At 41.7% G+C, this 144,179-nt stretch overlaps 4 protein-coding genes and 4 long non-coding RNA genes across 15 annotated transcripts; 5 read left to right on the plus strand and 3 right to left on the minus strand.

Annotated features, from left to right (window-relative positions):
• Positions 1–709: 709 nt before the first annotated feature.
• Positions 710–28,308, minus strand: LOC139561126 (cyclin-dependent kinase 4-like). 4 transcript variants are annotated; one of them, XM_071378022.1, is made up of 9 exons: positions 28,193–28,308; positions 14,209–14,429; positions 10,976–11,111; positions 10,558–10,725; positions 10,287–10,396; positions 9,748–9,798; positions 9,411–9,546; positions 9,035–9,174; positions 710–5,977 (listed from the first exon to the last, which is right to left on the minus strand). In XM_071378022.1, exons 1-8 carry the CDS (start codon positions 28,277–28,279, stop codon positions 9,076–9,078), a joined length of 1,008 nt encoding a protein of 335 aa, XP_071234123.1. In that variant the 5' UTR covers positions 28,280–28,308; the 3' UTR covers positions 710–5,977; positions 9,035–9,075. The 4 variants fall into 4 exon arrangements, with proteins under 4 accessions (XP_071234123.1, XP_071234131.1, XP_071234114.1 ...); XM_071378030.1 differs by lacking the exons at positions 710–5,977; positions 28,193–28,308 and adding exons at positions 14,695–14,763; positions 17,033–17,281 and having other exon boundaries at positions 6,148–9,174; XM_071378013.1 differs by lacking the exon at positions 710–5,977 and having other exon boundaries at positions 6,148–9,174.
• A 249-nt stretch (positions 28,309–28,557) lies between these two features.
• LOC139561119 (E3 ubiquitin-protein ligase MARCHF9-like) lies at positions 28,558–56,535 on the plus strand. The gene is made up of 4 exons (XM_071378003.1): positions 28,558–29,183; positions 52,715–52,870; positions 53,195–53,387; positions 55,510–56,535. The coding sequence occupies exons 1-4, from the start codon at positions 28,839–28,841 to the stop codon at positions 55,842–55,844; spliced, it is 1,029 nt and encodes a 342-aa protein (XP_071234104.1). The 5' UTR covers positions 28,558–28,838; the 3' UTR covers positions 55,845–56,535.
• A 7,435-nt stretch (positions 56,536–63,970) lies between these two features.
• LOC139561151 (uncharacterized) lies at positions 63,971–79,996 on the plus strand. Its single transcript, XR_011672072.1, has 4 exons — positions 63,971–64,093; positions 72,147–72,261; positions 79,054–79,155; positions 79,516–79,996. It is a non-coding gene; the product is annotated as an uncharacterized lncRNA (long non-coding RNA).
• Positions 71,039–77,473, minus strand: LOC139561153 (uncharacterized). The gene is made up of 3 exons (XR_011672073.1): positions 77,238–77,473; positions 73,814–74,051; positions 71,039–72,249 (listed from the first exon to the last, which is right to left on the minus strand). It is a non-coding gene; the product is annotated as an uncharacterized lncRNA (long non-coding RNA).
• Positions 79,997–91,465: 11,469 nt separating the features above from the next.
• On the plus strand, positions 91,466–109,175 carry LOC139561164 (uncharacterized). The gene is made up of 3 exons (XR_011672074.1): positions 91,466–92,710; positions 101,900–102,109; positions 102,199–109,175. It is a non-coding gene; the product is annotated as an uncharacterized lncRNA (long non-coding RNA).
• LOC139561167 (uncharacterized) lies at positions 102,761–111,949 on the minus strand. Its single transcript, XR_011672075.1, has 3 exons — positions 111,835–111,949; positions 103,609–103,744; positions 102,761–102,868 (listed from the first exon to the last, which is right to left on the minus strand). It is a non-coding gene; the product is annotated as an uncharacterized lncRNA (long non-coding RNA).
• Positions 111,950–112,089: 140 nt separating this feature from the next.
• Positions 112,090–121,154, plus strand: LOC139561157 (25-hydroxyvitamin D-1 alpha hydroxylase, mitochondrial-like). The gene is made up of 9 exons (XM_071378068.1): positions 112,090–112,317; positions 114,486–114,676; positions 115,542–115,738; positions 116,086–116,286; positions 116,955–117,118; positions 117,419–117,585; positions 117,746–117,827; positions 117,992–118,189; positions 118,379–121,154. The coding sequence occupies exons 1-9, from the start codon at positions 112,090–112,092 to the stop codon at positions 118,496–118,498; spliced, it is 1,548 nt and encodes a 515-aa protein (XP_071234169.1). The 3' UTR covers positions 118,499–121,154.
• Positions 121,155–126,867: 5,713 nt separating this feature from the next.
• mcrs1 (microspherule protein 1) lies at positions 126,868–140,010 on the plus strand. Of its 5 annotated transcripts, none has more exons than XM_071378132.1 (15): positions 126,868–127,072; positions 127,912–128,020; positions 128,124–128,298; positions 128,566–128,704; positions 129,325–129,489; positions 129,729–129,838; positions 130,104–130,212; positions 132,872–133,010; positions 137,157–137,232; positions 137,347–137,375; positions 137,573–137,665; positions 137,741–137,823; positions 137,993–138,080; positions 138,417–138,544; positions 138,781–140,010. In XM_071378132.1, exons 2-15 carry the CDS (start codon positions 128,011–128,013, stop codon positions 138,865–138,867), a joined length of 1,431 nt encoding a protein of 476 aa, XP_071234233.1. In that variant the 5' UTR covers positions 126,868–127,072; positions 127,912–128,010; the 3' UTR covers positions 138,868–140,010. The 5 variants fall into 5 exon arrangements, with proteins under 5 accessions (XP_071234233.1, XP_071234208.1, XP_071234224.1 ...); XM_071378123.1 differs by lacking the exon at positions 126,868–127,072 and adding an exon at positions 127,073–127,233; XM_071378107.1 differs by having other exon boundaries at positions 126,969–127,072; positions 137,573–137,823.
• The last annotated feature ends 4,169 nt before the right edge of the window (positions 140,011–144,179 follow it).

The raw sequence follows: 144,179 nt of genomic DNA on the forward strand, positions 1-144,179 counted from the left end.
GGTCTGAATACTTTCCGAATGCATTGTACACTATGAACACAATAAGCGGCAGGTAGCCTAGTGGTTAAGAGCGTTGGGCCAGTAACCGAAAGGTTGCTGGTTCAAATCCCAAGCTGACTGTGAGAAATCGGTCTGTGCCCTTGAGCGAGGCACTTTTCCCTAATTGCTCCCGTAAGTTGTCTACTAAAATGTAAACAAATAGCTAAATTGTGCATATAAGAGATTCGCAGAGAGTGCAATGTGCAGTTCTGGGATGGTAGTGCAGCATGAATAGTGGAAAGTCCATGGATGAGAGGACCAGGTGGAAGGTTTGGTGAGGCCATGGCACACGGGAAGAAACGGTTCAGGTGGCAGGAGGTTTTGGGGCTGAAGGGGTCGGATATTATCTTTCCTACACGCTTCCTTGCCCTGACGTCATGCAGGACCTCGATGGAGAGCAGGTGGCAGCCAATGACCTTCTCAGCAGACCCGACAATCCGTTGCAGTGAGGATGGACTTGATGATGGTCGTTTAAAACTGTATCACCATGCATTCACCAAACATTGCACTGAGGAAAACAGATTTGTTTTATAGAAATTGTCGGATTGGGAACTACCATCGTCTATCAATTACAGAATCCCAAATTAATAAACTGGTCACTGTATTACCTCTTAATCAATAGTTTGTCACAAAATATATTTCCCACCCAAGGCACTAACGTGACATGATCTATAGGGCACCCCTTTTATTTGTAAATAAATATTGATGGCCACAAACCACACACAAATACTTATTTGTTTAAGCTACAAAAGATTCACGTAAGTTTATATAAAATCAGCAAAACTGCAACACTTTCTGTGGCATAGACAAAACCTCTTAAATTATAAAAGATTGTTCTTTGTAAAAAAAAAATAATCTCTGCATGTCACCACACACAGTGCAATGCTGGTAGTTGGTGCTCAGGGTTCTGTTTTTGATAAACCCACATCAGACAGAGGGCTAGGGGGCTAAAACTGGGGTGGTTCTCAACCGGTTTGGTCCCAGGGACAAACAAGCACAGGGTCATATTCATTAGTACCCGTAGTAGCAAAATGTTTTGCAACGGAAAATGAAAACAGTTTCTTATTGGGAAAGTTCAGGTAGTCCCTCCTTGCTTCAGTCTGTTTTCTTCCATTTGGTGCCTGGTGAATATAAACCCAGATATACCTCTTTGGAGAACTGTGTTGATTAAAAACATCCAATGAGAACATATTGAATTCATATAGCGTCTGAAGTTATCTTTACTTTTACTTAAGTATGACAATTGGGTACTTTTTTCCACCACTGTCTAAGTCAGCCTTTCTTAAAGATATGGGTCAGGACATGTAAACATTTTTAAATAAAGGGCACTCATTAAGATATCACATTAACATGGCTTAAGTCATAGAATTGCAGGACATTTGCTGTAAAACTGAAGAAATAAATATCTCTGCTCCATGGCAAAATGAGTAGAATTGCATGAAATGTGTTAAAATTGCTAAATGTTCTCTCCACCACATGGCATGTGTAGAATTGCAGGAAATTAACACTTAAATGTATCTACACTGTCAAGAGCAGTGCCACTAAAATGTTTTGCCCGCAAGGTGAAGAGGGTCTCCTCACCAAATCTCGCTTAGGGCCCCCAAATGAGGCATATTTTCATGAGCTTGAGTCCCAGGAAAACACTGAATTTCTCATTTGGGTCCCAGGCTGAAAAAGTTTAAGAACCCCTTGTGTCATTGATCCTATCTTGGAGGAAGTTTCAAACTAAGGATATGGCTTTTAACCACCTGTTTAAATACTTAGCATACCGTTGATTTGTCACTTTCACAAAACCGCCAATAGGACACACATTTTAGAGACAAGAGTTAAGGAACGAGTTCCATTCAGTATTAAGTACTGCACTTGATGGTAACCTTGCAAAAAGCCCTTGGTTGCACAGTACCTATGCACAGCAGTGGGTTGGAGTTAGTATGTTCAGACAGTCCCCTAGCTGTCACTTAGGCTGCGTTTACACAGGCAGCCCAATTCTTATTTTTTCTTTCTCCACTAATTGGTCTTTTGACCAATCACATCAGATATTTTTCAGAGCTGATCTGATCGGTCAAAAGACCAATGAGTAAAAAAAAGATCAGAATTGGGCTGCCTGTCTAAACGCAGTCTAATAATCAGTGACTCTGAGCTATCAAAGGCTCCTAGACTGCTGCCACTTCACATCCTCCGACTCAACGCTCTCACTTCACTTGTTTTGACCCTAAACATTTGAAAGGTGTTACTTCCCCTGAAGTTTAACCATGATTGACAGAATGACTAACATCTGACTTGACGAGGGTGGGCTCAGCCCTGGTATTGACTTCCTGTTCTAGATTGTGGCAATGTCTCAGCTTCCTGTTGCCTTTTTCTGACCCAAACGGCACCCTATTCCCTATATAATGTACTACTTTTGACGAAGGTCCGGTTTTCCAAATGCATCTTAAGGCTAAATTAATCATTAGAACCTTCATAGGCACATCGTTATATCTCCTTGCCGTTTCCCCAAAACCACAGTTATTAACATTGCACTTAAACACTTGTAATCTAATACCTGCCTCAGACCATTCGTAGAACAGCGAAGTGCGTCGTAAGATGCTTTTTTGCCCTCCCGCGTCACTTTATACACACAAGATCTCTGCTAAACATAGAATCACATCGTTTATCCGTATCTCTGTGACCGCTGATAACTTCAGAACAAAGTTGACTATAGTCGCCAATGTCTTTGCAATTGATACAAACAAGCGACGTATAAAACAATGCTTCAAATGAAAACCGAGGTGACTGCATTCAAATAAACAGTAGGCTATAGGCCTATTGCAATCCTATTGAAATACATGTACTGTTCAATCGAGTTCTATTTTGATCATTCTAGTCGGTCTATAATCTTTTATCGATATATTTAATGTGTAGCCTAACATGAGCAATGTTGATCCAAATTAATATTTGCAGCCGTAGGCAGTAATATCTCTGTAGGAGCTGATCCTTCATCAGTATTGTGAAATAATGTAAATGTTAAGGAAAGATTTGAATGGAAAAAGCTGATTTGAGCGCACCCTTTCTTTCGATCGTATCAGTATCGATACATGCTCCAACGACATTCTGTGTGGTGTTTTGGGAAACCCATGTTACATCTTCGGCCGTTGTAGGATAGAATCATTGTTAAAACACTCAAAAGCCTAATGCCCCGTTTACATCGTGACGCATTTCATTACGCCATCTTCAAGTAGTCTTGCCCCGCTACTGAGCGGACAAGTGTAGTGTTTGTAACACAAGATGGAGGAGAGCCCGTCTCTCTTCAGAGATTGCATTTCTTTTGAGTGATTGCTAAATATGACCTCTTCATTCAAGACAGAATAAATATGTTGTTTCAGGTGACAATAAACATGTTTTTGTTTAGTTACTTTTTCCTCAAATTTTATAGCAAGTCAAGCTAGATAGGCAAGGTTGAAGATAGCATTGTAGCTAGCGACCTCCATTAAATAATTAGAAAACAAACATCATTAGCATCTTAAACGGGAGGCAACAGTCATATAATTGGTTTAACAGCCAATGTGTATTATTTAACAAGGGGGCGTTGTTTCCACTCCGTTGTGGACATCCCCACTGAAAAGCATGACATCTGGCGCAACGTAATCGGAGTGCTTATTGGTAATATGAAGAGGTTTTGGAATCGCAACGCCCCCTTTCGGTTGAAGGCTCCGTTATGTCGTCTTTACTCCAGCCAGAGTCAGTCAAAGAACAGAAGAGGAACATGTGGTTTTCGGTCATGGCTTAATGGGATAGCTAGCAACTTGCAAGCAATTACCCATTCCTATAAGTGAGTATTTTAATAATGTTAAATACACATTGGCTGTTAAGCCAATTACAAACTCAGCAAAAAAAGAAATGTCCTCACTCTCAACTGCGTTTATTTTCAGCAAACTTAACATGTGTAAATATTTGTATGAACATAAGATTCAACAACTGAGACAAACTGAACAAGTTCCACAGACATGTGACTAACAGAAGTTGAATAATGTGTCCCTGAACAAAGGGGGGGTCAAAATCAAAAGTAACAGTCAGTATCTGGTGTGGCCACCAGCTGCATTAAGTACTGCAGTGCATCTCCTCCTCATGGACTGCACCAGATTTGCCAGGTCTTGCTGTGAGATGTTACCCCACTCTTCCACCAAGGCACCTGCAAGTTCCCGGACATTTCTGGGGTGAATGGCTCTAGCCTTCACCCTCCGATCCAACAGGTCCCAGAGATGCTCAATGGGATTGAGATCCGGGCTCTTCAATGGCCATGACAGAACACTGACATTCATGTCTTGCAAGAAATCACGCACAGAACGGCTGGTGGCATTGTCATGCTGGAGGGTCATGTCAGGATGAGCCTGCAGGAAGGGTACCACATGAGGGAGGAGGATGTCTTCCCTGTAACGCACAGCATTGAGATTGCCTGCAATGACAACAAGCTCAGTCCGATGATGCTGTGACACACCGCCCCAGACCATGACGTACCCTCCACCTCCAAATCGATCCCACTCCAAAGTACAGGCCTCGGTGTAACGCTCATTCCTTCGACGATAAACGCCAATCCGACCATTACCCCTGGTGAGACAAAACCGCGACTCGTCAGTGAAGAGCACTTTTTGCCAGTCTTGTCTGGTCCAGCAATGGTGCCTTTGTGCCCATAGGCAACCTTGTTGCCAGTGATGTAAGGCAGGTCCTCACCAGACAACAGGCCTACAGGCCCTCAGTCCAGCCTCTCAGCCTATTGCGGACAGTCTGAGCACTGATGGAGGGATTGTGCGTTCCTGGTGTAACTCGGGCAGTTGTTGTTGCCATCCTGTACCTGTCCTGCAGGTGTGATGTTCAGATGTACCGATCCTGTGCAGGTGCTGTTACACGTGGTCTGCCACTGCGAGGACGATCAGCTGTCTGTCCTGTAGCGCCGTCTTAGGCGTCTCACAGTACGGACATGGCAATTTATTGCCCTGGCCACATCTGCAGTCCTCATGCCAAAGTCACATTCACACAGATGAGCAGGAATCCTGGGCATATTTCTTTTGGTGTTTTTCAGTCAGTAGAAAGGCCTCTTTAGTTCCTAAGTTTTCATAACTGTGACCTTATTTGCCTACCGTCTGTAAGCTGTTAGTGTCTTAATGACTGTTCCACAGGTGCATGTTCATTAATTGTTTATGGTTCATTGAACAAGCATGGAAAACAGTGTTTAAACCCTTTACAATGAAGATCTTTGAAGTTTGGGGATTTTTATGAATTATCTTTTAAAGACAGGGTCCTGAAAAAGGTGTATCTTTTTTTGCTGAGTTAATATGACTGTTGCCTCCCGTTTAAGTTTGATGGTAATGACGTTTATTTTTTTAGGATAATCATTAGGTGGAGGTCGCTAGCTACAGTGGTATCTAAAACTTAGCCTATCTAGCAAGCTAGCTGCTCTGCAGTGCAAGCTAGCTTGACATGCTAAGACAAAACTTCTAAAGAAAGAAGTTGAGAAAAAAATGTAAAACATGTTATCACCTGAAACAATATTGAATGAAAAGGTAATATTTTGCTATCTCTCCTCCATCTTGCGTTACAAACACCAAACTTGTCCGTTCATTAGCGGGGCAAGATCTGAAGATCACATATCGTGTAATATGTGAGGATGTAAACAGTGGATCAGTTCCATTGCTATTGTGAAACCGGGCCCAGAGCTCTATGGACCTTGGTCAAAAGTAGTGCACTATACACAGAATAGGATGTCATTTAGGACTGTCATTATCTCTCACACTTGCTCCTTCTACTGTTGTACCTGCCTTTCAACTCACTGTGGACTTGATTACTTGTTGAACCTTAATGTTTCCTTCTCCGCTACAACTTTCCTATTAAAATGTCATGATTCAAGAGCTTGGCTTGTACTCTACAGTCCTTTCATTCCTCACTTCTCCAAGTTGATGTGAACCTGTAGTCATTTCAGATAAAAGAAACAAAAACAAATTAGCGTACAAGAATGAGATTTCTTAAAACACACTTTGAATGATCCAAGAAACTGAAAATGAGGGATAGAATATGCGTTTCCCAATAACATCTAGGGCATTTCTGGTATACAAAAGGTACGATTAGAAACTGCTGTTTAAGTTGATGATTGGAGCAGCTTTATTAGTCTTTGCAGCACTTAAACATTGCAAGGTGTTCTTGGAATGAAAGGGAGGGATACTTAGTACAGAACAACACATTATTTGGCCCGTAAACATGTTCAACAAATGCCACTTAGCTAGTGTGTCCTTCCATGTGCACTTTTTATTTTATTAAGGCCCAGTACAGTCAGTGATTTTCCAGTGTTGTGTGTATACACACACACACACTGGCAAGAAAAAGTGTGTGAACCCTTTGGAATTACCAGGCTTTCTATATAAATTGGTCATCAAATTTGATCTGATCTTCATCTAAGTCACAACAGAGAAAAATAGTGTGCTTAAATTAATAACACAAATTATTGTATTTTTCTTGTCTATATTGAATACATAATGTAAACATTCAGTGTAGGTTGGAAAAAGTATGTGAACCCCTAGGCTAATGACTTCTCCAAAAGCTAATTGGAGTCCACTAACCTGGAGTCCAATCAATGAGACGAGATTGGAGATGTTGGTTAGAGCTGTCTTGCACTATAAAAACACTCACAAAATTTGAGTTTGCTATTCACAAGAAGCATTGCCTAATGTGAACCATGCCTCAAACAAAAGAGATCTCAGAAGACCTAAGATTAAGAATGGTTGACTTCGATAAAGCTGGAGGGTTACAAAAGTATCTCTAAAAGCCTTGATGTTCATCAGTCCACGGTAAGACAAATTGTCTATAAATGGAGAAAGTTCAGCACTGTTGCTACTCTCCCTAAGAGTGGACATCCTGCAAAGACGACTGCAAGAGCACAGCGCATAATGCTCAATGAGGTTAAGAAGAATCTTAGTGTCAGCTAAAGACTTACAGAAATCTCTGGAACATGCTAACATCTGACAAGTCTACGATACATAAAACACTAAACTAAACAAGAATGGTGTTCATGGGAGGACACCACGGAAGAAGCCACTGCTGTCCAAAAAAACAACATTGCTGCACGTCTGAATTTTGCAAAAGTGCACCTGGATGTTCCACAGCACTTATGGCAAAATATTCTGTGGACAGATTAAACTACAGTTGAGTTGTTTGGAAGGAACACACAACACTGTGTAGAGAAAAAGACACAGCACACCAACATCAAAACCTTATCCCAACTGTAAAGTATGGTGCAGGGAGCATCATGGTTTGGGGCTACTTTGCTTCCTCAGGGCCTGGACAGCTTGCTATCGTCGATGGAAAAATGAATTCCCAAGTTTATCAAGACATTTTGCAGGAATAACGTTAGGCTATCTGTCCACCAATTGAAGCTCAACAGAAGTTGGGTGATGCAACAGGATAACGACCCAAAACAGAAGTAAATCAACAACAGAATTGCTTCAACAGAAGAAAATAGTCCTGACCTCAACCCGATTGAGACATCCCAAGAATATTGCTGAACTGAAACAGTTTTGTAAAGAGGAATGGTCCAAAATTCTTCCTGACCGTTGTGCAGGTCTGATCCGCAACTACAGAAAACGTTTGGTTGAGGTTATTGCTGCCAAAGGAGGGTCAACCAGTTATTAAATCCAAGGGTTCACATACTTTTTCCACCCTACACTGTGAATGTTTACACGGTATGTTCAATAAAGACATAAACGTATAATTGTGTGTTATTAGTTTAAGCAGACTGTTTGTCTATTGTTGTGACCTACATGAAGATCAGATCAAATTTTAAGACCAATTTATGCAGAAGTCCAGGTATTTCCAAAGGGTTCAACATACTTTTTCAACATACTTTTTCTTGCCACTGTGTGTGTGTGTGTGTGTGTGTGTGTATGTATGTATATATATATATATATATTTCCACACAGAGGTTGGAATAATACTGTGAAAGTGTGAAAATAATAATGCCCTTTTAGTGAAAGAGCTGTGAAAGTAAGAGCCTGAAATGTCAGCCTTTTTTGGTGGAATGGAATTTTGGCCTACTTGGTAACATCACCAGGTGGTAAATTAGTTAATAGACCAATAAGAAAATGTTCCAAATCTCTCTGCCAATAACAGCTACTTTTCAGTTTTCCCATCCCCACTCACACTACTGACAGTCCTAGCCAAAATCTTGCGTAAAAAAAAATTGCTCTTTGCTAAGAAGCTATTTTGGTAGAAAAATATCACAGCAACGTACTTCAATTGTTAAACAGAAAATATTTGATATTGTAATAAAAATGTATGCATTGGATCTTTAAACTATAATATTAAAATAACCACACAGGAGGACAGTTATTCCATGTTGTGTGTGTGTGTGTGTGTGCACGCAACCTGGTCTCAGAGCATTTTGTATTATTCTGTACGTAAAACTGAGACACCCCATTTAATATGATGAGTCACGTTTCGTATGGTATGAATTAATTTGTGGACTTCAAATGAAATGTTAGGAATTGGCTAAATGTATGATATGTTAGGAATTCTATCTAGGTGGCTAATGTTAGCTCGGCTAGGGGTTAGGGTTAAGTTTAGGAGTTGGAGAATGGTAGGTGGAAAGATTAACTAACATGCAAAGGAGTTGAAAAGTTGCTAATTAGCTCAAAAGTAGTCAGTGACGAGATTTTAAATAACCACCGGTCTTATGTAACCATACCAAACGTAATATATCATACTAATTTGAGTGTCTCGTTTTTTAAGTTTATTATGTTACGTCTAGTCTATGAGACCAGGCTGGGGAATTCATTTGAGGAATGCGAGGGGAGTCAATCCTTCTTCAGGTTCATATCCGTATTGGTCCTTGAACTCCACTTCTCTACTCCTTTACATTCTCAAGGGGTGCAACTGGCTTCTGTAGTATTTTTTTTTTTTAAAGGAACCACAACAGGGATCTGGCCTGAAATGCACTGAATGACAATATACACCAAAATGGAGTCAGGGTTACCATTCCTCACGGTCCCATCCTTCGACGTCATTCACTGCATTTCAACCATTTGTCACTTCCTCCTCATCCTCCTGGAAGTAAGGATGTTCTTGAGCGTTTAGGGCAGAGATTCTTCTTAGAGGGTCAAAGGTTAGCATTTTCTGTGGGAACAAACAGAACGGCTAGGTTTACAAATGTGACTCAAGTAGCAATTAAAAGTAGGGTTTGTCCTATCTTTATCATAGCTTTTACAGCTGTTGGTCTGGGTAAATAAATACACTTTTAGCCAGGATTCACATATACAATTTTACCATTTAGCATTTCAACACTCCCAAAAATTAATTTTTTGACCAAACAGAATACACCCCACAGCTGGTTAGAAAACCAAAAGTTTCACCAAAAGCAGCTCTGCCCCCTGCTCATTGATCTCAGGAACGTAGTCTGTGATTGGGCGGGGGCTGATAGGACTGAAGTTGTGTCGTGAGAGGGTGACATCAGCAGGCCACTCCTCCATGGGTGGCAGGCCAATCACACTGTTGAATGGCAGACAGGAAGGAACAAGCCAACCAGTCAGACAAGTGTTTCAGAAAGAATTAACAGAAGTTAGACTGATCCAAAGTGGCAAGGACTGAGTCCCGAAATGCACCCTATAGGCCCTGGTCAAAAGTAGTACACTATATAGGGAATAGGGTGCCATTTGGGATACACAGGTGGACATTTCTGCCCATACTCACTTGAATATCTTTCCCAGTTGGTCCATTTCAGAGTCTCCAGAGAACAACGGTCTACATGAGAAAGTTTGGATTTGGGTTAATGTGCTGTTGGCCAACTTCCCCTACTGTGACAAGCAGTACTGTCTGTCTCTCTGCCCCCATATAGTCTTATTTTACTGTGCTGACCTACGGCCATGTCTGTGGGAGATTACAGGGCCAGGGCTGACCCTCCCCTGTGTACACTGGTGTGGCCTGGCCGTTAGCGTGGAGCCATAATGATAAGAATCCCTGAGTCCTAGTTAATTGGAGTGCCCCAGCAGTAGACTGCTATACTTCGATTTGACCACCTGGTGGGACCATAATCATAGAAATTAGAGGTTTTTCTTGCTTAGTTTCCAATGTGGTAACTTGCTGGGTGGGATATAATCTATTAATCCAGTGGGCATCTTTTAGAATATCAGATTAACATACATACACATAATTTATATTACACAAAGAGAAAATTTAAAAATAAATGTCCCAGTATGTCAAATAAGCCTTCTCTGGCCCTGACCACTCACTTGCGTCGGAACATCTCAGCAAAGATGCAGCCCGTGCTCCAGATGTCCACCGGCGTGGCGTAGGTGGACTGGAGCAGGACCTCAGGAGGCCTGTACCACAGAGTCACCACCTAGGGCAGACATGGAGGAGAGAGACGTCAATGGAGGGGCAGTTGAGAGTAGGAGAGAGGTATGAATATTTATGCCAACTGTAAAGCATAAGTAAGCATTATGGTGAATACACATAGAGACCCTTTCCATTCTCAACCAGTGTGTATGTCTGTGTTCCTACCACAGGGGTAAGGGCCATGTGGCAACTGTAGATCCTGGCCAGTCCAAAGTCGGCCAGCTTAACCTGACCACGGCTGGTGACCAGGATGTTCTCTGGCTTCAGGTCCCGGTGCACCACACGGTTCGAGTGTAGGAATGACAGGCCACACAGCAATTGACGCATCAGGTCCTAACACACAGGGGGACACATTTAACATGTGTACCAGGCTCGGTCCACACAATAGTCCAACATATCCAGCCAGATAGAGGGCGACCTGTAGACCTGCCAAACACTGAAGGGCAGGGGCCAGTCAAGTGACAACAGCCAAGGTAAGATCATTTAAAAGTTTGTTTTGGATGTACCTTCCTTTTAACATGGTTTACAGGGACCTACTATGTTTATTTAACATGGTTTACAGGGACCTGAGGGGGCTTCTTACTCTGATGTGGCTGGGGGGCAGTCCTGGGGCGGGGGCCTTCTCTAGGTAGGTCTTCAGGTCCTGGTCCACGTGTTCAAATACCAGGGTGACTTTAGTCTCCTGATCTGTCCTCAGGGTGGCACACACGTCCATGAGCCTGATGTACAAACACACACACACACACACAATGAGCCTAGCGTACACATACAGTCAAACATCACACACAGACACGTCCATGAGCGTGTAGAGTGTGTGTGATAATCTGAACGTTCTATGGTTGAATTTAGAATTCCTCAAGGTTCTGTGCTTGGACCTCTTTGCTTGGACCTCTTTTCTCTCTTTATACATACTACCCCTTGGTAATGACATGCACTTTCATTGCTATGCTGATGACACACAATTGTATTTATATTTTAAACCAGACGATACTTTAAAGTCAGCCCGCCTTGAGGTGTGCATCACAGACGTTAAATACAGTTATAGTGCACTGGCACTGTAGCGTTTTTGTACATTATATTTAATGATCTCGAGAATGGATGTGCTCATGATGGCATTTAATGTCTGTTTTTATGTGGTGAAGCCAAACACAAATTTCCACATTACGTGGACAATAAAGTTTCTAATTATAAAACATCCAACTTCTTGCTTTTAAACTTGCAAGACTGAAATTATGGCACTTGGCCACAATAAACTCAGTGTCAGACCTCACCCTCAACATTGATGGTTGCCTCATTACACTAAACATGGTTGTTAAAAATCTTAGTGTCACCTTTGACCCCGGCCTCACTTCTGACCACTACCTTAAAAGCATATCCAAAACAGCATCCTTCCATATCAGGAACATTTCATCTCTCAAACAGATGCAAAGAAATTGGTCCATGAATTTGTTTAATCTCCCGTTGCTCAGACTACACTATTAAAAGCCTACAACTTGTACAGAACACTGCAGCTGGCATTTTAACCAACACTAGAAGGCACGAGCACATCATTCCAGTTTTATCAGCCCTACACTGGCTGCCTGGAAAGTATTGGTTTGATTTTAAGATCTTACTCTTAACATTTAAAGCACTGCATGGCCTTGCCCCCTCTTATCTGACAGACGTGCTCGTTCCACACAATCCAGTGAGGGTGCTCCACTTCCAAGGACAGTTTGAGTTGATGAATCTTGCACATCCCCAACTTTTAAATTAGTGCTCGTCCACAACAACACTGAAAAATTAATATAGGAGAAACACTGATGTGTGGGATCTCTTAATACACAGTCAAACAGACAAGCTCATGGTCAATCACCATCATTTGAATGAGAGGCGAGGCATGCCATGGTGAGCCAGTCACTAGCTAATAACCTTTATAGAACCTGCTTATCATAGACATACCAGTCAGTTTTTAGGCATTCCAAAGTTCTTATGCTATGTGGGCGTAGGGTTTCACAAGATACAGCTGATCAGGTCAAAACTAAAGTCACAGGCTACAAGTCGCAACAAAAACAACACAATGTGTCAATGAAAGCATTTGACTGTGTTTGTTCGTGTTTGTGCATGTTTACGCATTTCAAAAGGTGCTATTATGTGTGAAGTAGAAACAATGAACGTGTATGCGTGTGTAGCTTACGTTATTCCATTCGTTCCCTTTTTACCACTACAATTTTATGGTTGACTGAGACTGTGCGGTTTTGCCAGTTAATCCTAGATCTACACAAAAGATGGCGTGGGACGTGAACTAATCTCAAAACTAGACCTCTTTCCTGGCTGGAGAACATCTGACAATCTACGAACTATCACTATAAATAAAGGTGCAATGATTAAATGTGTTCTTCAAACCTCTTTAGAATGGCATGATTGCAAAGTTTTTGTTTACATTTTCAGCAATACCAACTACCCACTGAAGACATTCTTTAAAAAAAAAAGTACACTTGGTAAGACATAAGACTTTATACGGGCAAATAAAATTCATAGAATAAAAAGGAAAGTTTTACATCTTCTTAAGTCTGAGGGTGGCTTTAACCTTCTAGACTTGGAATTGTATGAACAGACAACCCAACCTGTTTACTTGCGACATATAGTTAAAATGCACTAAAGAGGAACAATGGGGACATATTGAAGATGCGCACACTCATCCCCAGAATCTTTTTACGTGTCTATTTTCAAAAGATATAGCTAAGAACATTAACAACTTCATAGTTAAGAACACTACTATAACAATACGGAAGAATATAAACATATCACTTCCTAAAACCACAACCTTATGGAACAGTCCTTGGATAGCTTTTCAGAATTCACAGATAAAAACTGTCCACATGGAAAACTAAAGTCATAGAAACTGTAAATGACTTGGTAACAGGAAATAGATTTATTTCCATGACAGAATTAAAAAGTAATTTTGGACTGACCAACGTAGATAATTTCAAATACATGCTACTTTAACAAAAAAGTTACATATCACCATTTTTTCTCCTTTTGGACATCAGAGCAACCTTGAGGGAATCTTATTTGAGTCAGGAAAAGGATGTTCATATGATATGTTTTGTATATCTTCCCTTGCAGAGAGCATATCCAACTGACAATCTCTTAGAAAACAAATTTACTATTGGAACCAAGACTTAAGAACTGATGTTGGCACAAGATGGTGGGAAAGTTGGAGCATAACTAACAATCACAGTTAACGAAAATGTGCGCTTAATTCAGTATAAACTAATGTATAGAATTTATTATACAAGAGACAAAATTAACAAATTCTACAACAACGGCAGAGTCATGTCTTAAGTGTAAAACTAATAATGACTCAATAATCCATGCTTTCTGGGAATGCTATAAAGTCCGGAAGCTGTGGGCAGAGCTAGAAAGTTTGTTGTCAGCAGTATTACAATGTAAACTTACTTTTAATCCGTCTGTCTGCATATTTCAAGACATGGCATATGGGGGTGTAGTGAGATACCCGATGGGTTGGACGATTCTCTTCTCATCACTCATCTTGAAAAAACATATACTAAAAACTTGGAAATCAATCAATCTGCCATCATTAACACAATGGAAAAATTGAATGATTTATTATTTAAATACTGAAAATGTGTGGGCTACGGAGAGAAACAAAATGGTGCAGTTTCAGGCCATGTGGCGGAAAGTGATGCGGGCGCTGGAGATGGGTGTGTGTGCTAGTGGGTCTGTGTAGGCATGACGTAGTTGATGTTTGTATGATGTTGTCGTTTTGTATTGTTTATAAAAAGAGTGCAAAAAAATGTATAAACATGTTCTTACTTGACCACGTTGGGATGATCAAACTGCTCCAGTCTCTTCAGCAGGGCCACTTCTCGGACCGTGGAGATAGGGAGGCCATCTTGGTCCGTCTGGACGCGAACACTCTTCAGGGCAACAAACTGGCCACTCTCCAGGTCCCGAGCCTTGTACACCGTTCCGTACGCACCCCCTCCAATCTCTGCCACTGGCTCGTACTGGACCCCACTGCCCTGGGCCATGGTCTGGTTGACAGACAGGCAGGCAGACAGAAAAATAGGTACATATGACTACATTTTCCTTCTACAGTAAGACACTGTCCCCTCCAATCCCCTCTGTCACCGTGCTCTCCAAAATGGAGGTCCACCTGTCTTAGATCCAGCCCCCTCCTACAATCTTTCACCTTCTTGTGCACTAGACCTCATTAGCTGGGGTCACCTCTGCATTCCAGAGCGGAAGAGGCTGTCGGAAAGTGCGTGTGTGTGTGACTGAATGGGGTTGGAATCTGACCTGATATTCAATGAGACAAGATTTCAGTCAACAAGACATTCCAGTGGTCAACCACACAGCACAGGCTCCCTGCAGACATAAATCGGAGAGGGGGAGAGAGAATGACTCGGAGACATTAGACATGAGACAGAATGATGCCAGCACCATGGCGCTTTGTATTCCATACAGAATTCCATGCAGAAATTAAGTTGTGATCAGTCTGCATACTGTACAAAGTATGTAAACAAGGAAGGAAGTAGGCTAAATGCAGGAAGAGTAGCCTAAGTCTCCTTATAACTAATGATATATGGGTAATAATGTGGCCAATGTTATATTGACAGGGTGTATGCCATATAAATTATGTTATCTAAGGGTACAAACAGTGGTAGTTCCACTGAATGGAGCAAAACGGAGGTTGGTTTCTCAGACAGAGATTAAGCCCAATCCTGGACTAAAAGGCTAATTTAATACAGATTCTCCACTGAGAATGAGTAAGGAAGACTAGGCTTGAATCCAGGATTAGTCTTAATCTGGGTCCTGGAAACAAGGCATAAATGCTTTTACCAAATTGCCATCCTTAGCTCCTCCTAGAGCCAGCAAGTACACAATAGGTGCGTGCTTAGCCCCCTCCTGTGCTCACTGTTCACACATGACTGTGTGGCCATGCACGCCTCCAACTCAATCATCAAGTTCGCAGACAACAACAGTAGTAGGCTTGATTACCAACAACGACGAGACAGCCTACAGGGAGGAGGTGAGGGCTCTCGGAATGCGGTGTCAGGAAAATAACCTCTCACTCGACATCAACAAAACAAAGGAGATGATCATGGACTTCAAGAAACAGCAGAGGGAGCACCCCCCTATCCTCATCGACGGGACAGCAGTGGAGAAGGTGGAAAGTTAAGTTCCTCGGCGTACATATCACTGACAAACTGAAATGGTTCACCCACACAAAGTGTGGTGAAGATGGCGTAACAGTGCCTCTTCAACCCCAGGAGGCTGAAGAAATTTGGCTTGTCACCTAAAACCCTCACAAACTTTTACAGATGCACAATTGAGAGCATCCTGTCGGGCTGTATCACCGCCTGGTACGGCAACTGCACCGCCCACAACCGCAGGGCTCTCCAGATGGTGGTGCGGTCTGCACAACGCATCACCGGGGACAAACTACCTGCCCCCCTGGACACCTACAGCACCCGATGTCACAGGAAGGCCAAAAAGATCATCAAGGACAACAATCGCCCGAGCCACTGCCTGTTCACCCCGCTACCATCCAGAAGGTGAGGTCAGTACAAGTGCATCAAAGCTGGGACCGAGAGACTGAAAACAGCTAGCTCAAGGCCATCAGACTGTTAAACAGCCATCATTAGCACAGAGGCTGCTGCCTACATACAGACTTGAAATCATTGGCCACTTTAATAAATGGAACACTAGTCACTTTAATAATGTTTACATATCTTCCATTACTCATCTCATATGTATATACTGTATTCTATACTATCTATTGCATCATTGCCTATGCTGCTCTGACATTGCTCATCCATATATTTATTATTATTCCATTCCTTTACTTAGATTTGGGTGTATTAGGTATTTGTTGTTGACTTGTTAGATTACTTGTTGATATTGTTCCACTAGAAGCACAAGCATTTCGCTACACTCTCAATAACATCTGCTAACCATGTGTATGTGACCAATAAAATTAGATTTTATTTAAAGGTGGTCAGTCTCATGGTTCACTGGTGTACACTATCAATAGGCCATGATGGGGCATATGCAATGCTACATCAAAGACCATCTGAAATTTGTTCTGATTTATTTACTGATGTGGTCCTATAATTCTACCCAAGAAAAAAAGGTAGGACAACTTTCATTGTTTAATCTACATACCTCCAATAAACTATTTAATTATATGTAGTTGTCCTAGTATTTTCTCATCAAATAAACTTCTAAGCAAGCAAAATTAGCTAATGCTATCAAAATATTGGACAGAGCTCGTGGCATAAAGCATGAAAACGAAAGCACCCCCTCGACACGTGGTGTTCCTCCATAGTTCTATTCTCAGACAACACAGAGAACAGGCCACAACACTTTTCAAACGCAGTTTAACATCTGACGTGGCAAAAAGTCGTATATGTTAAAACATGGTTCTATATTTATTTTTGGCATAGCAAAGCATGTTTTTAGCGGCAATAGCAAATTCATGCAACAAGTTTTGTAGAACTTGGGTGATTATGACTTTATGTAAACAGTGCCCCAAACTAGCAGGAATACATTGCAACAAGCGACATTTGTTTAAGAAGTATTTTACAAGATGTGAACATAATTTTAACTAAATTGTATGTAATAGGCTACTTACCACGTGTCTTCACGTTTTATTTAACGTTAGCAGGCTATACTGCTACATTTAGTGCATGAACGAAATCATGTTTTTCACTTGGTTCTTCTTATCAAACCACATTCGAGGTAGGTCACACAGATTTTACACCAAACTGGCAGAAACTGTTGCGGATGTCTTCGATCAAATCATTCGATTTAACTTCGGCCTTACTTCTTTTTTCTAAACACTCTGGTAAAGTGGAGGCGCTTCCTGTAGCCATGCAAGGCGGGGCCAAATATCCATATACCCTCTTAAAAAATCATGACAACTTTGCAGCATGTTTTTTATTTAGGTGGCCATCCAGTAGTACATTACACTCTGTAGAATGATACATCTGCCAATTACATGTTCAAGTGTTCATAAACATTATGAATGAGTAAGTGCACAGTGCAGAGAGAGGCAATAAGTGGGTATTTTAAAAGTATTGAATTATATGATGTGCTAATTCTTAGTATTTTTCCTCATGTAAGACTAAAAATGTGGTTTATTTCCTCCAAAGACAATGTATATTATATACATTGAAGAAGAGGGTGTGACTCCTTCGCCCCGGGCGCGCGCAGAGCTCCATGGCTCGGTGAATGAGGACCGTGCACCAAACCCCTCCCAGCTCTTTCTCACGCTGCGATTGGCGGGGAACTGCTGTTGCTAGGCTCATACACCAGCCCTGCATTCCAAATTAAGTATTCAGAATTAGTAATTTGACTTTTAGTTAAATTAATACTATACCGTATTAACAGAAACACAATTCATAGTATAGGGATATAAATCATGCCCTGGGCCTTTAGCAATAAAGTTAATCATCATATAAAAAAATAAACCTGAAATGACCAGACTTGGGAATATTTTTATATACTAGGCTAGGCTATAATGGTACGGTAAGATGTTTTTAGTGAAAATCTTTCAATGCATAATTGTCCAGTCCATACAAATAATCACATTCTTTACCCATCTGCCACTGAAGTCAATGGTCATGTTCCTGCCCCACTATGCTGCGTTCAAGACAACTCGGAAACTCAAATTTCCAACATGGAAACTTGTTATAGAAAGATGAGCTCCAAGTTTCCCACTTGGAAAGTATCAGAATCAACCAATAGGAAGCTCTACGTAAAAGATTCACGAACATTTGAAATAGGGAGGCTTTGGTGTTTCAGAGTTGTTTTGAAAGCACCACTAGAAGTTGCATTGCATCAACCAATGGTTGCGTGCCACATCATCGACTGTGCAGTCGGCATCAGATTGCAATATCATATGATGGGTTTAGCTGATAGTTAAACACATATCCAAGCGTTGTGATATCTGGCAGGCATCTGCAATGTAGTTGGACAGGACAACAACCAATGTCAGAGTCACAGATTACTTTTTTGTTCAATTGAGATGACTACTTCAAACTAAAGGTATTCCAGGGTCCAAAAAGTTGAACCCTTTCCGAAATGGACCATGGGCTTTCCAACCTGGACCCGATATGCATATATATATTTTTTTTTAAATAGAGAGACCTGTTCCGAACGGACCCGAAGAGTGAGGTAAGCAAGTGAGGGAAGCAAAAGAAAAGGCATTTTTATACCTACTTTTAACCGGGAACTGATAAAGTATGAGAGGAGGGATAGAGGTGCCGCTTCTAGCAGCCAGGGGAGTGGCCGTACTATGAGGTAGTGACAGGGTGAGCAGGGAGGGAGATTAGAGAGACACCAACCAACTAAGCCAACTCGAGCAATAGTAGACTAATAGCTGCCATAGCTAGGTTATTTATCATCAAATATGATTATGTAGTGCCTGTCTTGACTTCATCAAACCGGGAGAAGATAGTTGAACTAGCTAACGTTAGCTAGCTAGGCTAATTGAGGTTACAGTACATGCGCTTTCTCATCCTACCGTTACACATAACTCCATTCAGAATATTAAGTAGCAGCCTACCTGTTGACTCTTGGTCGTTGTAGCCTGTCCTTCTCCTTTAACTTTTAATTAATTAATTCTATTTTCCATGGATTAGTTACAGCGGTTAGAGTGTTTGGACAGTAACCGTAAAGTTGCTTGTTGGAATCCCCAAGGCAACAAGGTGGAAAAATCTGCCGTTCTGCCCTTGAGCAAGGCAATTAACTCCCACAACAACTGCTCGGTTGAATGCATTCAGTTGTACAACTGACTAGATATTCCCTTTCCCTAACAGTTTATAGGTAGTTGATGTCATCAATAGGCCTGATTGACAGTTAGCGTTAAGATATTCTCTTTATTTTGATAACATTGACATCTGAAAGGACCACGCCCAATATGTTATTCATAGTCTTCTCATCCACCTCCTTTTTACTCAATAAAAGGACTTCCTTTCTCAGATTACCCAATAGTAAAGCATCAGGGAAGTTGATCAGTTGTAATAGCTCCCCCCTAAAGCCATTCATTCAGCGCTGGAAGTTTTGGTGATACTGTAGACAAAGATGCAGGGAGGTACAGTATGCTTCTCCATTAACCTTTAACTGCAGTGGGCTAAATCAGGGTCACACAGAGTGTTTCTTGGTAGTCTTAAACAAATCTACTTTGAAACAAAAGTATACCCCTCATACACATGGTTATGGGCTTCAAATAAAGATTTTTTTTTTAAAGATTCTTCAAAGTAGCCACCCTTTGCCTTGATGACAGCTTTGCACACTCTTGGCATGCTCAACTGCATCATGCGTCACCAGGAATGCATTTCAATTAACAGGTGTGCCTTGTTAAGTTAATTTGTGGAATTTCTTTCCTTCTTAATGCGTTTGAGCTAATCAGTTGTGTTGTGACAAGGTAGGGAGGTATACAGAAGATAGCTCTATTTGGTAAAAGACCAAGTCCATATTATGGCAAGAACAGCTCAAATAAGCAAAGAGAAACGACAGTTCATCATTACTTTAAGACATGAAGGTCAGTCAATATGTAACATTTCAAGAACTTTGAAAGTTTCTTCAAATGCAGTTGCAAAAACCATCAAGCGCTATGATGAAACTGGCTCTCAAGAGGACCGCCACAGGAAAGGAAGACCCAGAGTTACCTCTGCTGTCATGATCGTCGTATGAGTGTGACCAAGGCGCAGTGCAGTATGCGTACATTCTCTTTTAATGAATGAAACACATTACAAAATCAACAAACGAAACGGGAAGCTATACAAATAGTGCAGACAGGCAACTAAACATAGACAAGATCCCACAAACACAAAAGGGAAATGGCTGCCTAAATATAATCCCCAATCAGAGACAACGATAAACAGCTGCCTCTGATTGGGAACCATATCAGGCCACCATAGATAACCCACCCAAGTCACCATCACGCCCCAACCAACACAGAGGAAAAACAGCTTACTATGTTCAGGGCGTGACATCTGCTGCATAGGATAAATTCATTAGAGTTGAGTTTGGGGCAGCAGGTAGCCTAGTGGTTAGAGCGTTGGGCCAGTAACCGAAAGGTTGCTAGATCTAATCCCCGAGCTGACAAGATAAAAATCTGTCGTTCTGCCCCAGAACAAGGTAGTTAACCCACAGTTCCTAGGTCGTCATTGTAAATAAGAATTTGTTCTTAAGTGACTTCCAAGGTAAAAAAATAAAATAATTAATTGCATACCAGATTGCAGCCCAAATAAATGCTTCGCAGAGTTTGAGTAACAGACACATCAAGGCACACTTAACCGGCATGGCTACTGCAGCAATATGCCATCCCATCTGGTTTGTGCTTAGTGGAACTATAATTTGTTTTTCAACAGGACAATGACCCAAAACACACCTCCAGGATGTGTAAAGGCTATTTGACCAAGAAGGAGAGTGATGGAGTGCTGCATCAGATGATCTGGCCTCCACAATCACCTGACCTCAACCCATTTGAAATGGTTTGGCATGAGTTGGACCGCAGAGTGAAGGAAAAGCAGCCAACAAGTGCTCAGCATACGTGAGAATTCCTTGAAGAATGTTGGAAAAGCATTCCAGGTGAAGGTGGTTGAGAGAATGCCAAGAGTGTGCAAAGCTGTCATCAAGGCAAAGGGTGGCTACTTTGAAGAATCTAAAATATAACACATGTTTTGATTTGTTTCACACTTTTCCGGTTACTACTTGATTCCATGTGTTATTTCATAGTTTTGATGTCTTCACTATTATTCTACAATGTAGAAAATAGGAAAAATAAAGAAAAACCCTTGAATGAGTAGGGTTGTCCAAACTTTTGAATTGTACTGCGTGTGTGTATAATATATCATGTCTGTAATGTCTACGTTAGTGTTTCAATTGTATGTCAATTGTAAGGTACTTTTGTCTGTAATGTCTTTTTTCGTTATGTGTCGGACTCCAGGAACACGAGCTTTCGCCAATGGCGTCGGCTAATGGGGATCCTGCACCTTCAGTGCTGTTCTATTTGTACTTAACTGGGCTTCTGAATGGTCCCATTATATAGTTCATCATCACCCAGTTGGGTCCGAACACCTATAATGGTTACATTCCAAAGGTGGCGAGCTCTTGTCTCAGTAAGTTTTTAGCACCATGGTGAAGTTGGACGCTCTCAGGCAAACGAACGCAGGACTCCATCCTGTCTGGTGCGTCCAGAGGGCCCTCTGCCAGGACCCTCCCCATGATGCGGGCGCATATGCCGGGTATATTTCACTCAGAATGGCTGGGTGCACTTACGGTAGCAGTAGAGCCACTGAGTTGGGATGACCATCTGTCCACCAGAGAGCTATCAGAGCCTAGTCAGCCTGCAGCCTGTCGGCCACTAGAGCAGCGATCAGAAAGATCTCCACGATGTTTGAGGGACCAAGATTTCCTTGCAATGGCTACTTTTAAGGAGACTCTTATAGGTCAGGGTTGTGGGGAAACCACCCTTATTAAGAGCAACCTTGACCTCTTGTATCCTATTTTGTGTCACGGTCACTATTATAGTAGATTATTCCACCACTCTATTTGTCTGTTTCTGATGGCAATATCTCAAAGCAGAAGCCAATGACAAAGTGGTTGGGCTAATTATTGATTTGTAAGGACTAAGGTTATTATAGTTTTTATTTTTATTCGTTTTTTGATTTTATTTTGAAATTCAATCTTAATGTGACTTGGATTTAAAATGAATAGCAGAGACTGGTGCAACAACAATATGGTGGAAGAAAACTCTTTTGCTCATGTTTACATCAATCCAATGCTATTTAATTTTAGTCTTAAATTGACCAGTTTCTCACAGCAGGACAATAATCCTGCTGCAACAGAAAATGAGAATTATTATGTGTATTATATTTGATGTACATCTTTGTAAGGGTTTATGCATTTTTCGTTAGTGCAAATCAAGTCTGAATTGTTAAAGTCGAAATTTCAAATTTTAGAAGCCTTTTTAAAACTTGATTACATACAAGTTTGCATTTCCTGCTGAGCAAGAAAATACCCTGCCACAACAGAGTGATCAAATTAAGATAGTATATCTGTACACTTAAGAAGAATCAAGTTCGCTATCTAGACGATTTCCCCCCCCTGTTATTAGTGATAGCTTGTGATTGCGATGCACAAACTAGGCCTATTTGAAAAAGCGCCATCTCCTGGCAGCATTTACCCACAAGATTCAGTAGTTTGAACACCCCCACCCCAAAAGCTTGAAAGCCATAATTTTTTATGTGAAATAAAACTGTAACTGAACAAATGTTATTATGGTTCTTATTTTATTTTATTTTGAAGCCAAAGATAATACTTTCAGTATAGTTTTAGTTTCTCAAACGGGTTTGTTAATTATTTTATTTCAGTTTACTAAATTGTTTTTTCATGATTAGTTTTCGTTTCAGTTTTCTTTTACTATAATAACCTTGGTAAGGACCCAGTGTAATGGGAAAATTATTATTGGATGTGAACTTAATGACCAGGGGAAAACAAGTCTTGGTGAATGTAATATTTCTGGTAAACAAGCTAGACAGCTGAACTGAGAGAGTTCTCTTAGTTTAAACCAGATGCATTGCCAGCACAATCTGTGTGCATTTGGTGTGGGTGACGTGGCTGAGTGCATAGACAGACTGTGCTCAGCCAGCGGAGGTGGTCACTGTGTATGTGTGTGTGTGTTTGTTTGAGTGTCTAAGTGTCTGTTTTTGTGTACCTGTGTTTGTACCGTGTCAGTGTGTGTGTGTCTTTATGAGTATTTTAGTGTGTTGGTGTGTGTATGTATTTTGTCTTTATGGGTTTTTGTAGATGTATTATTCAGACTGATGGTCACAAAGCTGCTCAACCCTCTGTAGATAACCAATGACACATATTGCTAATGTCTCAGTGACACAACCATGGCCCTCTTCCACCCTCTCTCTTTGTCCCTCTACCTTTGAATGCTACACTATCTTTCCCTCATCTTTCTCTCTTAAGTTGCTTCTGCTTTCTCCTACAGTAGTTATCGCCCTCTTAGTTAGCTAACATTGTGTGCTGTGTGCTGTGTGCTGTGTCTCTAAGACTGACAGAATCTCAGAGTTAGCATGCCTGGACAACCTGTTGGCCTTTTCACAGAACATTACGTTTTACATTTACATTTTAGTAATTTAGCAGACGCTCTTATCCATAGCGACTTACAGTCAGTGCATTCATGTTGTAGTCAATGTTAGCCTGTTGGCATGAACTGATGGAGCGTATCCAAACATCATGTTCTTAAATTGATAGTTTATGAAATGTGACACAGTCCTGCCTAGCAGTGTTTTTTTTTTTTTACACTCGTACAGACAGATAGAGCAGTGGTTGTCAATTTTCCATGACCTAAATCTCTTTTTCTTTCATACATCTGGGCCTCGCTGTCCTTTCGTGGCTCTTGTCCTCCACAAAATTATCTAATTTCAGTACTAATATGTCAGCAGATAATTGTACTGGTTACAATTCTATTCACAGTGCTGCACAATCTGACTGCTAATTTTTGCTTATACAGTACCAGTCCAAAATGTGGACACCTACTCATTCAAGGGTTATTCTTTATTTTAACTATTTTCTATATTGTAGAATAATAGAGAAGACATAAAAACTATGAAATAACACAAATAGAATCATGTAGTAACCAAAAAAGTTTTAAACAAATCAAAATACATGTTATATTTTAGATTCTTCAAAGTAGCCACCCTTTGCTTTGATGATAGCTTTGCACACTCTTGGCATATTCTCAAACAGCTTCATGAGGAATGCTTCCCACATGTGCTGAGCACTTGTTGGCTGCTTTTCCTTCACTCTGTGGTCCAACTCATCCCAAACCATCTCAATTGGGTTGAGGTCGGGTGATTGTGGAGGCCAGGTCATCTGATGCAGCACTCCATCACTCTCCTTGGTCAAATAGCCCTTACACAGCCTAGAGGTGTGTTTTGGGTCATTGTCCTGTTGAAAAACAAATTATAGTGGGACTAAGTGCAAACCAGATGGGATGGCGTATTGCTGCAGAATGATGTGGTAGCCATGCTGGTTAAGAGTGCCTCGAATTAAAAATAAATCACAGACAGTGTCACCAGCAAAGCACACCCACACCATCACACCTCCTCCATGCTTCACAGTAGGAACCACACATGCGGAGATCATCAGTTCACCTACTCTGCATCTTACAAAGACACGGCGGTTGGAACCAAAAATCTCAAATTTGGACTCATCAGACCAAAGGACAGATTTCCACCGGTCTAATGTCCATTGCTCGTGTTTCTTGGCTAAAGCAAGTCTCGTCTTCTTATTGGGCCTTTAGTAGTGGTTTCTTTGCAGCAATGCGACCATGAAGGCCTGATTCACTCAGTCTCCTCTGACCAGTTGCTGTTGAGATGTGTCTGTTACTTGAACTCCGTGAAGCATTTACTTGGGCTGCAATCTGAGGTGCAGTTAACTCTAATGAACTTATCCTCTGCAGCAGAGGTAACTCTGGGTCTTCCTTTCCTGTGGCAGTCTTCGTGAGAGCCAGTTTCATCACAGGGCTTGATGGTTTTTGCAACTGCACTTGTAGAAACTTTCAAAGTTCTTGAAATGTTCCGGATTGACTGATCTTCATGTCTTAAAGTAATGATGGACTGTCGTTTCTCTTTTTTTATTTGAGCTGTTCTTATTATAATATGGACTTGGTATTTTACCAAATAGGGCTATCGTCTGTATACCACCCCTACCTTGTCACAACACAACTGATTGGCTCAAATGCATTAAGAAGGGAAGAAATTCCACAAATGTACTTTTAACAAGGCACACCTGTTAATTGAAATGCATTCCAGGTGACCTCATGAAGCTGGTTGAGAGAATGCCAAGAGTGTGCAAAGCTGTCATCAAGGCAAAGGGCGGCTACTTTGAAGCGGGCCAGTGGCCATCGAAGGTGAGCATTTGCCCACTATAGTCGGTTACAATGCCAAACTGCAGTCAGGTCAAGACCCTGGTGAGGACGATGAACACGCAGATGAGTTTCCCTGACACGGTTTCTGACAGTTTGTGCAGAAATTCTTTGGTTATGCAAACCCACAGTTTCATCAGCTGTCCAGGTGGCTCATCTCAGACCATCCTGCAGGTGAAGAAACTGGATGTGGAGGTCCTGGGTTGTCATGGTTACACATGGTCTCTGGTGGACATTCCTGCAGTCAGCATTCAAATTGTGGCATTGTGTTGTGTGAAAAAACTGCACATTTTAGAGTCACCTTTTATTGTCCCTAGCACCAGGTGCACCTGTGTAATGATCATGCTGTTTAAGCAGCTTCTTGATACACCACACCTGTCAGGTGGATGGATTATCTTGGCAAAGGAGAAATGATCACTAACAGGGATGTAAACAAATTTGTGCACAAAATTTGAGAGAAATAAGCTTTTTGTGTGTATGGAAAATTTCTGAGATCTTTTATTTCAGCTCAGAAAACATGGGAACAACACTTTACATGTTGTGTTTATATTTTTGTTCAGTATGAATGTAAGAGGTAATACACAAAAAGGCCTAACATAAATCTCTCATGGATAATTGTTTGATTCCGTAAACAGATCTGCTGCTGGGATAAACTGTTTTTCATGTCATGTGATCATGGAAATCATGTGTCATGTGACCATATTTTCAATGCATTATTATTATTATTTATTTTAAACAATGAGCTTATACTTGTTTGTTTCTTTCCTATTTCCGTAGGCTAGTTTAAGGATCCGCCCCTTTTTCCCCCATTTTTGCCTAAAATGACATACCCAAATCTAACTGCCTGTAGCTCAGGTCCTGAAGCAAGGATATGCATATTATTGGTACCATTTGAAAGGAAACACTTTGAAGTTTGTGGAAATGTGAAAGGAATATAGGAGAATATAACACAATAATTCTGGTAAAAGAAAAATCAACTGTTCTTTTTTTTGTACCATGATCTTTAAACTGCAAGAGAAAGGCCATAATGTATTATTCCAGCCCAGGTCAAATTTAGATGTTGGCTACTAGATGGCAGCAGTGTATGTGCAAACTTTTAGACTGATCCAATGAACCAATGTATTTCTTTTCAAAATGTTGTATCAAGACTGCCCAAATGTGCCTAATTTGTTTATTAATAACTTTTCATGTTCACAATTGTGCCCTCTCCTCAAACAATAGCATGGTATTCTTTCACTGTAATAGCTACTGTAAATTGGACCATCCAGTTAGATTAACAAGAATTTAAGCTTTCTGCCAATATCAGATATGTCTATGTCCTGGGAAATGTTCTTGTTACTTACAACCTCATGCTAATCGCATTAGCCTACGTTAGCTTAACCATCCCGTGGAAGGAACACCGATCCCGAATAATATTTATTTTTCGGCTAATTTATTATTGAGTGAAAATCTTCTGTGTACATGCGAGGCGCACGTGGATCCAGCGCTCGGTAGGCTGCTGCATGTGTAGCGGCCCCTAGAGAGTTCCACCCAGCGTGACTCTCCGCGGGTGTCCGGCCGGGCCAGACAATGCTCATAATATACGCTTTACCCTCGCTTCCATATCTCTATGACTAATGTTTTCATCTGGCTGTGATTAAACTCTAATCCAGTTATGGCATAATTCATCTATTCAGACGTCTGATGCTGCTTGGTCGAGTTCTTTGAAATATGTTAAACATTTTATTTGTGGCATCAAGTACGACCTGGCTGAACTTCATGAAAGAACACCCCAGTGGTGGGGTGGCCAGTGAAGCAATGTGCATCATTACAACACCCATGTAAGACAAGACCCTAGTATCCGTTTAGGTGATAGGCCTAGACTTGTTTGAGAATGCTTTGAATAAACGATGCATAGGCACATGTTACAAGAGAGAGATATTTGATAGAAGACACACCCTATTGCAGTGGCAGACTACTAATGTCCGTTCTTGTCCATACAACGTTTAGATTTCCCGGGATACTCTGACTAACACGTGGCCGCAACGTCACATGGAAATCAGCACCTCGGACAGCGGCTTCTGCCAACGCGCAGCAAAACGGTGGAGCTTTTTTCCTTTGCCGATAGACGGAGGAAGGAATAATCATAAGAAAATGAGTGGACAACAACAATATAGATAAACACATCTGTGTTTCAATTCGGCTAGCATGCATTTCCATGGCAGGATCCTCCAGTTCTCAGATTTCGATGGAGGCACGTCTGCTGTCGGAAGCAAGTATTTCAGCGCAACCATGTAAATTAGCGTCTTATTGTTATTAATTGAACTGGTGTAATTAGTTATTGGTAGTAAACGAACCCGTTATTTGATGGCAAAGTTTAACTGGCGTAGCGAAGTAATCGTTTTGCTTCGTTCGCCTATTCTGTGGGTTTCTTCCCTGGCATCTTCGTTGTTCCTGGTTTGTGTTGTGCAGGAATCATTGCAGAAAGAATAAAAAAGCAGCATGGAAATTCAATGGCAAAGTGATGTGCGTTTTTCTACACATTTTTGGTGTCTCGTCCGATCCTGTTTAAAATGCAAACACGTTGGATAGTAGTGTCTCTCGGACTTGTGTGGAGGGGGAACAGTGTGGACGTAGTCTATTCTCTATCAGCCAGAAAAAACACGGTCAGGAAACAGGGGAAGAGAAAAACACGGTGATCTGATGGCTAGCATGCCATTGAGGGACAAACAAGAGAGATGATTGCCATCTCGTTTTAATTCCAACTGGCCTTTTTTTGTATGGACTAAACAGCTGAAAGCAGCACCCCAAAATGACTCGGTGGAATTACTCATGCCATAGCATTAATAAAATGTTATATTATACCTGAGACTCCAAAGCTCCTCCGAACCCCTCTCTATCTTGCTCCGCTCTCGTCTTGCGATAGAATATCACATTTTGGCTCAGAACCATGTTAAAGGTTCCCCTTAAATACAGCTCCCGTTAAATTCAAGCTTTGGCATTGTCCCATGAGTGACTGGGTCGAAAATGAACGTGAGGGGATTCCGTTCGATCTTATTGCTGTTTGGATATGCTAATCACTCACATTGAAAGCTATCGTGATGGTTTTGTATTGGCATCCGTTGACTCCCGAAAGAAACAGTCTCTGCCCATCCATTAAAAAACTTCCGCATTGGCTATCATAGGCTACACCTGGTAACAGAGAAAAATTTATCAAGGAGAGATACAATCTATTTACATTGTCATATTTGGATTTCTATTGACCAAGATTTGTGCCCGGCAGCCATACTTTTTATAGACACCTCTGATATTTTGTTTTGATACCATAGCCAATAGCTAGAGAAGGCTACTTGAACCAAATAGGCTCGCACTTGGCAATAATAATAATAATTCTAACGAAGCCCCTTTTGGCTCCCAAATCATGCAAACTAACTGCCTGATTCATCCAACTCCCTTTATTGATAGCTTCTATTTCACCCTACAGCTGCATTTTGCCTATGTGGGCTAGTTCATGATGTTTAAGTACCGGATCCGTATGTTTTTCAATGAACTGAAAGTGCTGGTTTTCATGCGGTCTGGCTCAAGACGGGAGACCGATTCAGACACAGACACAGACAGGCGAACGAGCAGCATGCGAGGGCTCGGGGTAGGAGGCTGCGGGTGGCCACGCTTCGACTGCTCTACTCGGGACGATGAGGAGGAGTACTATGGCACCGATCCCCGGCCGCGCAGCATGGCATTCGAGGAGAAGGATCAGAAGCGCCAAGCAGACCTGGACGCTGTGTCGCTCACAAGCAGCTTGGACAGTGGCATGCGCTCGCCGCAGTGCCGGATCTGTTTCCAGGGCCCCGAACAGGTAGGCTCCCCTGTCCTGAACCGTAGCCCTGCACTTCACCTATCTATCCAAGTCTAGGCTACCCTCCCCCCCGCTCCTTGTGACTTCCAATTGTTTCCAGGGTTATTTCTATAAGTTTCTTCAAGGCTTATAAGTTGGTTCTTTGCATGTACTGTATTTCAGGTCTATACATAAGCACACACTGCAGGGAAGCTCAGGTATCCCTCTACTAGGCTATGGCAAACAAGCATGTCTTTTATCAGGTCAAAGATCAAACTGTTTGGATCAAGCCAACCTTTGTCTCCAAAGACCCCATATTGGCAGGGCCTCCCGAGTGGCGCAGCAGTCTAAGGCGCTGCATCTCAGTGCTAGAGGTGTTACTACAGATCCGGGGTCATTCCCGGGCTGTGCCACAACTAGCCGTGGCCGGGAGTCCCATTGGACAGCGCACAATTGGCCTAGCGTCGCCCATGTTAGGCAAGGGTTTGGCCGGGGGGGCTTTACTTGGCTCATCACGCTCTAGCGACTTCTAGTGGCGGGCCGGGTGCCTGCAGGCCGACCCCGGTCGCCAGTTGAACGGTGTTTCCTCTGACACATAGGTGCGGCTGGCTTCCGGGTTAAGCTGGCGGGTGTTAAGGAGCGTGGTTAGTCAGGTCATGTTTCGGAGGACACATGACTCCACCTTCGCCTCTTCTTAGTCCGTAGGAGAGTTGCAGCGATTAGACAAGATTGAAATTGGGTTGGTAAAATATATATATTTTTAAATAATAATAATATGACATATTGGCTCAATGCAGACTGTTACATTTTCCTGGAACCCAATAACTAAAGCGGATACAAACCTTTTAACTTAAACTTTGTTGACATGTTTCTGCATCATCATGTTCCAGCTGAAGCCAAAACAGACAGTGATACAGGTTCCTTCTATTGAGGAGTTTAAAAAGGATTTTGGTTGAATTCAAACTTTGCCACTGTGACCCTATTAGGGTGCCAAAAGTCTCATTTCAGAAAGCAACACATTAAATATGGAAATGTCTCCAATGGGTAAAACATTGTTGTTTTGTTGCATACATTGATCCGTACATACATCTTGTTCCATACATTGTTCCATACATACAGCTTGTTCCAATACATTTTTCCATACACATGTTGTAAAAATAAATAAAGGAAGGAATGCACTGCCTGCCGAAACGTTGGTTACATTAAATGTTTGGGAGCATAATTAGGGTATGCTTCTTACCTTCTTTATTTTTATAATTTACTCCTCATTAGTGTCAGTTTATGTCTTTTACTAGACCGTACACATGTTGTTCCATACATTGTTCCATACATGCATGTTGTTCAATACATTGTTCCATACATACATATTTTTCCATACGTTGTTTCCATGTAGATAATTTCAGGGAAAAACAGGCAGTGGTTTCACCACCAAGAACCAGATACAAATGAATACTGTAGGTACATACCATGATTTTAACAGAAGTGCTTTTGATATTAATCTGATTGTTGTGATTTGATTCAATGTCAGTCTGAACCTGACACTACTGTATGACACCAACGGTCCTGAAAGGTTTTCATCCATCACAAACCTTTTCAGGATTTCATCACAGGCAAAAAGGAAAACACAAGTAATGTGAAGAGGTGTACAACATGTTAGGGAGCAACAATGACATACAGTAGTTTTAACACAGTAGGACATACCTAGTCTGTTGCACAACTGAATGCATTCAACCGAAATGTGCTTCCACATTTAACCCAACCCCTCTGGATCAGAGAGGTACGGGGGGCTGCCTTAATCAATGTCATAGGCGCCCAGGGATCAGTTGTTGTTTGGGGGTTAACTGCCTTGCTCAAGGGCAGAACGGACAATTTTTCAACCTTGCCAGCTCGGGGATTCAAACCAGCAACCTTTCGGTTACTGGCACAACACTCTTAACCGCTAAGTTACCAGTAGATAAAGTGAAATACAGTTGTAAAGTGCATCCTGGGTAATGCATTTAATGACCTTTGCCCTTTTATAATGACATCCAATCACAATTAATCAACAAAGATTATTGTTTGCTCAAAATATTTTAAACATTGTTAAGAAATACTGTACGTATAAAAACAAGTCTAATTCAATCTATTAGTGATGGTAGAAAATGTCTGTTATTCTAGAAAATCAACTTCCTGTATTCTTGAGTCAATCAAAATACATTTTGTTTGAATTGGGCTATTTGTCAAAGAGCTCCAAATAAAAAAAGGCTCAAGCTAAGTCTAGCTTTGGGCTGTAGTTTTATAGATAGGAACAGTCTCTGTTGCAGCACCATGTCCTGTGATATAGGGATCCACTGAGGGAATCAAATGAGACAGGACCCTTGAACACTTTTAATTAGGCTTGGTGGTATCCTTTGAAAGGAGGCACGTGGGTCCATTAATAGAGTGGAGATGACAACATTGCATGGAGTTGATTTATAGGAGTGTCGTGATGGGGACTTACTGTGCAGGGAAATAAGAGATGAAGAGAGGACTGTGGAGTCTGCAAGACAAAAACCATGTAGCTAAGGGTATAGTGCCCTAACCTTATCACAAATCTACAGTCAAGTGTATTATTCCACCTCTGCACTGGGGAATGATATTCCTTCCAAACCTCTAACTGTACATGTATATTAAAGGGGTCACATTTTGTCATTTAGCCAAAAGACTGCAGATAAAGAAGAGCTTAGGAAGGGGGTTTCAAATGGGAGGTCGAGGAGTCTTTTATCCTAGATGATAATTCATTTTCAAAGTGTAGCAAGTATGGTTCTAAGAATATCCTTGAAACGGCTGGCTATAGCTCTATGTTATTTGCAGTGATGTAATGGTGGTGGTGCACGTGTATGGACCCAGGCTCTGCTGGTTGGAAAGTGCTGATGTGTAAGGCATTGGACTGCAGGCAGATTCTGACATTCATCCAACATCACTGGAGAGACATGCTCATGGAACCAAGAGTGCCCAAAGTGGATTGTCTAGATGGACCACTCCCACATGCAATCCCAGGGTTTTAGCTGAAACACACAATGAACACTGTATTCCACTCCATTACATTAAAGATATAATCAACTTGAGTCAGTTGAATCGCATTCTTCCATCTACCTGTGTATTTGTTCTCTGAATAGAAACTATACAGAAAGTGGTCATTACCATATGGGTGAAAGAATCTGATCACCTTGTGCATGAATTCATATACGCTGTTTTTTCACACTGGTCTAGTCAGAGAGGAATCTTGTAAATCATGTCTGAGACCAGAGAAAATAACAACCTTTCTGTCACCGTCAGGTGTTTCTGGAGCACTAACTCTGTGTAATTGTGCACATGTCAACATATGTGTATGTGCGGTTGTGTCTGTGCACGCATTCGTGAATCCGTGTGCGTGTGCGTGTCTCATTATGTAGTACATCCTAAATGATATGAACCAAGCAGAGAGCAAGATCATAAAGGAGCGATGATAAGAGATGGAGAAAGACAGTGGGGGAGGGGAAAGAGACAAAGGAGAGCGAGGGATAGAGAGAGGGGGAAGTGAGATGGACAGTTAGGTAAAGTGTAGTATGGTGGGAAAAGAACAATAGAGTGGGAAATAGGTGATGAAAAGAAAATGCATATTTGAGGGATTCTGTTATCTCTTAAAACCACATGGTTAATTGAGATCGTTCATTTTTACATGTACCTTTCTAGCTTTTGAGGTTTCATTATGATGATTCTATGTAAGCTATTCACAAAAAGGTTACTCTGGCTTTGATATTGGTACAGTATGACATTTTAAATGTTCATACATCAGCCCTTTCTATAGCCAGGTTATATTCAACTTGATAAACTGTAAGTCGCTCTGGATAAGAGCGTCTGCTAAATGACTAAAATGTAAATGTAATAAACACTTGAATGCCAGTTGTGTTTTCAATTCAGAAGGTAAACTGGAAATCCAATTCCAATTCCAAATGTTTCTAATTGAATGCAATTGAGGAAAATATACACTACCGTTCAAAAGTTTGGGGTCACTTAGAAATGTCCTTGTTTTTGAAAGAAAAGCACTTTTTTTTGTCCATTAAAATAACATCAAATTGATCAGAAATACCGTGTAGACATTGTTAATGTTGTAAATGACTATTGTAGCTGGAAACGGCAGATTTTTTTATTTATGGAATATCTACATAGGCGTACAGAGGCCCATTATCAGCAACCCTCACTCCTGTGTTCCAATGGCATGTTGTGTTAGCTAATCCAAGTTTATCATTTTAAAAGGCTAATTGATAATTAGAAAATCCTTTTGAAATTATATTAGCACAGCTGAAAACTGTTGTCTTGATTAAAGAAGCAATAAAACTGGCCTTCTTTAGACTAGTTGAGTATCTGGAGCATCAGCATTTGTGGGTTCGATTACAGGCTTAAAATGTCCAGAAACAAATAACTTTCTTCTGAAACTCGTCAGTCTATTCTTGTTCTGAGAAATGAAGGCTATTCCATGTGAGATATTGCCAAGAATCTGAAGATCTCGTACAACGCTGTGTAGTACACCCTTCACAGAACAGCGCAAACTGTCTGTAACCAGAATAGAAAGAGGAGTGGGAGGCCCAGGTGCACAACTGAGCAAGAGGACAAGTACATTAGGGTGTCTAGTTTGAGAAACAGACGCCTCACAAGTCCTCAACTGGCAGCTTCATTAAATAGTACCCGCAAAACACCAGTCTCAACGTCAACAGTGAAGAGGCGACTCCGGGATGCTGGCCTTTTAGGCAGAGTTCCTCTGTCCAGTGTCTGTGTTCTTTTGCCCATCTTAATCTTTTCTATTTATTGGCCAGTCTGAGATATGTCTTTTTCTTTGCAACTCTGGCTAGAAGGCCAGCATCCCGGAGTCGCCTTTTCACTGTTGACGTGAGTTTTATTACTTCTTTAATCAGGACAACAGTTCTCAGCTGTGCTAACACAATTGCAAAATGGTTTTCTAATGATCAATTAGCCTTTTAAAATGATAAACTTGGATTAGCTAACACACCGTGCCATTGGAACACAGGAGTGATGGTTGCTGATAATGTGCCTCTGTACTCCTATGTAGATATTCCATAAAAAATCAGCCGTTTCCAGCTATAATAGTCATTTACAACATTAACAATGTCTACACTGTATTTCTGATCAATTTGATGTAATTTTAATGGACAAAAACTTTTGAACGCTAGTGTACATTTCAGTTAATGGGGGCAATTGAAATGGAATTGATCCCGACTTTAGTTATGGTCAGCCTTTTACCCAAACGTAGTGAGAGGTAACCGTTGTCCTTGAAACAGCTTCAGGAAAAAGCTGAGGATTTTGAGGAGCACAACATTAATCACACACAGTGCAATAGCACTACACCTATATCACACTTCTATCACAGTTTCTCTCTTCCATCTCCTCATCGATTCTTCAGGTTAAGTGTCTCAACAGGTGATGGCCCGACCTCCGTGGCGCTTGCCATTTATCTTCGACAAACACAATTAGCCACCTCGTCAGGAGGTATCAAATATTCATGATCATTAGCAGGCCGTCCTCCAGGGGCTCGGTGATGGGGGTGACTCCCTGTTGACACTGTCAATCTGAGATGGAGAGATGAACATTCTGTGTCACTGTAGGTCAACCGGCCTGGGCCTGTATTCACAAAGCGTCTCAGAGTAGAAAATTGGTTGTATGTGGTGAGAATAGATACATTTTACTCCTACTGTTATGGGTAAAAATAAAAGCTATGCATGAAGCCTCTTTAGTCATTAGAGTCACACCTAGTCTAAATATATTTAGAAGACCTCATGAGCTGTCGTAACCAGTTAAGAGTTACCAGCAGGTGTCTTGATTAGGAAAATGCAGCGAGTCAGCGATTCCTGTTGTTCCTGAGTTGTTAAAATAATGTTTTGATATTTCTATGAGAACCATAAATAATCTAGACCTACATGCAATAGTATCTCTTTCGCTTTGACAATGATTTCACACAAGGCCTATTTCACATCATATGCACATCATATAACCCCTACCCACTGGGCACAGAAGTCAGTTCAACATCTAGTTTTGGAGTTGTCAACTAATGTGAATTCAATGTGAAATCAACAAAAATGTCACCTTGTCATTGGGTTTAGGATAACGTTGGGTAAAAAAATACGAAATTACCCTACGTTAATGACTTTTTTCAAATTCAAACCGCTTTCCAGGTTGATTCAACATCATAACAATATATTGTTTTGTTGAAATCAATCACATGGAAACAAAGTTGACTTAAACAGTTTTTACCAAGTGGGTGGGCTATAATAAACAAGTTTTTCTTTTGATGGTTTAATTACCTGCCTTCCATTCATTTTTCCCATAGGGGACTTTAGAAACACTTAAAATAAGGGCTGTGTTTCATGTAGGCTTACCCTGGCGTGATGTTTTGATAATCATGTAAATCTCTCTCGGACAGGTGACTTTTATCAATATATTCGCAAGTATTTACCCCCCAAAATGAAATGCTAATTAACTGCTAATGTGAATATCATAAAGAACTACAAATGCCATGATGACCCGCACAAGACTGCCAATAGAGGCAAAGGTCAGAATCTCTGTATTAACTATCTAATGTTAGCTAAATTTAGTCATCAATAAATTGGCTACATTTCTTAAAATTTACAATTCTGTGATCTGTCTTGTGCAAGTTTTCAATTGACACAATACCTGTTAGCAAAGGTTTCAATTAGTGACGACATCAATTAGTGATGGATTTTTAGTTTTGCATGATGTCTACTTTGATGCTAATTAACATTTTTGAATCTGACAGTAAATAAACGTGAATATATTGGTAATATTCAACTTGTTTGAGAGAGATTTACATGGTTATCAAAATGGGTTTTATGGTTATTATGACTCATACTGTGGTACTCTATGTCATCATTGGTTCACCTGTCTCTCCATAACATCCCATTAACAAATAAATCATTGGTTACTTAGCTGTCTACATTATTTGATTCATAAGGCATTATGCCCAAGGAGCAGATTCACTTACCCTTGAATTAGCCTATTTAATGTTGCTGGTTCTTTTTGGACCCAGCTACTTCGGTCCTTGCCAATTGAACCATCAACTGCTGTGGATATTTATATGCCCCGAAACAAATCTTATTTATATTAAGTTGTTGTGATGGGCACTCTGTGCGTGTTTTGGGATGGGAATCAAGTTTGGTCCCACCCACGCTGAATATTCCATACTTCATCCGCCAAAACATCATAGTGACAGAGAGGCAAAGATACAATCCAGCTAACAATTGTTGGTTCCCAGAATATTCCTAGGGTATTCCAATAATGTTAATGATAGACACATTCCATGAATTGTTCAGGAACGTTTTCAGTACTCTGTGTAGACATTCTTTCAACATTCAATTTGTATATGAAAATAATGTTTTGTCCATGTCTGTGATCGTTAGCTGTTAGCTGAGAATAAGTTGATTGACGAGATAAGTATTGATTGACGATAATAAGTATTGATCAAGACTGAGATACACTTGGTTGCAGGATTCAAATACAATATAATGTTCATAGAATGAACTACAGAGACCAATAACACATCTCAATGTAGAGAACAAAATCTGGGCAATAAGGGTGAGAGAAATTAGTCCTACTGTTTTGGATGAATTAGGATGTATCACAGGGGAAAGAATCACTGTGATTGAATGAAGGAAAATACCAAATCAGAGCATCAGCACTGACTGACTATGATTACTCCACATACGGTGTCATCAGAATGTATTCACACCCCTTTACTCTTTCCACATTTTGTTCTGTTACAACCGGAATTTAAAATGGATTAAATTTAGATTTTGGGACACTGGGCACTACATAATTTCAACGTGGAAGATTGGGTAACATTTGGTTGAGACATTGATCAATGAGATTACAACCTATATTCACCCACTCAAAAAGACAGTTGAATCTCCAATGCTTTCAACCATCTAAAAGCACAACCAAATTCCAATGGAAAAACAATGTCTGATATATTGTCACACAAACGTCTTACCACTTCACTTTCAACCATTTAAAAGCACAGCAAAGTTCAAATGGGAACAAAATGTCAGATATATTGTTAATTTATACAGTACAAAAGAGGAATGTAATATCACTGTGCTTCAATATAAAAAACAAATGACCTGGATTGCAGTTGAGATTACATTAAAAGTACATGGTGCAAGTGATCAATGCCGTTCAAGATTCTGCGTAGATTATTACAGCGATTTTGAAGATCTCCACAGACCTGCGATGACCTATGTATGCTATTTTGAACATGCATGCTTTATATGATTACTTAAGAAGAAATGTATAGTTACAGTAACCTCAATGTGCCCATGGATGTGTTACTCATTTTAAGGTCAAATGTTACATTATTTTGCAAGATAGCCTTAACTTTTATAAGGGCACAAGGCGAGACCCAAATGCAGACACAGGAGGCAGATGGTTGAGCTCCGATAATTATTATAACAAAAGGGGTCGGTAAAAGGCAGGTCGGGGACAGGCGAGAGTTCATAAACCAGGTCGGATGTCCAAACAGTACCAGGCGATAGGCAGGCTCGAGGTCAGAACAGGCAGAGTGGTCAGGCAGGCGGGTTCGGCGTCAGGACAGGAAAGGGTCAAAACCAGGAGGACTGGTGAAAAAACAGAGACTGGGAAAAATAGGAGCTAAGACAAACACTGGTTGACTTGGCAAAACAAGACAAACTGGCACAGAGAGACAGGAAACACAGGGATAAATACACTGCTGATAAAAAGCGACACCTGGAGGGGGGTGGAGACAAGCACAAGGACAGGTGAAACAGATCAGAGCATGACAACTTTAGGCTATTTATGTCACGGCCGTCAGGAGAAGACCAAGGCACAGCGTGGGATGCGTACATACTTCTTTATTACAAAGAACGAACACTAAACAAACTAACAAAATAACAAACGAACCGTAAAGATATACAAAAATGAGTGCTGACAGGCAACTACACATAGACAACTACCCACAAATACAGGTGGGAAAAGGCAACCTAAGTATGGTTCTCAATCAGACACAACGATAGACAGCTGCCTCTGATTGAGAACCACACCCGGTCAAACACACAGAAATACAAATCATAGAAAAAGGAACATAGAATGCCCACCTAAATCACACCCTGACCAAACCAAAATAGAGACATAAAAAGCTCTACAGTCAGGGCGGGACAGTACCCCCCTCCAAAGGTGAGGACTCCGGCCGCAAAACCTGAACCTATAGGGGAGGGTCTGGGTGGGCATTTCACTGCGGTGGCGCCTCTAGAGCGGGACCCTCGCCGCCGACCCCGGACTGGGCACCCTCGTAGCGGCCCCCGGCTGGAGGGCGCCTCTGGAGGCTCCGGGCTGGAGGGCGCCTCTGGAGGCTCCGGGCTGGAGGGCGCCTCTGGAGGCTCCGGGCTGGAGGGCGCCGCTGGAGGCTCCGGGCTGGAGGGCGCCGGGCTGGAGGGCGTCTCTGGAGGCGCCGGGCTGGAGGCCGTCTCTGGAGGCGCCGGGCTGGACGCTGTAACAGGACTCACCGGGCTGGGGAGACACAGGAGGCCTCTTCCTTGGCCGAAGCACCGGATACACTGGGCCGTGGAGGTGCACTGGCGGTCTCGAGCGCAGAGCTGGCACCACCCGTTCTGGCTGGATGCCCACTTCCACCCGGCAAATGCGGGACGCTGGTACTGAGCACACCGGCCTGTGAATGCTCGGCCGAGACAGTGCGTATCACCCCATAGCACGGGGCCTAACCAGTCACATGCTCACCACGGTAAGCACGGGGAGTTGGCTCAGGTCTCCAACCTGACTCTGCCACACTCCCCGTGTGCCTCCACCCAATTTTTTTTTGAGGCTGCCTCTCGGGCTTCCTTGCCAGCCGTGTTCCTGTGTAATCCTTAGCCCCTTTCCTAGCTGCCTCCGCATTCCTGGCTGCCTCCACCTGTTCCCATGGGAGGCGATCCCTTCCAGCCAGGATCTCTTCCCATGTGTAGGATCCCTTGCCGTCCAGGATGTCCTCCCATGTCCAGTCCTCTCTCCCACACTGCTTGGTCCTTTGGTGGTGGGTAGTTCTGTCACGGCCGTCAAAAGGAGGAGACCAAGGCGCAGCGTGGGATGCGTACATACTTCTTTATTACAAAGAACAAACACTAAACAAAATAACAAACGAACCGTGACGCTATACAAAAATGAGTGCTGACAGGCAACTACACATAGACAACTACCCACAAATACAGGTGGGAAAGGGCAACCTAAGTATGGTTCTCAATCAGAAACAACGATAGACAGCTGCCTCTGATTGAGAACCACACCCGGCCAAATGCCCACCCAAATCACACCCTGACCAAACCAAAATAGAGACATAAAAAGCTCTCTACGGTCAGGGCGTGACAATTTACTGTATTACAAAAGTAAAATTGAATTGTGCTTGCTTGTCAATGCAGCAAATAACAACATTTGAAGGAGATGTATCTTCTGCTTGGATAGTTTCATCTGTGCCACTAACTTAGTCTGGCTTTAATTCTAGTTTGTCAACAAATTAATAATTGACATGTTGGATTCACGTCTCCATCTCAACCTAAATCAAATCAAACTTTAAATCACTTTAAATAAAGTTTGATTTGATTTAGTCCTATTCTTTAACTTTGATATGTTGGATTCATGTCTCCATCTCAAACATACATTTAAGTTATAGAATAGGAATACATCAAATCAGACTTTAAATACACTTACATAAAGTTTAATTTGATTTATTCCTAGATGGATGATGAGAATCCAACATATAACTGTTTTATTTGTAGACAAACTGGAATTAAAGCCAGACTAAGTCAGTGGCACAGATGGAACTATCCAAGCAGAAGATACAGTTGATGTCGGAAGTTTACATACACTTAGGTTGGAGTCATTAAAACTTGTTTTTCAACCACTCCACAAACTATAGTTTTGGCAAGTCGGTTAGGACAACTACGTTGTGCATGACACAAGTACTTTTTCCAACAATTGTTTACAGACAGATTATTTCACTTATAATTCACTGTATCACAATTCCAGTGGGTCAGAAGTTTACATGCACTAAATTGACTGTGCCTTTAAACAGCTTGGAAAATCCCAGAAAAGTATGTCATGGCTTTAGAAGCTTCTGATAGGCTAATTGACATCATTTGAGTCAATTGGAGGTGTACCTGTGGATGTATTTCAAGGCCTACCTTCAAACTCAGTACCTTTTTATTTGACATCATGGGAAAATCTAAATAAATCAGCCAAGACCTCACGTTCATCCTTGGGAGCAATTTCCAAACGCCTGAAGGTACCACGTTCATCTGTACAAACAATAGTATGCAAGTATAAACACCATGGGACCGTCATACTGCTCAGGAAGGAGACGTGTTCTGTCTCCTAGAGATGAACGGACTTTGGTGCGAAAAGTGCAAATCAATCCCAGAACAACAGCAAAGGACCTTGTGAAGATGCTGGAAGAAACGGGTACAAAAGTATCTATATCCACCTGAAACCTGAAAGTATCTATATCCACCTGTAACCTGAAAGGCCGCTCAGCAAGGAAGAAGCCACTGCTCCAAAACCGCCATAAAAAACAGACTACAGTTTGCAACTGCACATGGGGACAAAGATTGTATTTTTTTGGAGAAATGTCTTCTGGTCTGATGAAACAAAAATAGAACTGTTTGGCCATAATGACCATCATTATGTTTGGAGGAAAAAGGGGGAGGCTTGCAAGCCGAAGAACAACATCCCAACCGTGAAGCACGGGGGTGGCAGCATCATGTTGTGGGGGTGATTTTCTGCAGGAGGGACTGGTGCACTTCACAAAATAGATGGCATCATGACGAGGACAATTATGTGGATATATTGAAGCAACATTTCAAGACATCAGTCAGGAAGTTAAAGCTTGGTCGCAAATGGGTCTTCCAAATGGACAATGACCCCAAGCATACCTCCAAAGGACAATAAAGTCAAGGTATTGGAGACCTCAATCTTATAGAACATTTGTGGGCTGAACTGAAAAAGTGTGTGCGAGCAAGGAGGCCTACAAACCTGACTCAGTTACACCAGCTCTGCCAGGAGGAATGGGCCAAAATTCACCCAACTTATTGTGGGAAGCTTGTGGAAGGCTACCCAAAACGTTTGACCCAAGTTAAACAATTTAAAGGCAATGCTACCAAATACTAATTGAGTGTATGTAAACTTCTGACTCACTGGGAATGTGATGAAAGAAATAAAAGCTGAAATAAATAATTCCTTCTACTATTATTCTGACATTTCACATTCATAAAATAAAGTGGTGATCCTTACTGACCTAGACAGGGAATTTTTACTAGGATTAAATGTCAGGAATTGTGAAAAACTGAGTTTAAATGTATTTGGCTAAGGTGTATGTAAACTTCCGACTTCAACTGTACATCTCCTTCAAATGTTGATATTTGGTTGCGTTGACAAACAAACACAATTCATTATCCATAAATATCATGACATTTTAAACCAACCGGAGCTTGAAACCCTAGACATACTGTATGGTATATTGTTTGTTGAATTCTGGGTTGAATTCAAACAATTGGTGTTGATGATTTCGACAGTATGCCTAGGGTTTCAAGCTTTGGTTGATTTAAAATGTCATGATATTTAGTGATTTTGAATTGTGTTGCGGCCTGAATAACATCATTGATCATTGATCAAGTATTGTCACATTTCATTTGATCTGTTAAACCTACCCTTTGGAATTACTTCGATAACAACAAAGAATCTATTTCGTTTTTAAGTGGAGATCTCTCAACAATCATTCTAACGATAGCATATTGGTAATAGTCAGTGACAAATAGCTAAGCGGGGCTTGGTTAAAACCTTGGATGGGAGAACATGGGGTAGCTGTAGTTTGGTCAATTCTCCAGTAGGAGGTGCTGCCCAGCCTATTGTATTTATTAAAATGAAGATAGTGGATATAACCTTGAAAAACTATCATTGTTTTTAAGGTACAAATTCAAAATATTTTATACAAGGTCTGTCTATGTTGAAATTTTGTTACCATGAGGGAAAGGGGATACCTAGTCTGTTGCACAACTGAATGCATTCAACCAAAATGTGTCTTCCTCATTTAACCCAACCCCTCTGATTCAGAGGTGCAGGGGGCTGCCTTAATCGACGTCATCAGCACCCGGGGAGCAGTTGTTGGGGGTTAACTGCCTTGCTCAAGGGCAGAACGGCAGATTTTTCCACCTTGCCAGCTCTGAGATTCAAACAGTGACCTTTCTGTTACTGGCCCAACGCTCTTAACCACCAGGTTACCAGCCGCCCATGTGTGCAGATCAAATCCTGTGGTTGAAATTTCACTCTCAAAACAAGAGTTGATTACTTTTTTCAAATCCAATGCATTTTCCATGCAGATTCTACATCACAATACATTGAAACAACGTTGATTTAACCTGTTTGTGTCCAGTGGGATGCCATTGGCTTTCTGGATGGCCATGCCATGCCGGCAAACAGGCAGTGAGACATGTGCGCTGACTCACCGTCCACCCCTCCTTCCCGTCACCGTCACTGTCCTCCCCTCCACTTCTCTCTCCTCTCTGTCTCTACAGCAGCCCTGTGGCTATCTGGAATCTGAGCACACAAAAACACATACATATTCTCTCTCTCACACACACACACACACACACACACACACACACACACACACACACACACACACACACACACACACACACACACACACACACACACACACTGCAAAGACAGAGCTTTAACTAAACTCACAACAACATAGGCTTGCCAGGGAGGAGAGCAGATATAGAGGAGAGAGAGAGAGAGTGTGAGAAAGGTAAACAATGTGAGGGGGAGCACAGCAAGCGAAAGAGAGAGAAACAAAGAGGAGAAGGAAATGGGCAGTGGGGAACCGCAAGGGTTAGGGTTATAATTGTTCTATTTTTTAAATATACATTTAGTTAGAATTTTCATTTAATTCCAATCTTTTCAATAATATTTAAATAAAATTCTGATTTAATGTCTTCAGTTTGTTTTGGAAAGGAAAGGGTTAACATTGAAGAGAAAAAAAGATCCAATCAAGATTTTTATTTGGTGGTCTCTGGGGATATAAATCTAGCTATCTAGCTTAGCTGTTGGCTAGGCCTTCAGAAGCTAGACAGAAGGCCTCTGCAATTCAACTGTATTAGAGCAGAATTCGGGAGTGAAAGTGGAATCAACAAATTACATTTTGACTTGCAATGGTTGAGAACGTTAACAAATGTAATAATTGTAAACGGGATGCCATCTCGAAGGCCTAGAGACACGTCACTACCACATATTATCCATTATATTGACCAGATACTCAAGTGGCCCCTCTAACACTGGAAAGAAATGTATTAAAAAATTAAAGTAAGTTGGGCGTGTGAACAACAGAGGCAACTCAAATATAATGTTTTTTATTTTTCAAGGTTGCCTGGATGTCTTGTGTCATACTTACTATATATCAGTACACTCATAGCAACCTAAGCATTACAAAACTTTTATTCAATCTAATAAGCCATTACATTTTTTGATGACCAAATTCTCAGTAACCAGGTTTCCATCCAACCTTTTTATGCAAGTAAAGTACATGTCGGATAAAAAAATGTAATGACAGGCCTGATTGAAAGAGAAAACTTGTCTGGAAACTTTCCAAATGTCGACAAAACTAAATACGCTAGACAAGGTGGGATCTTTTTGTGTCTGTAAAATAAATTATGCAAGAAATGTAGGTGGAAAGTTTTTATACGCAAATATTGATGTAATAACCATCATATCGAAGTAAACCTGGAGTCACGCGATGACATGTTGTAAGGTCCTCCCAATACAACTCATCGGGAAAGCATAACGTTCATTAGGCGTCAGATTCTTAAATTATGATGAACTTCACAGGGTGGTGAAAGTGCAAGGTGGCCTCCCGAGTGGCGCGGTGGTCTAAGGCACTGCATGGAAGTGCTAGCTGTGCCAATAGAGATTCTGGTTTAGAGTCCAGGTTCTGTTGCAGCCGGCCACAACAGTTGGGTTGTGTTTCGGAGGACGTACGGCTCTCGACCTTCGCCTCTCGCGAGTCCGTACAGGAGTTGCAGCGATGAGACAAGACTGGATACCACGAAATTGGGGAGAAAAAAGGGCAAAAAAAAAGAAAGTGCAAGGTGATGAGCTTGATGCTCCTTTCTAATAAATGTTGAGGGTCTTATTCTGGTGACATGATCATCGATGCTTGGCTACCGTTTGACAAATAAAAAGAATCTCACTCTTTTATCCATAATAATCTCATCATGTAGAATATACCCACACTGCATCTGTGAGCTGATAGCTAGAGCGCTTGTGCCAATACCAGAGTGGGCACACTCACTATGTAATGCACATTTTTTTTGTGAGAAAACTATCAGTGGAGTTGAAAATGCAATAGAAACCCATTTAACTTGCATTTTCTATTTGGTACATGGGAATTTAACCGCAAAATATATTTGTATCTACACTACGTCGTCATGCACAGCCTTTTATCCCCAACAAGTCAATTTGATGGAAACACATTTCTGGTGGGGAAATGCGCATATTGTTTCATGCAGATTTTAGAATATTCACATGAAAATCTGTCGCCAATTGGATGGAAACCTAGCTAGTGACCTACTTACAAAAACTACTCGCTTGGTGAGTAATTTTTTTTTTTTTTAAACGCCACCTGACGGTTTCGCTTCGCCTCTTTCTCTCTGTCACTACTGAGAGCGCGAGCCTATGGCAAGCACTAGTTTTCCCACGGTCAACCTAGTTTGTGTTATAGGCTAGTGTGCAGGTGTCTCATTTATAAACGTTGCGTATGCACAAAATATGCCCCCAAAACATGCGTGCGCCAGTTTTCACGCAAAACTTGACATGAGAATGTCCCGCAAACTTTAGACCAAGCGTACACATAGCTTCTAGTGGTAGCCATACAACACATTTTATGAGCAACTCTCATTTAATTGGGCCTATTAAATAGACTATTGTAATTTCATGTTTTTGCTCTATGCTCCGAAAGGAGCGCGGTTTATAACATACAGTCAAATTTAACAGGTGAACAGACAGTTTATATTTTATATTAAAGTGTGTAATTAGGCCTACTGCATTTTTTTTTTAATTCAGAGGACACAATGTTTCATAATTCGCGGGCAGTGAAGCATATTTAGGTTCGGGAGAAAGTAAATGCAAAACATGATTGAATACAAAGGATCTGTTTACAGGTCCACAACAATTTGATATTGTTTTTGTGTTTCAGAAACGGTCAGATACAGCAAATGCCCCACCTAAAAAAACTTTTCCCAAACACCTCCAAAGACATTTGATCAAGTTCGCCATTGATACTTCCTTTAGATATACTGTCTTGGCCTAATTCCAATACTTCCAAAGTATACAGCAAATAATGGCGTTATTGTCACCATAAAAGCTGATGGGCGTTATTGAAGCAGAGTTATAATGCTCATTCGCGTGCGCAGTTTCATGACAGGTCTGATTTATAATGGGAAACATGGGTATGTATAGCATGCGCCAAGTTGATAAATCTCAATATTTTTTGGCGTACACCGATATTTAGTGTAAAATTTACGCAACGGTTATAAATGAGGCCTTTTCAAGATTAACTTTCAACATGAAGTTAGGTTTAAAATGATAACTTAATTTCAACTTGACCTGTTGTCTGCCAATTTTTTGTGATATCTTTGATACCAGAGTTCCGAGGCATACTAAACAGTATACTTCGAAGTAGTGTGCCCATGCCCGTATCACTTTATCAGAAGCATGTGATCAGTTAAGTCCGATGCTTTGTTTCGTTGAGCAACCACCTGATTGGTTTGGTAGGAGAAAAAAAATGCAAGGCTGCGCACAAGCTACGGAGTGTGGGACATCATCTATAACAGTGGTCACCAACCTGTCGATCGCGATCGATCTCTGGTCGATCTCCAAGGCATTCCTACTCGATCACCAAACATTTATGTAAAAAAGCCTTGCATTCCTATTTTTTTTATTTCTTTCGCGCTGTTGGCGGTGAGTTAACTTGATCTCAGCAGTCCTAGCACCTGGAAGGCAAAGCGTTCCCATTTTGAACAATTTCATGTGTCTGAAGGTAGAACTCCGCCCTCTCTGGCAGGCCCAGAGAGTAAATCAAATCCACCTATAAGTCTACCGCTGGCCAATTCGATAGCTCAGATCACCGTGTCTGTGCAGTTTCCTCGAGCCATAGACTGTAAAAAGAAACCTCGAACCCACAGCAAAGTTGATACTGTGATATTTCAGAATTTTTAAAGCCATGATTAGAGAGAGACTCAGCGAAGACTGTGTCCCCTTTTTCTCAGCGGAGGGAGGGTGAGCGGAGGGACGGTGAGTCGGGTGAGATCCAGCCGCTCCCTCCCCTCAGACTGATCATCAGATGCAGGCCTCATACAACAAATTATATATTACCAGTGTGATCATATAGCTATCATATAGCAGGATGACACACACTCTACAGTGCAGTCAAGCACAGCAAAACAAACTTTGGTAGGGCTCTTTAAAATCTGTATTTATTTTTTGGCTAATTATAATTTTTTCTTTATATTCCATTTTCTTGGTTTGGTTTTTCCAGGTCTCGGATTTCCCCAAGTTTTTTTCTGGTTTTCCCACAGTTTTTTCTAACTTTTTTAATATAAAAAAACACATTTGGATCTTCTTGGATTTTCTGTGTTCTAACTTGATTTTTTAGTGTAGTTACCTTTTTTTCAGTGTGCATGCGCTGTTTGTATTTATTATGGATCCCCATTAGCTGCTGCCAAGGTTGGGGTCCGGGAAGAGTGGTGTTTCTGGTTAGCAGTGTTTCTGTAGCGCAGTAAGCTAATATGTGATGGAGTTTGCGAATCAAATGCCCACTTGTGGTGCCACTGGACAGTGAAAAACGAGTAAGTGAACCTTTATTTATTGTCATTTAAATTAGTTTGCAGTAGTTATATAAGTGTTGAGTTAGATTACATAGCTACCTCAATCATTATTTCAAATGATTTTAGTGACTTTACTGCAATTGCTAGCTAGCTAACAGATCTGCTAACTTTCTTTGTTGTTACTTTTAAGGTTGGAACCAACATACAGTCCCTCCAGCAGGCAGAGAGGCAAGAACCATTCGTCCGCCAGATCATGGACAAGCTACACTACTCACAGCCCTGTGTAATGTTCAATATCACTGCATTGCTGGACTTTTTTAAACTTAATGTATTTGTATTGTATAAAAAATATATAAAGGAAATATATACATAACCGTTCAAAAGTTTTTGAAAGAAAAGCAAATTTCTCTCTCTTTGAGTCAGCTACTCACCACATGTTATGCACTGCAGTGCTAGCTAGCTGTAGCTTATGCTTTCAGTACTAGATTAATTCTCTGATCCTTTGATAGTGTGGACAAATTGTCAGTTCATGCTGCAAGAGCTCTGATAGGTTGGAGGATGTACTCCAGAAGTTGTCATAATTACTGTGTCTATGGAAGGGGGTGAGATCCATGACCCTCCTAGGTTTGGTATTGAAGTCAATGTACCCAGAGGAGGACGGAAACTGTCTGTCTTCCGGCTACACTATGGCGCTACCCTACAGAGTGTTGTTGAGGCTACTGTAGCCCTTCATTGCAAAACAGTGTGTTTTAATCAATTATTTGGTAACATGAAGTAGTTTTACCTAAAAAGGACAGCTTTTTAAATGCTTCACTATTTTAATTTTTATGAAATTTACTGAGGAGGATGACCGAAGGTGTCTCACTTCAAACAAAGTATTACACGGCACTACATGAAGTGTCAATAAATAGGTTATAAACGTTCTGCCAATTTATTAAGGTTCTCATGATCCACAGGTTACTGTAAGGTGTGGGAGGTATTTAGATGGCTTGATGGAACTGAAAAGCTTGCGTTTGTGTGTGTGTGTGTCAGAGCCGAGATGATTTGGAGTAGTCCTAGAGTACCCGAGACTAACGCACCAGGTATTCCTCTTCTGTTCCCATGCTGGAGTCCAGGGTTTAAATTTTTTTTATTTCACCTTTATTTAACCAGGTAGGCCAGTTGAGAACAAGTTCTCATTTACAACTGTGACCTGGCCAAGATAAAGCAAAGCAGTGCGACAAAAACAATAACACGGAGTTACACATGGGATAAACAAACGTACAGTCAATAACACAATAGGAAAAATCTGTATACAGTGTATGCAAATGAAGTAAGGAGGTAAGGCAATAAATAGGCCAATAGTGGCGAAGTAATACAATTTAGCAATTTACACTGACGTGATATATGTGCAGATGAGGATGTTCAAGTAGAAATACTTGTGTGCAAAAGAGCAGAAAAACAAATTTGGGGATGAGGTAGGTAGTTGGTTGGATGGGCTATTTACAGATGGGCTGTGTACAGCTGCAGCGATCGGTAAGCTGCTCTGACAGCTGACACTTAAAGTTAGTGAGGGAGATATAAGTCTTCAACTTCAGTGATTTTTGCAGTTCATTCCAGTCATTGGCAGCAGAGGACTGGAAGGAAAGATGGCCAAAGGAGGTGTTGGCTTTGGGGATGAACAGTGAAATATACCTGCTGGAGCGCGTGCTATGGGTGGGTGTTGCTATGGTGACCAGTGAGCTGATATAAGGCGGAGCTTTACCTAGCAAAGACTTATAGATGACCTGGAGCCAGTGGGTTGATTACAACCTGTTAACAATGGTGCCAACATTTTGTGGCTGATCTTTCAGCAGGAGAGAGGGTGATGTGATGTCCACATCACCAACGAACTATCATGGTCCAAACACACCAAGACAGTCGTGAAGAGGGCACGACAACAGCTTTTCCCCCTCAGGAGACTGAAAAGATTTGGCATGGGTCCACATATCCTCAAAAAGTTCTACAGCTGCACCATCGAGAGCATCCTGACCAGTTGCATCACTGCCTGGTATGGCAACTGCTCGGCATCTGACCGTCAGACGCTACAGAGGGTAGTGCGTACGGTCCTGTACATCACTATGGCCAAGCTTCCTGCCATCCAGGACCTATATACTAGGCGGTGTCAGAGGAAAGCCCAAAAAATGGTCAAAGACTCCAATCACCCAAGTCATAGACTGTTCTCTCTGCTACCGCACAGCAAGCAGTACCGGAGCGCCAAGTCTAGGACCAAAAGGCTCCTTAACAGCTTCTACCCACAAGCCATAAGGCTGCTGAATAATTAATCAAATGGCCCCCCGGACTAACTGGGTCCAGCACCGCACGGTATGGCTTGTTATACACTATACATGTACAGTATATACAAAAGTATGTGGACACCATTTCAAATTAGTGGATTCAGCCACACCTATTGCTGACAGGTGTATACAATCGAGCACCCAGTTGTGCAATCTCCATAGACAAACATTGGCAGTAGAATGGCCTTTCTGAAGAGCTCAGTGACTTTCAACGTGGCACCGTCATAGGATGTCACCTTTCCAACAAGTCAGTTCATCAAATTTCTGCTCTGCTAGAGCTGCCCCGGTCAACTGTAAGTGCTGTTACTGTGAAGTGGAAACGTCTAGGAGCAACAATGGCTCAGCCGCGACGTGGTAGCCCACACAAGCTTACATTGACTGTCCTCAGTTGCAACACTCACTACTGTCACAGGCCGGCTCATAGCCTGTGGCAAAAATGAGGGGACACGAACAACAGGTATAGGCCAATCAAAAAGGTTCTTTATTATAAACCAAAAACTATCAACTTTAAACAAAGAAAAAGGAATGAGGTGTGGAAGTATCATAATGTAGGGTGTATGTAAAGTACAGGGATGCGTGAATCTGTGTGTGTGAATATGACTGAGTGAAAACTACGTAAAACTACAAAGGAACAAACAAAACAGGATCATACCTGGAGGAGCAGAGAGAGAGAGACAAAAGTGGTTAGTGAAGCAGCTTAAATACCCTGAGCCCAGGTGGCTCCAATCACTAACGACCCTCCTCTGCCTGCAGGAGGAACCTCCCCTGCAATGCAGAGGGGCCGTGACACTACCGAGTTTCAAACTGCCTCTGGAAGCAATATCAACACAAGAAATGTTCGTGGGGAGCTTCATGAAATAGGTTTCCATGACCGAGCAGCCTCACACAAGCCTAAGATCACCATGCACAATGCCATGCGTCGGCCATTGGATTCTGGAGCAGTCGAAATGCGTTCTCGTGATTAATCATTCTTCACCATCTGGCAGTCCGATGGACGAATCTGGGTTTGGCGGATGCCAGGAGAACGCTACCTGCCCCAATGCATAGTGTCAACCGTAAAGTTTGGTGGAGGAGGAATAATGGTCTGTGGCTGTTTTTCATGGTTCGGGCTAGGACCCTTAATTCCAGTGAAGGGAAATCTTAACGTTACAGCATACAATGACATTCTAGACAATTCTGTGCTCCCAACTTTGTGGTAACAATTTGGGGAAGGCCCTTTCCTGTTTCAGCATGACAATGCCCCCTGTGCACAAAGCGAGGTCCATACAGAATTGTTTGTTGAGATCAGTGTGGAAGAATTTGACTGGCCTGCACAGAGGCCTGACCTCAACTCCATCGGACACCTTTGGGATGAATTGGAACGCTGACTGCGACCCAGGCCTAATCGTCCAACATCAGTGCCCACAGCAATGTTCCAACATCTAGTGGAAAGCCTTCCCAGAAGAGTGGAGGCTGTTAAGAGCAGCAAAGGGGGGGCCAACTCTATATTAATGCTCATGATTCTGGAATGAGATGTTCAACGAGCAGGTGTCCACATACTTTTGGTCATGTAGTGTATTGTTGTCAAAGACCTGACTGGGCTCAGCACCCCATGGTATGCCTTGTTATATTGTTGTGTGCATGTTTGTGTACTGAGGAACATACTGAGGAACAAGAAAGCCACTTTCAATTTCATTATGTTGGGGGCTTTCATGAAAGTAATTGTTGCCTGGTGTAATGTAAGTAACATTATATCTCTTTAGAGTGTGTGTCAACCTACAGCACAACATGTCACCCTTTATAAAGCACATGTTTGTCATATTCGACATAGTGGGTTAAGTCACATTTGACATTGGTGATTATGTCAGACAGTTATGCCACATTTATGAACTCTTTATAAAGCACGACATATGGTTATAGATGCTTTGTAACACATTTATGTAGTGCTTAGGAAGGCATTATGAAGGCTTTATGAAGCCTTTATAAGCTGAACGTCATTTAAAGAGGGACCGTCTTTTCATTGATTATCTCTGTTACATTTACCTGTAATCGTCACAGCCAGCCCTTACCATTCCAGGCCATCTCTCTTCTTCTTTGTACCTCACCTGCCCTAAGTCCTCTTTCTCAAACCCAGCCAAACAACGACAACGACAACGACAACGACAGAAACGATAGTGTACAGCATAATCATGGGAATTGTACTCCAAACCACTCTAGACTTTCACTGCTATGTACAAATACTGATTACATATTTTGGAAACATATCCTCTGGTGTGTGTGTGTTTTTAGGTTTTCTGGAATGGTTATAGTTATGTAAAAATGTGGATCAACAGCAATGCCATTCTCTCACAAATCATGTAACAATATATAACACTATACCGTACACGTTCTTTAAATCAATACATTGTTGACAAACATTTTATTAATGAAAACCCATTCCCTTGTTATTTCGTTTTTTTTTGGTGGTGGTGGGGGGGGGGGGGGTTCGAGAATGGTGCCAATCATCTACAATTAATGTGGGGGCTATGTCAGGATTAGCAATGTCATCCTCTCCCAAATCATGTAAAGCTGTACATTCTCTCTCATTAACAACTTCCATCATAAAATGTGAGCTAAATAAATGTTCTGCATTCAACAATTTCCTTGTTCTTTGCCTGTGTACAGTTACAGTACAGTATCCTGACCTTATTATGTACCATAATGCCCCCCTCACTTATCCAATGACATTAATATGCCTCTTACTGTACTATACCTTACTTACTGTACACACCTGCTTCCATCACATCACATCACAACGGAATGGAATAAACCACAAGATGATGGGGATAAGCCACCTGACCCTGACCTCTAACCTCAGCCAGTGGCTATATGACATGACATTGATATTTATGTGGATCTCATGTTGAAGGAAATCAAGAATATGGCGGAAGTCCTATTTTAGATAGCAATCCAGGAATATTGCTAGATACCAAGGTGTAGGTGTACTCATGTGTGTCTCAAATGACTATTCAAACAACACCCTTAAGAAAACCCTGTACCCAGAAGTGCCTCTAGAGATCCAGGTGCACACTTGTTTTTGAACATCCGTGTCAGCTTCACCAACGATTCAGTGCTTAGTGCCTGGTCTCAGGGTTTGCACGCTTTTGTAGCAACCCATCACTAATACACTTGATTCAACAAATCTATGAATCATCCACATCATGCTTAGCTGAATCAGGTATTTTAGTGCTGGTCTGGACCAATAGTCTAGGATCAAAAGACCAGAGTAGTTGCCCATGCCTTCAGTAGATATTTAGATAAATTTAACTGAAGCATATGTCTCTGTTTCCTTCTCTGTGTCCTGCAGGGGGAGTTGCTGAGCCCGTGTCGCTGTGACGGCTCTGTGCGCTGTACTCACCAGCCCTGCCTCATCCGCTGGATCAGCGAGAGAGGCTCCTGGAGCTGTGAGCTCTGCTACTTCAAGTACCAGGTCCTGGCCATCAGCACCAAGAACCCACTGCAGGTACAGGATCTGTTTGTGTGTGCATGTGGGTGTAAGTGACTACAAGTGCTGCCCTATACCTCAGGGTTTCCATACCAAATCCAAGGTATTCTGTGAATGCTGAAGCATAGCACTCCAATGCTCCGAAAATACATACAAATGTAACAAAACACCTTTTCACGTCTTCCTGCCTGCAACTGCGTGACATCAGTGCACAGATAATTATCTCCACCAAAAAGACACACACATTGATCCACCTCTCCCTCCCCTCTCCTTCCACCTCCCTCCACCGCCCCCTCCCTCTCTTTCCCTCTCTCTCTCTCTGTATATCCCCCCTCTCTCCAGTGGCAAGCCATCTCTCTGACGGTGATAGAGAAGGTGCAGATAGCAGCCATCATCCTGGGTTCTCTGTTCCTTATCGCCAGCATCTCCTGGCTGGTGTGGTCGTCCCTCAGCCCTTCGGCCAAGTGGCAGCGCCAGGACCTGCTCTTCCAGATCTGCTATGGCATGTACGGCTTCATGGACATTGTGTGCATAGGTAAGCTAGAAGGTTCTATAACGTAGACCTCACTGATATACTATCAAAGATAATCATAAGCTTTTGTGATTGCAATTGCAGGTATGAGTAGAGTTGCATATGACAACAAAGGAGAATACCTACATGCTCCCAGAGTTTGAATGTAGGAAGGGTGGTTGAAACGTTCCAGTGTTACAGCACTAGGTCTAGGATCTAAACAGTGTACAGATATTCTACTTTCTCTTCATAAGCTTTTGTGATTGGTCAATCTCCTGACAGTTACTATGTCTGACCTGAACTTTGACACAGTGAAGCATCTTACAGTTTTTTTAAATTTCAGTGGTGCAATTTTCACAAGTATGTACATTTTCATAACTCTTAGTACAAACCTCAAAAACAGTTCATCATAAAGGCATTTGTTTCAAAACTCAAAGCACACTTTCAATTGACTAAGTACAACACACAAAATTATACAGTTACTTTTTCTCCAAACTTAATCTGTGTTTCATCTACTGTAGAAATACATGTTTGGTTAAACAACATTTACTGTTACATGATCTGATCGCTCTTAATTGATGATCGCTTAAACGTCTGGTAAACCTAAAGATTCTACATGTAAACCGGTTTGTCTACTACAGATTTTGAGAACTACATAATGAAAATGTATGTCTGTAATGTAGAAACATAAAAGTATGATTTATACTCAAATGTACTACTACTATGATGACTGTTATGATTTTACTTCACAGTAAGTTTTTTAAAACTCAGATATTGACAAGACCAGATATGTGCAACAAATCTAATTTTATTGGTTGCATAAACAGATTAGATGTTACAGCAGGTGCAGCGAAATGCTTGTGTTTCTAGCTCCTACGGTGCTGTAACTCAATTTCAACACAGTACCAATATGCAAATAATCCAGAAATTCCAAAACAAGAAAGAAATGCATCCCTACGGCCAATACCAAGGGTAGGCAACCCTGGTCCTGGAGTGCTGCAGGCACTGCATGTTTTTTATTTAACCGACCTGGAAGACCAGGTGTGTTGAATTTAGACAATCACTGAACTGATTAATGAGCTCAGTTTGTCAGGTGTGGGATCTAGTTGGAACAAAATAGTTCCTGCGAATCTTGCCCATCACCGGCAGCTAAAATCAAATCAAACGATGTGTGTGTCACCCAACACTCTCTCTCCTCCTCCACTGAAGTAACGTATCTGCTCCTTGGTGCACCTTGGAAGGAACCACTTATTATGGAGAATAGGGGGGTACTCTTTTCCTCGTCCAGTCAGTGAGCCCCCTCTGCAAAGTACAGCTGACAGATATTTTTATAAATAAATGTTATCAAATGTGGGCTTAAAGATTTACTTTAGTTAATAATTTAACATCTGAAAAATAAATAAAAAACAGGACATATCTGTGGGTCCACGTACCTAGCAACCTTGCACAACAAAAGGTTTTGAATGTAAGACTGGCTGCATTACAAGTGTTACCACCAGTGTTACCAGTGTTTTGTAGTAAGAGTTTTGAAAATTCACCACATTCTTCTGAAAATAGTACCAAAGCGATAAAAAAAACGGTATTAACTATTGATCATTTTAGCATTCATGGTCAGTCCTCCTTGTAGTTGTCAGCTGTGTGTGTGTATAATTTAGTTAGTGAGAGCAATTTGTTTGTTTTGCTCGTTTCTGTTTGGGCTTTCATCTCACTTAGGTCGTAGTCTGTGTGACATGTAATGCTGAAAATGTACAGCCACTTCTCAAGAGCCTTGTACATCCAGACTGTTTAAATATTTACAGCATACTTGTGCAAAGGTAGCCGACAATAATTTCTGCCTTAAAGGTTTTTTTTCCCCAGAGTGCGTTCTTACTTTCTCTCTTGTCCTTCTCTTTCTCTGTGTCCTTTCATATGTTTCCCTCTTTGTCTGGCTATTCACACTCTGTAATCTTTTACTTCTCTCCATCCACTTGCCTTCCTCCTCCCTCCATCTATTTTCTATTCACTGTCTCTCTATCTCCTACCTCTTGTATCGCTCCTGCATCCCTCACGTTCATACCGGTCCTCTCTCTCCCTTTCTCTCTCTTACTTGCCCATGTCTGTCTGTCCATGTCTGTCTGTCCATGTCTGTCTGGTTTTCTCTGTCCAGGTCTTATAATTCATGAGGGATCGTCTGTATACCGGATCTTTAAGCGCTGGCAGGCGGTGAACCAGCAGTGGAAAGTACTGAACTATGAGAAAGACAAGGACCTGGGCGACCCCGTCAGCTCCAGCGGCAAGGGTGGGGGGCGTGGGGGTCGAAACCCTCCCCACAGTTCAGCCGGGGCGGACAGGGGAGGCCGGGCAGGCCAGCGTGTTAGGACTATTCTCAACCACCACTGTGGCTACACCATCCTGCACATCCTCAGCCAGCTGAGGCCCAGCGATGCACGCATCAGCGCCACGACCAACCGCGAGGTGGTCATGAGGGTCACCACCGTATGAGACCGGACTCTGCGGGTGGGAGGGATTTGGACAACAGCCAACAACACCCCTGATCCACCTCCTTAAAACCCCCAAATGACTCTCACCCTTCGCCCCTGGCCTTACCCCCCCCGCACTGAGTATCTCCCACAACAGCATAGACGCAGAGATCCTGCTTCTGATAACCCTCCTATGAGACACGAGGGGAGGGAGAGCAGCACAGTTAGAGTGTTGTTGAAGTTACAGACACAGACTGTAGGACAAAACCATTAATAAAAAAAGACAAAGAAATGGCTTCGATTAAAAAAGAAAAGAAAAAAAGCTGGAGGGCTTTCTTTCGCCAGGTGAAATACACTAAGTATTGTCATTATTCCTGTTCTTCTATTTTCGGAAGAAAAACTCAAAGTATTGTTACTGATTTAGATTTTATAATCGAGAACATGTTGAGGAAAAATGGCAAGGGACATTTTCTTACATCTGCCCTCCAAACCCATGCCACCAATTATGACCCACATCTCCTCCCCCTCCTCAACTCAACTCATCCCTGTATCCCCATAACCCCCCCCTCTTTCTCTTTCTTTTTCTTCATGGTGTCTGTGAAAGACATTCTCTGTCCACCTGTAACACCTAAACTGTCCCTTTGGCACAAAGCAGACATGGAACCCTCTGAAGAATACGAGCATAAAAGTGCAAATAAAACTATTTAAAGAGATATGACTGACACATCTGAATGAGATTCCAACATTACAATTCATCTTCTGCAATAAAGAAACCTGTACATGTCATGGTGAAACCCTGTGTGACGTCACAGTTTTATATTGTGCACAATATTGGGTATCAATAGTATATGTTGTATTGTTTTCATCAGTTACTGTGTGAAGTTCTGAGATTTGTACCTTGGAATAATTGAATATGTTAAAGTTAACAATACAAGGTAGGTAAAGCATCAATAATTAGAGTTAATCAACAGGAACAGATTAGATTTTTTCTTTAATGGTTTGAATATAATATAAGCTAACCTCAATCGACTGAAATTGACATTGAATTAGCCCCATCTGCCAATGGGTAGGGTAAGGATTCAATTGCAGAATGGCGTGTATAATAATTTTGGCCTTTCACAACAGAAATTGTGAAGCTTTGTGAACCCACTATTACCATTTTCTGTATTCTGACTGTAGTTTACAGAATGCAAGAGAGTACAATGCGTATGTGTTAGAGTGGACTACTTATACCCTCATTGTTTGTGAAAAGTAATTATTTTCAATTCAGTAAATGCGGAGTAGGCCAACAGATGGCGACAAATGACCAATATAAAAGATTGATGGTCTCTGGTCTATGGGCAGCAATGAGCGTTTTGATATTTTTTAAACAGATTAAAACAGCCACAACAATAAGAACATGCCCTTTAAATTGAACCTTTTACTGCAGAGGGCTGAATCAGGGTCACACAGAGTGATTATTGGTAGTCTTAAACAAATCTACTTTACAACACCTCACACATGGTTCTGGGCTTAAAAAAAGAAAACACCTGTACCATGTCAGATATAGAGTTGAAATATATAAACATTTTGCGTTTGCATCCCAATATTACACATTATATACATCACAGAAGACTGAAATATAACAAAATTGTTAGACATAGAAACACCGGATTTTCGTCAGGTTTTCTGAAATAATATTTATTAATTATTAAATATTAATAACATTCCACGCATGAGGACAAAAAGGGCACTTTTGGTCATTGACTGCAGGAAAGGGCTACCGTATCCATAATACGGAACAGGTGAAATAGATGTGTCCCGTTGCAAATAAACTGGTATGCATAATATGTCTTTCATTGAAGTGAGACACATCATGCAAACATTTGCACAGTGGTGGAAAAAGTACTAAATTGTCATACTTGAGTAAAAGTAAAGATAACTTAATAGAAAATGACTCAAGTAACACTAAAAGTCAACCAGTAAAATACTACTTGACTAAAAGTCTAAAAGTACCTGGTTTTAAATGTATTTAAGTACAGTGGTGCAAAAAGTACTCAATTGTCATCAATTGTCAATGCTATACATCAAATTCCTTAAACCAGAGAGCACGATCTTCTTGTGTTTTTAAACACTCCGACACTCAGACATCATTTACAAATGCAGTATTTGAGTTTAGTGAGGCCGCCAGATCAGAGGAAGTAGGGATGACACTGCGTTATATTGATAGGTGCATGAATTGCACCATAATTCTGTCCTGCCTGAGCATTCTAAATGTAACGAGTACTTTTTGGTGTCAGGGAAAATGTATGGGAGTAAAATTTTAAGTTGTCAAAAATATGAATAATAAAGTACAGATACCCCCCAAAACTACTTAAGTAGTACTTTAACATATTTTACCTAAGTACTTTACACAACTGCATTTGCATTGATACAATACATCAGTAAATCCATATATACAGTTGAAGTTGGAAGTTTACATACACCTTAGCCAAAAACATTTAAACTCAGTTTTTCACAATTCCTGACATTTAATCCGAGTAAAAATTCCCTGTCTTAGGTCAGTAAGGATCACCACTTTATTTTAAGAATGTGAAATGTCAGAATAATAGTAGAGAGTGATTTATTTCAGATTTTATTTCTTTCATCACATTCCCAGTGGGTCAGAAGTTTACATACACTCAATAAGTATTAAGTAGAATTGCCTTTAAATTGTTTAACTTAGGTCAAACGTTTCGGGTAGCCTTCCACAAGCTTCCCACAATAAGTTGGGTGAATTTTGGCCCATTCCTCCTGACAGAGCTGTTGTAACTGAGTCAGGTTTGTAGGCCTCCTTGCTCGCACATGCTTTTTCAGTTCTGCCCACAAATTCTCTAGGATTGAGGTCAGGGCTTTGTGATGGCCACTCCAATTCCTTGACTTTGTTGTCCTTAAGCCATTTTGCTACAACTTTGGAAGTATGCTTGGGGTCATTGTCCATTTGGAAGACCCATTTGTGACCAAGCTTTAATTTCCTGTCTGATGTCTTGAGATGTTGTTTCAATATATCCACATAATTTTCCTACCTCATGATGCCATCTATTTTGTGAAGTGCACCAATCCATCCTGCAGCAAAGCACCCGTGCTTCGCGGTTGGGATGGTGTTCTTCGGCTTGCAAGCGTTCCCCTTTTTCCTCCAAACATAATGATGGTCATTATAGCCAAACAGTTCTATTTTTGTTTCATCAGACCAGAGGACATTTCTCCAAAAAGTACAATCTTTGTCCCCATGTGCAGTTGCAAAGCGTAGTCTGGCTTTTTCATGGCGGTTTTGGAGCAGTGGCTTCTTCCTTGCTGAGCGGCCTTTCAGGTTATGTCGATATAGGACTTGGTTAACTATGGATATAGATACTTTTGTACCTGTTTCCTCCGGCATCTTCACAAGGTCCTTTGCTGTTGTTTTGGGATTGATTTGCACTTTTCACACCAAAGTACATTCATCTCTAGGAGACAGAATGCGTTTCCATCCTGCACGGTATGACGGCTGCGTGGTCCCATGGTGTTCATACTTGCATACTATTGTTTGTACAGATGAACGTGGTACCTTCAGGTGTTTGGAAATTGCTCCCAAGAATGAACCAGACTTGTGGAGGTCTACAATTTCTTTCTGATGTCTTGGCTGATTTCTTTTGATTTTCCCATGATATCAAGCAAAGAGGCAGTGAGTTTGAAGGTAGGCCTTGAAATACATCCACAGGTACACCTCCAATTGACTCAAATGATGTCAATTAGCCCATCAGAAGCTTCTAAAGAAATGACATACTTTTCTGGAATTTTCCAAGCTGTTTAAAGGCATAGTCAACTTAGTGTATGTAAACTTCTGACCCACTGGAATGGTGATACAGTGAATTATAAGTGAAATAATCTGTCTGTAAACAGTTGTTGGAAAAATTACTTGTGTCATGCACAAAGTAGATGTCCTAACCGACTTGCCAAAACTGTAGTTTGTTAACAAGAAATTTGTGGAGTGGTTGAAAAACGAGTTTTAATGACTCCAGCCTAAGTGTATGTAAACTTCTGACTTCAACTGTAGTAGATTGGCTCCACTACAGGCTACATTGTATCATAACGGTCTGTGATTGTATCGATGAATTAGGGACAAGAACTCAGGAAGAATCGTCGCAGCTGAGGTATTCTTGGTATTGCGGGCAAGGAGCAAGGAGCTACATGAAGTACTGGCTGGAGCAGTTCCGTCCTCTCAGTTTCCCAGACCTGTGTAGCTCTGATTGAATTGTGAATGAATGAGGATTACCTGTGTTCTGTATTTTGTTTTAAATCAAATCAAAACTCAAATCAAATCAAATTTTATTAGTCACATGTGCCGAATACAACAGGTGTAGTAGACCTTACAGTGAAATGCTTACTTACGAGCCCTTAACCAACAATGCAGTATAAAAACAAAAGTAACAAGTAATTAAAGTGCAGCAGTAAAATAACAATAGCGATACTATATACAGGGGGGTACCGGTACAGAGTCAATGTGCGGGGGCACCGGTTAGTCGAGATAATTGAGGTAATATGTACATGTAGGTAGATATTAAAGTGACTCTGCATAGATGATAACAACAGTGTCACGCCCTGACCTTAAAGAGCCTTTTTATGTCTCTATTTTGGTTTGGTCAGGGTGTGATTTGGGGTGGGCATTCTATGTTCTGATTTCTATGTTTTTGTATTTCTATGTGTTGGCCGGGTATGGTTCTCAATCAGGGACAGCTGTCTATCGTTGTCTCTGATTGGGAATCATACTTAGGCAGCCTTTTCTCTTTTGTCATTGTGGGAAGTTGACTTTGTTAGTGGCACTATAGCCCTCGGAAGCTTCCCGGTAGTTTATTTTGTTTCTTGTTTTGTTGGCGACATTAAAATAAAAGAGAATGTACGCTCACCACGCTGCACTTTGGTCCACTTCTTTCGACGGCCGTGACAAACAGAGAGTAGCAGCGGTGTTAAAGGAGGGGGGGTGGCAATGCAAATAGCCTGGGTAGCCATTTGATTAGATGTCTTTGACAATTTTTAGGGCCTTTCTCTGACACCGCCTGGTGTAGAGGTCCTGGATGGCAGGAAGCTTTGCACCAGTGATGTGCTGGGCCGTACGCACTACCCTCTGTAGTACCTTGAAGTTGGAGGCCAAGCAGTTGCCATTCCAGGCAGTGATGCAACCAGTCAGGATGCTCTCGATGGTGCAGCTGTAGAACCTTTTGGGGATCTGAGGACCCATGCCAAATCTTTTCAGTCTCCTGAGGGGGAATAGGTTTTGTTGTGCCCTCTTCATGACTGTCTTGGTGTGCTTGGACCATGTTAGTTTGTTGGTGATGTGGACACCAAGGAACTTGAAGCTCTCAACCTGCTCCACTACAGCCCCGTCGATGAGAATGGGGGTGTGCTCGGTCCTCCTTTTCCTGTAGTCCACAATCATCTCCTTTGTCTTGATCACATTGAGGGAGAGGCTGTTGTCCTGGCACCACACGGCTAGGTCTCTGACCTCCTCCCTATAGGCTGTCTTGTCGTTGTCTGCGATCAGGCATACCACTGTTGTGTCATCGGCAAACTTAATGATGGTGTTGGAGTCGTGCCTGGCCGTGCAGTCATGAGTGAACAGAGAGTACAGGAGAGGACTGAGCATGCACCACTGAGGGGCCCCTGTGTTGAAGATCAGTGTGGCTGATGTGTTGTTACCTACCCTTACCACCTGGGGGCAGCCCGTCAGGAAGTCCAGGATCGAGTTGCAGAGAGAGGTGTTTAGTTCCAGGGTCCTTAGCTTATTGATGAGCTTTGATGGCACTATGGTGTTGAACGCTGAGCTGTAGTCAATGAATAGCATTCTCACATAGGTGTTCCTTTTGTCCAGGTGGGAAAGGGCAGTGTGGAGTGGAACAGAGATTGTGTCATCTCTGAATCTGTTAGGGTGGTATGCATATTGGAGTGGGTCTAGGGTTTCTGGGATAATGGTGTTGATGAGAGCCATGACCAGCCTTTCAAAGCACTTCATGGCTACAGACCTGAGTGCTACAGGACGGTAGTCATTTAGGCAGGTTACCTTAGTGTTCTTGGGCACAGGGATTATGGTGGTCTGCTTAAAACATGTTGGTATCACAGACTCAGACAGGGAGAGGTTGAAAATGTCAGTGAAGACACTTGCCAGTTGGTCAGCGCATGCTCGCATTACACGTCCTGGAAATCCGTCTGGACCTGCGGCCAGGTGAATGTTGACCTGTTTAAAGGTCTTACTCACATTGACTGCGAAGAGTGTGATCACACAGTCTTCCGGAGCAGCTGGTGCTCTCATGCATGTTTCAGTGTTATTTACCTCGAAGCAAGCATAGAAGTAGTTTAGCTCGTCTGGTAGGCTCGTGTCACTGGGCAGCTCTCGGCTGTGCTTCCCTGTCTAGTCTATAATGGTTTACAAGCCCTGCCACATCCAACGAGCTTCAGAGCCGGTGTAGTACGATTCGATCCTAGTCCTGTATTGACGCTTTGCCTGTTTGATGGTTCGTCGGAGGGCATAGCAGGATTTCTTATAAGCTTCCGGGTTAGAGTCCCGCTCCTTGAAAGCATTAGATCTAGCCTTTAGCTCAGTGCGGATGTTGCCTGTAATCCATGGGTTCTGGTTGGGGTTTATACGTATGGTCACTGTGGGACGACGTCATCGATGCACTTATTGATGAAGCCAATGACTGATGTGGTGTATTCCTCAATGCCACCGGAGGAATCCCGGAACATATTCCAGTCTGTGCTAGCAAAAGAGTCCAGTAGCTTAGCATCAGCTTCATCTGACCACTTTTTTATTGATCGAGTCACTGATGCTTCCAGCTAGAATTTTTGCTTTTAACCTCTCTTGGGTACATGAGACGTTAGCGTCCCTCCTCTTCAACAGCCAGTGAAACTGCTGGGTGCCAAATTCAAATACAGAAATACTCATTATAAAAATTCAGAAAACAAAACATATTTTACATAGGTTTAAAGATTAAGCAGGAATCAGGAGGATAGGATTATGGTCATATTTGCCAAATGGAGGGCAAGGGAGAGCTTTGTATGCGTCTCTGTGTGTGGAGTGAAGGTGGTCCAGAGTTTTTTCCACCTCCGGTTGCACATTTAACATGCTGATAGAAATTTGGTAAGACCGATTTAAGTTTCCCTGCATTAAAGTCCCCGGCCACTAGGAGCGCCGCCTCTGGGTGAGCGTTTTCCTGTTTGCTTAGGCGGAATACAGCTCAATTAGTTTGGTCTTAGTACCAGCATCAGTCTGTGGTGGTATGTAGACAGATACGAAAAATACAGATGAAAACTCTCTAGGTAGACAGCTTATCATGAGATACTCTACATCAGGCGAGCAAAACCTTGAGACTTCCTTAGATATCGTGCACCAGCTGTTATTTACAAAAATACATAGTCCGCCGCCCCTTGTCTTACCAGACGCCGCTGTTCTATCCTGCCGATACAGCGTATAACCAGCCAGCTGTATGTTGATAATGTCGTCGTTCAGCCACGACTCCGTGAAGCATAAGATATTACAGTTTTGAATGTCCCGTTGGTAGATTAATCTTCCGCGTAGGTCATCGATTCTACTTTCCAAAGATTGCACGTTTGCTAGCAGAATGGAAGGCAGTCTGGGTTTATTCGATCGCCTAATAATTCTCAGAAGGCAGCTCACCCTCCGGCCCCTTTTTCTCCACCTTCTCTTCACACAAATGACAGAGATCTGGGCCTGTTCCCGGGAAAGCAGTATATCATTCACGTCAGGCTCGTTGGACTCGTTAAAGGACACAAAGGATTCTGCCAGTTTGTGGTGAGTAATTGCTGTTTTGATGTCCAGAAATTATTTTTGGTCATAAGAGACGGTAGCAGAAACATTATGTACAAAAGAAGTAAAAAAATAAGTTACAAACAACGCAAAGAAACAAACAAAAAAACATAATTGGATAAGAACACGTAAAACGTCAGCCTTCTTCTCCGGCGCCATCTTAAAGTATCTAAGTTAAAAGTTTTACCATTTTTCCAAATTGGAGTTTCCCCCCTTTTTTTCCAGTAGTGGGTGGCAATATAACTTTTAGGATGTAGCCTGCCTTAAAACCCCAACGAAGAAGAAGAATCAACACATTTGATAAGTTGTAACACCACAACCAATCAGAATCTGTTATCCAAATTGTGGTGACGTGAAAGGGAAGCAACCGACAACTAACGTGGGGGAGATCCAGAGGTGTTCGTGCTGATTGTACGAAGATTGTGACAGCCGATTAAATGGCGTCCCTTGACAAGGTAAGAACAAGATGTACGTCAGGAGAAGTATACTTGGAATACGTCGGAGGAATGGCAGGAAAAAGAGAGGCAGAGGAGGTCTAAGAGAGAGAGAGAGAGAGAGAGAGGGAGGAAGAGAAATGTAGGAGAAATGGAAGTAAATGAGTTCGAAGTATCATAGGTGGTAGGTGTGGTGAAGTTCTCGGAGCCCGAGGCTTGCACCGGGGGTCAGGATAAAGATGAGTCTGTGACAGTAGGAGGGAAGTTTTTAGAAAAAGTGGACCCTTGCCTTTTGGCTGATCCATTTGTGGTTTCAGGGTGGGGGAAATCAGAGTTGGGTGCTGTGGAATCGGTGAGGGTAACCAAAAGTGATCTTGTGATAATTGTTTGCGTTTCTGCTGGTCAGAGGCTCTCCGCGTTAAACGAATGGGGGCAAGAAATGTGAATTGTTTTGCTCTCAAGAAAAGGGTGCCGTTGAAAGGACTGAGTACTGGGGTAGCAGTAAATGTAAAAGTTGACCAACTGAAGGGGAAGATTCCCAGTGCTTGTGATGCTCGTCATTTGGTGCGACGCAGACAGGGTGTTGTGAGTGGTGAAACAGTCATTGTTTGTTCTTTTGAGTTTTGATGTTAAGTCTTTGGCTGACAAAGTGATGTTAGGATATATAAGTTATCCTGTACGAGCTTTGGTGCCGAATACATTAAGTTACAAATAAAATAAAATGTTATTGGTCACATACACATGGGTAGCAGATGTTATTGCGAGTGTAGAAAATGCTTGTGCTTCTAGTTCTGACAGTGCAGTAATATCTAACAAGTAATATCTAACAATTCCACAACAAATGCCTAAAACACACAAATCTAAGTAAAGAAATGGAATGAGAATATATGGATGAGCAATGTCAGAGCGGCATAGGCTAAGATGCAATAGATAGTATAGAATACAGTGTATACATATGAGATGAGTAATGCAAGACATGTAAACATTATTAAAGTGACTAGTGTTCCATTTATTAAAGTGGCTAATGATTTCAAGTCTGTATGTAGGCAGCAGCCTCTCTGTGCTAGTGATGGCTGTTTTTCAGTCTGATGGCCTTGAGATAGAAGCTGTTTTTTCAGTCTCTCAGTCCCAGCTTTGATGCACCTGCACTGACCTTGCCTTCTGGATGGTAGCGGGGTGAACAGGCAGTGGCTCAGGTGGTTGTTGTCCTTGATGATCTTTTTGGTCTTCCTGTGACATCGGGTGCTGTAGGTGTCCTGGAGGGCAGGTAGTTTTCCCCCGGTGATGCATTGTGCAGACCGCACCACCCTCTGGATAGCCCTGCGGTTGTGGGCAGTGCAGTTGCCGTACCAGGCGGTGATACAGCCCAACGGGATGCTCTCAATTATGCATCTCTAATATTTTGTAAGGGTTTTAGGTGATAAGCCAAATTTCTTCAGCCTCCTGAGGTTGAAGAGGCGCTGTTGCACCTTCTTCACTACACTGTCTGTGTGGGTGGACCATTTCAGTTTGTCAGTGATGTGGAACTTAACCGAGGAACTTAACTTTCCACCTTCTCCACTGCTGTCCCGTCGATGTGGATAGTAAGGGTGCTCCCTCTGTTTTTTTCCTGAAGTCCACGATCATCTCCTTTGTTTTGTTGACGTTTAGTGAGAGGTTATTTTCCTGACACCACACTCTCTCACCTCCTCCCTGTAGGCTCTCTTGTCGTTGTTGGTAATCAAGCCTACTACTGTTGTGCTGTCTGCAAACTTGATGATTGAGTTAGAGGCGTGCCTGGCCACGCAGTTGTGGGTGAACAGGGACTACAGTAGGGGGCTAGCACACACCCTTTGGGGCCCCAGTGTTGAGGATCAGCGATGTGGAAATGTTATTTCCTACCTTCACCACCTGTGAGTGGCCCGTCGGGAAGTCCAGGACCCAATTGCACAGAGCAGGGTTGAGACCCAGGGCCTCAAGCTTAATGATGAGCTTGGAGGGTACTATGGTGTTGAATGCTGAGATATAGTCAATGAACAGCAATCTTACATAGGTATTCCTCTTGTCCAGACGGGACAGGGCAGTGTGCAGGTGATTGCATCGCCTGTGGACCTATTGGGGCGGTAAGCAAATTGAAGTGGGTCTAAGTTGACAGGTAAGGTGGAGGTGATATGATCCTTGATGAGTCTCTCAAAGCACTTCATGATGACAGAAGGGAGTGCTACGTGGTGATAGTCATTTAGTTCAGTTACCTTTGCACTCTTGGGTACAGGAACGATGGTGGCCATCTTGAAGCATGTGGGGAGAGATTGAATATGTCCATTAACACACCAGCCAGCTGGTCTGCATATGCTCTGAGGACGCGGCTATGGATGCCGTCTGGGCCGGCAGCCTTGCGAGGGTTAACACGTTTAAATGTCTTATTCACGTCGGCCACGGAGAAGGAGAGCCCACAGTCCTTGGTAGTGGGCCGCGTCAGTGGCACTCTATTATCCTCAAAGCGGGCAAAGGTGTTTAGTTTGTCTGGAAGCAAGATGTCGGTGTCCGCGACGTGGCTGGTTTTCCTTTTGTAGTCCGTGATTGTCTGTAGACCCTGCCACATACGTCTCGTGTCTGAGCCGTTGAAATGCGACTCCACTTTCTCTATATTGACATTTTGCTCGTTTGATTGCCTTGCGGAGTGAATGACTACTCTGTTTGTATTCTGCCATATTCCCAGTAACCTTGCCAAGGTTAAATGCGGTGGTATGCACTTTCAGTTTTGTGCGAATGCTGCCATCTATCCACAGTTTCTGGTTAGGGTAGGTTTTAATAGTCAGTGGTTACAACATCTCCTATACACTTCCTTATGAACTCACTCACCCAATCAGCGTATACGTCGATATTATTCTCTGAGGCTACCCGGAAATTATCCCAGTCCACGTGATCAAAACAATCTTGAAGCATCGATTCCGATTGGTCAGACCAGCGTTGAATAGTCCTTAGTGCAGGTACTTCCTGTTTGAATTTCTGCCTTTAGGAAGGGAGGAGCAAAATGGAGTCATGGTCAGATTTGCCGAAAGGAGGACGGGGGAGGGCCTTGTATGCATCATGGAAGTTAGAGTAACAATGGTCCAGTGTTTTTCCAGCGAGAGTGTTACAGTCGATATGCTGATAGTATTTAGGTAGCCTTTTCCTCAAATTTGCTTTATTAAAATCCCCAGCTATAATAAATACAGCCTCAGGATATATGGTTTCCAGTTTGCATCCAGTTCCTTGAGAGCCGTCGTGGTTTCGGCTTGAGGGGGGATATACACGGTTGTGACAATAACCAAAGAGAATTCTCTTGGGAGATAATACGGTCGGCATTTGATTGTGAGGAATTCTAGGTCAGGTGAACAAAAGGACTTGATTTCCTGTATGTTGTTACAATTACACCATGAGTCGTTAATCATGAAACAAACACCCCTGCCCTTCTTCTTCCCGGAGAGATGTTTATTCCTGTCGTCGCGATGCACTGATAATCCAGGTGGCTGTACCGACTCCGACAGCATATCCCGAGAGAGCCATGTTTCCATGAAACAGAGTATGTTACAATCCCTGATGTCTCTCCGGAAAGCAATCCTTGCCCTGATTTCGTCAACTTTGTTATCTAGGGACTGGACATTAGCGCGTAATATACTCGGAAGCGGTGGGTGGTGTGCGCACCTCCGAAGTCTGACTAGAAGACCGCTCCAACTCCCTCTCCCTCAGGTGGCTTTGTTTTGGGTTGGCGTCTGGAACCAGTTCAAATGCCTTTGGGGGTGCGGACAAAGGATGTTAGCAAACATTTTGTAATGCTTAGGTTGTACTGATATATAAGTAGGACACGTGACATCCCGGAAAAAAACACTTTATATCGGAGTTGTGCTATCTGGTGTCCTTGGGATGTCACTACCCTAATCCGTAACTCCAACCGGTACTTTAACCATTTTCAATTTCAACTTCAATGGGGTAGGGACGTCCCAAGGATCCCGGATAGCAAACGCTTAGCTGCCGTCTCATTCACTAGAATGGTCCTACCTGATCTTGCCTCCCCCCGACTGCCTTCCATTTTGAAGACATTTATTTGCATTGTTAGAGTGGGCAATGGACTATCTGGTCAATATAATGGAACATCTGTGATATAAAATATGTTCATAACCTTTCAGTGAGTAAAATCACCCTGTCTATATCAGGTAGTTTACAACCCTCTAGTGGTAACAATAGGAAGTGTTTGATCAGCACCAACAATAGGAAGTGTTTGATCAGCACCAACAATAGGAAGTGTTTGATCAGCACCAACAATAGGAAGTGTTTGATCAGCACCAACAGGGACCAATGTGACCAGTACAGCAGCTTGGTTCTCATCTCTATAACCGGAGAGTAACAATAGATAATGATTTCTAACCCTTATGTCACAACACAGAGATTTTAGCCTCAAATTAATAATTTGTATTTTGGATAAATCCAGGATTTCTCAACAAAGGAGACACTGCCAGTGACCACATGTCAGGTGTCACATCAGCTGAGTATAGGACCATACACCAATCAGTATTTTACAGCTGACTAGTGGAGGGTTTATCCTTTCAAATGTGTATTTGTATTTATTATGGATCCCCATTGCAGCTACTCTTCCTGGGGTCCAGCAAAATTAAGGCAGATCATACAATTTTAAAAACATTACAATACATTCACAGATTTCACAACACACTGTGTGCCCTCAGGCCCCTACACCACCACTACCACATATCTACAGTACAAAATACATGTGTACGTGTGTGTGTGTGTGTGTGTGTGTGTGTGTGTGTGTGTGTGTGTGTGTGTGTGTGTGTGTGTGTGTGTGTGTGTGTGTGTGTGTGTGTGTGTGTGTGTGTGTGTGTGTGTGTGTATGCATGTGTCTGTGCCTATGTTTGTGTTGCTTCACAGTCCCCTCTGTTCCGTAAGGTGTATTTTTATCAGTTTTTTAAATCAAATTTTACTGCTGGCATGAGTTACTTGATGTGGAGTAGAGTTCCATGTAGTCATTGCTCTATGTAGTACTGTGCACCTCCCATAGTCTGTTCAGGACTTGGGGAATGTGAAGAGACCTCTTGTGGCATGCCCTGTGGGGTATGCATGGGTGTCCGGTGCATTCAACATGTCAATACCTCTCATAAAAACTAGTTGTGATGAAGTCAATCTCTCCTCCACTTTGAGCCAGGAGAGATTGACATGCATATTATTAATATTAGCTCTCTGTGTACATCCAAGGGCCAGCTGTGCTGCCCTGTTCTGAGCCAATTGCAATTGTCCTAAGTCCTTTTTTGTGGCACCTGACCACACGACTGAACAATAGTCTAGGTACGACAAAACTAGGGCCTGTAGGACCTGCCTTGTTGATAGTGCTGTTAAAAAGGTAGAGCAGCTCTTTATTATTTATATATTTCTCCCCATCTTAGCTACTGTTGTATCAATATGTTTTGACCATGACAGTTTACAATCCAGGGTTACTCCAAGCAGTTTAGTCACCTCAACTTGCTCAATTTCCACATGATTTATTACAAGATTTAGTTGAGGTTTAGGGTTTAGTGAATGATTTGTCCCAAATACAATGCTTTTAGTTTTTTTTTAATATTTAGGACTAACTTATTCCTTTCCACCCACTCTGAAACTAACTGCAACTCTCTAAGTGTTGCAGTCATTTCAGTCGCTGTAGTAGCTGACATGTATAGAGTTGAGTCTTTCGCATACATAGAAACTCTGGCTTTACTCAAAGCCAGTGGCATGTCATTAGTAAAGAATGGAAAAATTAATGGGCCTAGACAGCTGCCCCGGGAATTCCTGATTCTACCTGGATTATGTTGGAACGGCTTCCATTAAAGAACACTCTCTGTGTTCTGTTAGACAGGTAACTCTTTATCCACAATATAGCAAGGTGTGTACAGCAGCAAACTATGATCAATAATGTCAAAAGCCACACTGAAGTCTAACAAAACTGCCCACACAATCGTTTTATCATCAATTTCTCCAAGCCAATCATCAGTCATTTGTGTAAGTGCTGTGCTTGTTGAATGTCCTTCCCTATAAGCGTGCTGAAAGTTTGTCAATTTGTTTCCTATAAAATAGCATTGTATCTGGTCAAACACAATTTTTTCCAAAAGTTTACTAAGGGTTGGTAACAGGCTGATTGGTCGGCTATTTGAGCCAGTAAAGAGGGCTTTACTATTCTTGGGTAGCGGAATTGACATTTGCTTCCCTCCAAGCCTGGGGGCACACACATTCTAGCATTCTAGTAGGCTTAAATTGAAAATACGGCAAATTGGAGTGGTTATATCGTCCTCTATTATCCTCAGTAATTTTCCATCCAAGTTGTCAGACCACAGTGGCTTGTCATTGTTGATAGACACCAATCATTTTCTCTCCTCTTCCATACTCACTTTAGAGAATGCAAAATTACAATGCTAGTCTTTCATCATTTGGTCAGATATACTTGGATGTGTAGTGTCAGCGTTTGTTACTGGCATGTCATGCCTAAGTTTGCTAATCTTGCCAATGAAAGAATTATTCATGTAGTTGGCAATATCAGTTGGTTTTGTGATGAATGAGCCATCTGATTCAATGTATGATGGAGCTGAGTTTGCCTTTTTTCCTAAATTGAATTTAAGGTGCTCCAAAGCTTTTTACTATCATTCCTTGTCATTTATCTTTGTTTCATAGTGTAGTTTCATCTTCCTTTTATTCAGTTTAGTCACATGATTTCTCAATTTGCAATACATTTGCCAATTGGTTGTCAGACTTATTTGCCATTGCTTTTGCCTCATCCCTCTCACCCATGCAATTTTTCAATTCCTCATCAATCCACATGGATTTAACTGTTTTTACTGTCATTTTCTTAATAGGTGCATGCTTATTATTAACTGGAATAAGCAATTTCATAAATGTGTCAGGTGCAGTGTCTGTTTGCTCCGCTTTACACACAAACAAATATATTTTACATCAACAACATAGGGCGAGTAACCTAAATTAGATTGAATCAAACTTTATGCATTTAAAATCGCAACACACTTTACAGGGAAAACCAATCAAATGGAAAAAGTAAAAGCAAACAAGAAATTATAAATGTCTCATTTTCTTTCAGCATTGGAGCAAAGCTCCTAGGCTGAATTTGAACAGATGCGTTGACATGATGACATATGAAAAGAGACAGAGTAGGCAGTGGAAATTTCACTCATGACATGCTATAGTGTATTGCTGTCCTAAAATGGAGTCATTCTGAGTGTGGGCTCCTGGGGCTGACAACTGAAAGTAATGCAAAAGGTGTCTGTTGACTTGACTCGCTTACAAGTGTTAATAAAGTTTCGGAGCGCCACAAATATCCAGACAATGATGTCATTAAGACCTGCCCATTTTGTGCCGAGGATTAGGTGCTTTGGAAAAACACACAGACCGACTAACACACACATAAATACACTTTCAGTCATAAGGACACACATTAACGGGAGACCCTGATAGATATTTGTGCACCCACACGCATGATACTATACTCCCCAATATGTCGTCGTTCTTTTTTTCCTCTGTGCCAGAGCACTAATTAAAGTGTGAAGTTTTTTCCATCTTGTGAAGTGTGGCCCAGTCGAAACCCCCCTGGGGCAACGGCAGTCCCCCATGATTATCTCCCTGTTTGTCTGTCTTTAGCTATTTCAACTAATAAAAAAAAGAGTGAACTGGGACAGTTTTACTAATAGTAGTAAGTTGTGTACACCTTGTTAAAGGTAGAGACGAGAGGGACTTGATCTTAATAAAAATAACTTAGAGAATTTCCACCTTTACATCCCGTGCTGCCTGACAACTGACACCAAAATATTATGAGAACTACATAGCGCTAACACATTTCACAAATATAATAATACTTGATAGACTGGTTTGAATAATAACCACATTGATACACTGGTTTGATACAAGAGAATATTTAGCAGCATAGTTTTCTTGCTTTCACAGTAAAAGAAGTACCAGAGGAAGTAACAGCAGGAGGAAATTGTTTCATAGATCTGTGGCCTCAGTCTGTCTGGTCGTGTCTGCGTTGTGTTCTATTTGTTTTGTTGATTTCTCTCCTCAGCTCAGTAAGATGTTTCTCCTGTTTCCTGAGCCACACTTCAAGAAGATCCAAGCGCAAGTAGCGGATCGTCAGTCCCACTCTGTTGGCGGAGTACGCCTACACACTGAGAGAAGGGGTAAGGATAGAGCACAGCGTGGGGGGGATTTCATCAAGGGAACCCAAAGTCAACAGTTGTGGGACAGCAAGACATATGATACATATGAGAGGACAGTACTGGCTACATTGCGTACATGGAGAGATACAAGGAGAGACTGCGGATTGAGAGAACAATGGGAGGCTTGTGGATGTAGGATTTTAATCTGCTCACATGCGCGTGGGTGCGGTTTAGACTGCAAAATCGATCTGCCCAGAACACACATGCACACACCTCCATCACACACACCCTCCCCCCGCCTCCACACCTCCCCATTTCCTGGCCTCAACGTGAACACAACATTACTGAGCTAACACACAGCTGCTATGCTAATCTGTGCCATCGCTGAGTTTTCCAAGAAAGCCCTGTTCAAATGACACCATCTGTCCGCAATCCAATGTAAACTACAATGACACAGGTGATAAACCTCTATGTTGGTTTTGGGCTATATCTGTCCTTTTGGGGGGGAGAAAGATTTGCTCTTCAAAGTATTTAAGGCCACCACACCAAGGCATGTTTTGTGAAAAATGTTGAAAGATCATAGGAAAATGGGAGATCAGGGTCAAATGTATTAGTGCACACGGATTCATTAGTGCAACTTCTTATTGGAGAGGTCCAGGTAGTCCCTCCCTGTTTTGGTTCACTATCTCGGCATGTAAAACTAGTGCTATGGCATTTTGCATCCTTTGTGCCAGGTTTGGCAATTTACCTATCTAACATCAGCTCACTTGCGCTGAGGTGGGAGGGGTGGCAATATTTGAGGTATGCCTTTAAAAAGTAGTGCAAAAATGACAATATCATTCTGCGCAAATAGTGAGATTTTAGACTCCCCAAAAGCATGTCTTAGCAGTAACGAGGTTGGTTATGGGATGGATTTTGACAGCAGAAGCTCAGCCTATCCAGCCATGACCAAATCTGTATGCATTTTGCACACAACCTGCATGCATTTTGTGTAGCATACACACAATTTGAGGTCAAAGTACACTGGTATGAATGTGGCAGAGAAATTACCACTAAATTTAACCTAGAAAAATATGAAAGTGTAATTTAGACCAGCTCAATTTAATTTAGGATCAAACATAGACTAATGTGTTGGCTACATTGTTTGATATAATGTACGACTCTAGGTTTCAGGAAATGCCAGTTACAGGTCAAAAATAAATAAAAATGCTACCCCCTACCCAACCTTAGGCCTACATCACCACCACCTTGTCAGAAATTCCTAGGTAAAGCCCTGATTGTACATTAAAACCTATTTATAGTTAGCTACTGAAGAGTAACTAATTACCAAGTACCCATAACAGTCTGGTGTCTGGAAAATAACCTCTCCCTCAACATCAACAAAATGAAGGAGCTGACCGTGGACTACAGGAGACAGCAGAGAGAGAACGCCCCCATCCACATCTATGGGGCTGCAGCGGAGAGGGTCAAAAGTTCCACGTTTCTACATCACTGACAACCTGAAATGGTCCCTTCACACAAACAGCATGGTGAAGGCGGCGCACCTAAAGAGGCTGAAGAAATGTGGACTCACTTAAACTTCTACAGATGCACCATCGAAAGCATCCTGTTGGGCTGTATCACGGCCTGGTATGACAATTGCACCGTCCGCAACCACAAGGCTCTCCAGAGGGTGGTGCGGTCAGCCCAAAGCATCACCGTGGGCACACTGCTTGCCCTCAAGGACATCTACAGCACCCGGTGTCACAGGAAGTCCAAGAAGATCAACGACCTCAGCCACCCGAGCCATGGCCTGTTCACCCCGCTACCATCTAGAAGGCGGAAACCGTACAGGTGCATCAAAGCAGGGACCGAGAGACTGAGAAACAGTCACCACTAGCCTTAGTCACTGTTCTAGCTGGCTACCACCCAGCACTCTACCCTACACAATAGACTTTTCTATTCATATACTGTCCATACACATCATTAGATGTATAATATATTTATATACGGTACCAGTCAAAAGTTTGGACACACCTACTCATTCAATGGTTTTCTTTATTTTTACTATTTTCTACATTATAGAATAATAGTGAAGACATCAAAACTATGAAATAACAGATATGGAATGTAGTAACCAAGAAAGTGTTAAACAAATCAAAAATATATTTTAGATTATTCAAGGTAGCCACCCTTTGCTTTGACAGCTTTGCACACTCTTGGCATTCTCTCAACCCAGCTTCATGAGGAATGCTTTTCCAACAGTCTTGAAGGAGTTCCCACATATGCTGAGCACTTGTTGGCTGCTTTTCCTTCGCTCTGCAGTCCAACTCATCCCAAACCATCTCAATTGTGTTGTGGTTGGGTGATTGTGGAGGCCAGGCCATCTGATGCAGCACTCCATCACTCTCCTTCTTGCCTGGAGGTGTGTTTTGGGTCATTGTCCTGTTGAAAAACAAATGATAGTCCCACTAAGCGCAAACCAGATGGGATGGCGTATCGGCGTATCGCTGCAGAATGCTGCGGTAGCCATGCTGGTTAAGAGTGCCTTGAATTCCAAATAAATCAGTGTCACCAGCAAAGCACACACACACCATCACACCTCCTCCAAGCTTCATGGGAACCACACATACGGAGATCATCCGTTCACCTACTCTGCGTCTCACAAAGACACGGTGGTTGGAACCAAAAATTTCAAATTTAGACTCCAGACCAAAGGACAGATTTCCACTGGTTTAATGTCCATTGCTCGTGTTTCTTGGCCCAAGCAAGTCTCTCCTTCTTATTGGTGTCCTTTAGTAGTGGTTTCTTTACAGCAATTTGACCATGAAGTCTCCTCTGAACAGTTGATGTTGTCTGTTACTTCAACTCTGACACATTTATTTGGACTGCAATCTGAGGTGCAGTTATCTCTAATTAACTTATCCTCTGCAGCAGAAGCAACGCTGGGTCTTCCTTTGCTGTGGCGGTCCTCATGAGTGCAAGTTTCATCATAGCGCTAGAATAAACGTTCAAAGTTCTTGACATTTTCCGGATTGACTGACCATGTCTTAAAGTAATGATGGACTGTCATTTCTCTTTGCTTATTTGAGCTGTTCTTGCCATAATATGGACTTAGCCCTATTTGGTAAAAGGCCATCTTCTGTATACCACCCCTACCTTGTCACAACGCAACTGATTGGCTCAAATGCATTAAGAAGGAAAGAAATTCCACAAATGTACTTTTAACAAGGCAATTGTTAATTGAAATGCAATCCAGGTGACTACCTCATGAAGCTGGTTGAGAGAATGCCAAGGGTGTGCAAATCTGTCATCAAGATAAAGGGTGGCTAATTTGAAGAGTCTCAAATATAAAATATACCTTTTTGGTTACTACATGATTTCATAGTTTTGATGTCTTCACTATTATTCTAAAATGTAGAAAATAATAAAAATAAAGATAAAGTCTTGAATGAGTAGGCGTGTCCAAACTTTTGACTGGTACTGTACATTACATTATTTTTATTTGTCAAACGGCAGCCAAGCATCACTCATCTTGTCACCAAAATAAAACCCTCACTATTTATTTGAAGGGAGCATCAAGCTCATCACTGTGCACATTCATCTTCCTGTGAAGTTCATAATAAATTATTGAATCTGTAGCCTAATAAACTGCATACTTTCCCAAGTCGTAGTGGGAGGACCATACAACATATCATCGCGTGACTGCAAGTTTACTTTGATATGATGGTTATTATATCCATATTTGCCTGTTGTGACTTTTTAAATTGTATTTATCCGATGTACTTTACGCGCATACAACTGTTTGATGGAAACCGGGTTACTGAAGGCAATTTTTTTGGTCCTTCCCAATGCATTCGCCAAGACTATCAATAAAGGGTTTGGCTCGTGAGACTGCTTTGAAATACATCTTAATCATCAACGCTTTATTAAAAGATCAAGTTTGGGAGCAGCAAAACAGTGAGCGGACATCCCCTTTTTATCTGTATATTGTACCTCATTTTAGCCGGCTATTTTGGATGTGCTTAAAACCCCCTCCATGTAGGCTACGTGTCCATATGCCCATCATTGAACCAGTGACGAGATGTTGCTGGTGACTCGTATTTTGAAATATTTAAGATATTTTTCTGTAACAATTGTTTCATTTGATAAAAATATATATTTTATTGTCACATACACCGGATAGGTGTGTTGTTTTTCAGGGTCAACCATAGTAGTACCCCGCTCCTGGAGCAAATTGGGGTTAAGCTCAAGGGCACATCGACCGATTTAAAAAAAAAAAAACATCAACCTTTCATTTACTGGCCCAACGCTCTTATCCGCTAGGCTACCTGCCGCCACAATTAAAAACCTGGCCAAGAATTAGCCAAGTAGCCTATCCATAGAAGGTCTCTAAATGGTCAACTTTGGAGGCTTTAGCCATCATGCTTTTGCGTGATTGCCAATTCACATAGGCCTACCTACCTACTCTATTTCGCTTGTATCCATTCCCATTTCTAAAGAGCGACTTGTTCAGTTACGAAGGATGCGCTCCTCCAAACATATTAAAAATATTCAGTCCTATTATGCCATATCAACGGTGGATAGGCCTATATCTTGATTGACATTTTAAGGGGAGACTAGTATTTTTTATGTGACTTATTTTTGTATGCGTAAAGACATGTATGGCCTATACTCGTTGAATCAATTACAACAATGTTGACTGCCAACACTCCAAACATATTTAGCAAAAACGGGATGTATTTTACTGTTGCTATTATTTGTTACTGTAACCTATGCTGTTTTATAGTTTTTCCTCAATCGCGTAAAAGCATTTTTTTGGAACAATGTTGTCGATTTACAAGAGTTCACAAGACGCACAGTAACTCGGTGGCCTTTTGGCAAATCAGTAAATACGTTTTCGTGTAGTTGCCTTCTCAAAACATTAATACATGAATGAAAAATGTTACACTGTCAAAATTGCAAATACATTAATTTAAAGAACACGACTGCCTGCAAAAAGATTAACACAACCATACTTATCACTTGAGTCCAAGCAGACAAAACAGAAAGGTAGTCTGTTTTAAAAATCCCAGTCAATCAGTACATTTTTCTTTGCAGTCACTAAATCATGATGATCTAAATTGAAAGTATGTCCGCAATATTCCAAAAAATCATAACAATTAGATAATCCCATAACCTAAATCTTGGCATATGTTGTACATGGTACAACTGTTGTTGTACACCTCTGACCCCACGGGGAAAAACAAATGTCGTTGGTTATCTTACAAACCAGGTCTACCACAAGGGCCATAGTCCTATCCCCTCCTCTTACGGCCCTTAATTATCAAACGGGGTCAAACTAGACACTTTTTTATGATTAGCATGTGTTACACAGAATTAGTCAACCAGACATCCTGGCACCAAATGTGCTGATTTTAAGGAAGGGGGAGAAGAGAGGAATATTTAGCCTGATGCCTCTTTTGTTCTAAGGAGGGAAATGGCACCAAACACAATGTGGGCCATTTCACCAGTTTTTTTTTTTTTAAATCTCAAAATGAATGCCTCACCACACTGTTGTTCCTATATTATTAAAAGTGTAATATGTATTTCACTATAACATAAAATGTATGTATCTTATTCCAGTCATGTTTAGAATCTATGGGCTCCTTATCCACTTTCAGGAATGAATAACTTTTTCTATATAGTAGGGACTTATTGTGTACACTCACAAGCCAATCTCAGGTTTTATTCCAATATTGGCATGCCATATGCTTAACTGTACCTAACTCATTTTCAATCTTAGTCTAGTAATAAAACTTTGAAATAAATCCGTTGTTGCAATGAAGGCCTTAGTGAGCGATTGGATTCTTGAAGTCTGAGATCTCGATGACCATTTAGAATTAGAATATAGTAAATTGAGTGTTGATTAAGACTATTGTTGATGGTTAATGATAACTACTGATAGAGTTACTTCAAGGAGTCTCTCTATCAAAACCCATAATGATTAATTAGATTAAATTGGATAGGATTACCAAATTAATTAGAAATTGAATCAATTAATTGTTCCACTAATTAATTAGTAAATGATCTTGAATATTCATAGACAAAGTCACAACACTGTAATAAACAGTATCAATATACAATGGACTAGAACGAGAATATTCCGTGCCCCCCAGCCGAATTGGAGTTGATGACAACACAAAGACAATAACGTACACAACTGCCGCATCAGTATTAGGCCATGGAACACGTTGATTGGCCAGTGAATGGTCAAGCCCTTGTCACACCTACATCTTTTTAAATTAATCAAAACCCAGCCCTTTCACAACACCGCCAGCTATTGCGGCAATAATTCCTGCTGTGAAAATAGCAAAAATATTTCCGACACACCTCTGGACTTAGTGCCAGCGCTAAGATTTACCATTTGCATTAGGTTTGTTAAAGTAGACCCCAGTATTTGTCCCCTGTCTCAAACTAGATTGATACTTAAAGTACAGACCACAGTTGGTATGATGTTTGTGTGTGTCAGTCACCTGCTGCACTATATAGGAGCTTTAAGTGACCGTTCACTCTAAAATCAAAGTTTGTCAGATGTTTAGGTCTAAAAGTGGACCTAAAACCCAACTGAACGGAAAACATTTGGCACAGACTGAAATGAGGATCATATGGTCCTTGTTTTCCCCATTCCTTTGGAATTGAGTAATACATCTGTATCTAGAACAGATTATGTGGGACGTGGACTCATCTCAACATTAGTCTACTTTTGGGATCTGAAAGGTTTTGACAAAGGCTTTCTGTTTACTGTTTATACTTATGAGGACATTGTTTAACTCGTTTTATGGGATCTCCCAGGGTTTGGTGTACACCAACACAGACATGGAGGAGGTGCATCACTGGATGGTGAAACACTTCAGTGAGCATCCACTGTTCACACGGGTCCCCGACACGGAACTGGTATGATGACGCACACTTTGAACAGTCCTTCCCCACAATTCATAGAGATTCTGTGTTGACTGATGTGATACTGTATGTAATAATATTTGTCATATAGCAGCCAACCTTGAACCCCATATAAGTAAGCCATAGAGATTGATCGTAACAAAAAAGTTAAACTTATGTCAGAGCTTTGTTGGATATGCTTCACAAATCTTCCTACCTTCCAAATTTGGAAAACATTGTTAACATACTTGCCAGTATCCATACAGTTTGTAACCCAAGTATGATGAGTAGGAAACCTGGTAAGAGACAGTCAGCAAATAGCAGGAGTAGGGTAGCTCTCTTCAGATCCCTCAAAAGTTTCCCTTTGTTTTGCAGGTTGATGATGTCATCATCAGAGGAGGGGAAGAAGGTGCAGAGGAACGGAGGGAAGAACTACCTGGCAGTTTTCCGCAGAGTGGCATACTAAAATCCCAGTATTGCAGATATCAGTTGAACTCTTTGCCTTGCTGATAGGAGCACCAGCTCTCTCCTTGCAAGGACAACAAAATGGACGACCAAAATGACTGATAGGTTTGCTCCAGGGGTGGAGCTTGGCCTGTCCGTCTTAAACTTAGTTTCTCCCTGAATGGTGGACAGGAATATGAATGGGTCTTCATTGGTCAAGGGTTTAAATGGCCAGACTGAAGCATCCCACCATGATCTTTTGTGAACAGGTGCCTGATTTGGAATTATCATGATTCACCGTTAGCTAATTTGACTCCTCTCTACGGTGTCCTGAGTTGGTGATACATCTGCAATGAAGCTTTATTGATTCATTATACTTTCATGAAAGCCTTAATAAATATTTGTTTTGTCATGCCTTTTTTAGTTGCATCTTTATTGTGGGATGCAATCACCTGTTCCGACCCTCTGCCAAACCTTAACTGCTGCTTTTGGTTTCTGGTTGAGCCTCCAAGGCTTTCTCTGTTCCAGCTTGATAGGGGAAGTGTTGGTTTTGGCTTAGAGACGCTAGTGTTGGAGAATCCCCCACCCCCAAAAAAGGGGAGAGAATAAGAATAATGGTCATAGATGGTACAGTTTGAGGAGGTTGACTAGGAGTGCTTCAGCTAAAACTTAAAGACTTCTTCATTTCTTATTGAATATTTTTATTTTTACCTTTCTATTTAACTAGGCAAGTCAGTTAAGAACAAATACTTATTTTCAATGACTCTCTAACCACTAGGCTACCTGAAGAATCTGAAAGCATTTGCCAAAAGTGCATTGACATCTGCATATCACAATGGATGATACAGCTAATGGTAGCCCAAAGTTTTTGCCACTGCACTCTGACAGCAAGAAGTAAATTGAATGATGTGGATTGTCTGTAAATGTGTGTACTTAGGACTGTACTTGCTGTCTGAGACCTACACAAATCTGTTGGCTCTGTCCTGAGCAGGGAGAGAGGAGAATGGAGGCATCTGCCTGGAATAGTGTTTTTGTTCCAAATGGCACCCTATTTCCTACATAGTGCTCTACTTTTGACAAAAGTATTGCACTATATAGGAAATTGGGTGCCATTTGGTACACAACTAGTGGGTCCATTTAAACTTAAGTTGACCTTTGGTCCTTTCAATCCACACTGGTATATTATTCCCGAATCGTGATCAAATGTGTTCATTCAGCACAATGTGGACCATATGGTTTGATTCATGTCTGTAGAAATCCAGAAACGGGATGGTGCAGGTTTGAAAGTTTCCCTTTTCTACAGCTGCAGGCAGTGTTGGCTAGAAACAGGACAGCACTCGCCTCAATAGTGGAACCCCACAGTCAGGAAACCAGGGATGGATACAGTCTGAAACCTCAGGATCTCTCTTACACACACACACACACACACACACATACCGAGTTTTAAAAAATCCCCCGAAACTCAAAAGGAACCATTGTCTGTTTGACAATCTGTTCATTGTGTATATTCGTTGGGGGCAAAGTCGGGCATGAGGGGTGAATGCCAGGAGGGCATGAGCACACCAGCTCTAAGCAAACAACGGAGACTTATCAGTAGAACTCTGCAAAAGTATGTAGTTGAAAGCACAGTGAGTCAGCATGATTATGTAGTTGAGTGTAAATGACTGTTTTTCAGCACTTTGGATGCCGTGCTGGGGGAAATGGCATCACGATTTTAGCTAGGGAAATAGTCAACTGGTGGAGGCTCTATGTGCCATGGATCCCGAGAGCCCAGACATTTTGGATGTGAACTAGGTCAGGCCATTGTTGGATCTAAACAAAACTAAACCAGTGGAAGCAGAGTTTATTGTGGCTCTCACATTCTTGCGAAGTGAAATCGCAACCATAGCCAGCAACAACAACATGGACCCCACTCAGTGTTTTTCAAAGATACTGTGGTATATTAACAAGCCAAGACACAGCCATGCTGTTTAGCATCAAGTTTAATAACAGAATGAACTTGCGTGCATTCCCACAATGTACTTTGACCTGACTAAGGTACGGCATCCTGCTCATACCAATATTACTATTAACCCTATAATGTAATACCATAATTAAACCATGTAGTTATTATAGGCTAATACACTACATCCCCCTTTTAGTCTTGATAACAAATAATTTCCGGTAAATGCTTATACTGTACTGTAAACAGCTAAAAGAGCATTTATCTTTTGTACTGTAAACGACTAAAAGAGGATTTGTTTTAAACCTGTAACATTTCAATGTGTCATCAAAAATGAACAGTTTGACAACATGTTTCTTTTTTACAACTGTCTTTTTCACACATTTGTTTTCATCACAAGTCATTTTTTCAGTCTCTTATCAGTGTGTAAAAGTCTTTAACCGTGTGTGTTTCAGACTGTAACGCTGGTGTGGTCTGATGACCCTGTGAGACTGACGTGGACTTTTACCTGTACAGTGTCGTTGTGCCCCTGTTCGTTCTCACACATTTACTCCTGATCATCAGTTATGTCCGTTGTCAGTAGCAAGATGGTGTGTCAGTAGCAACTCGTGCTCTCAGCTGATCCCAGTGTCATCGTAGACTGTCTGTGTTTCTGCTTATCACTATGTAATATACCGGACCTGTCTGTGTGACAAACCCAGGTATCCATCTCGGTCCTCCTCCCGTTGTATTTTGCAAGTACACGGCATCATCCACGCCGAATGACCGTTCCACTTCACGTTGGTCATGGCAGAACTTTTGTCGGTACTGTATCCTGCGGGCAGTTTTGGCTGTGCTGGTTTGAATAAATTCTGTCTGGTACCAACATGTCTGCTCAAGAACAGGTCAGCAGGTATTTGTCCTGTTGTGCAGTTCGGTGTGGTGCGGTACTGCAGTAAGAACAAGGAGATCTTGTACTCGATCCAGAGTGGTATCGGCAAGCTTTCGTGCCATTCTGTTATGTCTGAACATACCTGTCTGCCAGCCCGTTTGAAGCTGGGTGGCCAGGTACGCTGTTTGAGTGCAGGATCCTGTTCTGCCTCATGAAAATCTGGAATACGTTTGAAATTAATTTCCGTTACGATTTGCTCAGCCAATGCTTTCATTTTCACGATGCCCCGATGTCTTGTGTGAATTTCTTTTAGCACTGCCCTTCTCAGTTTAGTTGGAACTATAACTCTTGTGCCCCACACCTTTGTTCCACTGACAGCTCATTCCTCTGTATGTAGAATGATTTCAAGTTGTCTTCAACCTGTTCAGGCCAAACTTCATGATATATTTGTATATTTGAGTGCTTGCTGACCATGCGTGTTGCTCTGGCTACTTGTGTAGTGTTCAGTGGTGCTTCCTGGAAGTGCTCTGTTAGCAGTGTGTGGATGTGAGCTGACTGCCTCGGTTCCGGCGTCACTGGTCTCAGGTAAAGGAAAGCGCGATAAATCAGTGTTGCTATGGTGTTCCGATTTGCAATAACCAATGCGGTAGTCATACGTTGACAAGATGATGGCCCACTGCCGAATGCGTGCAGCGGCCATCGTGCTCCCCAAACAAGGTAGGGGTTCTTGATCAGTCAATAGGCTGTTTGTTTCTACTCTGCTAACTGCCAAACTTTTCAAATTTTACTTTAAAGATTTTTTTTATCAAACTCTATTTAACAAGTATACCAACTTCTTAGCTTTGTCCTACGCTTAGCTTTGTCCCTGGACGCTTTATCTGAACATGGATATGCAGGACCTCCACCAGACGAAAACGCTAAGTAACACTGTGCCTTCTCGTTGTACTCATAACATACAGGAGAACTATTGCCTTATGGTGAGGATAACCGAGTTGCAAGCCCAGCTTCAGATGCAATCGTTAGGCAAGAGCAATTTAAGTGTAGGAAAGGATGAAACAGAGTCTGTGCCACCAGTAAGTACAGGTAGTAGTGTTAACCCCCACACAGTCCCCACAGCCGGACTATTTTTTCATGGCTTCTGGAAAGAAATGCTGTTGGCATGCTCAACCGGTGTCGCTGATAGAAACTTTTAGAGGAGCATGCGTGTACCAATCGGAGGCAAGGGGTGTAAGTAGCTCCGTTGTGTACCGACAAAACTGTGGTTACATGTACAAACCAGACAACAAAGGCCTCTAAACCTAATAAATCAACATATCCCCAAGCAACTGGAAAAGCAAACCAATCAGTGTGTAAAACTACGCAGCGGCACGAATTACAACAAGTAAAGAACAACTTGGAGACACAAACGAGAGTAATGAACAGTTAAATGCTATCCAGGGAAACGTAGCTAAAATACTCTCAATGCACACCAAAAAACAAATGAACTGCTACAATCTGTTCAAGTAGATGCGTTCAAAAAGAATGTAAGAACGCTAAACAGCCATGCATGGTAATCTTCAAACTATGGAACTATCAGACCAAAGTCAACATTCTGAAGGCACAAAGGGGAAAGGAGATCAAAATCCAAGGACATACCATTCTATTCGTCCAGGACCTATCTGCTAAGCTGAGAAAAAGACACAAGGAATACCTTCCAATCAGACAGTCACTGGACAAAGAAGGGATTCAATATCAGCTCCACTTCCCGGCAGTGCTGTGGGTATGGAAGGGAATGCAAAGCATAGAATTCACAGGCGCCGATGAAGCCCTAATCAAGCTGCAAGAAACCTTTCCAGTCAAAGGCCTACAAACACTGAGTGTAATGGAGACCTTCACGGGCAGAGGAGAGTCCCCTGCACCGAGAAGATGTTGAAGTGAGAAAAAGCGATGAACATAGTGAGACCTAAGACCCGTTTATGGTAAATTGAGACATTATTTCCCCCTCTTCCAAAGCAATCAATACTCTACTTTCCCCAAGTAACTGTTCTTCTCTATGAAGTAACGATAGAAGTAGCCGATGCCAATGGGCTACATGGACACTGAAAAGACAATTCAAAGGGGGAAATATAGCATGTATGTCAACTGTTCTCTGTGTGTGTGAATGGATGTGTGAGGGAGGGATGTGTGAGGGAGGGTGAATATGTGTAAGAGGGTGGGAGAGCAGTTGTGTGGCTGCATTGGGCAGGGTTCCCCAACTGGAGGCCCCGGGCCAAATCTGGCCAGCAATAATATTATAATTTTTTACAAAATGTAACTAACATTCTCAGACACATGATGCAAAAAGCCGCAAATACAATGTCCCAAGAAGGAAGTTACCCCACCTAAATAATGCAAAAGTTACTTTTTAACTTAATTCATGAGGGAGAATGCAGGAGACAGTCAACTAATAAAGCTGGCAGCGGACCATTTTGTGGTGCTGAAACGTAAAGCTGCAAACGCTGCGCAATCAATAGGTGAACAGTGCTTGCAACAAATCTTAATTTTAATTTTCAAATAACAAAACTTAATTATTGGAGCCTATTTCTTCCGAGCCTAGGCCTATATAAAACAACCTACCTCAGCCTGTTTTTATGTGGCTTAACAGTATCTTTCACAAGGGGAAAAAATGTGGCCTAATAGAAGTGTTTTTTAAATTATTATTAGGCTTACTTACAATGGCAACTGGCCAAAAATTGAGCATTCTACATTAAACAATCATTTAAAGAAAAAACGTCAACGTCTGTAAATATCTGCGTCTATACCGGGAGTCTCGGGATGGCCTGCTCCTGTAACAACAGAACAAACAGAAAATACTGTCAGCAGGAGACCTAAATAGCCATAGGACAAGCACTCACAATACTGTTAGTATTTATTAAATAAAGTCATATAGGCTACTAAGTTACTTAAATGGGAAAAGTTGCATTTCCGCTCAGACACGTTCTGGTGGATGTCAAATGAGATGGATGACTTATGTGAAAGCCAGTTCCTGTCGTAAGTCTTGATTGTGTTCATAGAGGAAACGGTGTACTCGCAGGTGTAAGTCGATCCAAACATTGTTCGTTTCTTTATTGTGCTGCATTCCTCTGAGCATGCCACCCAAAACGCACACAGGGACTCGGCACTCCTGAGCGCATAGCTGATTTGACTCGATGTCTGGAATTCAATCAGCTCAGTTTGAATTGTGGCCTCATCCAGCAAGGGTATTGTTTTCTTAGCAAGGGAGGAGAATTCTCCACCTGGGCGACTGAGAGGATCACATAGAAACGCAATGATATCCTTGGGCCTGCTGTAGGTCTTCAAATCTGGTGGATAAGTTGTCCCTTAGCTGATTGATGAAATCTTCTATCACTTCTGGGACAATGTTGCGGCCTGGTCCCTCTGCCTCTCATTTCTTCAGCGCGCTGAAGTGCAGTAGCCTTCCAGATGACAAGTCCAAATCGAAAAACTCAAGCTTCCTAGTAAAGGCCTCCACATTTTTCCACAATGTCCACGACTGTTTTCCCGCTTCCTTGTAACTGCAGATTTAACCTGTTTAAGTGACAGAATATGTCAGCCACAAAATTCCTAAATTTCCAGAATGTTAAGGTGATCATGCAGCTCACAGAATCCCTCCACCGCTTTTCCTTCACTCAGCCAGCGCACGTCTTTGGGAAGCAGATCATCGTGGGTGGCCTCCTCTGATTCTGCCCCTAGAATTTCTAAGCAAACAGATGGAGTCAGGGCTTTCTCCTAAAGAGGAACATATTTATGGAATGGTCTGCCGATCCATGTGAGAGACGCCGACTCGGTCTCAACCTTTAAGCCTTTACTGAAGACTCATCTCTTCAGTAGGTCCTATGATTGAGTGTAGCCTGGCCTAGGGGTGTGAAGATGAACGGCAAGGTGCTGGAGTGACGAACCACCCTTGCTATCTCTGCCTGGCTGGTTGCCCTCTCTCCACTGGGATTCTCTGCCTCTGACCCTATTATGGGGCTTGAGTCACTGGCTTGCTCGCGCTCTCCCATGTCGTCCCTAGGTGTGGTGAATCACGTTGTGCCAGGCTTTTTTTTTCTATACTCGACTTGAGTGGGTTGAGTCACTGACGTGATCTTCCTGTCTGTTTTTGCGCCCCCTCTAGATCGTGCAGTGGGATAGATCTTCGTGGGCTATACTCGGCCTTGTCTCAGGGGAGTAAGTTAGTGGACTGTTGATATCCCTTTGGTGTGGAGGCTGTGCTATGTAGTATCTATGCTGCAATAGTTTATGTGCCAGGGGCTAGGGTCAGTCTTTCCTATCTGTTGTAATTCTCCTGTCTTATCTGCTGTCCTGTGTGATTTTAGCTATATATTTCGCTCTCGCTCTCACTCTCTTGCTCTCTGGGCAGTGAGAGGAAAGCTCATGAAAGCAATTGAACGTGTTTTTTCACACAAACTTAATCTGAAAGTTTCAGTATTGATTATTTTAAACCCAAGAACATGTTTTAAAACAGTACTCTTAGTAAGAAATATGCTAACAAAATTGCCATTGCTAGCTAGATTGCTAGCTAAAATGGTTACCTAGCAACAAACATTTGTTAAATATTTGAGATATTTGAGAAGATATTTGAGATGTTCGTTAGAAAATCATTAAATCTTACGAACTATTATTAACTTTTTTTTTTTCTTAACTTCTTATGGCTGAAGGGGCAGTATTGAGTAGCTTGGATGAAAGGTGCCCATATCAAACGGCCTGCTCCTCAGTCATAGTTCCTAATATTTGCATATTATTATTAGTATTGGATAGAAAACACTCTAAAGTTTCTAAAACTGTTTGAATTATGTCTGTGAGATTAACAGAACTCATATTGGCAGGCAAAATCCTGAGTTGAAATCAAAACAGGAAGTCAGAAATCTGAGCCTGTATGTATTCACCAGAGTCCCTTAAGAAATCCACTTGAGTTATGAATGATGTTGCACTGCCTAGGGGTTCCACTAGATGTCAACCATCAATAGAAATTCCAATGAGACTTCTATGATGTTGTGGGAGAGAATGATAGCAGAATCAGTCAGGTGTCCATCAAGCAGCCATTTTCTGATCATGCTTTTTTTTCATGGAAGTCACCTACGTTCCATTGCTCACGCAGACAAGAACGAATACTCCGGTTGGAACTTTATTGAAGCTATATGTTAAAAACATCCTAATGATTGATTCAGTACTTAGTTTGAAATGTTTCTTCGACCGGTAATATCACATTTTTGTCCGATATAAAGCTGACCAGAATTAGCGTTTGGACATGTTTACCAAACGCGCTAACAATTGGACATAAATAACGGATTTTTTCGAACAAAACAAACATTTATTGTGGACCTGGGATTCCTGGTGTGCTTTCTGATGTAGATCATCAAAGGTAATGGAATATTTATCATGTATTTTTGTGTTTATGGTGACGCCATCTTTGCAGCTGTGGTATGCTACTTTTGAGCGCCGTCTCAGATTATAGCGTGCATTTCTTTTTTCTGTAAAGTTTTTTTGAAATCTGACATAGCGGTTGCATTAAGGAGAGGTATATCTATAATTCAATGTGTATAACTTGTATTATCATCTATATTTATGATGAGTATTTCTGTTGAAACGATGGGCTATGCAAAGTCACTTGATGTTTTTGCATTTAGTGAATCTAGTCGCCTCAATGTAAACTCCGATTTTTTTATATAAATATGAATTTAATCAAACAAAACATGCATGTATTGTGTAACATGAAGTCCTATGAGTGTCATCTGTTGAAAATAATCGAAGGTTAGTGATTCATTTTATCTCTATTCTGGTTTTTGTGAAGCTATATTTAGCTGAAAAAAATGGCTATGCTTATTGTGGTTTTGTGGTGACCTAACATAATCGTTTGTAGTGCTTTCGCTGAAAATCCTATTTGAAATCGGACACTTTGGTGGGATTAACAATAAGATTACCTTTAAAATGATATAAGACACATGAATGTCTGAGGAATTTTAATTATGAGATTTCTGTTTTTTGAATTTGGCGCCCTGCACTTCGACTGGCTGTTGTCATATCGGTCCCGTTACCGGGACTTCAGCCATAAGTTTTTGCGAAATAAGTGTTTTGTGAATCTGGGCACAGGTCTTTGACCACTACTTTGTTTCCTTTTCTGTCTCCCTTTCCTCCAACCCTAGCCACTCAGCCTGTCACAATCTTTGCTCTCTCTCTCTCCCACTACTCTCTCCTCTTCCATCTTATCTCTCCCTTCTGCTAAATCCTTCTTCCTCCTGTCTCCTGATTCTGCGTCTTCGACCCTACTCTCCTCCCTTTCCGCAACCTATGACTCACACAGTCCCCTTTCCCCCCGGCCGGTTTGGCCCTCCCCTCCTGCTCCGTGGCTGAGTGACTCATTGCGAGCTTACAGAACAGGATTGCGGGCAGCTGAGCAAAAATGGAGGAAAACTCAACTTCTGCAGGACATATCATCGTTTCACTCCCTCCTCTCTACCTACTCTTCATCTGCTAAAGCCACTTTATATCCCTCTAAATTTCAAGCTTCTGCCACTAACCCTAGGAAACTATTTTTTACCATCTCCTCTCTCCTTAATCCTACCAAACCCCCCTCGCCCTCCTCCCTCTCAGAGGACGACTTTTTCAACTACTTTGAAAAGAAGGTTGACGACATCCACTCCTCATTCACTCAGCCTATTGAGTCCACTGGTCCCACTCACACAGAACTACCCTACAGAACATGACCTCTTCTCCAGATTAAATCCTGCGACTAGTGAGTTCTAGCCGCCCGATAACCTGCCATCTCAACCCCATCCCCTCTTACCTTTGCCACACCATCTCTGGAGACCTTCTCCCATTCCTCACTTCCCTCATCAACTCATCCCTGACCACTGGCTTCAAAATGGCCCAAGTCACTCCCCTCCTCAAGAAAACAACACTCAACTCATCTGACATCAAAAACTATAAACCTGTGTTCCTTCTTTCTTTTCTTTCCAAAACACTTGAGCCTGCTGTCTCTGATAAAGTCTCTCGTTATCTGTCTCAGAACAATCTTCTTGACCCTAACCAGTCAGACTTTAAGACGGGTCACTCAACCGAGACTGCAATTCTCTGTGTCATGGAGGCTCTCCACACTGCCAACGCTGACTCTCTTCTGTTCTCATCTTCCTAGATCTATCCACTGCCTTCGACACATGAACCATCAGATCCTCCTCTCCACCCTCTCAGGGCTGGGCGTGTCAAGCTCTGCACACTCTTGGATTGCATCCTACCTGGCAGGCCGCTCCTACCAGGTGATGTGGAGAGGATCTATGTCTGCACCACATACTCTCACTACTGGTGTCCCCCAGGGTTCGGTTCTTGGCCCTCTCCTCTTCCCTCTACACACCAAGTCACTCGGCTCCGTCATATTCTCTCAATGCTATGTGGATGACACTCAACTACTTTTCTCCTTCCCCCCTTCTGACACCCAGGTGGCGACGTGCATCTCTACAGGCCTGGCTGATATCTCAGCTTGGATGTCGGCCCACCACCACTAGCTCAACCTCGACAAGACTGAGCTGCTCTTCCTCCCGGGGAAGGCCTGCCTACTCAAAGACCTCTCCATCTTCACCGTGTCGCCCTCTCAGAGTGCGAAGAACCTTGGCGTGACCCTGGAGAACACCCTGTCATTCTCTGCAAACATCAAAGCAGCGACTCCTGCAGGTTCATGCTCTAGAGTACAACACTACCTCACACAGAAAGCAGAGCAGGTCCTAATCCAGGCATTTCTCATTTCCGTCTGGACAATTGCAACTTGCTGTTGGCTGAGCTCCCTTCAAACCCCTGCAACTTATCCACAAGACTGCAGCTCGCCTGGTTTTCAACCTTCCCAAGTTCTCCCATGTCACCCCACTCTTCTGCACACTCCACTGGCTTCCAGTCGAAGCTCGCATCCACTACAAGACCATGGTGCTTGCTTACGGAGCAGCAAGAGGAACTGCCCCTCCCTACCTTTTAGGCTATGTTCAAACCCTACACCCCCACCTCTGGTCTCTTGGCCCTCCCAGTCCAAGCTCTTCTCTGTCCTGGCACCCCAAAAGGTGGAACCAGTTTACCCCTGAAGCTAGGACAGCAGTTGTCGTCCCCCCTGCCCCCGCAAAATGACTAAAATGCATCTGCAAAATTACTGAAATGTGCATGTAAAATTTAAAGGATAGTTTTTACTTTCGAGTGAACTAAGACCTGATCACTCGTTAAGTTCTTTGCATTTGTTGAAGGCATCCTGTTCCTGTTGTTTCCAACGTCAGGTCACCTGTTCTCTCAGCAACCTGTACAGTGGCGTTAGAACTGTGCTCCGCTGTGGCCAAAACATCCATAGTAGATACCAAGACCCAGAAAGGCCCTCTGCTTCTTCACATTGGTAGGCAGAGGTGCCCCCTGGGTGCCTTTGATTTTCTCTGTGGATGGATGGATTCCTCTGCTATCCAACACATGAGCTAGATACTCGATCCATGTTTTCCCAAACTCACATTTTGACCTTTTTACTCAGTCTGTTCTCCAGAAGAAGTTGCTGTAGCTTTTGAAAGTTCCTCAGGTGCTCCTTTTCGTTCTGGCCTGTGATTAACAGATCATCCAAGTAAGCGACTAGATCAAGACCTTTCATCAGATTTTCCTCAGGTTTGACTAGGATAGTTGCTTTAATGTCTATCTCGTTCTTGAATACTTCAGCATGCATCTCCAATACTTCCTGAATAGATTTAGCATTTTCAAGCATTTATTTAAGTTGTACTCACATGCTTAATTTGTTTCCAGTTCAGCTTTTGTAACCAGTTCCTTCCACATAAAGCTGGTCCAGAACCTTTATCAACTATGAGTGGTAGATCCTCACTTTGATCCTCATAGCTCAGTTTTACAGTAAACTGTCCCATTACAGCAATGTTCTGTCCTGTATAAATCTTTAGGTTGATGGGTGCATCCTCTAGTGGCAGATGTGGAAATACACTCATACAGTTCCTGTGAAATTATGCTCACTGTAGTGATGCACAGATTGACCTATGTATTTATGTCAATGAAGGGCGGGGAGGTGGTGGGCGGATTGAATAAAGAGAAAAGAATACCTTAAAAAATCCATAAATGTATAATTATTGTTAATTATTCATTTATATCTATAGGCTACATTTATCCTAAAATAATGAAATAAAAAATATCTGGCATTAGTGCATAATAAGCCTAAGCTTTAGGGCCTAACTGTACGTGCAGCAAATGGCCTGCACGCCAATCGTCAAATACTTTTGGGAACAGGCAGGAAAATCGATCCACGGAGACAAAAATGACAAGGTCAAAGTTTAATTCAATAAGAGAAAAGCTGCGAAATAGAGTTGAAAATAAAGAGAAGGGATGGTCTGAAAAGTCATGTTTGGGAAAGATTTGGCGAAGTGTTAACGGCTATGTTATGTATGATGATTGTGAGGCACTATACATATTCAACAGTCAAGTCAAATTCTACAGTCACAAGATGAGGACTTCCAATAGGCAGATATCTTGTCAAGGGAACTGTAGCCTCCTGTTCAGATGGGTTAAACGGAAACTGAAATCTGGACACTGACTGTAGGTCTATAATCTCTCACATAGTCATAATATTAACTCCTGCAGAATTAAGCATTTCTTGCGGTAAAATGATACACCAAATATAGGCAAAATTTTGACTACATAATTTCTGTTTCAGCATCTTGCAAGAATGTGAATGTACAGTTAGCACCTCTACACACGGTTTCTATCTTCATCAGCATCATAAAAGCTGATCATTTTCACAGCTTTCTATTTCCTTACAACCGGTGAAACTGATGTCATTTGGAAATTTTGCACAGCAAATCTTTCCCATTTTTTTTGTTATTGCATTTTCTCCCCGGTCCCTAATAGTCTTTGCTCTGCGAAAGAAGCAGAGATCACAGATAACTTTACTGATGTCAACTAGATTGAAACATTAATTCTATCGATTTATGGCACTATTTTGGTGAGCAAGGGTTTATTTAGTCTTCTAAGGCAACATATGTAATGAGAGAAGAGAAGCAGCATGTATCTAATTATAGACTAGTTAACTAATAGCCTACCAAATGTTGTAAATTATCAGATGAAACAGCATGTCTAAATCAGGCAAAAGAAATCCTGCCACCCTACAGCATTCAGTGAACACAGATGCACGCAGCATGTTACATCAACCAAAAGCCCAGCTTGTCCAGCTGGCATTTGAAAGGGACTTGGCAAGTACATTTCTCCAGGAAAGAGAATGAAATCAGAGACTTCTCATGAGGTTCAACACAGCACTGAGGAGGCTGCAACTCTTCTAAATGGTACTATAAACTACAACCTTTATGGCCCTGGCCATAATGATTCATTAATTGATTTCCCCTCAAACAGCCTAATGATTTTTGAATGTAATGCATAGTGCTTTTTATTTCAATACATATTTTAGATTGATCTGTGATTGTTTTCCTATTTGTTTTTATTGTTATTCTATGGCATATAATTAGACATTCCAAATTCACATAATGTCATATAATGTGCTTGATAAATAGTGCCTTGAAAAAGTATGCATACCCCTTTCGTTGTTACAGCCTGAATTCAAAATAGTTTTTTGTTCTCACCCATCTACTCACAATACACAATAATGACAAAGTTAAAACATGTTTTTAAAAATGTTAGTAAATGTATTGAAATTGTAATACAGAAATCACACATAAGTATAAGTATTCACACATGATGTCACATTTTGGCTTTCTGGGTAAGTCTCTATTTGACCATTATTACAGTGCATTCGGCAAGCATTCAGACCCCTTGACTTTTTCCACATTTTGTTACGTTACAGCCTTTTTCTAAAATGGATTAAATAGTTTTTCTCCAGCATCAATTTATACTCAATACCCCATAATGACAAAGCAAAATATATATATTTTTAAATTTGTGCAAATTTGTCAATAACAGCTGGTGTCACGATGTATTGCTCGTCTGAGGTAGAGTACCTTATGATAAGCTGTAGACCACCCTATCTACCAAGAGAGTTTTCATCTATATTTTTCATAGCCGTCTATTTGCCACCACAAACCGATGCTGGCGCTAAGACCGCACTCAACTAACTGTATAAGGCCATAAGCAAACAAGAAAATGCTCATCCAGATGCAGCGCTCCTAGTGGACGGGGAATTTAATGCAGGCAAACTTAAATCCGTTTTACCTAATTTCTACCAACATGTCACATGTGCAACCAGAGGGGGAAAAAAACTCTAGGACACCTTTACTCCACACACAGAGATGCATACAAAGCTCTCCCTCACCCTCCATTTGACAAATCTGACCATAATTATATCCCCCTGATTCCTGATTACAAGCAAAAACTAAAGCAGGTAGTACCAGTGACTTGCTCAATACGGAAGTGGTCAGATGACGCGGATGCTACGCTACAGGACTGTTTTGCTAGCACAGACTGGAATATGTTCCGGGATTCATCCAATGGCATTGAGGAGTATATCACCTCCGTCACCGGCTTCATCAATAAGTGCATCGACGACGTCATCCCCACAGGGACTGTACGTACGTATCCCAACCAGAAGCCATGGATTACAGGCAACATTCGCACCGAGCTAAAGGCTAGAGCTGCCGCTTTCAAGTAGCGGGACACTAATCCGGACCCTTATAAGAAATTCCGCTATGCCCTCAGATGAACCATCAAACAGGCATGCAGGACTAAGATTGAGTCCTACTACACCGGCTCTGATGCTCATCGGATGTGGCAGTGCTTGCAAACTATTACGGACTACAAAGAGAAACCCAGCCGCGAGCTGTCCAGTGATACGAGCCTACCAGATGGGCTAAATGCCTTTTATGCTCGCTTTGAGGCAAGCAACACTAAAGCATCCATCCATGAGAGCACCAGCTGTTGCGGACAACTATGTGATGACGCTCTTCGTAGCAGATGTGAGCAAGACCTTTAAACAGGTCAACATTCACAAGGCCGCGGTGCCAGACGGATTACCAGGATCTGTACTCAGAGCATGCACGGACCCGAGGCTGATTTGAAAGCTTAGTCATGGCTCACATCAACACCATTCTTATTCTTCCAATACACACCGGCAAATGGATGGATTAGGTATTGTCAACAGAGTTGTTGTCTCTATTGTGTGTGGGCTGGTTAACACTGGGATAAAGTGATTAAAGTTAACAGTAGAACTAATACAATAATTGGCTTATGGAAGCACTTCTCTAAGTGAGAGAAGGTATATTATATGTTTCTATATAAGCTATTTATGCTACCTTTTATATTCTTGATCCTAATGATATAGGCCTAGGTGCAAAACAGGCGAGGTGCTGGAATAAAAAACAATGTGTAGAGAGGGTTGGTTTTACAGGTTTACTCACTCTGGATTGTCAGTACCGCATGTGTTCTTGGCTGTCGTACCTTGGCTGTGTCGGAATCGATTGTGAGTTGAACTTGAGTATGCCTTCCCATAAGGGAGCGCCCGGGGTTGGCTTGCAGTCGGCTCTGGCACAGCCATGGCACGATACAACAGGATATCATGTGATGCCTAAAACTAATTTTCACCTGCAGTTATTAGCGGCCGTTAGAATCTATGTTCCTTTTTCCTTCCTTTTTTTTTGTCGGAATACAACAGGATATAATGAGAACTACATGAAATATGTCTTGCATGTAATGGACATTAAAAGAAAAGGACTGGTCTTGCGATATATTTAGGTTCTCTTTTTTCATATACAGTGGGGAGAACAAGTATTTGATACACTGCCGATTTTGCAGGTTTTCCTACTTACAAAGCATGTAGAGGTCTGTAATTTTTATCATAGGTACACTTCAACTGTGAGAGACGGAATCTAAAACAAAAATCCAGAAAATCACATTGTATGATTTTTAAGTAATTCATTTGCATTTTATTGCATGACATAAGTATTTGATCACCTACCAACCAGTAAGAATTCCGGCTCTCATAGACCTGTTAGTTTTTCTTTAAGAAGCCCTCCTGTTCTCCACTCATTACCTGTATTAACTGCACCTGTTTGAACTCGTTACCTGTATAAAAGACACCTGTCCACACACTCAATCAAACAGACTCCAACCTCTCCACAATGGCCAAGACCAGAGAGCTGTGTAAGGACATCAGGGATAAAATTGTAGACCTGCACAAGGCTGGGATGGGCTACAGGACAATAGGCAAGCAGCTTGGTGAGAAGGCAACAACTGTTGGCGCAATTATTAGAAAATAGAAGAAAATAGAAGAAGTTCAAGATGATGGTCAATCACCCTCGGTCTGGGGCTCCATGCAAGATCTCACCTCGTGGGGCATCAATGATCATGAGGAAGGTGAGGGATCAGCCCAGAACTACACGGCAGGACCTGGTCAATGACCTGAAGAGAGCTGGGACCACAGTCTCAAAGAAAACCATTAGTAACACACTACGCCGTCATGGATTAAAATCCTGCAGCGCACACAAGGTCCCCCTGCTCAAGCAGGCGCATGTCCAGGCCCGTCTGAAGTTTGCCAATGACCATCTGGATGATCCAGAGGAGGAATGGGAGAAGGTCATGTGGTCTGATGATTCAAAAATAGAGCTTTTTGGTCTAAACTCCACTCGCCGTGTTTGGAGGAAGAAGAAGGATGAGTACAACCCCAAGAACACCATCCCAACCGTGAAGCATGGAGGTGGAAACATCATTCTTTGGGGATGCTTTTCTGCAAAGGGGACAGGACGACTGCACCGTATTGAGGGGAGGATGGATGGGGCCATGTATTGCGAGATCTTAGCCAACAACCTCCTTCCCTCAGTAAGAGCATTGATGATGGGTCGTGGCTGGGTCTTCCAGCATGACAACGACCCGAAACACACAGCCAGGGCAACTAAGGAGTGGCTCCGTAAGAAGTATCTCAAGGTCCTGGAGTGGCCTAGCCAGTCTCCAGACCTGAACCCAATAGAAAATCTTTGGAGGGAGCTGAAAGTCCGTATTGCCCAGCGACAGCCCCGAAACCTGAAGGATCTGGAGAAGGTCTGTATGGAGGAGTGGGCCAAAATCCCTGCTGCAGTGTGTGCAAACCTGGTCAAGAACCACAGGAAACGTATGATCTCTGTAATTGCAAACAAAGGATTCTGTACCAAATATTAAGTTCTGCTTTTCTGATGTATCAAATACTTATGTCATGCAATAAAATGCAAATTAATTACTTAAAAATCATACAATGTGATTTTCTGGATTTTTGTTTTAGATTCCGTCTCTCACAGTTGAAGTGTACCTATGATAAAAATTACAGACCTCTACATGCTTTGTAAGTAGGAAAATCGGCAGTGTATCAAATACTTGTTCTCCCCATTGTATATATATATATATATTTTTTTTTTACGAACAATTTAATCCAATGAACTGAGCAGCCTGGGCTGACATGCTTACAGCCTTGCTAGGACATTCAAATATGAGCGTGCTGTTATTATTTATATTAATATCTATTATTGTTACTATACATTTTTTTTACTGTTTTCCATGTTATTTGGTTAGTTCTCTTAGGCATCCTCATAGATAATTATGCTATCATGGAACTGCCCATATTTCCCTCTGGCCAACACCAATTGGTGGCCAAGGGTTTGCCTTAGGACGCAAAGGAGCGTCATGAGTCAGGGAGATGTTCTGATGTCTTAGTGACAACAGACCTAGATATGGGGGGAGGTTTAGTGGGTGGAATATTAGGGCAATTGGAGATTTACAAAGTTGCAGCTACTGTATGCTTAAGTATTAATAGGAGACCGAATGCGATCGGACCACCATCTAATTGGCCTCCATATAACTCTTACAGAAATTCCACGTGGACAGGGATATTGGAAATTTAATAAAAGCCTGTTGGATGACAATTTGTTCTTAACTAAGACAAAATCATTCAGAATTTACTTTTTTTGTACAACATAGGTAAAGCAGATCCTTTTATTGTATGGGACACTTTCAAATGTACTTTTAGAGGCCATTCAATACAATACACATCATTAAAACAAAAGCCGTTTAGGTCAAAAGAGATGAGACTAATAAAGGAAATAGAGTAACAGCGCAGGTAGATGGTAATGGAAACTGTACTATAGAGGCACAAAATAGGTTAGAGGAAAAACAAAAAGAAATGGAGGTACTTATTCAAGAACGATCGAGTGTAATTTATTACAAAAATAAAGCGAATTGGATCAAATGAATTTAACAGAAATTCTACCAAAAATTATTTACAGAAACTCGTTACAAATGGAGTTATCCATGATTCACCAAATTATATTTTAAGCATATGTTTTCTTTTCAGTCCCCTCCATTTCCACTGAATGATGTTAACTGTAAGGATTTCTTTCCTATTAATAATAATGTAAAATTAACAAATTTACACAAAGACCAGTGTGAAGGCCAACTTACAGAAGAGGAACTTTTTGAGCAAATAAAATCTTTTCAGTCTGGAAAAACACCAGAGCTTGACGGTATAACAGTAGAGGTATATCAGACCTTTTTTGATGTACTCAAAGATCCATTATTAGCATGTTTTAATTAATTACTTTTATACAAATGGTAGACTTCCAGGTACTCAACAAGGTCTGATTTCATTACTACTAAAACAGGACCCAGATGGTAAGTATAAAGATCCAGTCCAATCAAAAAAACTGGAGGCCTCTAACACTTCAACGTTGTGATGTGAAAATCCTGGCAAAATGCATAGCATATAGAATAAATTTGGTTATACCAGATATTGTTCATCCTGATCAGACAGGTTTTTTTACATGGTCGATATATTGGAGATAATATACGACAATTACTTGAAACAATTGAACAGGTTTGGTCTTCATAGCAGATTTTGAAAAGGCATTTGATAAAGTACGATTAGAATTTATATATAAATGCCTGAAATACTTAAATATTGGTGAATCTCTTACACAAATGGGTTAAAGTTATGTACAGCAACCCCAGATGTAAAATGGTTACTTCTCAGAAAGTATTGAGCTTTTAAGAGGAGTGAAACAAGGTTGTGCGTTGTCTCCATATCTATTTATTATGTCCATTGAAATGCTAGCTATTAAAATTGGATCCAACAAGAACATCAAGAGGTTAGAAATCCAGGGGATAAAAACAAAAGTGTCAATGTATGCTGATGACTCTAGTCTGCAATCTGGATCCCTGCACAGTCTCATTGAAGATCTTGAACACTTTTCTAGCCTCTCTGGATTAAAACCTAATTATAACAAGTGTACCATATTACGTATTGAATCGTTAAGATAAGTGTTTACACTACCTTGTAGTTTACCAATAAAATGGGCAGATGATGAAGTAGACATACTTGGTATTCACATCTCAAAAAATACAAATGAACTTTGTATGAACAGTAAATAGAAAGTTAGCAAAATTAGATATGATTTTGCAACCATGGAGAGGTAAATAGTTGTCTATTTATGGAAAAATCACATTGATTAACTCTTTGGTCCTATCACAGTTTACTTACTTACTAATGGCATTGCCTACCCAGATTTGTTTTTAAAATCATATGAGTAAAAAATATTTCATTTTATTTGGAATGCTAAGCCAGACACAATTAAACGTGCCTATTTATATAATGAATATGAGTTTGGGGGGCAAAAGTTATTAAATATTAAAGCTTTAAACCTCTCACTAAAAGCTTCACTCATACATAAATTATACTTAAACCCAAAATGGTTCTCCAGTAGACATCCTTTGTTCAAAAATTGCTTTTTTGCCTTCATACAGATTACAACTTCTCATTTCCGACTAATTGAAAATGACATTTTGTTGAAAGTATCGCCCTTTCTTAAACAAGCCATACAAAGCTGGTTACAATTTCAGTTTTATCCTCCAGAAAAGATATAACAAATGTTATGGTTAAACTCAAATATATTGATTCAAATAAAACATTCTTTATGGAAAACATGTTTAAAACTGGTATATTTATTAATGATATTATGAATAGAAATGGAGGAGTAATGTCACATATGCAGTTATTGAAAATATATGGGAATATCTGCTCAATCCAAATTTACAACCAACTGATTGCAGCACAAAAATGCACAAAAATGGAGGCAAGTGGAAAAGGGAGAAGGTAGGGAACTTGTTTGCCTGCCATATATTAAAGATACAAATTGGCTGAAAGGAACTGCATAAATAGAAAAATATATCAGTTCATCTGAGGACAGAAATGTTGACAGCTGCGCCACACAGGTTGCAAAATAAATGGGAGAAGATTTTCGATGTACCAAATCCATGGCACATGGTTTATGAACTGGTACAAAAAACTACACTTGACTCAACGCAGAGTTTTTCAATTTAAATTATTGTATACAATTCTTGCCACCAACAGAATGCTATATATATGGGGCATACAACAATCTCAGCTATGTAGATTTTGTTGCAAAGAGACATAATCAATATATCACTTATTCTGGTATTGCCAATATGTAACTTGTTTCTGGTCACAGGTTCAGGAATGGTTAAAAAAAATCACAATGCACTTAAAATGAACCTTACAAATAGCAGTGTTTGGCAATGGCTTTTCAGATCGCCCATCAATAAATAATGTAATAATACTCGAAGGAAAGGTTTTTATCTTTAGCTCATAATCTGTGGATAATATACGATTAGAAACATTCCAAAATTTTGTTAAACACCACAGCACAATTGAAAAGATATGGCACATGGAAACCAAACAGGGGTGGTCTATGGTGATAGGTGGGATGGGCTGAGAGTGGCTGAGGGTTGGGATTAAAGAGTTTGTTTTGTAATGTATTGTTGCTATATATAAAAGTACCGAAGAGTACATACCGCCCCAACAGATCCACAGATGATGCAATCGCACTCCACACTGCCCTTTCCCACCTGGACAAAAGGACACCTACTGTATGTGAGAATGCTGTTAATTGACTACAGCTCAACTTTCAACACCATAGTGCCCACAAAGCTCATCACTAAGCTAAGGACCCTGGGACTAAACACCTACCTCTGCAACTAGACTTCCTGACGGGCCAACCCCAGTTGGTAAGGGTAGGCAAGAACACATCTGCCATACTGATCTTCAAAACGGGGGCCCCTCAGGGGTGCCTGCTTAGTCCCCTCCTGTACTTCCTGTTCACCCACGACTGTGTGGCAAAGCACGAGCATAAAAGGCATTTAGCCCGTCTGGTAGGCTCGCATCACTGGGCAGCTCGCGGCTGGGTTTCCCTTTGTAGTCCGTAATAGTTTGCAAGCCCTGCCACATCCGACGAGCGTCAGAGCCGGTGTAGTAGGATTCAATCTTAGTCCTGTATTGACGCTTTGCCTGTTTGATGGTTCATCTGAGGGCATAGCGGGATTTCTTATAAGGGTCCGGATTAGTATCCCGCTTCTTGAAAGTGGCAGCTCTAGCCTTTAGTTCGGTGTGGATGTTGCCTGTAAGCCATAGCTTCTGGTTGGGATATGTACGTACAGTCACTATGTCACTAATACCATGGAGCTCATTGAAAAGGCCTCAGCGAGGAAGGCAGCCATTTTCCATCAGAAGAACATCTGATCCACAGAGAGAGAAGTTTGATGTGGCAGTTGTTGAAGCAGTAGCCAAAGGCCAATCAAAGTCCAGACAATCTGCAACTAGGAAAGCTTTGGCTTGTTCACTGAATATGACTAAGAATACAAACTACAGATACAGTTTGCAAAAATATTTGGGGTCAGTAGAAAACTATTAAGGCAAACTTAAAAAAAGACCATGTGGTCGACATATAGATTAACTCAATCTACAGTCTCAGCAATAGAAAAGATCTATGAAGCAGTCTCTCACAAAGTGCCAGATAAGAAAAAGTTGAACAAGAAGATTGGGAAGGCAGCCAGCTTTCTTGACCACTCCATTGCTCGGCTGCACCAAGAATTTCTCAACCCTGGTATCTCAATAGGAGTTGCTATGTTTTATAGATTAAGATCAAGGACTGGCAAAACAATCAACTTGCAAAAGTGAAAGCCAACCTCCCGGGAAACAAACAGCATTGGGCATCCTGGACTTTGCCCGAGAACTACACTTGTAGGTAGAGGAGTGCTACACTGCACCCCTTGGTAATGTAATGCAAATGTGGGAAATGCCAGAAGACCATCACAGACGACAGTTGTATAATGATATCAAGCATGACAATCAATGCATTTTTAACTGTAGCTATTGATCAACTAAAAAAACTAAAGTCTGAATCACAACAAGATCTACAAATACTCTGACGGCTGTGGGCACATTACACATCAAAAGTACCTATATCTGATGTTAGCTATGCTGTGTCTGATTTTGGTTTCCCTATACACAATTCTGGCTCCACACATGGTAAAGGTGCCAGTGATGGGGAAAGTGCAGTAATCGAGAGCCATGAAACCACAGCAGTGAAGGTTGGCCGAGCCCTGATCAGAAATGTGAAGGAGCTCTACAACTACAGCACAGACAATCTGACAAAGGAAGGATCTCCAGATACCTGTACCCATTACCTATGTACCATGTTCTTCATTCCCAGTGAGGACATTGAAAAAAAACAGAAGTCCCCGTAGTCTGAAGCAAGTGCCTGGCACCATGAAGTTGCATTGCATCAAAACAGTCAAGGACGGGTTAGTGGCAACCAGAAACCTCAGCTGCTACTGTGACTCTTGTCTCCTTGGGATTGGAGTCTGTCTGAACGGATTATATGTTGAGCAATGGAGACAGGTGAAACGTCATAGTCTGCGTGGTAAGTAACACTTTGCTTACATTATGTAAATCACGTTTGATATTAAATTACTTTCAATAACCTCATGTAATTCTTTGTTTCCATACCAGAACTTTGAAAGAGATCTTTGAAAGAGATGCCAGAGACCAAATGACAGTGACCAGATGAATAACAGCATCTCTCACACACACACACACACACACACACACACACACACACACACACACACACACACACACACACACACACACACACACACACACACACACACACACACACACACACACACACACACACACACACACACACACACTGTGTTGGATGAGTATTGATGGTAGTGGTGATAAAGAGATCTAATAATGTCATAAAGCCAGAGAACACGCTGTAAGTTAAAATAGGGTATACAGTGTAACACACACAAACACAATGCTCGAAGAGTTTACTGATTTATATGAATTTCATAATTGTCAATGATGTTCTTGACAGAACCCATTGTATTATATCAGCTATTTAAACAAATGTATAGGAATTCTGTATATTTTTCATTCTTCAGAAATGTTTAGCATGGCTAAATGATAGGGAAAATGACTAAAGCGCAAATAGACTTGGCTACTAGGCATGACAAGTAAACAAGTAAAATCCATGTTTCATGTGACAATTTGAATGACATGTAGATGTTTTGTTATTGCAAGGAGGAGTTATGGTCTCATTGTGCATGTCTAGACTTTTATTTCTGTATCACATCCGGCCATGATTGGGAGTCCCTGTAACGGTTTTCTTCTGTGGAAGAAGGAGAGGACCAAAGCGCAGCGTAGTTAGTGTTTATCATGTTTAATAAAAGACAATAAACTGAACACTTCCAAAATACAAAACGTGAAAACCGAAACAGTTCTATCTGGTGCAGACACACAAAGACTGAAGACAACCACCCACAAAACCCAACACAAAACAGGCTACCTGAATATGGTTCCCAATCAGAGACAACACAAAACACCTGCCTCTGATTGAGAACCATATCAGGCCAAACACAGAAATAGGAAGACATAGACATACAAACATAGACTGCCCACCCCAACTCACGCCCTGACCATACTAAATAAAGACAAAACAAAGGAAATAAAGGTCAGAACGTGACAGTCCCATAGGGCAGCGCACAATTGGCACAGCGTCGTCTGGGTTTGACCGAGGTAGTTGTCATTGTAAATAAGAATTTGTTCTTAATTGACTTGCCTAGTTAAATTAAGGTTACATTTAAAAATGTAAAATAAATTAAAAACTATATATGGAAAGCTGCAAGAAAATAATATTTAAATGTATATCAAACCATTTAGAAGCTTTGACCCTGAGGTCACACATTGGCCCCTTTATAATGTGTGTTCTTATCGGTCTACTGGTTTTACCCACCCACGTATTGCATGGACAAGAGATAAGGTACAGTATATGATGTTAGAAGAGCTGCATGTGAGGAACTGTTTGGTAGTGTATTGTTTACCAGTGGCAGAGCTACTGAATTCACTCACTTTTTTACAGGAGACCTTACATACTGAACAACTACGGCAGGGGTAGAAACCGGTCACCTCGTCCAGTCGTCCATCATTTATTTTCGGGGGGACATAAGTGTCAGCCCGAACAGTGAAGTCCTTGACATTCCTGGCCCTGTAGTGTGAGGAGAGAGGCGGGTCAGAGAAAACCTTTTAGCAAACAGGATCAGCCATGAGGGCATTCCAATGTTTCTTAATGGTTTCCTTGATGTCATCACTCAAAGGACAATATGTAGTGCTACAGACATATTCATGTATTTAAAAAATCCATTCTGGTTGAGGTCTCATCAATGTTACGTACCTAACTGAGCGCATCATCAAGACATTCTATAGGGTATGAACAGATCTCAAATCTAGTCTGTTTTACTAGTACAAATCAAGTCAAATTTTATTGGTCGGGTACCCATATTTAGCAGATGTTATCGCGAGTGTAGTGAAATTCTTATGTTCCTAGAGTGCAGTAATACCTGACAAAACAAAAGGTTTCAGTCTCAGAAATTGGTGTACGGTAAAACCTTTTCAGAAATGTGGGATGCAGACTAGAGGCATGTAGGATACTGTTCTTATCTGTAGGCTTGGTATACAAAGTAGTAGACAAGGAACCTGAGTCATGGCACACAAGGGTATTAAGGAAAGACATCTCGTCTCTGGCTAATCTCGGCGTTGAATTTGGGGTAAGCGATAGTCATCAAATACATTGAAGGGACCCTTCCAAACTAGAAACACAGCAATATATATTTTTCACATATAGTGCATTTGGAAAGTATTCAGACCATTTCACTTTGTCCACATTTTGTGTTATTCTAAAATGGATTAAATCATGTTTTCCCCTCCCCAATCTACACACAATACCCCATAAAGACAAAAAGCCTTATTTTTTTAAACCCTGGAAATATCACATTTATTAAAGTATTCAGACCCTTTACTCAGTACTTTGTTGAACCACCATTAGCAGCGATTACAGCCTTGTCTTCTTGGGTATGACACTACAAGCTTGGCACACCTGTATTTGGGGATTTTCTCCCATTCTTCTTTGCAGATCCTCTCAAGCTCTGTCAGGTTAGATGAAGAGCGTTGCTGCACAGCTATTTTCAGGTCTCTTCAGAGATGTTCGATTGGGTTCAAGTCCAGGCTCTGGCTGGGCCACTCAAGGACATTCAGAGACTTGTCCTGAAGCCACTCCTGCACTGTCTTGGCTCTGTGCTTGGGGTCGTTATCCTGTTGGAAGGTGAACCTTCGCCGCAGTCTGATGTCCTGAGCACTCTGGAGCAGATTTTCATCAAGGATCTCTCTGTACTTTGCTCTGTTCATCTTTCCCTCAATCCTGACTAGTCTCCCAGTTCCTGCCACTGAAAAACATCCCCACAGCATGATTCTGCCAACACCATGTTTCACTGTAGGGATGGATTTGGCCAGGTGATGAGCGGTGCCTGGTTTCATCCAGACGTGAAGCTTGGCATTCAGGCCAAAAAGTTCAATCTTGCTTTCATCATACCACAGAATCTTGGTACGCTTACCACGCTGCACCCTTGGTCCGGTCATTTCCACCCTGATGACGATCGTGACAGCTGTAACTTAACAAAATGTGGAAAAAATTAAGGGGTGTGAATACTTTCCAAATGCACTGCAAGTATATGTTGGGAAAAAGGGTTTTCATGCCAATTAAACTTGTCTTCCAGATAATCCATAAATAGACATGCATAGTCAGGAGGTCAAATGCAGCCCATAGCCACACAATGATTTTGTAAATAGTATCAAATAGTAACAATATATACATACAGTTGAAGTCTGAAGTTTACATACACCTTAGCCAAATACATTTAAACTCAGTTTTTCACAATTCCTGACATTTAGTCCTAGTAAAAAGTCCCTGTCTTAGGTCAGTTAGGATCACCACTTTATTTTAAGAATGTGAAATGTCAGAATAATAGAGAGAATGACTTATTTCAGATGTAATTTATTTTGTCACGTTCCCAGTGGGTCAGAAGTTTACATACACTCAATTAGTATTTGGTAGCATTGCCTTTAACTTGGGTCAAACATTTCGGGTAGCCTTCCACAAGCTTCCCACAATAAGTTGGATGAATTTTGGCATATTCCTCCTGACAGAGCTGGCTTAGCTGAGTCAGGTTTGTAGGCCTCCCTGCTCGCACACGCTTTTTCAGTTCTGCCCATACATTTTCTATGGGATTGAGGTCAGGGCTTTGTGATGGCCACTCCAATACCTTGACTTTGTTGTCCTTAAGCCATTTTGCCACAACTTTGGAAGTATGCTTGGGGTCATTGTCCATTTGGAAGACCCATTTGCGACCAAGCTTGAACGTCTTGACTGATGTCTTCAGATGTTGCTTAAATATATCCACATAATTGTCCTTCCTCATGATGCCATCTATTTTGTGAAGTGCACCAGTCCCTCCTGCAGCAAAGCACCCCCACAACATGATGCTGCCCCCCCCCCCCCCGTGCTTCACGGTTGGGATGGTGTTCTTCGGCTTGCAAGCGTCCCCCCTTTTCCTCCAAACATAATGATGGTCATTATGGACAAACAGTTCTATTTTTGTTTCATCAGACCAGAGGACAGTTCTCCAAAAAGTACGATCTTTGTCCCATGTGCAGTTGCAAACCGTAGTCTGGCTTTTTCATGGCGGTTTTGGAGCAGTGGCTTCTTCCTTGCTGAGCGACCTTTCAGGTTATGTTGATATAGGAATCGTTTTACTGTGGATATAGATAAGTTTGTACCTGTTTCCTCCAGCATCTTCAAAGGTCCTTTGCTGTTGTTCTGGGATTGATTTGCACTTTTCGCACAAAAGTACGTTCATCTCTAGGAGACAGAACGCATTTCCTTCCTGAGCGGTATGACGGCTGTGTGGTCCCATGGTGTTTATACTTGCGTAATATTGTTTGTACAGATGAACGTGGTACCTTCAGGTGTTTGGAAATTGCTCCCAAGGATGAACCAGAGACTTGTGGAGGTCTACAATTTTTTTTCTGAGGTCTTGGCTGATTTCTTTTGATTTTCCCATGATGTTAATCAAAGTGGTACTGAGTTTGAAGGTAGGCCTTGAAATACATCTACAGGTACACCTCCAATTGACTCAAATGATGTCAATTAGCCTATCTGAAGCTTCTAAAGCTGTGACATTATTTTCTGGAAATTTCCAAGCTGTTTAAAATGCACAGTCAACATAGTGCATGTAAACTTCTGACCCACTGGAATTGTGATACAGTGAATTATAAGTGAAATAATCTGTCTGTAAACAATTGTTGGAAAAATTACTTGTGTCATGCACAAAGTAGATGTCCTAACCAACTTGCCAAAACTGTAGTTTGTTAAAAATAAATTTGTGGAGTGGATGAAAAACGAGTTTTAATGACTCCAACCTAAGTGTATTTAAACTTCAACTGTGTAATATATATTATATATTTGTACAGGATAGTTGCCAGGTTCAACAAAAAAACTGTAGAATGTCTTGTGTCCCCTCCCCTCTCTGTTCCAAAAATAACTTGAATTCCTCCAGTCTTTTGTCATGTTTTTTCTTTATACACTAATGTACAACATCTAGGGCGATGAGAGATATCCAAGTAAACATCACCATTTTTTTATTGTTTTATGAAAATGCCAGTGTCTCTCAAATATGAGTGCAATTGTCTTATACTGGGGTGTATAACTTCAATTGGGGGAGTTAGAATAGTGGAATACACAAGGTTACATTTTGAAATTTGGTAGTGCATCAGCAGTTTTCCTCATGTCAATCACTGACAGTCACTCAATTAGCCCACGTCAGCCAACATTTTATAGATTGATAGGTAAGTTAGTCTAGCCAGCTATCTAAACATTTGGGTCAATCATGGCTGAGTAATCAGGGGCCCTGACCTCCAGGGGTCCCCATTGATTTTGTTAGTCCCTCTCACTCAGATATCCTTTGCACATGGCAAAATGTGTAAAATTGCAACCAAATCTTGCTTAGGGCCCCCAAAAGTGACTGATGAAATTGATATAAAGAAAATTATAGGAGCTGTTTTGTTAGACTTCAGTGCAGCTTTTGACATTATCAATCATAGTTTGCTGCTGAAAAAACAGGTGTGTTATGGCTTTACATCCTCTGCCACACAGAGGGTGTTCTTTAATGGAAGCCTATTACTAATGACCTACAACTAGCCTTGAGTAAAGCCTATGTACGCTGATGCTTCAACATTATACGTCAGCTACCACAACAAGCGAAATCACAGCAACACTTAAAGAGCTGAAGTCAGTTTTGTATTCGATGGCTACTAATAAGCTGGTCCTAAATATAAAATAAATAAAAGCATTGTATTTGGGCCAAATCATTTGCTAAACCGCATCTAAATCTTGTAACGAATAATGTGGCAATTGAGCATGTTGAGGACACTAAACTGCTTGGTGTAATGATTGACCAGGGATGGGCGACTTTGATGGGGGTCGGGGCCACAAAAAACTGAAATCATGAGGGGCTGCATCGGCTCGTGGGTCTGCGTACCCGCATCCACATCCAATAATTCACTAAATTCTAGACCTCACCTTAATCTGGTAATGAATGGTGTGGCTGTTGAACAAGTTGAGGAGATTAAATGACTTGGCGTTACCTTAGATTGTAAACTGTCATGGTCAAAACATGGATTCAATGGTTGTAAAGATGGGGAGAGGTCTGTTTGTAATAAAGAGATGCTCTGCTTTTTTGACCACACACTCAACAAACCAGCCTTGTCCAGTCATATGGTCAAGTGATGCAAAGAAAGACCTAGTTAAACTGCGACTGGCCCAGAACAGAGCCACCACACATCTTGCTCTTCATTGTAATCAGAGGACTAATATTAATGCTATGCATGCCAGTCTCTCTTGGCTAAAAGTTTAGGAAAGACTGACTGCATCACTTCTTCTTTTTCTAAGAAACAATGTGTTGGAAATTCCAAATTGTTTGCATAGTCAACTTACAAATCACTGACACACACACTTACCCCACCAGACATGCCACCTGGGGTATTTTCACAGTCCCAAGGTCCAGAACAAATTCAAGGAAACGTACAGTATTATACAGAGCCAAGAGTGCATGGAACTCCATTCCATCTTACATAGTGCAAAACCTGGTTTAGAAAAACCCAAATAAAGCAACACCTCACAGCACAATGCCTCTCCCCCATGTGACCTACTTGTTGTGTGTATGTACTGACATGTATGGGTAACTGACAGATGCACACACACTACATGTTTTTAAATGTATGTCAATTGTAAAGTATTTTGTAAGACTAGCTGTTGCCCTTGGCGTTGGCTAATGGGCATCCTAATAAATTAAAAATATATTAAAAAAGGAGACAAACACACACACACACACTCTAACACACGCACTTTACAAACAAACACATTGAAATATTGTAGTATTGTACATTTCTAATAATAATTGAGTAAGAATGTTATAATGTGTGTATGAGGTATTGTAGGCTGTTGTTTTGTTGTGATTTGTTGTAATTGTTTTAATCCTGTTTGGACCTAATAAATACTAAATAGCCTACTAAAGGCTAGAAGCGGCTCTGGGACAATCCATATTACTTTCGATTTTTCTTTTACACCCCTTCAAATAAGTGGATTCAGCTATTTCAGCCACACCCATTGCTGACAGGTGCATAAAATTGAGCACACGGCCATGCAATCTCCATAGACAAACATTGGCAGTAGAATGGCCTTACTGAAGAGCTCAGTGACTTTCAACGTGGCACCATCATAGGATGCCACCTTACCAACAAGTCAGTTCATCCGCCATTGGACTCTGGAGTAGTGGAAATGCGTTCTCTGGAGTGATGAATCACGCTTCACCATCTGGCAGTCCGACGGACGAATCTGGGTTTGGCGGATGCCAAGAGAACGCTACCTGCCCGATTGCATGTCAACTGTAGAGTTTGGTGGATAAGGAATAATGACTTGACTGGTCTGCACAGAGCCCTGACCTCAACCCCATCAAACAACTTTGGGATGAATTGGAATGCCGACTGCGAGCCAGGCCTAATTGCCCAACATCAGTGCCCGACCTCACTAATGCTCGTGGCTGAATGGAAGCAAGTCCCTGCAGCAATGTTCCAACATCTAGTGAAAAGCCTCCCTAGAAGAGTGGAGGCTGTTATAGCAGCAAAAGGGGGACCAACTCCATATTAATGCCCATGATTTTGGAATGAGATGTTCGATGAGCAGGTTTCCACATACTTTTGGTAATGTAGTGTAGCTTCAGCCGCAGTCCTACTTATTCTTGAGCGGATGGTCAGGGGGCCGGAACAGAACTGCAAATACTTTGTAGACTGCAAATTGACCGTAAGAAGCCCAAACAAGTACAATATTTGACTAAAATATAATAATTTCAAACCATGCTTACATTTATATACTATCACGTTTTTACAGTCTTATGCACAACAATTAAAATAGATACAATAAAATAAAAACGCAAAAAAAAATCTGAGAATTTGGAGAACTAGAAGGTAAATTACTAGAATAATGATTTCCCACTGCCTGGCCGTGTGGACATGCAAATTAGCCACAAAAAGCTTGGCTTGGTTAGCGTCGTAGGTATTTCAGTGTTCGATCATTCTCTGAAAATGGCATCCTGGGAAAGGGCTTTCTGGCTTGAACTATAGAAGCATAAGAGCAAACGTCAAACCAGATTCCAAGTAGGCCTATGATCACTATTACTTCATGGTGCGAGGCGCACACATGGCGTCTGGCACGCATCCACTTCAATGGAAGCGGGTCAGGATTTTCTCTCTCGTGCTCGCGCAATGGCGGAGGCGAGCCCCAACAGGAAAACCCCGAGTCAGCAAGTAGCCTAATCCACGTAGTCTATTGCAATACATTCTCAGTAGACCATTTATGAACAAATAATTCGCAGTTTTAGCGAGTCCTTGAATTCAGACGCCAATAATTGGATAGACGTATTGCTCGACACCTACAGGAAAGTCTAAAATGTCAGGATCAATCATTTTATAAAATGTGTCATGGGTTTTTCTAGAGTAACTGAAATACAATACATTAACCCCATTAAAACAAAGCCCTTACAGAGACCATTATATATCCCTTACAGAATACCCGAATATTCTTTAGTAAACGGCCTGACATATGATTTTGATATTGCATGTTTGTTTCATACTCATGCAAGTGTAGAATTACTTATCCACACCAAATAAACATAATAGAATAGGAGTAGAATACAAACGGTAGACTACACCCGCTGCAACCTAGTCTCAAAGAATGTTGTATTATTCTGTACATATATAACAGTTCAACTATACATCCGTCCCCTCGCCCCGACCCGGGCGCGAACCAGGGACCCTCTGCACACATCAACAACAGTCACCCACGAAGCATCATTACCCATCGCTCCACAAAAGCCGTGGCCCTTGCAGAGCAAGGGGAACCACTACTTCAAGGTCTCAGAGCAAGTGACGTCACCGATTGAAAGGCTATTAGCTCGCACCACCGCTAACTAGATAGCCATTTCACATCCGTTACACATACATTTGAGAAAATGCTCCATTTAGTAAGACGTTACGTTTCATATGGTATGTATTAATTTGTGGATGTCCATCATCCATTTCATGTGATTTGTAACGAATTACAGCAGCTACTCTTCTTGTGGTCCAGCACAATGTTACAAATTTGCTAAATGTACAATATGTTACGAAATCCAATTTATTGTGGCTAATGTTAAGGTTAGGAGTTAGGTTAAAGGGTTAAGGTTAGGGGAAGGGTTAGCTAAAATGGTTAAGGTTAGGGTTAGCTAACAAACTAAGTAGTTGCAAAATTGCTCAAAAGTAGTAAGTAGCTGAAAAGTTGCTCAAATGCTAAGATTGTCCACGATGAGATTCAAACATACAACCCTTGGGTTGCTAGACATTCACGTTATATGCCCACCTATTCATCCATCCATCCATCCCAATCAACCACTCTCCTTTCGTTTTTCCCTTAAGTAACCTTCTGTCTTATGTAACCATACCAAACATAATATAGCATACTAATTTGATTGTCCCGGAATCACGTTTACTAAGTTACTTCTAGTGTATGAGACCAGGCTGTATTTATGGCAACGCATCTTATTATGCATTATCTGTTTGTTATTAATTTCCTCCTAATGGCCTAGCCCGAAAGTAGTTTCTAGGCAACCTCCATCCGTGTCTGAGAAAAATACAGATTTCTTTTTTATTTACCTTCCATGTGTGCGCTACTTCTGCGATCTGGACACACCTTCCAAATAGTCCACGCCTACTGCGTCCAAAACCTTGGCACTGGGTGGGGTCGACGCCAGGATTCGCTTTAATTGGCCCCCAATGAGAAACTTAACAACTCTATGTCGCGCAGGTCCCAGTCCGACATGGGTCGAGCGATATAAATAGTGTCTTGGTGCCTTGGTGCAAGATGAGCACCGACACCCGATATACTTGCATGTGTTTCCCTACCAGTACATGGACATAGCAAAAAGGATGCTGCAGCAAGCCCTCAAAGTGTCTGGTCGCAGTATGACCCCGCTGATCAAGTGGATGGAGAATTGGGCTGAGAGCTCAGTTGGCCGGAATAAGACAGAGGCGGCGCACAGGGTGAAAAGCCTGGAGGAAATGCCGGGTCCCACCGTCGCCAAATTTGCCTGGGACCTCTTCGCCAAACGGGGACTGTCCCGCCTCCACGAGCTGCAGGTAAATTATTTTGATGACTTGTTCATTTTTTTTATTTTTAGACTTTCTTTCTATTAAAGCAAGACAGGCGCGTGAATGTATGGGATTAGTGTTTCATAATGTCTGATAAACAGCAATACCATAAGGAATGTTTCATTGGCAGATTTAACTGGTCATCACACATTGTCTTGTAATAGATAGGTTATGACATTGGTGCTGTAGGGCAAACACTCTGTCACAGCCTCTCCTTACATGTAGGCTACTGTATAACTTTACCACCAGTGTGTAATGTAATTGCCCAGCAATTAAAAAGCAATGAGAGGGCCAACATAAGCTATACTGTGATGACCTAAATGCACCAGACATGCAGTTGCATATGGATAGACTATGTTAGATAAATGGTATACATACATCAGTTCTCTTACACTGATAGGGCATTGTGCAGGAAAGTGCCTTAGGCCACTAGGGCACTTTTCTGTGCTTTGGGAAGTACCTGCTGCCTCATAGGTGTAGATGGGGAGCACAACCAGCAAAGCACAAAGCTTTCTATCACAGCTTGACGGGCGCTCCCAAAGCTTTGAAAATGTTTCTACAGATTTTGTCCATACACTTTACATCAAGCAGCTTTAATACAACAGGTTTAGACCTTAGTGAAATGCTTACTTACAGGCCCTTAACCAACAATGCAGTTTTAAGAAAAATATGTGTTATGTAAAAAATAGATAAGTAAAAAATTAAAGAGCAGCAGTAAAATAACAATAGCAAGGCTATATACAGGGGGTACCGGTACAGAGTAAATGTGCGGGGGCACCAGTTAGTCAAGGTAATTGAGGTAATATGTACATGTAGGTAGAGTTAAAGTGACTATGCATAGATAATAAACAGAGTAGCAGCAGCAGCGTAAAAGGGGGGGGGCAATGCAAATAGTCTGGGTAACCATTTGATTAGCTGTTCAGGATTCTTATGGCTTGGGGGTCGAAGCTGTTAAGAAGCCTTTTGGACCTAGACTTTGCACTCCGGTACCGCTTGCCGTGCTGTAGAGAACAGTCTATGACTAGGGTGGCTGGAGTCTTTTTTTAGGGGCCTTCCTCTAACACCACCTGGTATAGAGGTCCTGGATGGCAGGAAGCTTGCCCCCAGTGATGTACTGGGCCGTACGCACTACCCTCTGTAGTGCCTTGCGGGCAAAGGCCGAGCAGTTGCCATACCAGGCAGTGATGCAACCAGTCAGGATGCTCTCGATGGTGCAGCTGTAGAACTTTTTGAGGATCTGAGGACCCATGTCAAATCTTTTCAGTCAATCTTTTTCGTGCCCCCTTCACGACTGTCTTGGTGTGTTTGGACCATGATAGTTTGTTGGTGATGTGGACACCAAGTAACTTGGAGCTCTCAACCTGCTCCACTACAGCCCCGTCGATGAGAATGGGGTCGTGCTCGGTCCTCCTTTTCCTGTGGTCCACAATCATCTCCTTTCTCTTGATCACGTTGAGGGAGAGATTGTTGTCCTGACACCACACGGCCAGGTCTCTGACCTCCTTATAGGCTGTCTCATCGTTGTCTGTGATCAGGCCAACCACTGTTGTGCCACCTGCGAACTTAATGATGGTGTTGGAGTCGTGCCTGGCCATGCAGTTATGTGTAAACAGGGAGTACAGGAGGGTACTGAGCACACGCACCCCTGAGGGGCCCCTGTGTTGATGATCAGTGTGGCAGATGTGTTGATGCCTACCCTTACCACCTGGGGGGCGGCCCATCAGGAAGTCCAGGATCCAGTTGCAGAAGGAGGTGTAGTAGTCTGTAATAGTTTGCAAGCCCCGCCACATCCGACGAGCATCGGAGCCGGTGTAGTACGATTCAATCTTTATCCTGTATTGACGCTTTGCCTGTTTGGTGGTTCGTCGGACGGCAAAGCAGGATTCCTTATATGCTTCCGGGTTAGAGTCCCGCTCCTTGAAAGTGGCAGCTCTACCCTTTAGCTCAGTGTGGATGTTGCCTGTAATCCATGGCTTCTGGTTGGGGTATGTATGTACAGTCATGTACGTACAGTCATAGAACTGTAGCTAGGTCTGCTCACAACATGTTGATGCTACATCCATAGAAATAGATTATTTCTAATTTTATGGATGTTCCATCTCCAGTGAATCATGCCATCTATATGCGTTGTGTACTAATGTGTTGTCTTCTCCCAGATTGAGGGTGTGAAGCGCTATGGGCCGATGTGGAAGGCCAGCTTCGGCCCCATCCTGACGGTGCACGTGGCAGAGCCAGCCCTGATTGAGCAAGTGCTGAGGCAGGAGGGCAAGACCCCCATCCGCTCTGACCTCTCCTCCTGGAAGGACTACAGGAAACAACGAGGTCATGGCTACGGACTGCTCACAGCGTGGGTACCATTACTCTCCTCCTCTGCTGTCTCCCCTCCCATGCTTGTCATTCTAATCTAAGCTGTTCTGACATCAGGTTCGTGTGCTGTTGACAGGAAGCAGGAAAGATTAACAGAGATGAAACAAAGACTTAAAGGGATACTTCAGGATTTTGGCAATGAAGCCCTTTATCTACTTCCCTAGAGTCTGATGAACTCGTGGATACCATGTTTCTGTGTGCAGTTTGAAGAAAGTTGCTAACTTGCATTAGCACAATTGCTAACTAGCGTTTAGGGCAATGAATGGAAGTCTATGGTATCGACATCCAGTCATTGTGCTAACACTAGTTAGCATTGGCTAGCGAAACTACCTCTAACTTCCTTCATACTGGATGCAGAGACATACAAATGGTATCCATGAGTTTGCCAAAATCCTGAAGTATCCCTTTAAGACAAAGGACTAATTGGTCTAGAAGCCAGACAGAGACTCAGGAAAGAGACAGATGTCAGCCTTTGATCTATTATTACCTATGGGTTATAACCTAATGAGCAGGAATATGAAAATGCTCACAGTTCAATTACAGTTCAATCAAGTTACAGTTCAACTGTACAGTTACAGTTGGCTCAGCCTGTATAAAACATGTGAACTATTGGATGTTTGCTGTGCAAACTCATTGATGACATTATTTTCTGTTTACCTTCCTTAGGGTTGAAAAATCGCTGGGAACTTTAAATAAATTCCCTGGTTTTCCAAAAAACCTGGTTGGAGGATTCCGGATTTCCTGCTTATTCCCTCCTTATTACAGGAATTTTCGGGAAAGTCATGGAATTTATTGAAAGTTCCAGGAATTTTGCAACGCTAACCTTGACATTTTTTTGACGTAAGTGAAGGGGAGGAGTGGCAGGCGGTGCGGAGTCTCCTGGGGAAGCACATGCTACATCCAAAGGCGGTGGAGGCCTACGACACCACTCTAAATGCCGTTGTTGATGACCTCATTGCTAAGCTCCGCCTCAGCAGGCGCCAGGACCGCTGCGGTCTCGTCCCGAACATCAGCAGTGAGTTCTACCGCTTCGGCCTCGAAGGTAAGACCTATTTGCACTCAACCTGTTCTCTTTGTATTTATTTTTACTTTTACACGGTGGCATATGAGTTCAGCATCCGAGGTCAGGTGTGAGGTTATCTGAGATCAGTCCTGTAATAAGACACAAGATCAGGAAGCAACTTTATTGTATCAATGTCAATTAGCATTGTGGGCTTCTAGTTTAGTCTATTACCACCACTTACTTGTGTATGGTAGGATAGGGTACTCTGACAAGTCTATAATAGGTTTGATTGGATCTGTATTACAGAGTGAAAACAAACAAAGCCCTTCCGGAAAGCCCTTCAAACCCTTCTCACCCTTGACCTGTGCCTGTCTTCCTCTCTGCAGGGATCTCCTCAGTCTTGTTCGAGACCAAGATTGGTTGCCTAGACCCTGTGGTTCCCACGGAGACAGAGTGTTTCATCCAGTCCATTAACACCATGTTTGTCATGACACTCCTCACCATGGCTATGCCCGCCTGGTTACACAAGCTGTTCCCCATGCCCTGGGACACTTTCTGCCAATGCTGGGACTACATTTTCCAATTCGGTGAGCTGCCATCTTTGATAGCCTCATACTATTGTTACATATTGTGTATTTATTCCTTGTGTTATTATCAGTCTATTATAAAATATTTTCCCTCTGCATTGTTGGGAAGGGCCCATAAGTAAGCATGTCACTGTTAGTCTACAACTGTTGTTTACGAAGCATGTGACAAATAAAATTGCTCCACCTTGGTTTAATTCTGTCAACTTTTTAGTACATGTCACCTCTTACATTAGATCTTTTTAACCCCACTGACCTACTTATAATTATTAGATGCCCCCAGTGGTTAGTTACCCTCTACGGATCGATTTCTAGTAATTTGCTATAAATCGTTCCCATTCAATAGGACCCATAGTGTGTGTGGCTGCCTTCCATTCATCACCTGTAATCCCTGTAGTAAACTTTCCCGGAGGTCTATTTTTTAATTTCCAAGCTGTACAGATTCCCTTAGTTGGACTAGAGCTCCTTCAGACCTGGGTTCAAAAACTATTTGAAATACTTCAGCTGGAATTGATTGATGATTGGTGCTATGGAACCAATGCAAGCCCCGCCCATCTGGCATTCATTAGGCTAAAGCAAACGCTGAAAGTATTTAAAATATTTAAAATAGTATTTGAACCCAGATCTGAGATTTTTTACTCTGATCTGACTCCTGATCTCTCTCCTTGCAGCTAAAGGTCACATTGACCAGCGTCTGAAGGAGGAAGCTGAGAAGGTGGCGCGGGGAGAGGAGGTGGAGGGGCGATATCTGACCTACTTCCTGACCCGCACAGGGCTGCCCATGAAGACGGTGTACAGCAACGTCACTGAGATGCTTCTGGCTGGGGTGGACACGGTGAAGAAAATCTCTCATGTCTTCTTCCTCTTGCATCTCTCCCTCCTTATTGTCTTCTCTGTCCTAATCGCTCCATCTTTGAGCCTGCTCTTTACTATTAGTTTATAAAATATCCAATAGTCATACATCTCCATTTCCTCTCACTCCTAGTCAAAAGTATACTATATCATTGAGTAAATCACAGCATACGACCTCTTCTTAAGCTGTAAGGAGCTCACTATCCTCTCCATCCACTGCCAGTGACCTTATGGTGAATGATCTTTCTGTCGTACTGACCTGTTGTGTCCTGTGTGGGTTCAGATCTCCAGCACCATGTCCTGGTCCCTGTACGAACTATCTCGGCACCCCGAGGTGCAGGCCTCGCTGAGGGAGGAGGTACTGGCCGTGATGGGGGGTCGGAGGGTGCCTGGGGCTGTAGACGTGGCTCGCATGCCCCTCATGAAGGCTGTGGTGAAGGAGGTGCTCAGGTAAGTGCTCATAGCTCCTCATTATATAATTAAGGGGAGCTCATTTCATCCACTACCAATTTGAATGAACTATGTACCCCTGATTCAATCAACTACAACCAATCGATCAATCATTAGACTGATCAGTCACACTGACATTGTTATGTTTTGGCTTCTCCAGACTTTATCCTGTTATTGCGGCCAATGCCAGGGTCATCGCTGACAAAGACATCCAGGTCGGAGGCTACCTCCTCCCCAAAAACGTAAGTGTTGACGTGATGTTGAGTGCTTCTTTGTCCAAATTTTTTGAACAATCTGATGTAATATTAAGGTGGGAAGAAGGCAAACATATGCAATGATAGGATTTTACCAAGGTTTTTTAAAACTGATTCCTACCAACAGTATGTCAAAATTCTATCCTATCCAGACTCTGATCACCCTCTGCCACTTCGCCACATCCCGGAATGCAGCATTTTTCCCGAACCCGGATACATTCCAGCCCCATCGTTGGCTGAACCTGTACAAAGGCCACCACCCTTACGCCTCAGTGCCCTTCGGCGTGGGCAAACGCAGCTGCATCGGCCGCCGCATCGCAGAGCTGGAGGTCTACCTGGCACTGGCACGAGTGAGTAGATCTTTGGTCACTTTTACAGCTAGGCTTTGGCAGTGAGGTTCTCTGGAAATGACATATAATTTCCATAGCGTTTTGAGTCCCAGTACATTTTCATCCTCATAGTGGACTTCCATTCTTCCAAGTACTGTACACGTGAGGGGCGCCCTCTCATTTTCTCAACCCCTCTCCTGGTCCCCTCAGATTCTGATGCAGTTTGATGTAAAGCCCGATCCAGAAGGCAGTGGTGCAGCAGTCAAACCCATGACCCGGACACTGCTTGTGCCAGAGAGCGAGATCAACCTGCAGTTCATCGAGAGATGAGCCAATGACATGCTGAACACTAGCTATGTGCATTTGACAGTGACTGACAATCCCAGTCTCTCAGAGTGAGACAGATGGGAGCACTGGGGGAGAAAGAGGGCCCAACTGAAGCAGGCCTCAACCCACAGACCAGGCCCTCAGACCCTCAGAACTCAAGCCCAGATGGTTTGGGCTTAGTAATTTAATGACAAGGGATTTTCCATCTCAATACCAGGTTGATTACCCTTGCACCAATTAAACTTTGTGCTTTATTCAATAATGCTCATGAATGCAATATCACTTAAACTTACTTGTGGTTTAGATTGTAGCCAATGACATTACCAGTAGCCAATGATATTACCAGTGGAATCTCTGATAACTACATTATATTCCTCTCACCTAACTAGACATGAATTTCAATTTTACAAAATTCAGTTGCAAGTATGCATCTTGATCATAGCATGTAATGGTCAGTCCACCAAAACCAGAATCACCCCTTTTAGGCAGTCTTCAATATTAATTTATTATAGGCCTATTTGTGTACAGTACCAGTAAAACATTTGGACACACCTACTCATTCAAGAGTATTTTTGTAAAAAAATGTTTTACTATTTTCTACATTGCAGAATAATAGTGAAGACATCAACACTATGAAATAACACATATGGAATCATGTAGTAACCAAAAAAGTGTTAAATCAAATCCAAATATATTTTATATTTGAGATTCTTCAAAGTAGCCACCCTTTGCCTTGATAACAGCTTTGCACACTCTTGGCATTCTCTGAACCAGCTTCATGAGGTAGTCACCTGGAATGCATTTCAATTAACAGGTGTGTCTTGTTAAAAGTTAATTTGTAGAATTTATTTTAATGCGTTTGATCCAATCAGTTGGGTTGTGACAAGGTAGGGGTGATATACAGAAGATAGCCCTATTTGGTAAAATACCAAGTCCATACTATGGCAAGAACAGCTCAAATAAGCAAAGAGAAACGACAGTCCATCATTACTTTAAGACATGAAGGTCAGTCAATCCGGAAAATGTCAAGAACTTTGAAAGTTTCTCGAAGTGCAGTCAATGATGAAACTGGCTCTCATGAGGATCGCCACAGGAAAGGAAGATCCAGAGTTACCTCTGCTGCAGAAGATACGTTCATTAGAGTTACCAGCCTCAGAAATTGCAACCCAAATAACTGCTTCACAGAGTTCCAGTAACAGACACATCTCAACCTCAACTGTTCAGAGGAGACAGCGTGAGTCAGGACTTCATGGTCGAATTGCTACAAAGAAACCACTACTAAAGGACACCAATAGGAAGAAGAGACTTGCTTGGGCCAAGAAACACGAGTAATGGACATTAGACCGGTGTAAATCTGTCCTTTGGTCTGAACAGTCCAAATGTGAGATTTCTGGTTCCAACCGCCGTGTCTTTGAGACGCAGAGTATGTGAACGGATAATCTCGGCATGTGTGTTTCCCACCGTGAAGCATGGAGGAGGTGGTGATATGGTGTGGGGGTGCTTTGATGGTGACACTGTCATTGATTTATTTAGAATTCAAGCCACGCTTAACCAGCATGGCTACCACAGCATTCTGCAGCGATACGCCATCCCATCTGGTTTGCGCTTAGTGGGACAATCACTTGTTTTTCAACAAGACAATGACCTAACACACCTCCAGGCTGTGTAAGGGATATTTGACCAAGAAGGAGAGTGATGGAGTGCTTCATCAGATGACCTGGCCTCCACAATCACCCGACCTCAACCCAATTGAGATGGTTTGGGATGAGTTGGACCGCAGAGTGAAGGAAAAGCAGCCAACAAGTGCTCAGCATATGTGGGAACTTCTTCAAGACTGTTGGAAAAGCATTCAAGGTGAAGCTGATTGAGAGAATGCCAAGAGTGTGCAAAGCTGTCATCAAGGCAAAAGGTGGCTACTTTGAAGAATCTCAAATATAAAATATATTTGGATTTGATTAACACTTTTTTGGTTACTACATGATTCCATGTGTGTAATTTCATTGTTTTTTTGGTTTACAGCTGTGTTGGTCATGCATTGTTCTGTTCATAACCAGAACAGTTGTAACTCATTCCTTAGCTTAGATAAACAGAAAGCAACTTATTCCTCTCTAATTTAAATCATAGATTGGCAGAGGCCAAGGCAAACCCAACTTCAGTTGCATTTATTAATGTTTACGCATTGCTGATGAAGATGCTATAAAATGCTTATAAATATGCCATGTACTGCCTTTAGAAGAGTGTTATTGAATTATTATTAGTTTGGACAAAACTGTGATGTTTCTATCAGAATGGTGCTCATATGGTGCTTATATAGTGCTCATTAGAGTTTTAGTGAAAAATGGCAGCTGGTGGGACTAACATGGTGCTTCATATCCTCCCACCTGGGTTACTCTGTTTACAAACACTTTTGTCTTTCTAAAAGTCTTATCTTATATGAAGTCATACTCAGTTGTACAAAACTATGTATCCTCTGTGAGTTGTCTGTATCTCTTACGTCAAACAAATGATTTGTGTGTTAGCCTTTTTCTACATCTAGAACCTGACGTGACTTGTATGATATGGTGCTTCAAAATGCTTCTTTCTCTGTTGGCATAACACATTATAAAAAGGTTAAAAAATAATTTTGTATTTGTTCGCTATTAAAAGAATGTCATACATGTATGCATGGTCTTCTGTTTTCCTAGAAATGTGAAAGTCACGCTACCTTGGGTCATATTTTCCTGTCAGGCATTCTGGTTGTAGCTTGTCTGTGGTTCAAACTGATGGGATAATATTTAGACATGAAGGTAGGTGATTCTGGGAATGCCGCTGCTGGGTATCGCTGTTCCTGTGAGACGTGTCTGTGGGGACATTCATTGTGCTACCTACTGTACAATTAGTGCTAAGTTTGCAGGTCAACAGTATGCATCACATAACCGCTCTACCCCCACTTACATTCTACAAAACCCTCATCCTCCTATCTAATCTTTGGCTGCCCTGTGGATGACTGATGAGAGTGAGTGTTTTTTACAAAACCCCTGACTGTCCAAAAAGACTCCAATCACACTGGAACAAAGGTTGACTGACAGGAATCAACCCTCTAGATTAGAAGTTATGTTAAAGGGTACACTGCAGTAAGAGGTCTACTCACGTAATGTGTTCTTGTGATGGGTATGCATCTCATTCTGAGTAAAATACCAAACACACTTTACCTGCAATTAAACTTGCTTCACTCTCCAAAATGTTCTGGTTATGAACAGAACAATGCATTACCAATACAGCTGTAAACATACGGTTCATGTTCTAGTATTATACATGAATAGGCCTATAATTCATATTGAAGACTGCCTAAAGGGGTGGTTGTGGTTTTGGTGGATTGAAATGCCAGAGCAAAAACATCTATAGCCAGTGGCTGTTGATCAATTGGAGGTAATAGTTCAAAAATATAAATTCAGTCAGAGCTGAAATGTTTCCCAAATGGTTAATGATTCATAGGCTCTTTTTTTTCTCTTCTTTTCCCCCTCTGCCTGGCAGAGGCAGCAGCAGAGGAGGGGGCCTTAGGTGCCTGTGCTGGACTTTAACAGGTGACTGTAAGCAGTGTGTCTGTGCCTGTCAGTGGCTATACTGACTCAGAGGTATAGTTTGTATACTGTCTGTTGTCTGGTAAACAGACAACACATAGCAGGGTGTGTTGAAGGGGATGTGGAGGTGGGGTACATCAGTGGTATATGATTGTATAGGTGGAAAGTTAATAGCAAAAGTTGAAATTGGTAGCACAAACGATAGATTTTGATGATTGATTTAGCTTTTTCAGAGTTGCCCAATTCATTAGTGTGATTTTCCTTCCTAATTTTTAAAATAAAGTTCTATAAAATAAATAGTCCTTTGTGAATCTGTTGGTAAAATCAAAGATGGTTAAGTATGAAGATATGTAGAAACTGCTTCGCGATGTTACGGAGACCTTGGCTAGCTCATGCCTAGAAACACATCTTCAGGTCTAAAGGTCATCTCGCGCCGAACTTCACATGTGCAGTCCATCAAATCAAAGGCATCCCTTTGATGTAAAGTTGTTTTTGATGATAATGTCAACGTATCAGTTTGTCACTGTTCACGCAGTTGGAGTTTTAACATGTTCAGCTACTTAAGACTGGGTCAAATCTAGGTTGTGCCTTTAGATTTTGAGAAAATGAACAACTAAGGAAGAACTTTTTATTTCTCTCACTGACTTCTCAAACCCCAAACTCCGGTCTGCTGAGTCTCCTTCGCAAGCATTCCTGGAAGTTTCGCGATGTTGGGCCTCTGAGTTTAGAAACTCTGTGGTAAACCGTAAAATTATATTTCTATGGTTAAAACCAGAGATATTAGGAAGTATCTGGGGGAAAAATTGTGTTTTGACTAAACCACCAGTCATCATTAATTGCACATATCCTATGAGTTCACATAGCTACTCGAGCCACATAGCATGTATTTTTATCACAGAGAATCACATTGAAATAAAGTGCAAACATTTTGGGGTCAACCACTTATGTAAACAGAGAGGAAGCGGTGAATCGAGAGGTATAACTGGGCCCAAAATCTATTATCTTTTTTCCAAAGTGTCAATTTTGGTCAACAAAAAATGTGAAGCTTAACATGCTGACCAGGCCACTCCCACATGCTGATTTTGTCCAGACGAAATATCAAAACGAACTCTGAACCAACTATATTAATTTGGGGACAGATCAAAAAGCAATAAACATTTCTGGCAATTTAGCTAGCTAGCTAGCTTGCTGTTGCTAGCTAATTTGTCCTGGGATATAAACACTGGGTTGTTATTTTACCTGAAATGCACAAGATCTTCTACTCCGACAAGTAATTCACAGATAAAAGGGTAAACTGAGTTAGTTTCTCATAATCGCTCCTCCTTCAGGCTTCTTCTTCTTCGGACTTGATATGGAGGTTGGCAACCAACTTTAAGGTGCATTACCACTACCAACTGGACTGTGGACCTCAGTTCATCTTTCAATCACCCACATGGGTATATGCTCCTAAAAACCAATGAGGAGATGGGAGAGATGGGACTTGCAGTGCATCAAGGGTCACAAATAGAACCAGGATAATATTTATGAATAATTTTAAAGGAAACCTCCTTAATTTTGTTAACAAGTAGGTATGTGTGTGGCAACATCCAAACTTTTTTCCAACAGATATTATCAATAAATCCATTCCAATAAGGTATGACATAAGGTATAGATACAACATCCTGCTGAAACAAGGTTCGTATCGCTCTGTTGTTGAATGGGCCAAAAGAGAAACAAATCTTTCCTACTGATGAGTCAACAGGGTCAATAGAAGGTAGGCTCTGAGGGTCAGGTCTTGACACGTTCCTGAATAACAGAGCAACACCTGAGGGAATGGCGTCTAAAACAATTGCAAAATCTTTAGGTGTTACAGGGACCTTGTAAAGAGATAAGAATTCCTTATAACTGAGTAAAAGACCCTCTGCATTTACCAGTTGGCTCACCAATAGGATATTATTTCGGAACCAATATTCTAAAAACAAAGAAGTATTTTTATACAATATATCCCGATTATTTCATATATAATATCTGTGTGGAGAAAAATTGTGTTTATAAATTAACTTCTCACGAGTCACCAACCCTGATCCGGTAGCACGCACCCCCCCCCCCCCCCCCCACTGAGTAGCATAGCTAGCATAGCGTCACAAGTAACTTGTAGCATCTAAATATCATTAAATCACAAGTCCAAGACACCAGATGAAAGATACAGGTCTTGTGAATAAAGCCACCATTTCAGATTTTTAAAATGTTTTACAGGGAAGACACAATATGTAAATCTATTAGCTAACCACGTTAGCAAAGGACACGATTTTTTTACTCCCAATAGTTTTTTCCTGCGTCAGTAGCTATCACTAATTCGACTAAATAAAAATATATATAGCCACTAACCAAGAAACAACTTCATAAGATGACAGTCTGATAACATATTTATGGTATAGCATAGTTTTTTTGGGGAAAAATTTGCATTTTTCAGGTATAAATCACAGTTCTACATTGCAGCTGCAATCTGAAATAGTGCTGACCCAGCCAGAACAATTACAGAGACCAACGTCATATAACGAATTACTCATCTTAAAACATTTCAGAAAAATACACAGCGTACAGATATTGAAAGCCCAACATCTGGTGAATCCAAACAATATTTCAGATTTATTAAATGTTTTATAACGAAAACAAAATGTAGCGCTAAATTAGCATAGCTATACCAGGCAGATTCGGCTAGGCGCCCACGGCCAGTTCACATGCACAACAGATATGATATAACATCGTAAATTGGGTCTTACTATGGCTGATCTTTCATCAGAATGTTGATCAAAGTGTCCTTTGTCAAGATGAGTCGTTGGTTCCGTTCAGAATTGTTCCTTTCCCACTCCATTTAGCACAGGTACTGGTCGAGTGTCACGGATCTCTCAAACGTAAATAAAATCAGACAACGGAACACCACAAAACTCCCGAAAAAATTCAAATAATCTGATTAAACTATATTGAAAAAACATACATTACGATGATATGGTCACATGTATCAAACAAAATTCGACACGGAGATAGTTTTCATCCATAACGCCAGCAAAACAGTACACAATCGCAGCTCCAACTCGTGCGAATCAGAAAACCGGAAGTTGTCGGTCACGCCAAAGAAATAGGTCTTATTTCACGTCAGTACCAGATAAACAAAGAATTTCTCCTCTGACGTCCTCTTGACACCCAGAGGAAGGCGAATGAAGTGTGTTTCTGGTCATAGGGGTCATGACCATATATAGGCAGAGCGTTGAAGCGAGCATAGACTTCTTGCATTCTACTTCTTGGTCAGGGAAAGTGCTGTCAAATGACTTGTGTATCACTCAGAGACAAAATTGAAACGGTTTTAGAAACTAGAGATTGTTTCTTTCCAATGGTATTATTTATATGCATATAGTAAGAGCAATAATTGAATAAGAGGCAGTTTAATCTGTAGAGCAAATTATGCTAATGGGAAAATAGCACCCCCTGTATTCTCAAGAAGCTCAAGGACCATGACAAGAAAACCTGCCGATGAAAAGCAGAAAGTTTCACTGGAATTTTGTCAATATTATAATTGCACAACAACATGAAGTTAAGGCCACCAAAAGTAGAGAAGACATGATGAGGAATAAAATTCCAGATAGAAGTGAGTCTTCTTAGGAATTATTTTATCCAATTGATCTTAAAAGTATTATTTAAAGTAGTAAAGTCCAGAAAATTCTGTCCACCATTCTCATAAGTGTTCATTACAACAGTTTTCTTAATGTAATGGGTACGGTTTCTCCAAAGAAAGTTGAAAAGCATCTGGTCTATCTCCTTGCTTATTTTACTGTCAAGATATAAAGATAGAGCGCCATATGTTAGTCTAGAGATACCTTCAGCCTTAAGGCGGTAAGGCTATTAAGACTCTCTATGCAAATGGTAACAGCTCTATCAAATTGAAATATGGCACCTCACCTAGATTTGAGTTAAAGAAAGGAATTAGGCAAGGTTGTCCTATCTCCCCGTATCTGTTTTTATTAATCACCCAACTTCTTGCAAATTCTTTAAAAAATAGTCCTGTACAAGGTATTTCCATAGCTGGTAAAGAAATTATTATAAGCCAGCTGGCTGATGATACTACACTTTTTCTGAAAGACGCTAACCAAATTCCCATATCGATCAATGTGATACAATCCTTTTCCAAAGCGTCTGGTCTATACATTAACATTAATAAATGTGAACTCATAGCTGTCAAAGATTGTGTGACACCTTCATATTATGGTATTCCAGTAAAATAAGAACTTACATATTTAAGCATAACCATTACAAAGGATCAGAAGTCTAGAGGCTTACTACCACCAACATCCTTGGTGGAAATCTTGAAGTTGAACTTTAAAACAACCAACCTAAAGCTATTAATGTACCTAGTAAGCTAACATATCTAGCTAGCACTCCTGTCAGGTAGCTAGCTAGCTAGTTTTATAGTTTCGTAATTTATTCTAATACATTTAGGAATTGCAAAAAATATGTTTGAATCTAGCAACGTTTTTTAGGCTCCTCACTACGAGACTAAGCCAATTTGCCAACGCTAAAATCAATATGTGTGTGTATATATATAAGTTAGCTTCATACTTTTTTCTGATTTGCCGAAAATGCAGCCTTGTTGATTACATTTTACACTTCGCGGTCACCAGAGTTTGACATGTGACTACAGTTTGCATTGAATCGTGGGTCATATCAACCTCACATGTGACCTAAATTCTTCACTCTCCCTCGAGCTAAATTGAGGGCCGAGGGGATAACGTTGGTGAATTGGACCTCCACTTAAGATGGCAATCAATCTGCATCCGGTTTCGACGGGGATTGCCCCGAGGGAAAGTGGATAACGTGTTTGGACTGTCATCCATTTTTGAAGACATTTATTTCCATTGTTAGAGCGACCACTTGAGTATCTGGTCAATATAATGGATAGTCTGATGTAAATGAGCCAGTCCTGTTGGTGGCGACAATGCACGTTACGAGAACGTTATGAAGTAGACGGCCAACGACATTTCCTGTGCGTACCGGAAATGTGTTTCGTTCTGTTATTGTTAGCATGAATGTAACTAGCTAGCTAATTTCGAATAGAACAGAAACATATAGCAATTGTGTTGATTTATTCGAAGTTCAACGTACCTGAATATACTCTAGTTGGCTGATAAACCAGCCTGAGACGAGGTAGGTAGAGGAATAAGCGAAGAGGCTGCTTCGTTAGATAACCATGATGTGAAATGTTCCTAGCTTTGAAGACCGTTAACGTTACTGCTGTATCGACACCAAACTAGCTAGCAATAGCACAACTTTCCCAAGTATCTGTTCCCAGGAAGCTCCGATTCAAACTCCCATTCACCAGCTCAAGATTCACTTGAACCAGAATCTGGCCTTACAGGACGGAGACGTTGATATGGCGAATCTCCTTTCAGCCCCAGGAAGCAGCCATTCACCAGCTTTTCAAGCTTAATAATGTCAAAATACATTCGTTACTCACCAAATATTGAGTTTTAATGAGCAACTATCGTAATTTACAGCCGTCACGGCCGGTATGTACTTCCAAAAAATGTGTAAATAAAAAGTTACATGCAACTGACAAAATGCCTATTCGGCACCTCCAATGTATTGACCTGTTGTAGACTTCCGACTTATTCATGGAAGCAGGGTTTGTGATGACCGGGATCCTTGGGACGTGTACGATTTACATTGGTTGCTTCTACGTTTTATTTAGATCTTTTTTGGATGTACATACCGCCCGTGACGTCAGTAAATGTCGATAGTTGCTAATCGAAACTCCATATTTGTTGAGTACATGCTTCCCATTTACCGCCCATCTCTGACTAATACCTTCCTCTTTCGTCTCAGATTGCCACCTGAGATACGTTGTCTGAGTGACACCTGCCGAATGTAGCAACATTATTTTATTCAACATTTATTCGAAATCTCTGGACTGTGAACAAGATCATGGAAAAAGGTATGCACATCTCTTGGTTGTCTGCCTTTTGTTGCAAGTTGTTGCCATTTATGTTGTCATAATCCATAGTGTCTAATATTGAGATTTGTCTCTATGGGGATAGATATGCAGGCAGGTGCTGCAGCTGCATCTGTGGTTGGGGCACCGATGGGAGCAGCTGGGACACAGAGCCGTTCAGAGGACGAGGAGTCGACTGGGATGAAAGATATCAAAAGAACAGCAACACAGGCATTTGTTGGGGGTGGTGGTGTTGTGCCCAATCGCAGGAGCTCTTCAAGGTTTGAACGTTACTCATTTGTCTCTGCAGGCACTTTTTTAGCTTCAATCTTTCCATCAGTTTTAACCTGAAATATGAACATCTAACACCTTGTACAGTTCAGTGATTAAAAATAATTGCCTACACTTCTGACCATTGGACAGCATTCATTCTGCATCACCTACCCTCTGAATTTGAAGTAGGCCTGCCTGAAAGGAAGCTCAAGGGTTCTCTCTGTTGCAGCTCTGGTTGCTATATGAAATCTAACCTGTTCCTCTCCTACTCCTAGGTCAATTAAAAGGAAGAAGTTTGATGATGAACTGGTGGAGAGCAGCCTGGCCAAGTCATCCAGCAGGGTCAAGGGCCCACCTGTCATCGAGCCAATCCGCTGCTCTGGGAGCGAACCCTCATCCAATGAGAAGAAGAAGGTATGAAGGAGGAATTGAATCCAAAGAGAGGGTGGTGTTTTTATGAGTAGCTCATATTGAGAAAGGTAGAGGGAGATACCGATAGTTGTTGAATTACTCTTGATTAAATGGCTAGACTATTAGCAGGTTAGCATTTTTCAGAACTGACCATAAAAATCATATACCATATAAACAGCACAATACTCTGCTGGTTGCAGTTTGTCATGAGTTTTGTTCTGGAGGCAGCTCTGCAGAGTGGTCACTAGCTGGCACAGCCACAGTTGTAAAATATGATTTTAAACCTTAACCCTAACCGTACTGCTATCCCTAATGCCTAACGTTACATTTAGACCAAAAAGCTTATTTTTTTTATTTCCATAGATTTTTACAATATAGCCAATTTTGACTTTGCAGCTGGACTGTCTAAGGAAAAATTGCTGAGTTCTGCCTCCAGGACAAGACTCATGACAAACTGCAACCTGCAGAGTATTGTGCTGTTTATATGGTCAGTTCTTTATTTGTCTCTAGACTCTAACTAATAAGGATGTCTGACCGATGATAAAATCACTACTAAAGTAAATGATGTAAAAGGCAAAGGAGATGTCTCATTGGTTCCCCATTTCCATGCTCCCCTATGTCAGATGTCCAAGTCCAGCACGACCCTCACGCCGCCCCTCACCATGGTGATCACCCCCCCGTCCATCGCCAAGAGGGTGAAGAAGAGCAAGCAGCCCCTTCAGATTACTAAAGACCTGGGCCGCTGGAAACCCACTGATGACCTGCTGCTCATCAACGCTGTGCTACAGGTAATAGGCCTAAAGACAGTAGAGAGAGGCTATTGATATATAACTAAAGCATCAGTGCTATAAATCATTGGAATTTGGCAGCGTAGTATACTATGTAAACATTGACCTTTTATTAATGGAAATATGAATTTTCAATGTGTTTGCGATGTATCCATATAATCTTTCTATGGATGTATAATACAGCTCATTGATGTGGTAATGCACAACTGCCTGTGTGTATTGTGTGTGTGCGCTGTTAGACGACAGATCTGACCTCTGTTCATCTGGGAGTGAAATTCAGCTGTCGTTTCACCCTGAGGGAGATCCAGGAGCGCTGGTACTCTCTGCTCTATGACCCCGTCATCTCCAAGTAAGAATCCACCACATCCCACACACCCCTGGCCATCTCCTACTATCCACTTCCTCCTATCCTTTTCCTTCCTCTCTCTTTTGTCTTTCTCGTTCCGTCCAGCACATTTGACCACCACTGTCAAATTTGTTCCTCCCCCTTATTAATTAACCGCAAGACTGTTATTGTAATAGACAACCAATTATTGTTGATTTGACTGGTCAAGTAAAGGCAAATAAAATCTCTATTATTTGTGACAATGTTCTACCCCGTCTCTGTGTTATAGGTTGGCATGGCAGGCGATGAGGCAGCTTCATCCGGAGGCCATTGCTGCAATCCAGAGCAAAGCTCTCTTCAGTCAGGCTGAGGAGGCTCTGCTGGCCAAGATTGCATCAGTGAGTGAGGCTGGGGGGTTTCTATGGTGTTTGAAATATATCAGGTGAAGATGGCCCAGTTCTTGCTCTCGAAATATGTAGTCAGTCACAAAGCAACGCCCAAATATAGAGTTATTGAGCTCTCTATTGCATCTCAACCTTTTTAATCATACACACAGTTCAGAGATGGTTGAATAAACATCAAAAACCCGAACTCTATACAGTCCACACGATATGTATTTGGACAGTGAAGCAAACATTTTTAAAGTTGGCTTTATACTCCAGCATTTTGAATTTGATATAGCATTTTTCATATTAGGTGATTTAAAAACATATATATATTTTTTATATTATTTTTTTAATTATTATTTTTCAGGGTATTTTCATACATATGCCATGTTTGAAGAATTCATAAGTATTTGTACAAATTCACTTCTAGTGTATTAAAGAAGTCAAAAGTTTAGTATTTGGTTCCATATTCCTTGCACACAATGACTACATCACAATGACTATGTTTTGCCCAAGAGGAACTGAATGGTGAATAATGTCGTGTCATTTTGGAGTCACTTTTTTTATAAGTAAGAATAGATATTTCTGAACACTTATATTACTCCAGTCATTATTCACCATTCAGTTATTATTGGGCAAAACATAACCAAAACAAACTGCAAATGCATCCGAGTCCCAAGCTTGACTTAGTCATTGCGTGCTAGGAGTATGGGACCAAATACTAAACATTTGACTACTTTAATACACAATAAGTGAATTTGTCCAAATACATATGACTTCTTCAAATGGGGAAGGGATGCATAAAGTGCTTTAATTTCTAAACGGTAAAACAGATACACCCTCAAATAAAAGGTGACATTCTGTACTGTCGTCTTGTATGAAATACATTATTTCATATCCACAATGCTGGAGTATACAGTGAGTTCCAAAACTATTGGGACAGTGACACATTTTCTGTTTTGGCTCTGTACTCCAGCACTTTCAATTTGAAATGATACAATGACTATGCGGTTAAAGTGCAGACTGTCAGCTTTAGTTTGAGGGTATTTTCATCCATATCGGGTGAACTGTATTTACATAGTTCCCCTATTTTAAGGGACTAAAAGTATTGGGACAAATTCACTTATGTGCATTTTTTCCCCACCTTTATTTAACCAGGTAGGCTAGTTGAGAACAAGTTCTCATTTACAACTGCGACCTGGCCAAGATAAAGCAAAGCAGTTCGACACATACAACAACACAGAGTTAGACATGGAATAAACAAACATACAGTCAATAATACTGTAGGGGGGAAAAGTATATATACAGTGTATGCAAATGAGGTAAGATAAGGGAGGTAAAGGCAATAAAATAGGCCATAGTGGCGAGGTAATTACGATATGGTAATTAAACACTGGAGTGATAGATGTGTAGAAGATGAATGTGCAAGTAGAGATACTGGGGTGCAAAGGAGCTAAATAAATAAATACAGTATGGGGATGAGGTAGTTAAATGTACAGGTGCAACGATCTGTGAGCTGCTCTGACAGCTGGTGCTTGAAGTTAGTGAGCTTCAGCAATTTTTGCAGTTCCAGTCATTGGCAGCAGAGAACTGGAAGGAAAGGTGGCCAAAGTAGGAATTGGCTTTGGGGGTGACCAGTGAAATATACCTGCTGGAGTGCGTGCTGCGGGTGGGTGCATTAAAGTAGTCAAAAGTTTAGTATTTGGTCCCATATTCCTAGCACGTAAGTCCTGAATGAATCGTGAATAATAATGAGTGAGAAAGTTACAGCTGCACAAATATCATACCCCCAAGACATGCTAACCTCTTACCAATACAATAACAGGTGAGGTTGGCATTTTTGGGGGAAGTTTGGTATTTGTGCGTATAACTTTTTCACTCATCATCCACTATTCAATCAGGACTCTCCGTAGTCATTTTAGCATCCACATTAATGTAGAAGTGTTTAGAAACATGTTATATTCTTATTTACAATAAATGACTCAAATGACAATACATTATTTACAGTTAATTTCTATTGTGCACAAAATAATCTGAAACACAACCAAAACAAACAGGAAATATATCAAACAAGTTTGTAGAATCACAAGCTTGGTATAATCATTGCGTGCTAGGAATATGGGACCGAATACTAAACTTTTGACTACTTTAATACACGTGAATTTGTACCAATACTTTTAGTCCCCTAAAATGGGGGGGGAACTATGTACAAAAAGTGCTGTAATTTCTAAATGGTTCACCCGATATGGATGAAAATACCCTCATTAAAGCTGACAGTCTGCACTTTAACCTCATAGTCAATATATCATTTCAAATCCAAAATGCTGGAGTACTGAGGCACTACAACAACAAATGTGTAACTGTCCCAATACTATGGGAGCTCACTGTAGAACCTAATTTCAAATGTTAGCTTCATTGTCCAAATACAGATGTGTGGACTGACTTTATATACATGTGTGTGTATATAGATTGATTATAAACATGTGTGTATATATGGTTGTGCCATAAAATAAGTATATTGATGCTGGAAAAAGCAATGACCTGCCCATTGGTGAAATACTTTTCTTGCTGCATATGTTTATATGTGTGGGATTGATGGCACTATATGCGTGTCAGTTTGAAGAAGTGAGTGTGGGTTTGTTTAAATATGTTTGTGTTTTCTGATGAACAGAGCAGTCAGCCCAAGCTGGAGGTGTTCCAGGAGCTGCTGAGTAAGCACCCCAGTGTGTTCTACCCCTCCCGCACACCCAAGAGCCTGCTGGTGCACTGGCAGCTGCTCAAACAGTACTACCTGCTGGAGGACCAGAGTGGTGAGAAACTCAAATGGGCTTATTGGTTCGTTACATATGCTTTGTACCAAATGCCACCCTATTCCCATAGCCTCTGGTCAAAAGTAGTGCACTAATACAGAATAGGGTACCATTTGGGATGCTGCTACACTGTTAGTCCATTACTTGATATCCATGGAGTGAATTATTTCTAAAAGTTGACCTACCTCCTGATTCCTGCTTACAAGCAAAAACTAAAGCATGAAGCACCAGTGACTCGGTCAATAAGAAAGTGGTCAGGTGAAGCAGATGCTAAGCTACAGGACTGCACAGACTGGAATATGTTCTGGGATTCTTCTGATGGCATTGAGGCGTACACCACATCAGTCACTGGCTTCATCAATAAGTGCATCGATGACGTTGTCCCCACAGTGACCGTACATACCCCAACCAGAATCCATGGATTACAGGCAACATCCGCACTGAGCTAAAGGGTAGAGCTGCCACTTTCAATGAGCGGGACTCTAACCTGGAAGCCAGTAAGAACTCCCGCTATGCCCTCCGACGAACCATCAAACAGGCAAAGCGTCAATACATGACTAAGATCGACTCGTACTACACCGGCTCCGACGCTCGTTGGATGTGGCAGGGCTTGCAAACTATTACAGACTACAAAGGGAAGCACAGCCACTCGCTGCCCAGTGACACAAACCTATCAGACGAGCTAAATTACTTCTATGTTCGCTTCGAGACAAGTAACACTGAAACATGCATGAGCGCACCAGCCGTTCCAGGCGATTGTGTGATCACGCTTTCCTTAGCCAATGTGAGTAAGACCTTTAAACAGATCAACATTCACAAGGCAGCAGGGCCAGACGGATTACCAGGACGTGTGCTCCGAGCATGCGCTGACCAACTGGCAAGTGTCTTCACTGACATTTTCAACCTGTCCCTGATTGAGTCTGTAATACCAACATGTTTCAAGCAGACCGCCATAGTCCCTGTGCCCAATAACATTAAGGTAACCTGCCTAAACGACTACCGACCCGTAGCACTCACGTCTGTAGCCATGAAGTGGTTTGAAAGGTTGGTCATGGCTCACATCAACACCATTATCCCAGAACCCCTAGACCCACTCCAATTTGCGTACCGCCACAAAAGATCCACATATGATGCAATCTCTATTGTACTCAACACTGCCTTTTCCCACCGGGACAAAAGGAACACCTATTTGAGAATGCTATTCATTGACTACAGCTCAGCATCCAACACCATAGTGCCCTCAAAGCTCATCACTAAGCTAAGGACCCTGGGACTTAACACCTTCCTCTGCGACTGGATCCTGAACTACCTGATGAGCCGACCACCGGTGATAAGGGTAGGGAACAACACATCTGCCACGCTGATCCTCAACACGGGGGCCCCTCAGGGGTGCGTGCTCAGTCCCCTCCTGTACTCCCTGTTCACTCATGACTGCATGGCCAGGCATGACCCCAACACCATCAAGTTTGCAGACGACACAACAGTGGTAGACCTGATCACCGATAACGATGAGGCAGCCTATAGGGAGGAGGTCAGAGACCTGGTCGTGTGGTGCCAGGACAACAACCTCTCCCTCAACGTGATCAAGACAAATGAGATTGTGGACTACAGGAAAAGGAGGACCGAGCACGCCCCCATTCTCATCGACGGGGCTGTAGTGGAACAGGTTGAGAGCTTCAAGTTCCTTGGTGTCCACATCACCAACAAACTATCATGGTATAAACACACTAAGACAGTCGTGAAGAGGGCTCGACAAAACCTATTATCCCTCAGGAGACTGAAAAGATTTGGCATGGGTCCTCAGATCCTCAAAAGGTTCTACAGCTGCACAATCGAGAGCATCCTGCCTGGTTGCATCACCTGCCGGGTATGGTAACTGCTCGGCCACCAACCGCAAGGCACTACAGAGGGTAGTGCGAACGGCCCAGTACATCACTGGGGCCAAGCTTCCTGCCATCCAGGGACTCCATATCAGGCAGTGTCAGAGGAAGGCCCTAAAAAGACCCCAGCCACCCGAGTCATAGACTGTTCTTTCTGCTACCGCATGGCACGCGGTACCGGAGCACCAAGTCTTGGTCCAAAAGGCTTCTTAACAGCTTCTACCCCCAAGCCATAAGACTCCTGAACAGCTAATCAAGGGCTACCCAGACCCCTCTTTTACACTGCTGCTACTCTCTGTTTATAATCTATGCATAGTCACTTTAACTCTATCTACATGTACATATAACCTCAATTACCTCAACTAACCGGTGCCCCCGCACATTGACTCTGTACCAGAACCACCTGTATATAGTTTTGCTTGTTCTGTTACTGCTGCTGTTTAATTATTTGTTTATTTTCTATTTTTTACTTACAGTGAGGGGGGAAAGTATTTGATCCCCTGCTGATTATGTACGTTTGCCCACTGACAAAGAAATGATCAGTCTATAATTTTAATGGTAGGTTTATTTGAACAGTGAGAGACAGAATAACAACAAAAAAATCCAGAAAACGCATGTCAAAAATGTTATAGATTTGCATTTTAATGAGGGAAATAAGTATTTGACCCCCTCTCAATCAGAAAGATTTCAGGCTCCCAGGTGTCTTTTATACAGGTAACGAGCTGAGATTAGGAGCACACTCTTGAAGGGAGTGCTCCTAATCTCAGTTTGTTACCTGTATAAAAGACACCTGTCCACAGAAGCAATCAATCAATCAGATTCCAAACTTTCCACCATGGCCAAGACCAAAGAGCTCTCCAAGGATGTCAGGGACAAGATTGTAGACCTACACAAGGCTGGAATGGGCTACAAGACCATCGCCAAGCAGCTTGGTGAGAAGGTGACAACAGTTGGTGCGATTATTCGCAAATGGAAGAAACACAAAAGAACTGTCAATCTCCCTCGGCCTGGGGCTCCATGCAAGATCTCACCTCGTGGAGTTGCAATGATCATGAGAACGGTGAGGAATCAGCCCAGAACTACACGGGAGGATCTTGTCAATGATCTCAAGGCAGCTGGGACCATAGTCACCAAGAAAACAATTGGTAACACACTACGCCGTGAAGGACTGAAATCCTGCAGCACCCGCAAGGTCCCCCTGCTCAAGAAAGCACATATACATGCCCGTCTGAAGTTTGCCAATGAACATCTGAATGATTCAGAGGACAACTGGGTGAAAGTGTTGTGGTCAGATGAGACCAAAATGGAGCTCTTTGGCATCAACTCAACTCGCCGTGTTTGGAGGAGGAGGAATGCTGCCTATGACCTCAAGAAGACCATCCACACCGTCAAACATGGAGGTGGAAACATTATGCTTTGGGGGTGTTTTTCTGCTAAGGGGACAGGACAACTTCACCGCATCAAAGGGACGATGGACGGGGCCATGTACTGTCAAATCTTGGTTGAGAACCTTCTTCCCTCAGCCAGGGTATTGAAAATGGGTCATGGATGGGTATTCCAGCATGACAATGACCCAAAACACATGGCCAAGGCAACAAAGGAGTGGCTCAAGAAGAAGCACAGTATGGTCCTGGAGTGGCCTAGCCAGTCTCCAGCCCTTAATCCCATAGAGAATCTGTGGAGGGAGCTGAAGGTTCGAGTTGCCAAACGTCAGCCTCGAAACCTTAATGACTTGGAGAAAATCTGCAAAGAGGAGTGGGACAAAATCCCTCCTGAGATGTGTGCAAACCTGGTGGCCAACTACAAGAAACGTCTGACCTCTGTGATTGCCAACAAGGGTTGTGCCACCAAGTACTAAGTCAAGTTTTGCAGAGGGGTCAAATACTTATTTCCCTCATTAAAATGCAAATCAATTTATAACATTTTTGACATGCATTTTTCTGGATTTTTTTGTTATTCTGTCTCTCACTGTTCAAATAAACCTACCATTAAAATTATAGACTGATAATTTCTTTGTCAGTGGGCAAACGTACAAAATCAGCAGGGGATCAAATACTTTTTCCCCTCACTAACTTTTTTTTTTAAGCGTTGTTGGTTAAGGGCTCGTAAGTAAGCATTTCACTGTAAGGTCTAGACCTGTTGTATTCGGCACATGTAACAAATTTGATTTGTTCCACTGTTGCAAACTAAAACTAAGTGAGTTGACCGTGCCCATCAGTCCCCCAATATATGATGCCTTATTGTATGGTTTGATTCTCTTTTGCAGTCCAACCTTTCCCTAAAGGTGACCAAGTCCTCAACTTCTCTGATGCTGAGCAGCTGGTGGATGATGCTAAGCTAAAGTAAGAGAACCGGTCAACATTCTGACCACAATTAATTTCCAGTTTCCCTGAGTTAAAATTTAGAGCTCCTCCTCTCCTCGTCATTCTAATCAGTTTCTCTGTTTTGTTACCCAGGGAGAGCAGAGATGAGGTGCTGGAGCATGGTGAGTTACTCAAACATAACTTGCACACTACTGACACATAAAAGGAGTCTATCTAAGAAGGTGCTTCATTGATCAAATTCAAAGCACCTGAATGCATGTTCCATAATGCATGTTGGTTGGCTTAGAAGTCTGTCATCTCTTCTCCTCTTCCTCATTCTCTCTCCTGCTGCCCTTCCTCATTCTGTCCCCACTTTCAGAGCTGATGATATCTGACCGCCATCAGAAGAAGGAGATAAGACAGCTGGAGCAGGAGCTACCACGCTGGCAGGTCCTGGTGGACAGCATCACAGGTGTGAGAGTGTGTGAGAGTGTGTGTGTGTGTAAGAAGCCAGTCTTGCAGGGGGTTTATGTTGTTGTGTTCTCAGGTATGAACTCTCCAGACTTTGACAACCAGACGCTGGCAGCTCTGAGAGGCCGGATGGTTCGCTACCTTATGAGGTCACGAGAGGTGAGCAGCTAATTTCAGATTGAATTAACTGAATTTACAGTACAGTACCAAATTATATTAGGACCATAGTAAGATGACTGTGGAGCAAGTTCATTATATGGAAATGTATGCTTATGAAATGTGAAAATGTTTTATATATATTTTATGAAGCTAATCTGACTTCCTCTAGATCACCCTGGGCAGAGCCACCAAGGACAAGCAAATAGATGTGGATCTGTCTCTGGAAGGACCTGCCTGGAAGATCTCCAGGAAACAAGGTGACTCCCTTATCAGCACCATGACATGGACCTCATTTAACATAGGGTGCCATTTCAGTCACAGCCAATGGTAGTGCACTAAATAGGGAATAGGATGCCATTTTGGATGCCATATCTGCATTACCTGGGTCTGATGCTGAATAACCTGTATCTGGGCTCTAGAGGGCAGTGCTTGCCCTGTCCTCACTTAACCATAGTGAAATTAGACCCTGTTGAAATGACTGTTTTCTGATAAACGTCTATCATATAGTAATATTATGGCCCTATATCAGGACTTGATCTAGTTCTTCATTGTGTGTTTGTAACTGTTTATAACTGTCTATGTCTAATGTACAGGGATCATTAAACTGAAGAACAACGGGGACTTCTTCATAGCCAACGAGGGCCGCAGGCCCATCTACATAGACGGCAGACCAGTCCTGTCGGGCAACAAGTGGAAACTCAACAACAACTCTGTAGTGGAGGTTTGTGGAAATTTCTGGAAGACTTAAATGGCAGGATGTATTATACGGTAGCTGGTGCAAGAAGAGTGACATGGAAGAAACATTTTAAAGGGGATTCATTTTTTTAATGAACAACAGACTACATAGTTGAGATTGAATTCTGTCTGCCTGTCATGCTTTTTACTTCACAATACCTGATCTATAACAACCACCTCTACTAATACATGAATGTCACAACAAGTCATTTGTCTCTCCAGATTGCAGGTCTTCGTTTTGTGTTTCTGATTAACCAGGAGCTGATCTCACTCATCAAGGCAGAAGCAGCTAAGATGAATCAGCAGTGAGAGAGCAAGGCCAAGATAGCTGCTTTTAGCAACACTGGTGTATTGGCACACAAGCATTGCTGGGAATTGGGTTGCAAAAACGGAATAGTCCGCAGGCCAGAAGTTAATAAAATTATATTTCAACTTACTCTGCCGGTGGTCTTGACGGTTGGTCCTTATAGCGAGGGGAATTTGAGACAAAATATCGAAGTATGTGGAAAGTCTGTTAAATAATACCTTTAGATAATTTGTCTCAAGTTCCCCCAGTTAGAAAGACCCACCGGCAGTTAGTTGAAATTGAATTTTATTTAACTTCTTTCTCTGTTGCGGAAAGACTGATACATGTTTGATAGTGTCTTGATGCTGTATTGTTTGTCCTTCATGTTCTAATAGTTCAATGTTACCCCTTGTGTTTTTTTGTAATAATAAAAAAATCTAAAAATCTTGCTCCCCCCTGCCTGTTCGGTTTTTTAGCAACCCAATTCCCAGCAATGCTAGTGTGTCAGTGCACCAGTGTTGCTAAAAGCAGTTAAGGGTAAGACACATGCCTGTGTCCACTGCCCAGCCAGCTCCTTCATAGAGAGCAACGTACGGTGGCCAATGGACACGACCAGGAGCCTAATGGACACCACCAAGGAGCCTAGTAGACGAGGACCACATGAAGGACTACAGATTTGAAGGAAAGTAACCCGGAACCCCTTTAGTCGTGGTTATACAGTGGAGTAAGAGCACGACACACACACACACTCTGAGAATGATTGTGGTCTTTGGCTACATCACATACCTTTCCGCTGCTGGACATTTTAGGGTGAATCTCATCTCAAAGAACCTAAATGATACTTTCCTTGTAACTACAGGACCGTAACACCAGTTTAGTCTTGTTTTAAAGTTTAAATTGGGATTCATATCAGGAGGTTCCACAGTGCCTTTTAAGACAATGGATTTGTTTTAAAACTGTGTTTCCTTTTAGTTCATACAGATAGGTTTAGGTTGAATTGGTACATGCAAAGATACATTTAGGACCAGGATAGGGAATCAGTCGTAAAAAGTGATATTGTGTATGTATGTATTAGTGCTACTTAAGCCAAAGCCATGTAAAAGTCAATGTGACAGTTTGTTTGATTTTTGTATGAAAGCTTGGATTAAAATGTGTCATTAGTTGAACCATTTCCTGAGTGTCATAATAATTGCATGTAAATGTTGTTTATTTTTCTACCACAAGGTGTAGCTGTTGGATTAGTAATGTTTTTTTTTGCATCTCTTCATTCTTACTCTGTTAATGAGTGCTACAGTATTATCTTTGATATTATTCATATCTGAAAGATGTCAGCAGTCAATGAATTTAAAAAAAATTCTACTCCATAATTTGGCCTATAAGTGTTGACTTGTGGCATCAACAAAACTTAAGTCCCACTAGCTGGTGTAGTGCTTGTCGGACTACAGTACATCACAGCAGCGATATTTTCTTGCAACATTGTGAGAAAGTTGGTTATTAATTGCCTGTATCAGAGACACCAACGTTTTGGTTTAATATGCTGCAAAATCAAAGAAGATCAGATATGCAGATTTTCTGGAAGTGTGAAATATGGTCTATTGAAGATACTAATCTGTTAAAATGCTCATAACGTCTGAGTTGAAACACTTGTTGCCGTTCATAAATTCATAAATCGTTTTACTTTCTGTTAAACTTCAATCAAACACGTTCTGTGTTAGCCTGGGTGCCAGTTTGTTTCTGCCTTGCCAATTCCTTGTGGAATTCTCATGCCAAACTAAAATTGTTTGACAATGAGGGAGTTTGATTATGTGCACCTGGCAATTGCCCGTGAAGTGAACGGGCAAAATCGGTGAGGGAGGAGTGCCTTTCTCAAATCGAACAGTAATCTGTGCAGCTTGGTCATGTTTTCAACAAGGCATCATGATGCATCGTTTAGAAACATACATCTCGCCCTTAAAATATGTTTGAATTTTCAAACCAGTTTTCATTGTGAAGGCAGATGAAGCGTTTTTATCAAAATCAATCACTTTTGCATGTGAAAACACAGAATCCTACGTATGTGCCTCTGTAAGGTCCCTCAGTCAAGTACTGAATTTCACACAGATTCAACTACAAAGACCAGGGAGCTTTTTGAAAGCCTCAAAGAAAAGCAGTGATTAGTAGATGGGTAACAACAAATCATGTGCTTAACCTACGTCACTTTTGTTTTGAGACGATTTCGCCGTCGGACAGAACGGGGCAACCGGTTCCAAATCGAATGCAACCAACGCTAACCCTGTTCACTCGGGGCATTCATCGAATTCCCTCTATGACAGTAATGGATTAAGCAAAAGCTCAAACAGTTCTGGGACCAGGCTAGTTCTGTCTTTTGAGAAAATAATTGGCAGTGTTTTGTGTACTTTTATGCCTGTAGGGAAGTGGCCCCCAATACCTACCCCCATGACATGTTACAAACAAGAAAATAACATCTAGGCTTTTGTCATTATTTTGCTCATTAGGTTGGTTATTATTGAAACCGAAAGATACCCATTTTACATTTCTATGATATCTGATCAAATTTGGATATTCATAAGTTGATCAGCATCACAGGAATTGGATTAACAAAATGCATTCAGTTTGTTAGGTTTACTTACTGCTTGCTTTGCTTTACCATTTAACCAAGGTATTTCTGGGGAGGAGGTACTTGCGCTGAGGTAGTTGACCCTATGTAGCCAATATCTGGAGATGCAGCCAGCCCTGCAGCAGCCTGTGACTAAAACTAGCCTGTCACTAAAACCAATGCTATCGCCATCTACTTTCTAAATTAAAATCTGAAATGTTTTGAGTTAAAGTATTCAACCCCTTTGTTATGGCAAGCCTAAATAATTTCAGGAGTAAACATTTGCTTAACATATCACAAAGTTATATGGACTCACTGTGTGAAATAATAGAGGTTGACATTTTTAAATGACTACGCCTTCCTCTGTCCTCCATACATACAACCTCTGTAAGGTCCCTCAGTCAAGTATTGAATTTCACACAGATTCAACTATAAAGACCAGGGAGCTTTTTGAAAGCCTCAAAGAAAAGCAGTGATTAGTAGATGGGTAACAACAACAAATCAGACATTGAATATATCTTTAAGCATGGTCAAATTAATAATTATGATGTGGATGATGTATTAAACCACACAGACACATCAAAGATGCAGTCGCCCTGAACTGAGCTGCAGGACAGGAATGAAACTGCTTATGGATGTCAACATGAGGCCATTGGTGAATTTACAACAGCTACAGAGTTCAATGGCTGTGAGAGGAGAAAACGGAGGATGGATCAACAACATTGTAGTGACTCTACAATGACCTAAATGACAGAGTGAAAAGAATAGAAATATACAGGAAATATTCCAAAACATGCATATGTATGCAACAAGGCACTAAAGTAAGACTGCAAAGGAATATACTTTTTGGCCTAAATACAAAGCCTTATGTTAGGGGCAAATCCAACACAACGCATCACTAAGTAACTGCCTCCTTATTTTCAAGCATAGTGGTGGCTGCATCATGGTACTGTATGGGTATGCTTGACATCAACAAAGACGGGGGGTTTTAGGATAAAAAAAGAAAACGGGAGGGAGCTAAGCACAGGCAAAATCCTAGATGAAAACCTGCTTCAGTCTGCTTTACACCAGACACTGGGAGGGGAAATCACCTTTCAGCAGGATAATAACCTACAACACAAAGCCAAATCTACACCGGAGTTGCTACCAAAAAAATTATTAAAAAAAAAAATGTATAAAAAATCTTCCTCTTTCACAGAGTATTTTGTGTAGATTGTTGACAAAAATGACAAATCCATTTTAATCCCAATTTGTAACAATAAAATGTGAAGTAATCAACGGGGGGTGTAGACTTTCTATAGCCACTGTATATTATAGGTTACAGTAGGCTACTAAATCAAGAAAAGATTAGTCTCCTCTTTTCAGCAGTAGGTGTTCGCTTTCCAAACTATGTTTTTCTTGCGATTGTATTTTGAAGTCAGTGTCATTGTAAAGTTTATTTAGTAGCCTACTATGTACACACACAAACAATTCGGAAAGTATTCAGACCCCTTGACTTTTTCCACATTTAGTTACGTTACAGGCTTATTCTAAAATGGATTACATTGTTGTTATTCCTCAATCTACACACAATACCCCATAATGACAAAAAAGTTTTTTAAAACATTTTTGCAAATGTATTACAAATATAAAACTGAAATCACCTTAGTATCACATAAGTATTCAGACCCTTTACTCAGTACTTTGTTGAAGCACCTTTTGCAGCGATTACAGCCTCAAGTCTTCTTGGGTATGACGCTACAAGCTTGGCACACCTGTGCTCCCGAGTGGCGCAGCGGTCTAAGGCACTGCATCTCAGTGCTTGAGTCGTTACTACAGACACCCTGGTTCGATTCCAGGCTGTATCACAACTGGCTGTGATTGGGAGTCCCATAGGTCGGCGCACAATTGGCCCAGCGTCGTCTGGGTTTGGCCAGTGTAGGCCGTCATTGTAAATAAGAATTTGTTCTTAACTGACTTGCCTAGTTAAATAAAGGTTACATATGCAAAAATAAAACACCTGTATTTGGGGAGTTTCTCCCATTCTTCTCTGCATTCAAGCTCTGTCAGGTTGGATGGGGAGTGTTGCTGCACAGCTATTATAAGGTCTCTCCAGAGATGTTCGATCAGGTTCAAGTCCGGGACACTCAAGGACATTCAAAGACTTGTACTGAAGCCACTCCTGCATTGTCTTGGCTGTGTGCTTAGGGTTGTTGTCCTGTTGGAAGGTGAACTTCGCCCCAGTCTGAGGTCCTGAGCTCTCTGGAACAGGTTTTCATCAAGGATCTCTATACTTTGCTCCATTCATCTTTGCCTCGGTTCTGACAAGTCTCCCAGTCCCTGCCGTTGAAAACATCCCCACAGCATGATGCTGCCACCACCATGCTTCACCGTAGGGATGGTGCCAGGTTTCCTCCAGATGTGATGCTTGGCATTCAGGCCGCAAAGAGTTGAATCTTGGTTTCATCAGACCACAGAATCTTGTTTCTCATGGTATGAGAGTCTTTAGGTGCCTTTTGGAAAACTCAGAGCGGGCTGTCGTGCCTTTTGCTGAGGAGTGGCTTCCGTCTGGCCACACTACCATAAAGGCCTGATTGGTGGAGTGCTGCAGAGATGGTTGTCCCTCTGAAAGGTTCTCCCAGCTCCACAGAGGAACTCTAGAGCTCTGTCAGAGTGACCATCGGGTTCTTGGTCACCTCCCTGATCAAGGCCCTTCTCCCCCGATTGCTCAGTTTGGCCAGCTCTAGCAAGATTCATTGT

This window comes from Salvelinus alpinus, chromosome 2 (genome assembly GCF_045679555.1).
Source record: "Salvelinus alpinus chromosome 2, SLU_Salpinus.1, whole genome shotgun sequence".
Taxonomy (NCBI): Eukaryota; Metazoa; Chordata; class Actinopteri; order Salmoniformes; family Salmonidae; genus Salvelinus; species Salvelinus alpinus.

Bases quoted from the DNA above. Each gene is read 5' to 3' on its own strand.
- LOC139561126 (XM_071378022.1), bottom strand. From the start codon at position 28,279: ATGGTTCTGAGCCAAAATGTGATATTCTATCGCAAGACGAGAGCGGAG. The intron at 11,112-14,208 runs GTAAGAACATGT...TTTGTACATCAG, and splicing joins GATCATCCCAACGTGGTCAA to GCTCATGGACGTGTGTGCCA. The intron at 10,726-10,975 runs GTAAGAAGCCCC...CCTGTGTGTTAG, and splicing joins TGCCCCCCAGCCACATCAGA to GACCTGATGCGTCAATTGCT.
- LOC139561119 (XM_071378003.1), top strand. From the start codon at position 28,839: ATGATGTTTAAGTACCGGATCCGTATGTTTTTCAATGAACTGAAAGTG. The intron at 52,871-53,194 runs GTACAGGATCTG...CCCTCTCTCCAG, and splicing joins GCACCAAGAACCCACTGCAG to TGGCAAGCCATCTCTCTGAC. The intron at 53,388-55,509 runs GTAAGCTAGAAG...TTCTCTGTCCAG, and splicing joins CATGGACATTGTGTGCATAG to GTCTTATAATTCATGAGGGA.
- LOC139561157 (XM_071378068.1), top strand. From the start codon at position 112,090: ATGGACATAGCAAAAAGGATGCTGCAGCAAGCCCTCAAAGTGTCTGGT. The intron at 117,119-117,418 runs GTGAAGAAAATC...GTGTGGGTTCAG, and splicing joins TTCTGGCTGGGGTGGACACG to ATCTCCAGCACCATGTCCTG. The intron at 117,586-117,745 runs GTAAGTGCTCAT...TGGCTTCTCCAG, and splicing joins GTGGTGAAGGAGGTGCTCAG to ACTTTATCCTGTTATTGCGG.
- mcrs1 (XM_071378107.1), top strand. The intron at 130,213-132,871 runs GTGAGTGAGGCT...TCTGATGAACAG, and splicing joins TGCTGGCCAAGATTGCATCA to AGCAGTCAGCCCAAGCTGGA. The intron at 137,376-137,572 runs GTGAGTTACTCA...CCCCACTTTCAG, and splicing joins AGATGAGGTGCTGGAGCATG to AGCTGATGATATCTGACCGC.